General features: G+C 39.1%; 1 protein-coding gene across 1 annotated transcript; it reads right to left on the bottom strand.

The window, feature by feature from the left end:
- Positions 1-1,066: 1,066 nt before the first annotated feature.
- Positions 1,067-97,441, bottom strand: lrp2b (low density lipoprotein receptor-related protein 2b). The gene is made up of 74 exons (XM_034057061.3): positions 97,331-97,441; positions 92,641-92,757; positions 91,539-91,682; positions 90,786-90,902; positions 89,797-89,925; positions 89,348-89,517; positions 88,204-88,427; positions 87,669-87,875; positions 87,145-87,347; positions 86,376-86,516; positions 85,023-85,226; positions 82,782-82,974; positions 82,241-82,366; positions 81,782-81,918; positions 79,856-79,993; positions 79,186-79,467; positions 78,350-78,589; positions 76,896-77,015; positions 75,146-75,262; positions 71,495-71,872; positions 70,732-70,980; positions 68,304-68,515; positions 59,510-59,694; positions 58,642-58,870; positions 54,824-55,001; positions 50,042-50,170; positions 49,091-49,257; positions 48,363-48,506; positions 47,772-47,881; positions 46,356-46,533; positions 45,604-45,817; positions 45,048-45,287; positions 44,399-44,587; positions 43,079-43,999; positions 42,642-42,807; positions 41,511-41,669; positions 40,472-40,761; positions 40,026-40,229; positions 39,166-39,408; positions 38,607-38,732; positions 37,792-37,911; positions 37,265-37,396; positions 36,742-36,943; positions 35,245-35,540; positions 34,075-34,591; positions 32,523-32,675; positions 31,689-31,859; positions 30,903-31,126; positions 30,031-30,208; positions 27,050-27,246; positions 25,907-26,152; positions 25,477-25,605; positions 24,288-24,407; positions 23,439-23,555; positions 22,523-22,639; positions 21,183-21,320; positions 20,361-20,483; positions 19,053-19,181; positions 18,036-18,167; positions 17,569-17,694; positions 16,314-16,457; positions 15,178-15,343; positions 14,592-14,720; positions 14,084-14,304; positions 12,495-12,677; positions 11,402-11,521; positions 9,438-9,525; positions 9,020-9,084; positions 8,184-8,307; positions 7,439-7,535; positions 6,103-6,168; positions 3,386-3,502; positions 2,237-2,299; positions 1,067-1,503 (listed from the first exon to the last, which is right to left on the bottom strand). The coding sequence occupies exons 1-74, from the start codon at positions 97,428-97,430 to the stop codon at positions 1,462-1,464; spliced, it is 13,212 nt and encodes a 4,403-aa protein (XP_033912952.3). The 5' UTR covers positions 97,431-97,441; the 3' UTR covers positions 1,067-1,461.
- Between the last annotated feature and the right edge of the window lie 10,875 nt (positions 97,442-108,316).

Below are 108,316 nucleotides of genomic sequence, written 5' to 3'. Positions count from 1 at the left end.
GACCGCTGCTACTGCCGGACTGTTCTGCGCTGAGGGCAGGCTTACCGCTGCCAGAGCCATCGTCCGGGGATGCCTGCACGTCACCACCCAGGGATGCCTGCATGTTACCACCTGGGGATCGTTTGCTGCTGAACCCCGGGGATTTGCTGTGGCCTCTGGTGGAGTATCCTACACCGCTGTCAGCCTTTCTGATGCCAGCATTGCCACTGGTAGCCTTTCTGCTGCCATCAGTCCCACAGGAGGCATTGACAGTGACAACATTGCCGCCCATGTGCCCAGTGATGCCTCCGTCCCTAGCCAAGGACCCTGTCAAGACTTTGGGGCTTTTAAGGGAGGAGGTGGCCTTTGAGGCCATGTGTGCTGCACACAGTGGGGGAGAGATGTGATGGGGTACTCCCCGCCCCTGTGCGTATTTCATGTTTTGTTCTATTTTATATCTGTATTTGTTGTATTATTATTATATAAATGTACTATTTTGTATGTAAAAACACGATGTTTTGTTATTATTGTTTACAGCCTGGATGGGGTTAAAATGCCCTATCCAGATAAAATCGTGAGAATGCGTGGTCAACAGCAAGTGATTATTGACAAACTGACTGTTGACCACACATATGACAAACCCCGTGCTGAATGTGGCAGAGCGATAAACTAGGTAATTAATAGCCAGTTCATCCCTCTGCCACAATATAAAAACCAGCAGCTTTGGCTGCATAGGGAGTGTGTTCAGAGGTGGCACGAGAGACGTGAGTCGTAAGACAGTCTATATTATTAGAAAGCAGTTGCTACCCGAGCTGGTTTACACCAGCACCATACTTGTTTTTTGTATCTGTCTGTTTTGTGCTGGCCACCGTGACATTTTGTTTTGAGTTCAGTGTTTATTTCTGTTTTGTTTAAACCTTTTATTTTTCAATAAATCTGTGCACCAGTGCATCCATTCATACATCAGTGCTGTCTGTGTCTGTCTTCTCCCTGGTCTGACGTCACCCACCAAGGCAATCTGTGTGGACACTTGAACTGTGACCAAACAAACTTATTTTATATAATTTATTGTATAAATTCAGCCAGTATCAAGCCCCGAATCAGATTTTTAAATGTCTTTGCTGGGGATTCAATTCTTTTCAATGGTATATGTAGGAACTCTTACATTAACACACCAGTATAATTCAATATTTTCAAGTTATACTTGCATTTCATTTGCTTAAACTGAACATTTGTTGAAAGAATCTCATTATTAGTATTATTACTGTATTATCTGTTTGAATAGATTATCCATATACAGAGACATCAACAACAACAAAAGATTATAGTACACAAGTTTTAAACATCATTTTACCTCACAAAGCTTTGGCTATGAGTGTATTATTTTTTTGTATAATGAGTTTGTCATCAGGGAACTATTTTCAACATAATAGGTTGGTAATGCATAGTTTGTACTGTCACAAAGTGTTATATTTCAATGCACTAGATGTTGGATTCACCAGGGTTTTTGTCATCTGGTTTTTCCTGCAATAAAAAGCATAAAAAAAAGATTTAGAAATTCTGCAAGATATTAGCTTGAAATATTAGCACAGTTTTTTTTTGTTTTAATTCATTACCATAATTGCACACGTTATTCAAATCTAAGAATAAAAATACACTAACATGTCATTAAACATCTTCAGTAAGTTTTTACATAGCTGTATTGTTATGCCTTCATGGAATAGTACAGCACAAAATTGCAATGGCAGTTTAATGGTGGATACACACAAGTACCCCTTTTACATAACTATTCACTTTAATGGTCAAGTGTCCTTGTAGGATAATATCACCACAGTAAATTTGCACAGTAACTACAGTTTCATCTGGGTTATAATATGCATTTTTAAGTTTGCCATGTTTTTAAATATTCTTTAACATACCTCTCTGGGCTTTACCATGCTGTTACTGTGCTTTATTACACTATACTGTGGTGAACTTACCATTAATTGTATTTTACTAAATGTTCTGGGGTACAAATACTCTAATTGCTTCTCAGATTAAACTTTTAAAGTTGTCTGATTAAATCGATAAACTACATTTTTTTTTAAATATTAGATGCACTGTGTTACTGTCTATAAACATTGAACTGGGACACAAACCATTAGTTGTTTAGTTCTTTCTTCTAAGAGCCCAGAGGCCAGTTCTGAACACATCTATTGTATTATCAATTTGTAAGACTGGGGGCTAACATTATTGAACAGTTTTTTTTTCTTCTCACCTGATAAACTGGATTATCAAAAGTGTCATCTGGAGAATATTCCTTAAATAATCCTCTTTGCTTCTGTAAAAAAATAAATCCAATCAAATAGAGAACAATACCCAGAAATGTGTTCAGCCTTAATAGACTAATATCATTATTTTGTAGGAGTGTCATCTCCACAAATAAGGAATATAAGTGTATCTAATAATAAGATACTACTCTTCCACTGGCTTAAGAAAATCTGCATTTGGTCAATAATTATTAATTATTAATACTAAGGCAACCAATTAATACTGTGAGACTATTTCAGAAATACTATGGGTCATCGAGTCAAGCAGTCAATATCATGGTATTGCACTGTTGTTGCTGACTACCTGGCTGTGGCACTTAAGTACATGTTGTGCAATGTGCCATAAATAAAATAGTGTAGTTGAATATCTTGTGTACAATGTCTCCACTCACTCCAGGTGTGTCCTGGTCTCTGTGCTGAGTCCAAAATAGTGGCAGGGGTTGGCTTTTGATCGCCCCTCAAGTCTCGCTTAACCCCTCTCTTTTAGTTCAGTTCCCTCAACCTCTGATCAAAAGTAATTTTAAACATGTATTATTCATTTGATTATTTTAAATTAAGAAATGATTTCTGTTATAATAAAGAGACACACTATACACGATGTAATAAGTTAATATACTGTACATCACAAAAAAAGAAAGATTCTACTAAGGAACAGCAATTACAAATAAGATTTTTATTTAATTTTTTTTACTTTCAATTCAATTCCTAAAGTAAAAAAAAAAAGAAAACGTCTTATTTTTAACTGCTGTTCCTGAGTAGAATCTTTTTGTGATGTACAGTATATTAACTTAATACATGTATAGGGTGTCTCTGTTATAATTTAAAATAATCAAATTAATAGTAAATGTTTAAAATTAGTTTTGATCAGAGGTTGAGGGAACTGAACTAAAAGAGAGGGGTTAAGCAAGACTTGAGGGGAGATCAAAAGCCAGCCCCTGCCACTATTTCTGACTCAGCACAGAGACCAGGGTAAGAGGACACACTTCGAGTGAGTGGAGGCATTGTAGTAAGCACTTAGTGAGTGATGGGTGTGCGGAACAGCTTGCAAAGTAATGTTGTTGCTGCTGATTTATGATGATGATAATTATTATTATTACCTTAACAGTTGTGTCTGTGGCACTGGTTTTCCCATGTGCACTCTCTGATTCAGCAGAGTACACTGGATTCTGAAAGCTCCTTTCTTTCATTTCATCTCCAAAAGCTACAGTGTCAACCTAGGAGAACAGGAGAAATGACAGTTAGAAACTACAGCTAGAATCCTACCAGCTAGTACCAGCTCCAGCCACCCCTACAGCAGGCTGTATTTCAATTAGCCTGACCAGAGATTATTAAAGCTTCAGACAAGCTGCAGGCTTTGTGGACTCAAACCACTGCTTTAGGTATCTTGTGAGGGTGTCTAGAAATAAGACTCCAGTCACTGACTGTCCTTCAAAGGTCACCATACAGCATTGGGCTTCTGGACATAAGCAACCTTTGCTTGTCATAAAAGAACACTATTAAAGAACTCAGGCAAAAACATTCTAATGCACTTAGTCGGCACAGCAGTTTCAAACTTTACCATCAAACTTTTAAAATCTGACTTCTGACTGCTATAACCCTCCGGTTACAGACTGGACTACAGATGATAGACTGCAGATTAAAAAACATCTTCAGTCCCAATTCGATACTGAAACACACTGGTTTCATGGTGCAGACAAAACGTGGCATTTGACCTGCATATTGGGCTTGTAGTTTAATTTGTACAATACCTTTTTTATGATATTTACATAAATCTGAGGGATTCTTATTGCAATTCGTGTTAAAAAAAAAAAAAAAAAAACCCTTTAACAGTACCAGTAAATTGACACTGAAAAATTACAGCAGTAATTTTTGTGGGTTTATCTTCTCCTTCCTCCTTTGGGACGTTTATTTCTCGGTAATAGTTTATAAGAAAAGCTTTTACAGTTAGTTAGATGTTTTACATGCATTAACGACGCAGCTGAATGAGTCAGCCTGAAAGATAATTACCACTTCACAGCACTGAGACTGCTTACTGGTGCAGGTGATGCTCTAATAGCACACAACAACGTGGCGATGGCACACATTAAAACTGTGAACTTGTGCTCTGTCAGCATCTGTTCATGAAAACAACTTTCATCTCTTAAGGCCTGGGTTCAAGTCGGGATTAGCTTTTCAGACCAGGGATAGCCCAAGCAATGACAATGCAATTTCCCCCATGCTAGGAATATAAAAGTCTGACTAGAGTGGCCATCCTTTCTCTTAGGGGACAAGGGAGCAGTTCAGTATACATACCAACTCAACCCCTGGGCTCTTAAAGTTGCACAGGGGCAATTGTGCTGAATTGTGTGGTGGTTATTTGATGTGTACTACTGTAGTGTTCACTACCGACAACTGCTAGCGAGATGGAGAGAAGTTACGAGATGGAACACTTATTTATTCATATTACTTATGTAAGCCTTTTACTGAGCACTCAGCAGGTATATAGAATCTCATATAAGGTTTACAGCAAATACTCTAGATTCATTAAAATTGTACAACAAAGAGTTGACTGCTGTAAAGTGATTTTTAATGGACCTGTTTTTTCTTTGACCAGCTCCTCAACCAGCATAGACCAGTACTAGTTAATCTAGCAAGATGAATGCAGCAACACACGATTAAAACTACAGTATAGTACAAAAACTGTTCAATTTTGTTAAGAAATAGAAACTTGCATTGAAATTGTTACTGAAACAAATACAGTACAGAAGTATGCAATCTCATAACAGATTCGATAAAACGCTGTGAATTTATTAAACCTGTAACTTTACTAATTAATTGACAGAATTAATTACACATTAAATGTAATATGTTAAAACTATGAAGCTGCCTCCTCAATACATTATATTACTGCAACAGTGACAAATACAATCTAGCAAGGTAATACTTTAGTGTGGCAGTGAAATAATAGTACATTAGCTCTTCCTATTTTATTCACAGATTCAGTACTGACTCATATGTGACAGAAAATCAACACACGCAAATTATTGTGCTGGTTTTACAATGCAAGGGATTGCAGTGATATTAATCACGTCCATGTTTTTTGAGAACGCACATTACAGTACATCACTAACTCAAATGGTGAATTAGGTGCTCAAGAGATTTGGCATTTGCATGCACACCTAGTTAAGGTTTTAACAATGAAAAGGCTTTTTCCATTTGGACTGATACGTGTTTGTGTATTTGTTTAGTGCAGTTACTGTAGTCTTTTTTTAAAGCCCAGAGATAGATGAAAACATGGTCTCTGTCTGCTGACATACAAAATGGGGTCAACTCCTACCTCTAATTTAGGTAAAGCTACTGTACAACTTAATGCATTATTATACCCTGTTTCGGTTGTATAGTTAGAATGATACAATGGCAGGGATCGTCCTCTTATTCATTCTAATGGGCTATGTGATGTCGTCATGGTTCTCTTTAACCCTGTTGTTGTTTTTAATTTTAAATGACCTAAAAGCCATTTTATAAAAGCAATATGGCACTCCAGGGTGTGTGGGTATATTGGCATTTCTAACACACCCGAGGCATGGCAATGTTCCACAGTGCCCTCTTCTGCTAAATTACTTAAATACAACAGTCAGAAACACAGTTATTGACTATTTTAAATACAATTATCAATAATATTTTGTACAAAACATAATCAAGACAAAGTATCGTCAATATCACAATATTCTCTTATTTTTCCAATGACAGATGCAGCGGGTTCTACCATTCCTAATAGCCTGAGCTCCACTTTATAATTGAAGATGATTTGTCTGTAAAATGTTTACAAACTCACCTTAATAGGTTTGATTTCTACTTCTGTTTCAGCTGCTGAACCATTTGTATTATTTAACCCATTTACCTAGAAGAAAAAAATAGAAATAGAAAGTGATAGTCCCTTAACTTTCAGCATCTCCACATGTATTGCTGAATACTTAAGACTCCCAAAGTGAAACATATCCAAATGACAAATTTTAATACTACAACAGTTTGTAGATGTACCTAATTTTATTATATTTTTAGTCCAATCTGAGCACTGAAGGAGGACTGAAGATTCCCTGCTGCCAGCCAACTGCCTCTTTTGACCCCTTATAAAAATGTAAATGTGCACAATACTTTTCAAGTTTTCCCATGCTATTGGCACTTTTTACCATGATTTGCCATGTTTGTTTTTTAAATATGATTTATCATCCCCCTCTGGGCTTTGCAATGCTTTAACATGATTTCACTGTGCTTTATTACACTTTGTTAAGCTTTTACTGTGTTAAACTTCGATAAAGGATCACTGAAACTAAAATACTGAACTGAATATAAGGGCCCAGCCTTGGATTTGTGGGGTTGCTGAAGCTCGATGAAGCAAACCAGAATATTTTCCTACTAACTCTGCCTGAGCACAAAGGTCAAATGAGATCCCAGCCAAGATCGGCAACTAGGTGCAGCCAGGATTTGAATCACAATGACTCACCATACCATTCAGGTGTCAGTTTACTAGTTGAGCCACTAAGGGACCTCTGCATCTCAGTTTAAACTGTTACTGCAAAATCACGTTATTTATTTATTTTTTTAAAAATTTAGTCGTTGCCAATTATTTTTATTATTTTCTCCCAATTTGGAATGGCCAGTTATTTATTACGGTCGGCTCACCGCTCCCACCCCTGCGCTGACTCGGGAGGGCGAAGATGAACACACGCTGTCCTCCGAAGCGTGTGCCGTCAAGCCGACCGCTTTTTTTCACACTGCAGACTCACCATGCAGCCACTCAAGAGCTACAGCATCGGAGGACAACGCCGCTCTTGGGCAACTACAGGCAAGCCCGCAGGCACCCGGCCAGACTACAGGGGTCGCTGGTGCGCGGTGAGCCGAGGACACCCTGACCGACCTAGCCCTCTCTCCCCCCGGGCGACACTCGGCCAATTGTGCGCCGCCCATTGGGAGCTCCCGTCCTCGATCGGCAAGGGAATAGCCTGGATTCGAACTCGCGACTTGCAGGCTATAGAGCGCATCCTGCACTCACGTGGATCGCCTTTACTGGATGCGCCACTCGGGAGCCCCCAAAATCACGTTATTTTAACAATGTTAAATCCTCAAAAGCTAAAATAAAGTACACCAATGCAATCACGAGCGATACCTACCAAACTAGGGTTGACATTGCAAACTGCAGCCTCTTCACTTGACGAGTAGGTGATGTTATTGATATTGCCACTTTCTGATTGCTGTTTCATTAAACTGCTGAATAAAATAAAAACATTAGGATGTACTGGATTTATATTTGTAGTACTGACAAAGTAAGGGTAACAAACCAGAAATATTATGGCTGATGATAATAATAATCTAATTGCACACAGTGCCACCACTGGCTTAATACTGTAACTGCAGTTTTCTTTAACATTTTAACAAAGCATGTTGCCATCAGGTGGCCAATTGTACTGAAAGGGAAAGTCGAAATTGTCTACACCATCTTTTTTTTTTTAGATATTTATTGCAATATGTAAATATTGGACATATTTGTAAACTATAACATTGTACATTGTATGATTTAATCTGTGATCTGTCTTTACCTGGATTTTGCTTTGAGTTTATCTGGAAAATTCTGAATAGTCTTCCTTATCCATTCAAACCATGTGACAACGTGACCTTTCAACTCTGCCACTCAGGCCATTTTTATAAGTGCTAGAAAGTTAGACAAGACAAGTCAGACAAGCTCAAAGCAAAAGCCAGTTAGACTCAATATTGGAATATCAGAACACAGAACCAAGGATTGCCAACTCCATAACAAGACAGGGAAAAGCTGGACCAAATAAATGTGTCTTTAAGTTCAGGAGCCATTATACACAATAACCGAGCTGAATCTGAATCAGTCACAACTGACCAACCCACCTTGGAAAACTGGGGAAGGTGATACATCTAGAAAGCTTCCTGCCTCTTGCTCTGGAGTCAGCCACAAAAAGAACACATCCCACTAGAATCAATATTGCTACCGTTGCTCCCACTGATATGGCAACTACAGGGAGAAATAAAGCAATCGAGCAGGTCACACACTACGAAGTGTTCACAGAAGTGCTGCACTATGGTAAAATAAAGTTTCCCTTTTAAAAATCTTCCATAAGGGACATTCTCAATTCACTTCAGGAGCAAACAGCTTTCTTCAAAGTTCTTTATAGTTTTCTTCTTGAGGATTACAGACTTTATTTGGACCTGGGTAAAGCTAGTCACATAACTCCTGCCCTAGTTCACTTCCTGCATTGTAGATATTACTCATATTATGCCTCACCCCTTTGAATATAATTATTTTATGTTAACCAGGGTGTTCAACAGAATACTACAAACTTTACTATGTTGTTTGTTTAGCATGCACGTTCTACTGTACAAGTACAGTCGTGTGAGTTATATTGAGGGTGCGTGTTTCGTACCTGAATGATTCTTGTGGCATCAGAAATTATTTTTATTCTCGCACAACAAACCTCCCATTAACCCCCCCCCCACCCCCAAAGCTAACAGGGAGAAGACAAGATCAAGACCACAATGTATCACTTGCCAATAGAACAAACATTGTGGGGTGTTGATTTGGTAGTTTGCAAGACACTATTTCCGTTTTAATTGTCCTCTGTATGAACTGTGCAAGGGAAGGCCATTTCCTATACTTACTACATTTAGCATTCTAAATAACCTCAATTACTTGTTTTCAGTGACTTTCAATTTCATTTTCTGCTTACCTAACTGTTGATTGCTAAAGCTGGAATGTGTTTGACACACATCGCCACTCCAAGATGGTGCACACCTAAAGTAATGAAATATAACCAGGGTAAAATCCATTCAAAAAGGTGCTTTACAATTACCAAAAATGAAATACACAATACAATGTTCCATTATAATTCTGTAGTTGGGAGCCATAGTTACGTGACTAAGCTATTTGTGTTCAGCCTTATAATGAGGATGAAGTGCTACTGAAATGGCACTATGGGGCAAACGGGAGCCACGATGGGCCCCCTTACAACTGGTTCAATATAAAGGGCTCCCTTATAAAGGGGGAGCATTGTATATTTTTTAAGGCCAAATTTCTTTTCATAAAACTACCGGTATGTCTTGATCATAAAACCCAGTAGAACTACAGAATCCAAACAAGGTTCTTACTTGCACTTAGCCAGTCCATCGTCAATGTAGCAGGTACCGCCATTTCGACACAGACAGGGAGGAGGCATAACTGGTGGGGGTACGAAACCTAGGAAAAAAAGCAAGATGTTATCACTGATGTGCAAAACTCTACATGACATATTTATAAGAACATAAGAACATAAGAACATAAGAAAGTTTACAAATGAGAGGAGGCTCGTTTGGTTAGTAGCTTATTATTATTATTATTATTATTATTATTTATTTCTTAGCAGACGCCCTTATCCAGGGTGACTTACAGTCGTAAACAAAAATACATTTCAAGCAACGGTGCTCAGTGTTTTATTAAACAAAACAAACAGTTTAAACAGAACAAAAGACATATACAAAAGGGCACGTTGGCCAAACAAATAAACAAATAAGTCTTGTGCTGGTGTAAAAACCAGCACGCTTAGCAGTTGTTTCTATTTTAATTTCTCTCCTTGCTCGCTCCTCTGTACACGCTCCTCCTTGAGCGCGGACAGCTGCAGGCTTTTATATTCTGGCCGAGGGGTTAACAAGCTTATTATCTTATTACCCCTCGGCCATACTCTGCACGAGTTTAGTAAGGATGCATGACTGTCAGCTAGTTAAATAATCAGTAGCTGATCAGTCACGCATCCTCACAAGGTTTAATAATCAAAACACGAAACAATAACAAATACGCGGTGCTTCGCCGTAATATAAACATATAAATCATAATATAAAATAAATAATAAACAAAGGGGCGGGACACTCTGCCAACAGTGTTTGCGACTCCTCCTATTTTTGTGTTGTCTGCAAATTTAACAAGTTTGCTTACTATACCAGAATCTAAATCATTAATATAGATTAGGAATAGCAGAGGACCTAATACTGATCCCTGTGGTACACCACTGGTTACCTCGCTCTATTTCATTTCTCCTCTAATCAGTACTTTCTGTTTTCTACATGCTAATCACTCCCTAATCCATGTGCATGCATTTCCTTGAATCCCTACTGTGTTCAGTTTGAGAATTAATCTTTTATGCAGGACTTTGTCGAAAGCTTTCTGGAAATCTAAATAAACCATGTCGTATGCTTTGCAATTATCCATTGTCGATGTTGCATCCTCAAAAAAAATCAAGCAGGTTAGTTAACAAACATCATGTTGTTTTACATTAGTCTGTTTAATTATTCTAAATACAGACATTCTTTAAATAATAACTTGGAATCAAACCTGTCATTATACTTACTTTAAAAGACAATGCACTTACTGTAAAGTGCTTATAGCTAACAAAAGAATTCCATAAATCTTACAGGTTGTGTACTTCCATTTCAAGTCTCAAATCCAGTTACTTTATGAAAGAAACATGTGCTATATGTGACTTGTATTTTTTTTATCTTAAAGCTGAATATATTGGTACTACACTTAACTAAAGGTGAAATGACCCAGGAAGTGCAAGCGCAAACAGATACAATGAGAATACAACATAGAAATTGAGAGCTTCCTTTAAGTTTAAGTGATACCTAATATCATGTTACAAAATGAACACACGTGTGCTATAACACACAATGTCAGAGATTTACAATAACATTATGCATGGTTTTGATAATTCTGTATTGTCAGTTCCGATCATTATTTACCATGCTTACAATATATTTATCCACTTCTAAATTCTAGGGGTGTGTAAACATAATTCCTGCCCCCCTGCAACTGTTACAACTCTCAGTTAATAAATGTAAAACCTCTATACAAAATTATACTCCAGAGGGGACAGCAATTACAGTTGCACACAGTGGTCATTTGTAAAATCACCTTACTTCAGAATTACATAAGCAAGAGAACAGCACCAGAAACTTTGAATGATGAAAACATTTTCTAACACTTTAAAATTTCTGCTTACTTAGAGCTGAAGGTACAAGTATACTGGTGACAGAAGACCTGGATTAGCACATAGACACATCTTTATAGGGAGGTAACCTACCAGCATCACATTCAGTGGTGCTCCCTTGGATGAAGTTGGTACCCTCAGGACAGGCACATGAGTATCCGCCAGGCCTCAGAAGACATATGTGGCTGCATGTTCCTTTGCATGGGTTCCTCACTGAATGACACAATGCATAAAAAAAGAAATCTATGACCACATGCATTTTTAGAAGGAAGAGGCTGGTTAGTGAGAGGTTTGACTGGGAAATAAAGAGTTGTTTTATAATTTAGAATCACTATATTATACACTGCTGATGTAATTGACTCCAGAAACCATAAGCAGGGAACTTTTCCGTAAGTGAAAGCCCTTTAAAACAAATACTCTATTTATGTTTCTAATAAACAGAGGACCTGTGTTAAAAGACACATCAAATAATGATGTACTATTAATGCTTTAAAGCATTACAAAACACCCTGCAGTGTTTATAAGAAACCTGTGCTGTATCCCATGTTGTCCTTATCGCAGTGAAATATTTTTCAACATTATCCTGATTGTTTTAACATATTGTCATATCTCATAATTCACCTGGGAGATATATTTAACAATCTAGTGTATCCAGATCAGACTCCCTCCTGCAACAATGCTGATTCTGTTCCCACAATATGCCACTCATTTTAAATTTAAAGAATACCCCCTCTCTCTTGATGAACGCTTCCAAGTAAAAGTTGAGAATGGTATTCACCAGCTGATTTATGAACCATGACGTGTGAAGAAAAGTGTCATAACAATTGATACTATGTTGACATTACGGGATACAGCAAAGGTAAAATAATGTGTTCCTTTTAAACACTGTAGGGGGTTCTTCAATAGAACCATGATCAGGAAGGACAACTACGAAGGCCCTTTAATCCGGGTTTCCTAGTGTTTACAAGCCCATAATCAAAAAGGCCTTTGTTGCTATTTTCAACAGTTTAATATATAAATTACATAGACAAGCTCATGTCTGCAAATATTCTCTATGGAAGCTCCAGTAAAGGTAAAATAATTTATTTTAGACCAATTCCCTTCTTATAGACATACTGTAGTCCTTTTGATGCATGGAACAAGGTGGGAATCAGACATGGAAATCAGTCAGTTGTGTGTTACTCACCAGTGCTGGAGACGTATCTTTGCTTCTGATACATACTGATTTGGGTCAGCCATGGGCCTGCTGTGAGGAGTTTCACCTTCTTCCCTGCTCCAAACTTGTCCTGCCTGAACACCTCCCCCTTCTCTCTGGTGCTCCAGTAGACATGGTTCTCAAAGACATTCACACTGAATGGGTTTCCAAGGTCTAAGTGAAAGAGAATTGCAACTATAGATGAAAGGCGTGCAAGCCTTTAAAATCATTGTTCTTATGTGTTTAAAATTTTTCAAGCACAACTCAAAGTTTACACTTCTTATTTATGATACACATCACTTCCTGTGGTAAATGTCAGTTTCCTGGTCAAAAGACCTCACTCCCATGGTCCAAGCCTCGCTCTCCATGAGAATTAGGCTAAGACCATTAGTAAAAAGAGACAAGGAAGAGCAGTCTTGGTTTTCCAAAGCAAATCTTGAAAAAATCTGCTTATACGAAGTAAAACCTGCTAGTAGATATTGAATACTTTTAAATGTTATCAAAGTAAAGGGAAAATCTAATTTTAATATTATTTATCAAAACAATATAATGTACAGCATACAAAAACACATGCCTGGAAATATACGCATGAAATATGTTTAGATGTTCTTTATATCTGGAGGTAGAGTCCTGCATTGGATCGGGTACCAGCGGGTGGCTGCTTGTGACCCACAAAAGCGGGTCGGGTCTGGGTCGGAATGTGAACTTTTTGCGGTTTGCGGTTCGGGTGCAGGTCAAAAAATTTAAATTTTGGGTCAGGCTCAGGTCTGAATTTGAATCGCCCAAAATGCTTTCTGTCCTTTCAGCGTACTCATCTGTAACCCTTTCCCAAATAACATATTAGAAGGTAAATGTACCATTATTTCCTGTATTAAAGCAGGAGGCGATTAGAGATAAGTCATCTGACTAAGTAGTGTTCTCTGTATTGCCGCTTGCTTGATACGTCGCAAGATCCTTTTATCACGTCTGCTTGGTGATATTAAAAATGCATGTGGACGAGGTGAAACAAAAGATAGCATGGGGTTTATAACATGTAGTGGATAATAGTTAGATCAGTAAATCAGAAGTGTGGAATTCTTTTGGAATCATAGCGAATTAAAATAATGAACATGTGACTGGATTCATTACTTGTAAAACCTGTCATTATGTTTTTGTGTACGACAGCCACAAAACTGTTACATCTCTGCGAAAACACAGGTGTAGCTCCCTTTCAACTGATGGCATGAAAGGAAAAGACAGGTATTTTATACTAAAGTAAGTAGAGATAGTTAATATGTTACAATGTTAAAATATATCCAGACCACTAGAGAAAGCTACCATGCTGTATAGCCTATTATAACCACTATCTGTGGAGAATGGTAGACATGTAAGAGCGTGAGAGTCAGTCGATGCAGGCAGTAGGTAAAGGACAAACACTTGAGGGTTCGGTTTGGGTTGCAGGTCTTATTAAAGCTGGTCGGGACGGGTCGCAGGTAAGAAGACAGTGTTGCAGCAGGTTCAGGTCGGGTCCTGTAGTAGCGGGTCTGGGTCGGAAGCGGGTTGTAAAAATTGGACCCATGCAGGACTCTGTCTGGAGGTACCTCTATGCAGAGCCAAGTGTCTGTCCTCTCCATTTGGAAGCATTGACTCTATGAAGTTGTCCTTGGAGTCAGACCAGTAGACGCGGTCATTATTAGAATAGTCGATGGAAAGTCCTGTTGGCCATCCCAGAAAAGTGTCCACCAGCACCTTCCTATGCTGCCCATCCATCCAAGCACTCTCAATCTTAGGATAGCTTCCCAAGTCTGTCCAATACATCAGTCTGGCAAACAAAAAGGAGGAAAGTTTACTCTGTTGCCTCAATTCAAAAGGATCAATTTTTTTTTTTTTTTTATTAAATATATTGTTATCAAATTATTAGCATAGTTTTCTGTAATGTGGTACTATAAGGATAGTGCCGGCAAAATTGAAATTGAAATAAGTAGCAGTTTTAGACCAGTATCAATGTATAACAGTCTGGCTATTTTGCATATCTTGCTGGTCCCATTAAATTAAGTTGACTGTAATACTCCTAATAATAATAATATTAATGGAACATCAGCGACTCACCCAAGCTTTGGGTTGACAACAATGGCAGCTGGCTCATCCAATACAGTGGCAATGAGTCTCTTCCTGTACCTCCCATCCAGCAATGCTACCTCAATCCTCTTGACACGTGCATCTGTCCAATATATGTGTCTGCCAAGGAGAATTAAGGGATTTTTTGCCATTAACGTTCTAATAAATATCTATATGTGAGGGTGCCACATTCCATACAGAACTTGAATTGAACAGAAATAATCTTGATATTTTTGTTTGTTTTAGTTTAGCTTTAGCATTTTGTTCACTGTTCTGTTACGTTTTTTATGATATGTGCAGTCATTCTTGACGGTTCCTATTGTATTTTTTTCTTTGATAAGTCAGTGATAAGGTGCTTTGATTATGAGTACAGGAGATGCTTTTAAGTAGCAGTTTTAGTTCTAGCGGCCTACCATAACCATATGTAATGTAGGCTGGATCAGCCAAAGTATTTTTTTATTAGAAAGCACCAGCACCCTTGAGTGACCACCAGTGTATTGCTACTTGCTGTTCTCTTTAACATGACCAATAATTCCATATCATTCTGACAGTTTTTGATTTCAATGCAATGACTTACCTTCCTACCCAGTCAACAGCAATGCCACCTGGCTTCACAATGTAGTTGAGATTCAGGTCTACTGATAAAGCACTGTTGTCACTGTCATCATCCACATTGGTCAAGTAAGCCCTTTTTATAGAACCGAAATTTGACCCTTCCCCCTCCACAGTGAAGTATACCATACCTGGGGCAAACATAAAGGAATCAAGTTGTACAAAAAATAAAAACATTAAACACATAGGGGTAGATGTACTAAGATGGGCCAGTCGCAGCACAAACATACTGTATACTTTGTGATAATTCACAAAGTATACATTTTGTCATATGTACTAAGAGAAAATATGTTAATGAAAACAACCGCGATATACTAAATTTAAATATTTGTTGCATCTTCTTAGCAAGATCTTTAGCATACATTGAGAGAGTTGTGCGACATTGTTCAAATAAACAGCGGGAGTTGAGTTGTGGTTTATTGCAGGAGAGGGTACCCGAAGGATAACGTCTATACATGCAAATTTGTCACTCCCTTGGGAATAGCGTGCAGAGGGTTATATGTGCATCTTCAAAGTTTAACACGTCTTTTTGACTTGCTCCAGTAAATAAATAAGAAGACTATGTTGTATAAAAGTCTGCAGTTTTGTTTTTCGCTGGCAGATGGCAGCAGTCCCTAAGAAATGTACTTGACAGAGGGCCCATTCATACATAGCACAGCTGTGAATAAAAAATGGATGCCAGCTAGCTGCAGAGAATGGGATGAGGGTACAATATTTATTTATTTGTTGATGTTACAGTAAGGAACTGATTAATTCTGTTGATGAAGTACACTTCACAGATAATAATGCATATAACAGCAATACAAACCAGTACCCAAAACAGTGGAAGATAGGAAGTAAGTTTACCACATCAATCACCCTGTATGACTTGATTGGAAATTTGCGATGCAAGTTTTCTGATGTATATGTACTAGATAAAGACGTTAGCATTGATGAAAGTTTGAAGGGTGTCTGCTTTGAAATCTATAGCACAAAAAATAATTTCTAAAAAGTGATGTTGCACTGTTGTTACAAAAATAAATGGGCTGCTGGGTGGTTAAGATACTCACTTACGAGTGTGTGGTTGCTGGTTCTGTCCAGCCTCCACCCTGTTACACTTACTGTATCCTGTGTTATTGTGGTCCCAGTCATAGTCCACTGCTGCAATGTGCTCGTGCTCGTCAATGTAATCCTGGTACTCATTGGCCTGCAGATTAAATCTCCTGATCCTCACATTCTCTGGCAACAGCAGTAAAGGAGGGGCCCCTGGAGGAGACAAACACCAACAAGTACAGAAATTACCCACATGATGTGCAGTCTGTGTGGTATTCTTCAAAAATTTAATCAGGCTGTATTTGGGGCCTCTTGTCCATTAAGCATCCTGGAATCCCTGAATAGATAATCGTACACTCAAGGCTAGATGCTACTTGGCCATAACTAGTTTAATTATCTGATTAACAGGTTTGTACCTCTGAATAATTTTTGAAAAAGGACACTCCCAGATGTATTAAATGGCCAGTAACAGTGTCATTTTCCATTGTTGAGAACTAATAAAGTCCTTTATTCCAACTTTACGCACAAACTTGAAAATAAAGAAAGCTGCAACATCTCTAAAAATATATAAATATCTTAACCTTACTGTGGCAGGGCAGAAGCCCTGCATGTAAATAGTCTGTGTAGATATTGTAAATAAAGATGCATTATTTTGAATTTAAGTTTGGCAGGGATGGGGTTAATTCTATCCCTGCTAGAATCCACCTGGGGAATGTAGCTAGGGCCTTGACGGAATAATTAATGGTCAATCAAGCCCCAGGCACATGCTGTACAAAGGAAGCCAAATCCTTTGTTTGAAAGAAGGAGTTTGGAGGTGTTTCAGTGAAGGTGACTGCTCAGCCTGAAACAATAAGATGTGTTTTGTTAATGTATTTGTTACAGATTCTGTCCTCTGTTCATTAAGATGCTCGCTTGCAGTGTACAGAGTTGCCGGTTTGCTCCCAGCCTCTGCCCTGTTACACATATAAAATTAAGAGTAAAATACATTTTTTTTTTTTTTTTTAGCAGACGCCTTTATCCAAAGCGACTTACAGAGACTAGGGTGTGTGAACTATGCATCAGCTGCAAAGTCACTTACAACTACGTCTCACCCGAAAGACGGAGCACCAGGAGGTTAAGTGACTTGCTCAGGGTTACACAATGAGTCAGTGGCTGAGGTGGGATTTGAGCCGGGGACCTCCTGGTTACAAGCCCTTTTCTTTAACCACTGGAACCACTACATACAGTAGTGCTACCAGTGATCTGGGTAATGGCTCTGGTATAGAACTTGGGTTATCAATGAAATGTAATTCAGAAACACTGATAAATGAGAACCACACATTACCGTCAGCTTTGCACTCGTTGCCATTTCCCACCTTCCTGTATCCCTCTGCGCAGAGGCACTGGTAACTGCCTTTGAGATTCTTACAGTCCTGAGGACAGGTTCCATATATCTCACACTCATTTATATCTGGAGAGGACAGGAATAAAAATGACTTTAATACAAACTGTTTAGATCTGCACACAATATATATTTTAGTTGATGTGTAAACAAACATAGAAACAAACCGTTCATTGTTATTTTAAGGGCTTCTTTGTAACATAAAAAGCAATTAAAGTAGGACGTATAAAGTCTCATCACTCATTTTAGTATTTTCTGACATCAAATAACAATGCAACCCCTAATGTAGTAACAAAAATGTAGCTACTTCCTCCTTGCTAAACCTCTCAGAGAATGTGCTGTTGGTGTTGTGCCTCAAAATCAGGTCTTTTTTATTTAAAATTAAGAACAATAAATTATGAAAAATATACCTTTGCAGCTGTATGTGTTCTCCTGGTCTACAGTGTAGCCGGGTCTACATGAGCAAATGAAGCCTGTACCATTCAGATCGGTGCAGTTGTGTTCACACACATTCTCTTTGCAGGTCCTGTCTTGGCCAAAGTCTGAATAGAAAACGAAAATGACATAAACACTATATTGGTCCTCCCAATTCTTAGGAGGTGATTACGCAGGCATGCTTTAGTATTAAGCTAACAAAATGAATATAATTTAGTACACCACCATTCAACTAAAACAGAAGACCAAAGTGCGAGTAATATAAATGTAATATAGAATGAATTGTGAATGACTGTAATGTAGTTAATGTTCTTGTTAACTCTCTAATGTATAATGTAATATAATCCATCTTTCTGTATCACATTTACATGTTTAAATATTCCACATACTGTAAATCAGTAATTTAAATATAATTTGCCATAATACCAACACCTGTTTTGCTTACCTAACAACATCTTAAATACCACTTATACAATTTTCATTCACTTATTAATTTCCATTTCTTATTCTATACTACTCTGTACATTTTGTTGACATACTGTATGTCATCAACAGTTTCTTTGTATGGTTTGCCTTACTTTGGGGATCCTTATCCAAAATCGCTTTGCAAAAAGGGGTTCCCAAATGATGCTTGTTAGGCATAGTTTGGGAGGAGAGACAGACCCAACGCTATCTAACTTTCCTCAGGGTTTAAATTCCACGTATTCCAATCGGCCAACAGCGCTTGTGCAGCATCAACATCTCTCCACTTACCCGTTCTATGCCTCTATGGCAGCAGCTAGGCATATATGTAGGGGTCTAATATCTATAGTGATCGTCTCACGAAGCCCAGGGTCAAGAGGCCAAATATTATATAAATATACTGTTGTCATGTCTGTGTCTTCCACTGCCCATTATGTTCAATAAAACCATGTTCTATTACATATTGTGGTATTTGTATTGATCTCCTGAACAACATATTTTGAGAGTCTATATTATCATTGAGCACTTACTGCACCCCGTCTCGTCAGATCTGTCTCCACAGTGGTCGTAATGATCACACACGTTGATCAGGGGCACACAGTGTCCGTTGGCACATTTCAACTCATGGGTTGTACAGGGTGCAGGGGTAGATTCTCGGCCTAAAAGAAAAGAAGCGATACATGAAAGTTTAAAGCATTGCCAATATCATAGCTTTTATCATACCTATCACTATGCAAGCAATTCATTAGGAAAACCTATTTATTTTCCCACATCTTGCAAAGACACAGAAAGATATTTCCAGCTCTGAGATCTGCTTCAACGCACATCACTCATTAACTTTTACATTACATTGACATTTATATAGTGCTTTTTCATTCATGTCAAAGTGCTAAATAGAGCAAGAATATTTCAGTATGCTATGAAGACTTGCTTTATGCACACACAACTGTGGATGGAGTACAAATGTCTTGATTTTATTACACTTTTTTTTGTAAAACTGGAGTATTTAAATATTCAGATAGTCTTTCATTTTGAGGATTTAGCCCTTAGTATACAAATCATACACTGTTTAAGATTTAATTAGAAGGGTTTTGTTACAAATGAACATATGAATGCACCTGAAAGTTGTCAATATCACACACAATATTGAAATATGTAGCAGTGAATACATTTTGGACAAACTGTATATTACTTAATTAAAGCAGTTATACAAAGCAAGCAGCTTCCTTTTTCACTGTTCCTGTACCTGATATTTACAATCATTCTGTGTGGTTATTATGTTTTATTTTATTTTCTGTACAGTAAGTGTTAAGGTGATTTGAAAAGCAGTTGAGAAGCTACTCTTCGGTTCTGTTGTATGCCATAGACATAATGTAGGCTAGATCAGCCAAAGTGTCTTTATATTAGTAAATGCCAATGCCATTTAGTACACAGAAGTGTATTGCCAGGAAACCAAAGAAGGTGCTTGCTCTTACCTCTATAAAGACACTTTGACTGATCTAGCCAAGATGACATTATATCTATGGCAGGCAACTACAATTAGAGCAGCTCCCGAACTCAGGGGAAGGCACCTTAAAACAGACTTCTCAATTAAAAAAAACAAACACAATATTCGAGTAATTATAATAAGAACCACTCACAATAATAGCAAACATCTTAAAGTTGACAGTAAAACCAAATCAAATTAAATTTGAAGCACTTTAATGAAATATTAGGGTACCAAACATAGATATAAAGGAGGCTCTGTGTGTTAAGATGGTCGTCATTTAAATACAGCCCTTTCTTATATGAATGGGTTGTGTGCGCTCTCTAAATTGAACTATAGTAAATGAACTTACAAAGATCTTCTGCTTCGTCACTGTTGTCTCCACAGTCATCTACCTTATTGCACAGCAGACCAGAGTAGATACAGTAGTTATTGTTACAGCGGAATCTTTCAGGTAACTCGCACGGAATGGTTACTGCAAATACAAAAATACATAAATAATATTACAATCCAGTACATCTTATTTGGTCATAATACTGTAAAGTAGATGTTGTCTTGTGTATGGAAAACAAAGCAGAGGCAGTCAAATGTTGCCCATATGGAAAATGGTGCTGGGTTTGAAGCAGGCTTCCCCATCTTCTTATTATCCCCAGTTGGTGATGAAATCCCCTGCGAAGGGAGATATAGTGGAGGCGGTCTTATGTAAGTATCTACGTATCACACTTTGCTTTTTTTCCCATATAGATTATTAAGCATGCCAATTTCTGGAGGTATATGGAAGTGTCCGTTTGTCATACACCTGGAAAATTGCTAGTCAAATTGTGATTAAACATTTAATTGCCATTATTTATTATGCTGTTGATATGTGTTCCAAATTATGGTGTGTGGCTGAGCAGATGCAGAGCACAATCTAGAAAGTAATTCTTAGAATTCAGCTGATTAATTTTAGGTATAAAATGTTTTATTTTCCATGCATTGAACTTAAACAGAACACTCCAAGAACATTCATGGGATGCTTTGATTATTGTCCTCATTGGCCAAGGACATTGGTCACCATCATTCGTGGAACAGCTACAGTACTTCATGAACGTTCACACTGTATCCTCTGTCTATGCTACATTTTCATATATACATTGTACTGAAAATATATTTTGTAGTTTGCAAAAGTACTCACAGCACGTTTTGGCCTCTTCATCTGATCCATCCCTGCAGTCATCGTAGCCATCGCATACCCAGTTTGGATAAATACACACGTGATTATTGCACTCAAACTCAGAGGAAGAGCACCAGGTCCCATTTGGATAGCGGGTTGCTGTAAGAGGAAAGTCTCAAAATAAATAGCACTGTATAGATGTGATAATTTGGTGCAATTTCAATACTCTCTTGTCCTTCCCACTGCTTAAAACCATGCAGGTTATGGTTGGGTTATTAGAGTTTAAAGCTTTATATTAAATCTATTTGAAGATATACATTTAACATCCTCGCATTTTGCCATTTTTTTAACCTTTTCTCACTGTGTTATTGACAAGAGGTCTTGTCATAAATATGTTGCTCAGCAGTCTGCAACCTGCAAGAAAATGTCTGGTTTCTTTAAAGAACACACTGCCTCTATCTGGCATTTTTGCTGAGAATTTTTTTCCAGAAATCTACTGTAGCAGGGTTCTGAAAAATATAGCGTAACACGTCCCCACGTGCTGCTACAACTGTTTAAATAACGTACCAGTAATTTTTCTTTTCATTATTAAAATCCTGACAACTTTGTACTTATAACTTTAAAGTATGTTTCAAATCTCTTTTCAAAATGGCTGCTCTAGTGCACTGATAGTGTAAGATTATTGCCCACATTGTCAAATAGGTAACACAGCAATAATGATCCATGATGTGGTATGGAACAGAAAAGCCAGAGCACTTATTGTTATGAGAGGACAGATCTCAAACCCCAGTGCACTCGAGCAGCCATCTTGAAAAGAGCTTTGAAATAGATTTTAAAGTTTTAAGTGTAAAAAGTTTTCAGGATGTTGACAATGAAAAGAACATTTACAGGTACATTATTTAAACAGTTGTAGCAACACGTGGAGATGTATAACGCTATATTTTTCGGAACCCCGCTACTTACTCTTTAATATTAACTTAATACCTAAAACAGTAAATGTGTGTGTAAATCACACATTAGAAATCATATTTCTTGCAGTGTAATTTGTTAACATACATATCTGTAAGCGATCACGATTTTTTCACAGCAGGAATAAAATATCTGAATGGCAGTCAAAATTCTGTGTATTCTGTTTGCCTGGAACTACATCCTGAAAAAAGCATGCTACTTTCTGTTGTCATTATCTCTCTGTAGATGCCCTCTAAATCTTACAGGACTTTAGAATCCTGAAACTCGATTTAAATGGTGAATTGTAAGCAGCTCAGCACCTTTCAGTACCAAATATTACTGTACATGGCAAACAGCAAAATGTCTTCTCAAATGTGTCATGGGAGACTTTGATAAGGGCTTTGCTGACTTACGGCAGGAGCTCTCGTCTGTGGAATCCCGACAGTCTGCCTGCCCGTCACACTTGAGAGTGGCTGGGATGCAGTGACCAGAGTCACACTGGAAGAAGCCTGGGTGGCAGGTCAGCAGCTCTGGTGGGAGGGGGAGAAAGGGGTCATTTTAACATGGGGTACTGGGGAGGATGCCGCAAATCCATTCAGTGATTCCATGTGGGAAGGATATCGACTTTGGAAGAATAGCGTATTGAGATGAAAAGGCAGATCAACACTATTTAAAAGGATCACATCTGATGCATTTCTTATGACGGTTAAAAGTACTGAAGTTTAAGATCAGGTAAGTTCAGAGCAGATTTAGCAGTTTTAGTTAACAAGGTATATATCCTGTTTACACCACATATTATTTCTTGCTCAACTAATTTGGCCCTCATTTACAATGGTTTACAATTGCTAGACCATGCCTGATATACAGTTTGTATGCTGTGGCTCTTCATTATAAAGCTGCTTACTGAGCAATCTGACATTGCAGTTATTAAATACAAAAATTAAAGCTCAGCAATTGGTTGACCTCAGCACTTTTAATGAACGAGACAGGCAGAAAGGGAATGTATATTCTGAGATTGATATACCACTTATAGTATTAAGATAAAGGCTTTCCAGAGAATGCATTCTTAAGCTATTCAACCTCTTGGAAGATAATGATCAGCTATGTGTATATTTGAAGCACTTTGCAAATGAGGTTGACAAGTAATGCATTTGTTTTGCTTGGCTGTCAGGAAAATGTACAAAGCAACTGGCAAAGGCTTCTGCATTGAGGATAAAAGTGGACCCTGGTATTAAATTCCAAAATGACAGCATGAAACCAATGGCAAAAGCTCCTTTTATCTCAAAATTAGTGCACTGGGCCTGCTTTGAAAGCGTGGTGTTCACTCACCGCAGTCTCGCTCATCTGAATTATCCCCACAGTCGTTATTGTGGTTACACACCCAGGTTCCATGGATACACATCTGGTTATCACACTTGAATTCACTCTCAGAGCATGGCCGTGGGGCTGGGAGAGAAGGAATCAGGAAATCAATCACACTGACAGGTGATGATATTGGTCATGGTGTTACTGTAAATCCAAATTAAAAATGTCAACAAGTCTAATGTTAAAGCAGGGCTGTCCAACGGATGGCTCCGGAGCATTCCCTAATATAGCAATTTTGATTTCGAAATGAAGTTTCTTAATGAGATTAATCGGTAATCTTTAGTACAAGCAAGTACAGTCAAAATACAAAATAAATGTCTTTACGACTATAAATTGAGTTATTTAGTTTTAGTAAACTTTTGTTACAGTCGTTCTTTTTCCAGTTAATATATATATATGTATATATATATATATATATATATATATATATATATATATATATATATATATATATATATATATATATATATATATATATATATATATATTGTATGGCTCTTTTAATCAAAAAGGTTGGTTGTTAAAATTGGTTATTATTATTTATTTATTTATTTATTTATTTATTTCTTAGCAGATGCCTTTATCCAGGGCGACTTACAATTGTTACAAGATATTACATTATTTTTACATACCAAAAGCATGGTTTACAGTTTTTCTTTTGCAATAAATCCTTGATTTGTGGCAGTGGAAAGTCTTTCTTGAGTTGTCATTGTTTCAGGACACTGGTTGCTGCTGTCAATTATCAAAGCAGGAATGCCCACTGTGGAGAATATGAATGCTTAGGAAGGAGTGTCCACTCCCTTGTTCACTCACCACAGCCTTTTTCATCAGACCCGTCCCCGCAGTCGTCATTCCCATCACACTTCCAGCGCAGAGGGATACAGAGATGGTTCTCACAGCGGAAATCCCCAACTGGGTCACACGTCGCACTCTCTGCACGTTTAAAGGTGACAAGTGTCAAAGATATTGTAATGAATCTGAAAAGTATTTGTACTATTTCCTATTTAAAATCAACCACAATGTATTTATTTTTATATTTAGTAGTCGGCAATTATTTGTTTTTGTATTTTCTCCCAATTTAGAATATCCAATTATTTTTAGGCTCAGCTCACCACTACCACCCCTGTGCTGACTCGGGAGTGGCAAAGGCTAACACACGCTGTCCTCTGAAACGTGTGCGGTCAGCCGACCGCTTCTTTTCACACTGCAGACTCACCATGCAGCCACCTCAGAGCTACAGCGTCGGAAGACAACGCAGCTCTGGGCCGCTTACAGGCAAGCTTGCAGGCGCCTGGCCAGATTACAGGGGTTGATGGTGTGCGGTGAGCCGAGGACACCCTGGCTGACTTAGCCCTCCCCCCGGGCAGCGCTCAGCCAATTGTGCGGCGCCCCCTGGGAGCTCCCGTCCACGGTCGGCAATGGAATAGCCTGGATTTGAACCGGTGACGTCCAGGCTAAAGGGCGCAGCCTGCACTCCACGCAGAGCGCCTTTACCAGATGTGCCACTCGGAAGCCTCCAAATCAACCACTATTTCAATACAAAATTGCTTTCCCTTTGCTAGTCATACAACACAAATTGTGTTATTGAATCTGCTGTTTCATGTGCTCAGATTTAAAGTCTACATGAATTCATTTTTAAATAAAAAATTACGTTTAAGTTAATGTTTGGCTTAATACCTTGTATTTTGGTAGAAAAGTTGTAAAGAATTCTGTTTTTGTTTTGGGTTTTTGTAAGGGCTATTTTATTATGTAAAGGAGGACTACTGAAACAAGCCAAAAGCCTTTAATACACATTATTAATTTCAATTCAGAGAGTTTCATATTTATCTTGTTACTATATGTATAATCAAATACAGTATGATTCTATATGGGTTAACATGTACAAACAAAACAGTAAAAGCAAATGAAGATCCATTCTTTGCCTCTTTTAATTAATGCAATCCAGGAACAGGTAGTATCAATTGCATGATTGAATAATCAAGTGTCGAGTGCAAACACTTACCACAGTTCTCCTCATCACTGTTGTCCAGGCAGTCATCCTTCCCATTACAGACAGTCCACTGAGGAACACAGCGGTAGTTTGTCTTACAAGAGAACTCTGTGTGTTCATCGCATCTATGGTTAGGACCGGCTGTTGAGGGGGGGAAATGCTGTAAATAATCTCAAATGGGAAGTTCTGGCAACTGCAATACATTGCTAAAACAGTTCAAAACAATTTCCCAGGTCTAACAAAAAACTATAAAACTATGATACTTCACCACTCTTGTCAAACGATTGAAAATATAAAAAAAAATAACTTGATAATAAAACAAAAAAACATTTGAAGCTACTTTCTCTTTAACACCTTGGCAGCAAGGTGATGGAACCGCATCAGTTTAATCTCGGACTGCATTGAAGAAGAATCCATGTCACTAAATCATCTCTGAACTCACTGCACTCCTCGTGAGGCTCGTCCGAGTTGTCCCCGCAGTCGTCCTCCATATCGCACACATAAGCCTGCGAGATGCAGCGACTGTTCTTGCACTGGAACTCCCCGGGCCGGCAGGTCTTGTGGTGGCACTCCTCGGGGTCCTCATCACTGTTGTCAGCGCAGTCCACCAGCCCGTCACAATGCCAGGACAGGGGGATACAGTGCTTGTTGTCACATTGGAACTGGTTCTCCTCGCAGCGGTGATCACCTGGAACAAGACAGTGTGGTCATTTTCAACCCTTGAGTGTATAACAGGGTAGAGGGGAGGCGCTAAATGACAGCCATGCATTGAACACCTCCTGTTACATCTGCAACAGCTTATGAGTGTTGCATGGAACTGAAAACCCAAATCTTTATTTATTCACAGAGCAGTGGCAAATAGGATTCAGACACAGGCCTCTGGAGGTGAAAAACCTTAGAGTGGTGCACATCAGATGCTAACTTAGTTGTATTTAGTTATTAAAATGTTTTCCCTAAGTCTACCTTTATGACTTGCTTTAAGCTTGTGTGGAGTATCCCAAGTGTCTTTGTGATATTTTAAAGAGTTACTGTATACTGTCACATGATTTGAATGGAATATTACTGACAGTAGGGTTTCCCAGACAAGCTGAAAATCAGGTAAAGGCAGATTTAGAGGAAATGGCACTATAGTGTAGCAAGATAACCCTGAACCACACAATGATTGCAAACACCACAAAACAGTAAGGGAAATGCAAAAAAGCAGTTCAGATTACATTTGAAACCACGTACTCATCTTTAACTTAAAGTAACGATTTATTTCTAACCATAACTCAGAAACAAAAAGGAACTATAACACATTCAGTAAAATATGTAATCTTTAATTAAATCTAGTACGACTTTTTTTTACTTCAACACATTCTGGGGGAAATATAGTGTTATTTTTCAACATGCTCTTCTTAATCCATAAATACTTAATTGGATTCAAAACTAGAGATACTGTAGCATACTGTGGGTTACATTTAATTAAAATCAATGGTTATTGCTACTTATGGTTTTGAAATTGATAGAGGATGTCAATGGTAGAATTCAAGGATGGGAATAGAATTGAAAGATATTGAACGATCAATATGACTAGAGTACTAACTGCAAAGTGCAGGGTCTTCATCCGAGCCATCTGGGCAGTCATTTCGTGTATCACACAGGAAGTTGGGGCTGGTGCAGCTTCCGTCATAGCACTGGAACTGGCCTAGGGGGCAGTAGCGAGTTGGACAGGTATCAGTCTCATCAGAGCCATCCTTGCAGTCGTTCTGTCCATCGCACTTCCACCAGATAGGAATGCATCTGTGAAGTCAGAACAGTTTCAGTATTGTTGAAATCTGCTTTTTTATATTGTTATTTTCATTCAATTCCTCCAGACAACATTATACTTAGCCCTATAAATTCTGCCTACATATATATATATATATATATATATACATATATATATATATATTAAACACAAAAAACTACGTTTTACTTGACGGTAAAGAGTTGACAATTCCGAAAAAGACAGGAAATTGTCAGGTAAGGCCGCCACTGCATCCTTACCTGACCCATGTTCTGACAAGGCTTTCCAGCACACACTGCACACACTGCCCAGTGGTGACTACACAAGAAGTGTAGTCACCACTGGGCAGGTCAGGTGAGGCCTAAAACTAGAACAACCATGGTTGTTTTCATGTTGTCATAGAATGATATGTGAATTGAAAAAGCTAATTAGAATAGTTGGAATATTAACACATGTGGAGTGAGACAAGTTATTTATTGTGTACTTTTCCAAGTTACAAATATTTACAACTGTTATAACCATTTCAGCTTTTGTTTTTCTTTTTTTTTTTTGGATTTCGGTTTGTTTATGAAGGACACAAAAACATGTGTTTGATATGCTGGAAAAGAAATGTGATGTATGTGTGGCATAGTAATGTACGGAACCCCTAAAGGTACTTGGTGTAAAAATTACAACGGGAGGGTACTGTCTCATGAGCACGACTTACTATAATATCTCGTGCTCACAAGATAGTAAGTCGTGTGCATGAGACAGTAGCCTCCCTTTATACCATGTCCCTTTAGGGGCTCCGTAGTAATGAGATCATTGAAAGGAGGCAAATAATGTAACACACACATTTTACAACCAATCAATCCATGTACTTTATATATCTTTCTTATCCATTTGACAGTGACTCTTCTAAACAAGTATATGTATTATGCTGTTTCAGACTTTTGAATCCTCAACAACCCACTGGTGACTACACATGTTGTCTGAAGTGAACCCACCTACTGTACCAGTTAAGCAGTGTGTGATCGAAAGCCTTGTCAGAACATGGGTCAGGTAAGGGCGCAGTGGCGGCCTTAACTGACAATTTTTCGTAATTGTCAGCTAACATCAAGTAAAACTTATTTTTTTGTGTTTAATATCCGTTCTTTTTTCACTGGAAGGCTGATTTTAAAACACGATATTTATATGCAATGGAGAGTAGATCCCTCCATTTAGATTGTAGTCCTCTCTGTATATCATAAAGGAAGTTTTTGGTTTGCTTTTTATTTTTTTATGTGTGGTGCAACTGTTAGTTTTTGTATAAGAAAAAAGCTCTACTTTTACAACAGACATTCCCAAGTAGGACCACATTTAGATACCTTATACACATATACATATAGACTTCTAATACATAAAACAAGCTATTATTATAAGGCTGTTACATTTTTAATAATTTTTAAAATCATTAATACTTTAGTTACTTTTATATTAGGCTATCTATCTGATTGATTATTAATAACAACATGAATATGTTCATAAATGTATTTATATTTATACCTTGTTTAAAAATGTATATCGATTCAAATGGCGTCATTAGGAGGAGAATGGCACATTTCCATACAATTCAACCATTCTATCACTTAATAGAAAGAAGATAATAGCCTAATAATCATGAGCAGGATCTCCCAGATACTTGTAACTCCATTAACTATGGATTTCAACATGTAAACAAAATGCTGGGGTAAATCACATAAAAATAAAATAGAGAAACACTTAAACGCTGCCTTTACTTTTTTTTTTGTTATTCTTCAAATGCAACTCCCCTCGTGTATTCACAACTATACTGTATGTATTGTGCGTCTCAGCTGACACGGAAGGAGGGTTCATAACAGTCAAATGCTGCAAATCCTTAATTCGTTGTAAGCAAATTATTACATGATTGTTGTGTTCGGAAACAAACTCAAACATTTGGTAATATTAATTATGCACATTGTATTGTTTGTAATACGTTATCGTACACAATATTAGTATTACCAATATAGATCTTTTATGCTTATGTTTTAAAGTGTATATAATGCATATACATATTTAAGAGGTACAATTTAATTTGTTGCTACATCAAGTTGTAGAGGCTGCATTGGAGATAGCGCTGTCAATCATGGTGCTGCATCCGAGGTTTAGTTTCACAGAATGAGTTAAGGTGGGAAACATTTTTAAAACAAATTAAAATGATCCATTTAATATTTTACGACTTAAGTCAGGATCCACAAGAACCACAAGACATAAGTGACCTAAGGAATTCAAATTAAATTACCCACATAGAATTATTAAACTGACGAATACCCACTAACTTACTCTTGGTGGTGGAGCCCGACTGCGCATGCATAACTTTTGAGTTAGCAAAAATAAACATTAAAATAACTCGCTAAATACTTTATACATTTTTTCGGGTCCAAAAAAAGGCACTCCAGCCCTCGTCCCTATAATGGCGCTATCGCACTCTTTAACCCCCACCTCTTGCCTTCTTCGAATTGGACACTCATCAGTTTAAAACCAACTGTTTAATGGATTATAACTAAAGGCAACCCAAAAGTTATATAGAAGGCTTGGGGTCTATTTTAATGATCTAAACAGTGGTGGACCTTAATAATGTCTCTCTAAAATGTATAAACCTAAATAATAATATAGTTTGAGATGATGTATTTCCTGTTTATATCATTAAAATAGACCCCTTGGAGTGTATGCTAACAGGAGAAGGCTTCTGGAATTTTAAACTGGTCATCGTGTTCACTATGTAGAGTGTGACCGACAGAAAGACAGACAGTGCCTACTTCTCATTGTCCCCGCAGCGGTACTGGGTGCTGGAACAATCAGCCAAACAGACCACATTGAAGCCCACAAACACCCCATGAAAGTGATCAGGACACTCGCAGGTGTGCTGCTGTCCCCCAGGGGCTATCAGGCACAGGTGGCTGCAGCGTCCACTGTCACTATTACAGGGGTTTACCGCTGAAAACAAGAGAAATGTTCAATTAAGACCTTAGTAAATCACAGCTGTATTAGTTTCTGCCTGGACCACTATGTGTTGTTGAAGCGCAATGAGGTGAACTTTATCCAGATGATTGCTTCCTAATCAGTAGGATTAAAAAGGCTAATAGATCAGCAATTTGGCAGGCACATGATTCTAACCACGCTTGCATAGCTGCATGACTTACAGTAGCTTTCTGTAATTCTCTGCCTGTATCCAACATTTCACAATCCTACCACTGCAACTGCAAATGTTCAGGTGGGATGAGTAAATGTTAAACTTTTTTTTTCCATGTAAACGTTGAATCAAACTATGTCAATTCCACTTTAATTGACAATTTTTTCAGGCATAAGAAGGTTGATTTTTTATTAATAATAATAATAATAATAATAATAATAATAATAATAATAATAATAATAATAATAATACTTACATGAGGTCTGTTTCTTTCATAACCAGGAATTTGAGACTTGCATTGTGACCAGAAAGCTACCAAATTAATGTAAAGTATGATAACCAAATTTTTAATGCAGTATTAGCATTACCAACATACCAACAAGTCCTAATAGGAATAGGGCAGCCAGTCATTGATTAAGATAATAAGAGGTAAGAATATTTAAAGCCTTGGTTGTTATTCTTTTAATTTAAATCTTAAGTGCTGGAAAGAGGTCTTACATCGTGGCTGCCGATATGGATGGTAGACATGGATGTCATGTGGGCTGTGGGTGTTGTTGACCATGACCACTCTCCCTGCTCCTGTGTACTTGTGAGCCTTCTCCACGGTCTTGGTATTCCAGTCAGTCCAGTACACAGTGTCTTCAAACAGGGTGAGTGCAAATGGATGGGACAGAGTGCCCGCAATGGCAATGTGGCGGTTATGTCCATCCATATCAGCATACCTAGGAAAAGAAGAAAGAATACAGTCTACTCTTTTTATACCACCACCATTTTATTAAAAGTGGAATTATATAGCGGATACACCATGAACCTTCATGTAGCACTGCATTTATTCCACGATTAACCAAGGAGTTTTCATAACACAATCTGCTAAATTACATTACATTTCCAGAGGAACTATACAACTTTATTTTGTCCTGTGACATGCCATTCATATTTCAGACGTACCCACAACAGCAAGGGATTAAATTTAGCAAAGGCCCAACCTGGATTATACAAAATGAATTTTCCCTCCAACTGACTCGTGTAGGACACTGGGAAACTAGTGCCCAAATATAGACACCAGCAGAGTTACACTTGTTTAGACGTTGTAAACAGGGATATATCTGCTAGCTCACTACAGAACTCTTTTGTATTTGTTGAGGTTTCAAATATTGTAGCAAACCAGGTCCAGCAGTAAATTGATTTTCTTAGGAAATAACCGTTGATAATCTTCATATAATCTGTAATCATTTGTATGTGGAAATTAGGAATAGGTCAGGTATAAATATTTTCAATTCTTACTCAAGGTAGTTGAGATGTGCATCAGCAAAGAAGATCTTGTCGGAGGTGTAATCTATAGTCAGGGCGTTCGGCCACTCTAACTTGGTAGTGATTATGGCCGATTTATTCCTACCATCCATTCCAGCCCTGCCAATATAGGCGCTGTCTGCCCAGTCTGTCCAGTACAGCCACCTGAAAGATAGAAATATATTGTACAGATATGTTTTATATACAATTACCCTTAAATATATGTATATAATGGGTTTGAAAATCAAACATCTACTTGTATCTTTAATTTATTTATGTCTGTAAACTGGAGGGTGTTATTTTAAAGAGTAAGTAGCTTCAACCATCATTTTATTTTTTTGTATTATTATTATTATGCTTACTATTTTATCTTATTTGCAATTATGTTGTTCTGTCTGTAGATCCCTGCAGTAAGTGCAGGGCTCTACATTCTATTAAATGTAAATGCAGGCCTTCCTCATTCTATTAAAATCATGTGACAATGTAACCTTTCAACTGTCAGCCCCACCTACCATCTTTTCATCTTGCAGAGTTGAAAAGTCACATTGTCACAAGATTTGGATAGAATAAGGAAGGCTGTTCAGTCAGTTAAGTCCAGCTCAAAGCAGCTCAAAGCAACTCAAAGGCTGATTTAGAGAGAGGGAATAATAACTCAATTTAAAAGCAGCAGAACCCATACTGATTGCAAACGTCATAAAACGGTAATCCTAAGAAATGCAAAATCAATTAAAATGACATTTGAAGTTTTGTATTGTTCAATGATTTGAACCCGAATATACCCCATGATTTGATGTGAATGCAGTATTGGTTAGTAACCTTGACCCTTACCCTAGCTTTGGGTTGACGACCACGGCCCGCGGGTTTTCAAAGCAGAATGTGTGATTGGGTCCCACACAGCCACTGAGGAGCTTCTTCCTGAAACGTCCGTCCAGTTCTGACACGTGAAGTGCATCCTTGAAGCTATCCACCCAGTACATTTTCCTACACAGAGGATGGAGTCAGTTACACAGTCCTTTAGCTCTACAGTGAGTTACAGTTAGAAGTATGGTGTATTACAGATATTAATAGCACATTCCACTTTAAGCTAAGGGTAACCCCAATTTGAAATGCCCAATTTAAATGTCACCTTGTTGATGTCATGCTAGAGAACCATGGAGACCTGGACTCTCCTGGCACCTGAACAGTAGGGGTCGCTATGGTGTAAGTTTTATATAAATTGTAATAATAATAGGTTAGTTTTCTTCTTCATAATAATACGTCAGTCTCCTTCAAGTAATCTTCAGTCAAAAGAGTTTAATTCAGAACAAAGCAAATCCAACCTTACAATGGCACACAATTTTCTTCATGCAGCATTCTTTACAGGTCCTCAGCCACTATTGTTTGCTCAGCGTGACTGGGAATGGATTGATTACACCGTGTAACAAATTTTTTTATTTTTTTTTGTTCCTGGGTAGTAAGTGTTATTTCCTAATTGCTTATGCCTCAAAAGTATAGAAAATGGCTATTATTCCCCACAAACTTTGCTTTTGTGACCAGGACAGTGATATTTTGAAATTTATCAGGACCTTGCTGGATGCCTTGAAGTATGATGAGTACGGCTGGGACCCCTGGAAGGTGCTGATGCCACCACTGCACATCAAATTGGGCCTTATGAAACAATTTGTCAGAGCTCTAGATAAGGAGTCGGCAGCCTTCAAGTACCTTCAAGACTTCTCCCCTAAGCTGTCTGAGGCAAAGGTCAAAGCCGGTGTCTTCGTCGGACCACAGATAAAGAAGATCCTGGAGTGCAATGAATTCCCCAAGAAGCTCACTAGTAAGGAGAAAGCGGCTTGGAACAGCTTTGTCGCAGTGGTTCAGGGCTTCCTGGGCAATCACAAGGAGCTGGTTGAGACTCTGGTGAAGAACTACGGCACAATGGGCTGTAGGGTGTCCCTCAAAGTCCATATCCTTGATGCTCATCTTGATAAATTCGCCCGTTTTCTCATTGTTAATAGGTACATTTCAAAATATCACTGTCCTGGTCACAAAAGCAAAGTTTGTGGGGAATAATAGCCATTTTCTATACTTTTGAGGCATAAGCAATTAGGAAATAACACTTACTACCCAGGAACAGAAATTGTGTTACATAGTGTTATCATATGGAATATATGAAATGGAATTGCATAAATATGAAATTATAAAAATACAGCTTAATAGAGCTGGACAAAGACAGGTGTTTAAGTATAAGGTGAATACGGTGTTGAACTTATGTGTTCTTTTTATTTTGTGTACATTGTGGGAAAAAACAAGCATATTGAGTAATGTACAAGGAATATTATCACAGAAACATGTAAGACACGGGCATTGATTATTTTTTTTTTAACTGCAACTGTTTCCTTACCTCCCCACCCAATCAATGGCCAGTCCTTCCCCATTTGGCACATCATTGTCAATGACCGTTTCTCTGCCAGTGCCATTGAAGAACATGCGTTCGATCTTGTCTTCACCTACATCGATCCAGTAGAGTCTCTGCTCATAGTGGTCGAAATCCAGAGCCATCACATTGGAAAGGCCCTGGAGGACGATGGAGAGGGAGCTCCCGTCGGTGGTCAGGTTGCGAATGTAGTAGCGGTTGCTGAAGAGCAGGTAGGGATGGATGGCGCTGTTTTGGCGGCAGGTTCGCCCGTCTGGCTCCCGGATGTACCCACTGGCACACTTGCAGAAGAAGGAGCCCACCCCGTTCTCACATATCTGACTACACACCTGCGGTGTCTCTGCACATTCATTGATGTCCTCGCAGGCTTTGCCGTCAGGCATCAGGCGGTAGCCCGGCCAGCAGGAGCAGTAGTAACTGGTGAGAGTGTCCGTGCAGTTTTGGGCACACTGGCTGATGGCTGTGTTTGCGCATTCGTTAATACCTGTATTAAAAAAAGGTGCATTAGGCTAAACATGAATATGAATTAATGTACACATATTTTATTATTAATAGCAACTAAAAGAGACAAATGCCTGGCTGTACTATGGGTTTAGTTTAATATAATTATATTATATTTTGGCAGCTTCAGACTTCCTACTGTCTCCTTATGATGTGTAAATTATTCTGAGTGGTTCTTATTTCCATTATTCAAATACATTTCTTTTTGTAATAGTTTGTGTTAAGGTGTTTTTACCCAGGTTCAGGAGCTGCTGTCCAGTTCTACTTGCCTGCCATAGAGCCATACTGTATATGTAACAGTAGCTATATAAGTGTCATCTAATGATCAGCCTGTTTGGATATAGTTGCCTTCCGCTTTGCTGGCAATATATTGCTGTGGACAAAATGGGGCTGGTGCCTACTAATATAAAGACACTTGGGCTGATCTAGCCTACATTACTTCGGCAGGTAACTAGAACTAGAGCAGCTCCCGATCCTGTTGTCAAAGAACCTTAACACATATTTTAAGTCTTCCTTGAAGGTTTAACAATTTATCTTACTGAGTTATTAAGCCCTATTCACAATCTATAAAATAACAAGTATATCTTATTAGAGCATTGGTTAATTCAAATATACAAATGCACAGGTTTATCTTACCACAGCCTTTCTCGTCGCTCCCATCGGCGCAATCGTTCTCTCTGTTGCAGACTTTATTCATGTCTATGCACTCCCCTGACGTACATCGGAAGTGGTTTGGGGGACAAGTGGGCTCTGGCGTCTTACAGAGGCTCTCCAACTCGTCTGAGTTATCCCGGCAGTCATTCTCCCCGTCACACACGTATGAGCTTGGGATGCAATGCCCATTCCCGCAGGTGAACTGGTTGCTGGTGCAGGGAGGGTAGCTACAGCCAGTCTCGTCACTGCCATCCCCACAGTCATTCTGCCTGTCACACCTGTACAGAGAATAGGGGTCTTAAACCTTTGGTATGGTACTAAAACATTACTATTATCTTAACTTATGTATTCTTGATTAGATTTACTTTGTATATTATTTTCTGTTGCAGACCACTTTTTAAAAATCACCCTCAAAAGCATTCTCAAACATGTCTTTCCATCTTTGCAGCTGGTACACCAGAGCGTAACCATTCTAAAATGCACTGTTGGTCCTATGGGGGTGAATTTTTTTTTCTGTCTACTGCATGCGCTTGATTATTACGAGTACAGCTTACAAACAAGCTGAATGTAATGAACACTGACGAAATACAGACAAATAATTTGTACCGTAAATAAATAAAACAAATAAATATAATGTTTTATTTTGTCATTGGGAAAGGTTTTGACTAAAAAATAACAGGTAGACAATAAACAACGGGTTGGAACAACCACAACACGTCCTAACAAAAACAAAGGGGCTGAACTAGAGGGAGAGAGAGAGAGAGAGCGAGAGTGTCTAATGCTTCAGCGTATGATACTCCTTGAAGCATGGAGCAACGCACAGAGCTTGGCACCGCCTCTTTGCTGGATGCCTGTTACTTGATGTTGATGGTAAAAATTCTTCATTTATGTCTTCACCGACACACTCGCTGACATCTGATTCAGTGGAAGAATTGTATGTATTTGAATTTAAATCAGAATCTCAATTCAGTATTATTTCTAATACTTCTTTCTCACTGAGCAATTTTCGCCAGTTTACAGACATCGCTGACAGTCAATATCTAGCAGAGGGCGCAAGAGACCAACAAAAGGTGTTACAGAAACCTAGTGTTACAATATCTTGTTATCAGAAGTTTTGTAGGCTCAGTAATTCAAGTTTAAAGTTGCAGAACGTACCAGTACGTTGGTACTCCCTGGGGACCAGACAGCAGTGAACGTACCAGTACGTTCGTACTACTCAAAAGGTTAACCTGTGTCCCCGCCAACACAATGTGATATTTCTTATTGATGTATTTTTTACACCCTCTAGGGACTGGTTGGGGAAGCGTTGCAGGGGGGAAGGTTAATGGACAGAGTAATATTTGAATACAGTATAATCCAGTGGACAAAGGTTTTGGCTTTTATTGTGGCAGTTATTCACAGCATGTTAAAGGGATTAGCTAATTCAGTATTACCAGAATTAAGTATAAAACGTCCCTCATATTTAGGATTAAGAAGTACCTGAAGGCCAATAAGATGCAGAGCCCGTTGGTACATCTGAACTCGTTCAAGTGGCAAGTCCTGTCTGGGCAGTTCTGGAGCTCATCAGCTGCGTTGGCACAGTCGGTGTCCCCATCACACACCCAGGACTGTGGGATACACCTGGGGCCTGAGTACCAGGGTGGGGGGCAGGTGAACTGCTGTGGACTGCAAGTTCTCTTATCTGGAAACAGACACAGAAACACCATGATTCTCAGTACTACAGGTGTTGACAACTTAGAGGGCCATTCTACCACAGGTATGATGAAACAATTTTCTGCCTTAGGACCTGAATGGAGTTTTAATTTGTTCAACTAAACAATGAATCGCATGGTTGTGAAGAAAAAATCTTTATGAGTTTACATCTTTGGTATTTTGGAAAAATAAAACTGATGCAAACTCAGACAAAAACAATACATCTTGCCCAATGTACTTTTCAGAATCAGCCAAACTTGTGTGATTCACATTGGAACATCTCCAAATAGGTCATTAAAGCAACACCTACCGCACTGCAGCTCAGGGCTCTCATCACTCATGTCTCCACAGTCATTGTTCCCATCGCAGGTCAAAGAATCTGGGATACAGTTCCCATTAACACAGGTGAACTGGTCTGCATGACACGACCGGATCAAGTCATCTGGAGTGGAATAGAGTAAAATTGAAGAAAACTGGAGTCAAATAATTGTGCTCTCTGGAGGTACAGTATAACTATTTATATAAATTAGCCTCTTTAACAGTCTTGAACAGTTTCATAAAAGCAAACTTTATCTAAATCACAAGACAGTACCATTTGTGGTTTCAAGGGTGGATCATGTGCAATTTTCCATTGTGAAATAATTACAGATTAATGCGCATGAACTTTGTGCTGGACAATAACAAAGAGTGTACCAAGCCAATTCAGAATCTATACACTGGATCTTGTGCACCACTCTAATTATAAGCATAATTATAATTATGTCAAAATCCATAGGATAGTCTAATACTGTGGGAGTTTGTCTAATCTGTTCTATTAAAATACCAAAACACACTTACCACAAGAAGCTGGCTCATCTGAACCATCAAGACAGTCCTGGATTCCATCACACACCCAGATTGAGGGAATACAGTTGCCGGGGCCACATCTGTACTCATCAGATCCACATGTCTGAGTCTCTGTGTCAAATCAAAGGGATTTCGAAGAAAGATGCAATTCACAAGCAAAACAAACCAATCCTCTTAAGAAAGAGAAACTTATCTTAATCAAAGACAGTGAATATGAGGGTTTTTTTACCCCTGTTTTTCTCCTCAATGTCCTATTATGTTCCCTCCCCACAACAGCTGATAAGAACTGAAGGTCAGTAGGTACCCTCCGATCCCATGCCCAAGCTAATTGCCTCTTTACACTCTGAAGTTTGTCACTGGATTTCGGAGAGCTGCTGATCCTTGGAGGAAAAAGGTCAGCCCTACATGTGTATGACCAGGGCACCTGGCCAGTAGGGTCTGCAAGTGAGAAGAAACTGCCTCCCTAACCAGTGGGATTGCCAGAGCCCGGCGGCCCCTGTGGAATTCCCAGGGAAGACCGGCAACTTTGCAAAACCAAGACGTGAACCCGTGCTGCCTTGAATGTAATACTCACTGTACACAACACATAATCATGCCTTTACCAGATGAGGACTTCGGGGATCCCCTACATTATTAATTTTAAGGAAATTTGAGTTATAAGACTAATACTTTCTAATAAATACATTTAGTAAATCTCAAATGTAGGGCTGAATGTTGGTGAACTTTCTGACCAGTGTGAAGAGAAACGGTCGCACCAGCATACTGTATCTAAGCGTATGTTGTTGAAATTATTAAAAATCACTCACGACAGAAAATGGGGTTCTCGTCACTGTTGTCCCCGCAGTTGTTGTAGCCATCACACAGGTTGCTTGAAGGGATGCAAATGTTAGTTGTATCGCATTTGATGGTCCCCGGAGTGCATGTACGGTCCGCTGTGGTAAAATAATACATCCGAATATTTAAGAACAAGAGGAGGCAATTCAGCCTATCAATGCTCGTCTAATTCCTAGTAGCTGGTTAATCTCAAAACTTTATTAACTCATCAATAACATTGCTAGAAGTGTCTCCTACCCTCTTTCTTTAGTCTGTCTCTACCTAATTTCCAACTGGGGCCTGGTTTCTGTGCTGCACTCCTTTTAATATTTTAAAGACTTCAATCAAGTCCCCCCTAATACTTTGTTGTGCTAGTCTCCATATATTAAGTTCCCTCAACCTATCTTCAAAGCTAATTTCTTAAAGACCTTTAGAGGATTAGTCTAATTGCTCTTCACTAAACAACATTACAGTTACCAAAACACAATGCCTTGTGTCTGTGAAAGAGAGAAAGTGAAAGAAATAGAACTCCTTATTACTGAAATCACTTACGGCAGTTACGCTCATCAGATGTTCCGTTGTCATGGCAGTTGTTGATTCCATCACACACAAAATCCCGGGAGATGCAGCGACCACTGTCACAGGTGAACTCGGTGCTGGGGTTACAGGTGGGGAAGGCGCAGCCGTCCTCATCACTGTTATCTCCACAGTCGTTGAGGTAGTCACAGCGGTATGACAACAGCACACATCGACCATTGTTGCAGGTGAAATCCAGCGGGGAGCAGGTATGAAAAGCTACAAAGCATTGAAGAAAAGCAAAAATCTGGTTACGTCTTTTAAGGGTAGCAATTAATTCATAATTTAATACATTGTGAGACTTGGAGAACAGCTTGGAATGGGGATGAAAATAACTCATGTATTCTTGTTGTTGTTTAAAAGCTCTTTGTATATAATTTTCTGGTTCTGTCATCACATCTTGGTAGAACTAAAAAGTTGAAACCACTTCAGTGACCTCAATACAGAAACGCGTCCAATCTCTAAGTAGTGGTACGCCAAAGTGAACCATCTTAATAAAAGCTGCTCCTACCTGCTTTTAAGTTGTTTCTTGCTTGTTGTATGGTTCCTCTGTTCTTGTTTCAGAATGTGGCTATTTAATAATACAGCCCATGTATAAATAAAATATACTGCTATCTGTGCTACCGGTAGCCCATTTTGAGGGTTTCAGAACACCGGCACAGTGCAATTACGCATTCAAATGTGCCAGCTTATGCTGTGCCTCGTTCATTTTGGGCCAGTTAATACATTCTGGACGGGTTCAAATTTGTGCCGCTGCAGAGCGCTACTTTACACTCCACCAATTTAGCGCTGCGTCGGTCAATCTTGATACATGTTCCCCATAGTATAATACTTACCACAAACTCTCTCCAGTTCGTCGGTATTGTCAGAGCAATCTTTGTACCCATTGCATTTCCATCTCTCCGGGATACACTGGCCATTCAGGCAGGTGAACTGGTTCTGGCCACACCTAGTGCCCTCGTCCTTTATGCAGTCCTTGCCATTGTTAGCCAGATACCACCTACCATCAGAAGGGCATTGGCATTCAGGACCAGTCGGGCCTGTGGGCAAGGAAGATACCATGGTTACTGAATTTGACAATACCCATGTGGATATGAGAATTTAAAGCCTGAGGCAAAACAAACATTTTGTTCAAAACCTTTTTCAAATACAGCTCTAAAAGCTGCACGGGAATTGAGGGGAATACTACTTTGCTCAAACAGGATTCACAGCCACCACGTTGTGTTGTAGTGCCTATAGCATCACATGTGATGCGGGTGTCCTCTTTTTTGAGGTTAGTTACCTGGCACACAGACATGGCTACATCCTCCGTTGAACTGTTCACAGGGGCTGCTGCACTTCTGCTGTTTGGAGGGGCTGGCCACATGGATGTCATTGAGACGGTACTCAGGGTCCTTCACCAGGACAGTCAAGCCCGAGCCGTCATCCTTGCTGGCCCTGTAGATGCTGTTCGTGTCCCAGTCTGTCCAGTAGATGTGCTGCTGGTACACTGTCATGGCAAAAGGGTAGACGGCCATGCCGACAATTACCTGTCTGTTTTCTCCTGTCAGCGAGGAGCGCTCGATCTTTTTCCTTCAAAAAGAAACATTTGAGTTTTACTCTTTTGCAGTCATTCAGCAGTATTGTTTTTCCAATTTCAATTTCAATGTTAGGTTGAAACTTCTTTCAAGCTTTAGTCTTTTACATTTACTGCATTTTTCTTGGTCATTTTTAATACTGACACTGACCACAAGAACACAAGAACATTTTGGGACAAGAAGAGGCCATCTGGCACATTAATACATGTCCTGCTCTACAATCCAGTTGATCTCAAAACTGTCAAGTTGGGTTTTAAAGGATCCCAGTGATCCAGCATCAAGAATATGGCTAGGTCACACATTATATACCCTCACCACTGTTTACAGAAGTACCCTCTGTCCTAAGTCTGTCTCCACTATCAACTGTGCCCTCTGGTCTTGGTTTATGTGCTGTGCATTGGCTAGGGTTAAATAGCTCCATTGATTATTACATTGACACTAATTAGTTTAATTAGCACATCTTCCTCAACACCAGTTAGATATGCTATCCATGCTGTCAGAATAATTTAGTTCAAATAAATATAAGCTTCTCCAAGTGTATATGTATTTAAATTGTGCTGAATTTTTTTTTTAAGAAAAAGGTGGGGTTTTATTTAACTGTGTGCTGCACTGATGTGGTATTTTAGCTGATGCAACAGTGTCCTGAGGAGAAATTTAAAAATAGCACTGTTTCATAATCACAGCATTAAGGTATAGTAGTGTTGGTCCTGAATATGCCTTGTTGTACTTGATTTATATACGTACAGGTAGGCATCTGCCCAGTAGAGCAGTCTGTCCTCATAATCCAGAGTGAGTCCATTCGGCCAGACCACGCTACTGTTGATGATGGGCACTCGGAAATTCCCTCCCAGCGTGGCTCTTTCAATCTTAGCATGGCTACTCCAGTCAGTCCAGTACATGTACCTGCAGAAAACACAGACACAGAAGATGGCACATTCAGGTGTTGAAGATATAAATATGTGCACACGTGTGAATATGGGTTCTCAATAATACTGTAATTTGTAGGTTTTGTTTTAAAGTATGGTATTTTTTAGGTACTGGTACAGTTTATTTCCTCTTTTACCATTGCTTGCACTTTGCTGCCATCTGCTGGCTGTAACAATACTTTTTACAGGCCAATTCATTGTAAACAACAACACATGCACTGGTTTTGAACCTGCACACTGTTCAAAGCTTGATTTAAAAAATAAAATCATTGCAGAGACATTTTAAAAAGGGTGAGCTAGCTTCAAATGTAATTTTATTACTTGTTTCAACTTTTTTTCATTATGTTTACAATATTTCAATGAAAAGGTAAGAGAAATGTAATAATTTTAATGACATTAAAAGCTACTCACCCTTTTCAAAATGGGTTTTTTTAATGTTTTTTTTAATCAAGCAGTGATGGAAATAAGATTCCTGTTGCATAGCAGTTTGATCCATTCTTGGTTTTACTATGAGTTTAATAACACACGCCTGAGCTTGTTACACTGTGGCTAATCAAGCTCATATTAAGACATGACATGGACTTACCCTTAAAACCAAATTAGTTGCATTAGCTTTAACAGCCATTACCTTAACAAGTAAAAAAAGCTTTAAAAATACATTTATTTTCTTGCAATCTTGTCCTTTTTTAGTAAACTTGTCAGGACTATTTACATTTTTCTGCAAAATGGTACCAGAGAAGTTTCAGAACAACAAGATAAGGATTTTAAATGTGTTTTTTAAAGGAAAAAAGTGGGGAAAATTCTAAACGCGATAGTGCCCTCTTGATGAAGGCTGATGGCCTTGACATTAGTTAGGCAACAAGCAAATCCAATAACCATTATTCTACAGTTTGGTTAGTTCAAGGGACCTGACGGTACTGCAGGCTATTGAAAGAGAACAGCACTCTACCCTCTGCATGGGTCCACTATGATGGCTCTGGGTCGAGGCACGTGAGCAATATATGTGCGGTTCTGTCCATCCAGACCCATTGCTAGGATACTCTGATTGTAGTAATCACTGACATAGAGACGCTTATGGATCCAGTCGTATGCTATTCCTTCAGGAACACCCAGGCCTAAAAGAAAAAAAGCAATTTAAAGCAAATGAGTGAACGATGGTAAAGCAATGTAAATGTGTTGTATAGCCATGAGAAAAGCATGGTAAACTACATAATTCCCATGCAAGGTAAACATGTGGAAGGGTTACTGTGTATGGAAAATATTAAGATTAAAAGTTGTTGTCACGTTAGGTGTGTGTGATCACCCAGTAATGGGGCAGGAATGAATGTTTTGATCAATGATGGTATATGCCCAATCTGGTATTACTGAGTCAGTGATTCTACCTACCAGAAGCTACAGTGACGGGAGGGCTGGTAGAAGAGGTGGTGCTGATATAGCTGATCTGTCCGTGGCCGTAGCTTAAGCTTTGCGTGAAGTATATCCGCTTATCATCAAAATCAAAATCGAGAGCTCGGGTGCCGTACCCCGTCATGGCAGTGGTGAAGGGCAGGCTGTGATCCTCAGGATCGAGTCGGGCGCTGTTAACAGAGTAATCGGTGGTGTAGATCAGGAACTCATCCAAAGAAGCACCGCAGGAGACTCCATTACTCAGGATGGTGCCGTGGGCACAACCGCACAATGGCTTCTCTTTCTCCGGGATGGCAAAACAGAACTGCTGGCAGCGACCGTTATCCTCCAGGCATGGGTTAAACCCAACCATATTGGCAGAAACAGGCTGTACGTGGCTGTCAAACACCGCCACATCCTGGAGGTCATTCAGTTTGTCCCGGATCACTTCCGCCGCATCTGTGTTACCAGGTTGCTTGCTAGCCTGGAAGACCTTCTTAAGATTGCGGTCCACCCATATCATATAGTTGCCAAAAATGGAAATACCATAAGGGGTCGGGTAGCGGCTTCCATAGCGTACTATTTGACGCTCCGTGCCATCATAATTCATGCAGGAGATCATGTCAAGGGAGTCGTCGGTCCAGTAAAGGAAGTTGCTGGTGTAGTCCACTACCAATCCTCTTGGAGTTACAATGCTGGCCGAGATTAGGATTGTCCTGTTTGTGCCGTCCAGAAGAGCTCTCTCAATCTTTGGATTCTGGCCGCCATCTATCCAGAAGAGGTACCTGAGACGAGGGCTGACTGCGATATCTTGAGGCCGGTCCACACTGCTCTTCAATAGGACCAGTCGATAGGTTGTATTCAATCGGAGGACCTCGATGTAGGTCTGGGTTGAGAAGGAGTTGGTGAAGTAAAGGTTTCCTGTAGGAAAACAGAAAGGGTGATGCTGAAGAAAAATCACACATTTTTTATTCCAAAGGCTGTGGTACTTTGTGTAATTTTAAATTAACTTTGTGGGAACATGCACATTGGCCTTGGTGCTATAGCGAGCTACAAAAAGAAGGCAAATGACTGATATTTGTTATAGAAAGGATCCTGTATGAAATATGTGATGTTGGTGGGTTTAGTTGCCATGGACATGGACATTTTCAAAAGTTTTGGGAACAATAAGATATGCACCTTCAATGAATTCTATTTTTAAAAAATCACTATTATAAATAACATTTGCCTTTGCCTTTGTTATTTTGATTCATTCGCCTATGATTTATGATATTCTGCAAACCATTGCGTTTCTTCTAGGTAAAATACAGAAGCACTTACCTGCTACCCAATCCACTGCAATGCCCTGTATCCCATTCACCCCCACTCCGGAAGTGACAATGTGTGAGTACCCAGAGCCATCTGTTTTTACCCTGAGAATGCCGCTATAGTAATTGCTATACGGGTGATTGTCAGCCCAGTAAATGAATCCATTGGGGACATCCACGTCGATCTTGGTGGCATAGCGTGCTGCAATAAGATTACAAATGGCTGTTATATACTGTATATACACAGAGACAGAGAGATAAAATACAATGGATTACAAAAAATGTATTGTACTGCATTGCATTGCATTATATTGTATTATACTGTATTTTATGTATTCTATACAATATATCACTGTGACAAGTTGACTGATGGTCAGGCAGATAAAAGCAGGAATCACACAAACAAATAAGCCTGTTTTGGGGAATTGTATTTCTAACTAAACAAATCATTAAATAAAACTAAAGTAACAAAGTTGCATGGCTGTCAAGCAAATAAGACTTTTGTAGCAACCTCTTCATCTTCCTCCTTGTACTCATTGTCTGATCCAGCTGCTTTTATACATGTGGGCAGGCTAAATTGGCTATCAAATAACCCATTCACCCTGACCACATTCTCGACCATCTCTGCCACACTAAAACAAACATAATGACCCAATACATACACTGTCCTGCAATGGGCACCATAGCCTCTGAGTGGTCTGAGCTGTTGATGTGGAAGCCTCGGATGGACCTGTAGTCAGATACGACAGTGAAGGATTCGTACTCCACGCAGTTGGCACCATCATGAGAGGGAACAAACCCTGTGGTGCAGGCACATGCCTTCTGCCCATTAGGCTTTGGTAGGCAGAGATGCGGGCAGCCACCATTGTTGGTACTACAAGCATTGGTGGTTCCAGCAGAGTCTAAAATCAGAAAAACAGGTACCAGTTGTGTTTCAGAAGACCATGTATCATTTACAACAAACAAATATGTCTCACATGCAGTATTGAAAGAAACACATCAGTAAACACGACCAAGGAAGTGCACCAGTAAGATTTATAAACAAATATTTCTTGAACCTACAGCAGTACTATCAGACATCCTATTTAACAATGAAAATAGATGTTTTCCATAACAATTAAGCCCTGTATGACAAATGGAAATGCACGACAGGTAAGAATGATGGAATTTTTTTGTTAGCCACAGTTCCTCCAATGGAAGTCTCACTGATATACTCACTGTCTCTGTAGTGGACTTTTAGACCCTTGACTCCTGGCATGTTACTCCTCATCACCACTAGGTTGGCTCCGTTGGCCTTGTCCACTCTCTCCACCACCTCAAAGTCCAGATCAGTGTAGTAGAGGTAGTTCTGGTGGACGGCCACGCCCCAGGGGTGAGACAGGCTGCGCACGATTGTCACCCGGACTCCCCCATCCATGCTCCCACTCTCAATCTGCACACAGTAAGAACAGCAGTCAAGCACAGTTCCTTAGAAATCCAAAGACCTAGTTCCACCGAACCTGTATATAAAACCAGCTGAACTAAACTATTTCCAGTACCTAACCCCAAAACAGAACATACAATCTATTTCCCTGAAGAAACACAGAATCATTTGAAGAACCCTATCAGGAATGGTCAAACAAAAGATATGGACAAATACTGCACAGTGGTTCTAAAACAGTAGCATACTGGTGTGGATTACTCCCAAGGCACCCTATTGCAATAAATCACAAATGTGCATTGGTTCATATATGGCTTAGGTACTGTCAAAACAATTTTATCATTCTGCTATTTATTAAAGTAATTGTAGATAATAAAAGCGTTGACATTACATATAAGAGATGTCATCTTGTGCATAGAAAACTACAGCAAGGTTAAAAAAAAAAAAAACTTTTTATGTTTGATAGCAATTTATAGCAAACTGCACGTGATGACATCTTTTACACAGTAAGAGACACTCTGCACACAATGTATTAACTTGTAGTACACACCAATCCAGTGCTGGCGACCCCCCAGTACAGTTTCCTCTCAGAAATATCTGCAGTGATGAAATCAATGTGTGCCAGGTTGGTAGTGAAGAGGTTACTCAGATTGCTGCCATCCATATCTGCGCTCGCCACCTTAGCAGGGACAGTACCCTCCGCCCCCTGATCAGACCAGAACAGCTTTCTAAAGAGACATTTCAATCAGTGCCTTAGTCAGACCAGAAACTTGTGTCTTTTGTTTTACCATTTACAGTAATTGCATGACCATCAACACTCAACATGAGGTTATTTTAATGAGCAACTTGGGTATGAAATATCACAGTGATCCTAATAGAAGTTTTCTACTTCTTATTTAGATTCACTTTGTATTTTTTTTGTTTTTGTTTCAGTCATCATATCTTGGTGACTCTGCAGACTCACCGTGCAGCCGCCTCAGAGCTACAGCGTCGGAGGACAACGCAGCTCTGGGCAGCTTACAGGCAAGCCCGCAGGCGCCCGGCCAGACTACAGGGGTCGGTGGTGCGCGGTGAGCCGAGGACACCCTGACCGACCTAAACCTCCCTTCCCCGGACGACGCTCGGCCAAATGAGCGCCGCCCCCTGGGAGCTCCCGTCCACTGTCGGCTGTGGAATAGCCTGGACTCAAACCGGCGACGTCCAGGCTATAGAGCGCATCCTGCACTCTAGCGAGTGCTTTTACTGGATGCGCCACTCGGGAGCCCCATCCTGGTGACTTTTTAAAAAGTTTAAAGCCCTTCTGTGGTCCCATGTCGATCATGTCTTTCTAAATTCAGCTGGTACACCAGAGTGTAATCATTAATCTGCCCCCCTGCAACACTCTGCCCGCAGTGGATGTTTTTCTATGTGGTATATCTTCCTGATGTTTTTCTTGCATCCACCAGGGGAAGAGTGCTGCAGGGGGACAGGTTAATTATTACACTTTGGTGTGCCAGCTGAAATTAGAGACATGTTTGAGAGTCTTGTTGAGGCCGCAGGGGTATGTAAACAAAATATAATTTCAAATATAATTGCTCTTCAAGCTCAATTACATTACATACACAAGCAATCCCCTGTCTGGCAACTGACGATGAAGGTGTATTCGGCTCATCACTAATTTTAGTCTTTGTTTGCAGCGAGTCTGAAGCCAATATCATTATGCCAAGTTACAGTGACATGTACAGTACTAAGTACTGCACTGAGACAAATGAGCATTCATTGTAAAAATAGGTCATTATTAGCTATGTTTTTTTTTTCACCATTTCCTTCCAGCCTAGGAGGTATGAGAACAGTGGATAGTTATTGTGTCTGCAGCCCATTTGTTTCTTACTAGTTTTGTACCATTACTGGTGCCTTTCTAAAAGATGTTGCACAGAGTAAACAGGTCCCTGCTACCGGTATCAATACCAAACAGATCACCCCTTACCCTCGAGCAGGGTCCAGAGCAATGCCCACTGGCAGCCCAGCTCCTTCACTTTTCCCTGTGTTGGTGATGATAGTCTTCCTATAATGCTGGTCTCCATCCACTCGAATAACCTGCCAAAGAATAAAATATACATATTATAAAACATGAAATGAATTAGCTAGCTTATCAGAGCATCTGTATTTCTATAAATAAGACTACATTTTCACTACTTTACTTCTACTGTATGAATTGAAAAGTCCTAGTTTTTTAAAAGACAGACAGTGAAAACATGAACATTTGTTTTATGGTAAACAGCCATCACATTACTGTATGAAATGCATACAGCATTGTCTCAAATAATACTAAAGCCAGTGCAAACACAGAGGGTCTTCATAATTGCATGTTAATCGCACAGTACCTGAAAGGTTCAAAATATTTATATAAAATTGTGAATTTATCAGATTATAGCCAAAATAGTAGGCTGGGAGTGTATGATGAAAGTTTAGTGACAAACAGATCGACAGTAATGATTAACAAAGGATAGCCAGGGAGCAAGCCAAGTTAAATAAAGACTTGGGGGGTTGGTTACATTTAGTAAGCTTTTTTTCTTACCTCTATGGCCTGTGCAGTAGGATTAGTGTAGTACATGTTCCTGCTTATCCAATCGAAAGCTAAGCCTGAAGGAGACCCAATCACAGCAGATGGGGCAAACTCAGTCCTATTGGTGCCATCAGTTCTCACTCTGTGTATCGCTCCCTGTTGAGAAAGAGACACAAAAAACTCAATATTGTCCATGCTTTCATGCACCTTTCACCAGTCTCTTTTCTTTAAGAGATGCAGGACAACAAGTACAAGAATGCATTGCAATGTGAATAAAAACCAGAACTGTCCCAAACATGAAGCCATTGTGTGAACTGACCATTTGCAGCAGGATGGTTATTTCCTTTTGCTTATGGCCTATATGGCAAACCACCTCCCTCGGGTAGGGAATTCACTTTTTAGCTAGATTCAAACATATTAGATGCCTCCATTACCAAACATTTGTCGTCAAATGGCAAGTATCTCATTCACCATTCGATAAACAACACGTCCAATGATCATCTACAAATGGCTTTATATCTTACCTCAATCCATTCGTCCACATTTGTGCGTCAGAGTTGGCCTCCACCTTTTTTTCGGCTTTGTCTACTGGGAGGGCAGCTATCCTGCCCACCTGCCCATGGCTTCCCTACAGCCAGCCTCTCCACTATCAGCTGACTAAATTATGGGCAGGGGTACAGCCAGTATAGAGCATACAGTCCAACCACTTTTATGTTCATGCTGTAATGGACAATACTTACAGGGTTTTGCACCCAATATACAAACTGCTCCTCATCATCAAAGTCCAGGTCCCAGCCATGATTGATTCCTGATACTGGGATCATGGCGTTGTCATTGGTATTACTGGGATCCAGTGGGATTCCAAATATCACACTGTCTTGAATCACCATTAGAAACGGGGTGTTATCTGAAAAGAACAATAAAATACATGTCAAACACCTTCAAAAAATATCCTCTAGACTTAACTTGACTGAGTTACTGTACCGAACAAAGGTTGCTTTGACCAATATTTAGTTTGACATTTTTTTTTTTTTTTTTTTTAACAAAACTGGGTTTAAACCTTGAAATATTCCTTAAATCTATCCAAGTGTATAATTATTCTGGCTACAACTGGGGTTTAAGTTACATTTTTCTGAAAATGTTTTACATTGTTAGTTTACAATCCCCTCTACTCCAATAATGTCCAACACACACGAGGTGCTTCGTCCGAGGAAAAATAAAATTGAAAGGAAAAATACTTCATATGATGTTTCCACCACTGAAGAATGAAGATGGCAACTCTCACTTAATGAAAAACTTATATCCCAAAGCGTCTCTCAATTATTCATATTTTATTAAGAACAAGGTAAAAATAAAAAATAAAGCAAGCTTATGAACTCCATTTTTCAACTTGTTCTGATGAAGACAATATGTCGAAACGCATAAGCTTTATTTAGTTTTTATTTTTACCTTGTTCTTAATAAAATATGAATAATTGAGAGACACTTCGGGATATAAGTTTTTCATTAAGTTTTTCATTTCATTCTTCAGTGGTGGAAACATCATAAGAAGTATTTTTTCTTTCTATATATATATATATATATATATATATATATATATATATATATATATATATATATATCTTTGTTGAAGTTTCTTTGTTAAGTGAAAAATAAATGTTCACAAAACAAAATACTTCAAATCCCCGTTACCTTTCTCACAGGTCCTCCCATCACTGTTGAGGTGCCAACCAGACTGACAAGCACAGGAAAAGTATCGAGGTCTCAGTGCTGACAGGAGACACAGCTGACTGCACTGGGTATTCAAACAGGGGTTCCATGCTGGACAAAGGAAAAGATTAGTCACATTTCTTTGGGAGATGAAAATCCATAATTTCTCCATTAATGTGTCCAGTAATTAACTTATCACATCCTTTGCTGTAGGTCATAGATAGACCAAACTGAGCGATAGAACAGGATGTGATTTTGTATCGTATTGCAGCAGCAACTGTTACTTCTATAGGATTGTCTTTCAGTATCTTCATATTCCAAACTGAAATACAAGAAGGTAAGGGATAACCTTGTGCTAATATGAGGAAAGAGAATAGATTTTAAAATCTTAGTAAGCAATCCTTTAAGATTAAAACATAATATGAGTATCACATTGTACCTCTACAGGAATCCTGGTTCATTATATAGCTTCTAGCTGCAGAATTTGTCAAACAATATTATGGTCTGCAATACCAGAAGATGTCAGAATTGAGAGGAAATATTCCACATTGTTGACTCTGAAGTTTCCTTTAACTGTAGTAGTTTATATCTTGTAAGTCAGCATCTTATCCCTCCTGTGATCATACTACTTGTAGTTCTGCCTCCAATTCACTATTACCGTACTCAGTGGTGAAATTCTCAGCAGAAAAGTGCATGAACTCATATGCACAGCCGGTACGCAATACATTTATGAATATAAAATAAGCCTTAAAAAATAACTGAAAATATAACCACTTCATCATAAACAAAGAAAATACTGAAAGAAATATTACACTATGCAGTAACTGCTGTAGAGAGGGAGTTTTGTTTCAAGATATCCTAAAAAAAAGGGGGATGTTATACTAAATGTGTATAAAGAAAACAACTGTGCCATGAACAAATGATACACCCATCCATCCATTATCATTAACCGCATACTCCTTTACAGGGTCGCGGTGAGCCAGAGCCTAACCTGGCATACACTGGGCGCAAGGCGAGACTACACCCTGGACAGGACGCCAGTCCATCGCAGGGCACCACACACACACTCACACAGAGGGCAATTTAGAATGACGAATCAACCTGGACAGCATGTCTTTGGACTCTGGAAGGAAACCAGAGTACCCGGAGAAAACTCATGCGAACATGGGGAGAAAATGGAAACTCCACACAGACAGTACCCTAAGCCAGATTCGAACCTAGGACCCTGGCGCTGTGAGGCAGCAGCGCTAACCACTACGCCACCGTGCCACCCGTACAAATAATACAAAAAAGGTTTAAATTAAACAATGCACAATACGGGCTGAAATACCCCTTTATTTTTTTATGTACCAGGCACTACTCTTAAAAAATGACTTGGCCATTTCAATCTCCATTGTATTCTCTGAAATCCTCCCCATGCTTTCCAGACCCTGGGTGCTCACCTACAACAGGACCTGGCCATGCTACATTGATAGCCTTGGATTAGAACATATATCCCTGTTATTTTTATATTTATTTGTATACTGATTACTTATCCTACAATATATTCTGTGTGCTTATCTGTTCTGTTTCTGTGTAGATGAATTATACCATGATCTATTCCAGAAAAAAGATTAGTATAGGCAGAAACAATATAAAAGTAGACATCATCAGCTTTTTTTTTGTGTTTTATTTTTTTTAATTCCTGGCATTGTGGTTCCTACACAATAACAAAGTGATAAATTACACATTTTCATAAAGTAATATCATTACTGTGGTTACGAATGCCTTTACACGCAAGTGCAAACTGAAATTTGACTTAAATAAACTGTAGAAAAGGGGGCATTGTATAAAGAAAAAAATATCTCACGTGTTGGTTTTCGTTTACAGTCCTCATAACAAAAAATACTAGGATCACACAAAACAGAACTTTGATCACTGTACTTAACATTTACCTTGCAAGTTGGGCCAGTGTTTGGAAAGCATAAAAGCACTCATGCATTTATTCCCGATTCTGACTCGCTTGCCAAATCTGAAGCAGCATTTTACTTTGTTGATCCTGTTTTTTTATGTTAATCCCTACTGTCCCACACATCACTTTCCATTTTATACATTTTCATGCAAATTCTGGCAAGGAAATCGGTGCAAGACAAAGCGCGTTCTGATAATTATTTCTAATATTTATCAACTGTGTAAATTCATGTACAGCAATGGTCGTTCGGATATTCAGATAGTTTCTTCGAACTTAAGAAAGCGAATTGGGCAGAGATTTGTGACGCATGTCAAAATGAAATCTAATCATAATGAAAGCTCAGCCAATCAATATGCCGTGATTATACTGACTTTAATGGTGGCCAATAGCAGCTAAGAGACAGAGAAGCAGTATTAGGAAACAGAATGCAACTAGCATGAACTGTGCTGAATGAAAGCATGTTGGAGAAACATGCACTTTAAGAAATGATAAGTTTAACTGTTTAGTTTTAGATTGAGTTTGTTAAAAGACCATTTGGGTTTATTATTAAGTGAAGCAGCCAAATGGCAGATGGCATGGAAGTTCTTAGTGGACCCTAAATTTTATAATAGCTGGTTGGACCGGATCTTTAGAGGGGCATGTGTACTGATGACTGCTGCATTTTTGTCAGCTTTATTGATGTGTTGTTATTTGAAATGTTTGCTCAAGAGCTATAGATCAGAATTGAAGTATGTGCAATGCCAAGCACTGACTGACATCCACACAGAAGGAGTAAAGTAGTAGAAGGAGAGAGATAGGGGAATTGTACATAAAGGTTTATTTTACTATTTTTGTAGCTTGAAACACAAGAGACACATAACTACCACGCATGATAAATACTTACACATATTGTAATGACCATAGCATGATAGTTTAGACTTGGGCGTATGCAGAGTTCATACCCAGTGAAGAGGACATCGGGTGGCTTGGGGTATCTCGTGGGCCACCCTGTTGCGGTAGGACCCTCCCATCTTTATTTCTAAAAGTGGCGTATGTTGGATAGCATGCAAAAAGTTTGAATGCAATATAAGAAACACGTGTTTGCAGGTTTGTACACTCTGTTAGTTTTAAAAGGAGATTATCAGAGGAGGTATAGTAACTGGTAAATGCGAGATTGCAAGATTTCATTTAATTGCACTGACGACGACTGTCTGACTGCTGGAATAAACACAATCGCACATTGCTGGAGGAACCGATGTGCTCAAGAGATAACATAGGTTAAGCACAAAGATCAAAGGGCCACACCAAGATAACACCATCTTAGGCAGCATAAAGGACCAAAGGGCCACATCAAGATAACATCTTCTTAGGCAGTGTGAGGCAGAACCAGTTTTCTTTAGGACAGGGACATGAGACTCTCCACAGGGGGTTGTCTGGGGTGATTGAACCCACAAGAGAAGGATGGAGGGTGGGGCTGAGGTCATTGGCTACTCAATCAAGGTGCACTCAGCTCAGCTCACTTCTTTCTTTCATTAAGACTAGTATTGGAGACTTGTCGAACGAGAAGTCCTGGAGGATCAAACCTACAGTATTGCATTATATTATTTTGTTCTGTTATGTTTTGTTTTGAACTTAAGTTTTGCACCATGCAGTTTGCATATGAAAGTGTGATCTGTACTGTTTTGCTCTGAGCGTTCTTTTTGTTTCCGGAATTAAACCTGTATATATTGAATGAACCAAACTAATATCTGAAGAAAAGGACTGTGCATTTCTTTAATCAAGAAACAACTACTCACTACTTTAAAAAAAAAAACTACTTCAAAGCACATTTGAGAAATGTTGCGCTAGTGTGAATGAACGGAATGCAAGCTTGTTGGATGAAAATCAGATGAAATAAGTCCCGGTACCCAGTACCAGCATTAAAATAAGACCCGGTACAGAGTACTGATGAGTACCGGCAGAATTTCACCCCTGGCTGTACTGTTATAAGATCAGGTTATTTTATTCTGCTGAGTGCTCCATGGAATAGGGATGATTTTGCCATCATGCTGTCAACAGCTATACATTACTTTATTTTCAGAGGATACAAGAAATAAAATAAGGCAGGTTTCCAAATTTTAATATGCAATAGTTTCCACAGTTGTAGTGTTACCCATTCCACATATGTTTCTTTGCACTACCAATGCAGAATAACGGGGTGGGATACATTTACAATTAAAAATGCCATGGTGGCTGCCAAAACTGACATTCAGTTTGAGCTCTGGGTTGTCCTGCACTTTAAAATCATCTGTATAACACCAGACAGCCTTCTATTCAGTGATGGCAACATATTTAATAAGCAGTCTGTCTGAGTGGGGTAAAAGGGCAGCAAATATTATCTCTACATTTTACCTATTCTTTACCTTTTTAAGTTATTTTCTGAAGAGTTCTCCATGTTGAGATTTCTTTTTTTTTTAATGGCTGTAATCTTGCTTTAGGACTGTTCCTGATTCTTGAGAAATAAATAGATATTTTGACTTTGAACTCTGTTGACTACCTTCTTCCATACTTTACCATGAAGAAGCATGCTGGGTAAGCAAAGTTAACAGATCACAATATCATATGGTAAACCCATTATGAGTACTTTAAAAGACACAGCTTGAATTTCCACTGTGGACAAATTTCAGGAAAATTGCTCACTGCGAAGTATGACGTCATGGACAATTTATCAGGCGTGTCTTGCCATTTACTATATATAGGCCTAGAATAATATAGCCACCATCCCCCACTGTATGTTGTCCTTGAACAGAGAAATGACATGGGTTCAGTTTGGAGCTCACTGTGCACTGTCCTACCTGCAGGCTGCTTGACTGGGTGATCCATCACAATACCCATTGGTGAATAGGCATTGGGCAGCATGACAGTCTGGTTTTTCCCGTGCCACTTGTTGGCTCTGATGACTTTATGGGTGTACCTCTCTGTCCAGTACACATAGTCCTCAAAGATGGTGATTGCGTGGGGGTGCTGCAAGGTCTGTGTGTACCAACAAAACAGGAAAAACAAGGTCAGAATCAATACAGAATTCGGTTGTGGGGTGAAAATCTACCAAAATTCACCAGACCATTGGCGCCCGCAGCCGTACGCACATTACGCACTGTGCATACCATTTGTTTGCAAAACTGTGGACTCGCATATAATGCCATCAATTGAAGCGAAACAGACATATTAGGCTTATAGGATTGTAATGTTTATGTAATGGTAATAATGAGCAAACAGAAACAGATAAGTTTGGTTGAAGCTTGAAAAAGAGCAAAAATCTTTCTTCTGATGACCCAGAATGTCAGAGGGAAAAAAAAAATCAGTAAACGCACTAAACTGTCTGTTTCTGACACTAATGGTGGTGGAGTTTAAAGCACTGAAAATACGTTGGCAGCATTGAATGTTAGTCCTGCATTATCTGATTTCTGCTGCTCTTCCAGGATTGAGTACAGTAAGTGCACATTTATACAAGTTTCATTTGTATTTTAATTTTATCAGTGTCTTATATTAAAATGAATAATACATGTCCTAATCATTGACATATAATTGCCAAGTTGTGTTGTTATTATTATTATTATTATTATTATTATTATTATTATTATTATTATTATTATTATTATTGATGTTTTGTCACAATGTGTAAGATAAAAAAAAGGTTATGTTGTTTAGGGGGTGAGTAACAATTACATTAGTTGTTGTGATTGTGAGAGTTGAAACCAGCGTAACAGATTTGTGAGCTAGTTTTTCACCTAGTTTAAGTCTGTATTTCAAATAGGTTTATTTGTACCTTTTATGGTTGTTGTGGACTATTTTACTGTCCGTGTAGTTGCTGTTCTGTCTCAATGGCAGTGCGCTGTGTTTATTCATTTTTAGAAATGGAAACGGTGATGCAGTTTTCGAATGTGATAGTGTAGGTGCACGAGCGTCCGCAGAACTAATTCTAGGCGGGGCAAGGTGTTTAAAACTTGTCAGGGTAATGTGGTTTTGTATCACATAATAATTATTACACTTCTAAGCCTCATTTACATTTACAACTCAGACTTAAGCCGGCATTGGTCTGGATGGCAGCAGAGATCCTTATCATTTTCAGGTACGTTTACACTTATCTATCTTTATTTAATTCAAGAGCACAGACTGTGCTGCACAGTAAGGGGAAATTAAGAATACACGTTAGCTACTGTCTCCACATCTGTAGAATTATTTTAACCACACAGGAACATGAAAAGTGTGCTTAATCAACATACTTGAAACAATTATAAATATGATTTGCAAAGAAAAACAACCACAACCAAGCAGATCAGGAAGTGTAAACTATAAAACACAATATGTCACCTACTGACATATTACAGTAATGAAGTGCTCCAACCTAAGTGAACTATTTAAAACAAATGAACACAAACTTAAACACATGATACTATGATAGTCATCACGCATATGTTTGTGTGGCTCCAGAGTCGGAACACTGACAAACCTAACTAGAGGTACAGTATTACAATCTTGTAAATGGCCAGCAGCAAGATATTTAATTATACTCAGTTTAAACTTAAGCATAACTTAGTGAATTGGGTAAAAAGTATAAAAATGATTTTATTGTAAAAGACATGAAAACAAGTTTCCTGCTTAAACATGTTATTTATAATGAATAACTATATTAGCAGTATATAATAATATTATTATTTATTTATTTAGCAGACACCTTTATCCAAGACAGTTTACAGAGATAAAGCTGTGAACTATGCAACAACAATCACTGTTTTAGGGTCACTTAAATTAGGACCTTGGTTTCACACCTCATGCTAAAGACAGAGCACAAGGAGGTTAAGTGACTTGCTTAAGGTCACAGAGTGAGTCAATGGCTGAGCTTGGATTTAAAGCCAGGAACCTCCTGGTTCCAAACATGGTTTTAACCACTGGACCACACTTGCCTCCACAGAATATAACTATGAACAGAAAATAAAAAACATTTTCAACTTAAGTGGTCTGCACCATCACATAAAACAAAGCAAGAAAAAGATATTCACAGTTGTGCTTTCACATTGTAAGAAATTTGATTTAATGCACTTCAAGTAAATGCATTTAAAATTAGATGATTTAAATGTAATGCACAAAAAATAACTTTGGTAAAGTTACAGAAAGTACAACGTGAATACAAATGTATTTACCTTTGTATATGTTGCCCTTTGTGAAAGAATGCATGCTTTAAGTTGCTTGCAGACCCATAGAAGAATAAACACAAGTACAAAATAGCCCCTCTTATTAATGCATGATGTCATAATAGTTTTTGTAAATGCACTTTAGCTAGAGCAATCTGATTTTCAAGAATTCACAAAAATCCTAGTTTCTTGTTGTATCATTAAAAAAAACATATAGTATCTGCTGTCAAATTTCAAAGATTAATTTAATTATTTCACATCGAGAATAACATTTGTGCTTTATAAACTGGGAAATGTAAGACATTTCTACACCAAACTTCCTGAAAAGCTGTGTGCTGTGAACTCTTGAGAGCTTGCATTGTTTAAGACTCTTACAGAACTACAGATCTGAGAGTAGCCTGACTTTTCACCATTTTACATTTACAGAAATTCGCTATAATACAGTGTTTTATAAACATCAAATATTAATATGTTTATATTACCAGTAAAAGCACCATCTTTGAGCAGGACAGCCAGCTTGTTATCCTTTTGATCAGCTTGGTGTGCTTTCCAATAGCTTTCAAAAACTTTATTTCATCACCCGAAATAGATGACTCCTCTGTACTACTGCATACCACTAACTGAGAGAGTTAAATTAATTTCATATTCTTCTCAGGAGTTATTTACTTGCCTGGTGCCGATAGGGTTCCAACTACCATTCATCTAACTTTTTTTGTTGTAAATTCGGATTCCTGGGGGGGGGGGGGGGGGGCAAGTGCCACCCCCTTGCCCTCCCGTGGGGACACCCATGTGTAGGTGCTGTGAAACTCAGGAAAGAACAAAAATGCAGCACTATGATAGGCTGAAACAGTTGAAGCAGAGTCGTTATCGGCATGAGGTGGGATGTCGGTGTGGTTCAGTTTTACATACCACATAAAAGATTTCTGGGGGCGCTCCTGCACCAGACCCTATCTAGACAATTGATAAGTGACAATGCCCATACACTTCCTGACCTCATTATTAGGATCTGTTTATCATACTGGTTTTGGCATCTCCCTGGTACATGTTCTCCTGGTACATGACCAAAATCAGAGAGCAATTAAAAAAAACAAAACAAAGAGAAACTTTAAAACACACTATGCAATGATTGTAAGAGTATTGAAATTTGCAATAAAACTAATAAAAGATAGGATTTATGGGGCAGCAGTGTGAAATAGTGGTTAGGGCTCTGGACTCTTGACCGGAGGGTCGTGGGTTCGATCCCAGGTGGGGGACACTGCTGCTGTACCCTTGAGCAAGGTACTTTACCTAGATTGCTCCAGTAAAAAACCCAACTGTATAAATGGGTAATTGTATGTAAAAATAATGTGATATCTTGTAACAATTGTAAGTCACCCTGGATAAATAATAATTCATTTTTTCTTACCAAGTACAGCACTGTACACCTTGAAAAAGCAAAGAACTAGATTCAGTCCCCATACCATTACAGTACATGAACTCACCAGATCGCTTGCAAAGACCTGCTTCCTGTTGTTGCCATCATAATCACAGTAATCAATGTAGTCGAGATAGGCGTCTGCAAAGTAGAGCCGCTGAGTGGGGTAGTCGAGGGTCAGTCCGTTTGGCCAGTACAGCTTGTAAGTGAGAATGATCCTGCGCACAGATCCGTCCATACTGGCTCTCTCTATTCGTGGGTTTTGACCCCAGTCTGTCCAGAACATTAAATTGGTGCTGTCAAGGAGAGATTATGTCATTAAATTTATTTAGGGAAAATACACAAGATCCTAGCTCATCATTTTAGTATCCATTTCCAGGTTAAATCCAAAGAGAAGCATTGAAGTGTTCTGGGAAACACACAATCAATTGAATGAGACACATCAACTGATTGGTTTGAAATGTCTTTTCTAATGATAAGTTTGTCTAATTGTCCTAGTTTCTTTTCTTTTTTGTGCCCAGTTATTTTAATCCTGTTGTTAAGAATGTTCAGCAGCAACTCCCTACAAGAGCTCAGGAGAACTGAAGGTCAGTGGGCGTACATCTATCCCATGACCAAATTCACAGCGGATGTCAGCGAGCTACCTGCCCCTAGAGGATAAAGTCAGGTCCTGAAGCTGAGCGAGGAGTCCCTGACGATTGTCCCTCCCTAACCTGTGGGAGCATAAGAGCTAATCCAGTGCTCCATCTGGAATCCCTTGGGAAGATCGGCAACTACGCACAGCCAACAGATGAGCCGCTCTGGGACCTGAGTTTCTTTTTTTTACCTACTACTTCTGAACTGGATGTAAAGCAAGCACATTCTAATGCAAGATGATAACACAATAACCAGAACACATCACAAGAAGTGAAGGAATCTTTTATTTGAGGACCTACTGATTGCGTGGGTCCAGTACAAGCCCGCGAGGGCTGGTGATGTTCTCGCTGAGCAGAACGGTTCTGTGTCGTCCATCCAGTGTGGACACTTCAATGGTCTCCAGGACAGAGTCTACCCAATAGAGGTTCCTGCCCACCCAGTCCACGGCGATGCTTTCTGTCAGAGTAACTCCACTGGAGAAGATCTGGGGAGAAACAGACACATGAAGCATCTGCAATCACTAAGCGTGAGGTTAACTGAGAACGTACATACTACGATACTAAACTAGGGATGACTTACAAAATCCAGATATTACAGCCAAAATCACCTAAAGTGTCCAACATTCAATTTGGTTTATAATAATAATTAATTAGTAAGCAGCTTCAAATTACATAGTTGTGGTGTTTTTAATCATTCTGAGTTCTGTTGCTCCTGTATTGAGCCAAATCATGTGACAATGACACCTGTAAATTCTGTCAGACACACCTTCTCTCTCATTTATAACTAGGCTTGCTACTATTTGAATTTTATTTTTTTTGCCAAATCGACGATTAACATCGACATTTATTTTAGAAAGAATATACCGTTTTTTTAATCTTTATTTTTCAATTCAAGCAGAGAATGTGTGAAATCGACCTTTATGCTTTAAAAAAAATGGCTTTTTATGCCACTGAGAAACGTCTCATTTAGAAAAACCCCTTTATCATATTCAACATGCAACAAAACCATGGTTACCAACATTCTAATTGAAATAACGTTTGGTCACAGCGGATATGGAAACAATACATATAATTTGTATACTATAGTAGTATACATAATATAATATGTATACTATAGTAGGTTTCATACAAGGTTTTTTTGTGAACAATTATTTTTATTGATTTTTTTTATTTTCTCACCCTTTGGGAATAGGGAACTCGGGGAGACAATACAATTAAAAAATCTCACATTAATACAGAAATACAATATAATATCCAGACAAAAACAAGATTATAACAGGATACAATAAACTATTGAAACTAAAATATTAAAGAAAGAATATTCTTTAATTAATTAAATGCAAGTTGTCAGAAGTTGTCCTAAGGGGAAATGCCAATAATAATAATAACAATATGCACTTGATATTACTCAAACAGCTATGCCACTTTATCAGCAGCAGTATCCCATGCTGCCATCGTGTTAGCAGTGGCCAAGTGTAGCCGAGCTGTGGATCTTTACAAAAGAATGATGTCATGTAAATAGTCTAACCAGACAGAAGAAAAGGAGATATACGGTTCCACCCAACCCTTCAAGATTAAAATTAAAATGCTTTGTTTTTATAAAATTAAATATTATTATTTTAAGTTTCCTAAACAAGGATTTTATAATAGTTTATGCTTTTAATACATTTACAAAAAATACACCAACAAAAAATATAATTAAAAACATTCTGCTTGTGTTTTGTTTTCACTATAAAGCAGACTTTTGACAGTATTGCCTCTCTTATATGTCAGCACATAGATTGAAAATATATACATTACTTTGTAGCAATTCCCATGCTACATAATGTGGGTGTAAGTCTCACCCACCTGTCCCTTTAATTAGGGTCAGTAGCCTGGCCAGGTCAAAACTTCATTTCCCATAGTTCCTTGCAACCACCCTCTGTTCATCCTCTCTCCCCATTGGCTCATTCAGATTTTCACCCCTCCAATCTCAGAGCTCCTTAGTAGCCAGCACTTGTATTAAAGCTGGCTAATCAGGCCTGAGGGAGACTCCCTTTTTCAGAGGAATCCATTTAACTACAGCATTTTCTCTACTTAAATTTCAGTGAATCCATTAACATCCTTAGATAATTCCAGTGCATCCGTTTATTTTCTTTTGTTGCTGCACTTTGTCTAAACTCCTCTTTTTGTTTTCACTGTTACTTGTTTAAGTTTAGCTGTTTTTCTAGGTCTGTTTAGTGTTTGTTGTTTTATGTGTGACGGTCTCAATTTTTTCCTGATCCTCCTGATTTTTTCCAAACAACTGTTCACCATTCAACTCAACACTACTGGACAGTCTCAACAATTTCAACGTACTCAATGTTTTCAACTTTCTACAATCACCATCATTTCGGGACACTTTGCTGGACTGCCTTATTTGTGGGTGAGATCATTTCTTTTTCGTTTGGATTTTTTCTACTTTAATTTGATACTTTGTTTCCTGTATTTTTGTTATTTTGTTACTTTGTATGGATTTCAATTATCCTGCTATTACTGGACTTGTTGGGCCTACCTGTCATTCTCCCACCATTGCCACAGAGACTGTTAAATGTAATTGTTTCCACATCTGTATCTATTTATTTATCCTTGGTCTTTATCTGTGTGTGTTGTGTTTGTGAGTGTGGGTTTATTGGAGACCCTCCGGACCCCATTCATTTTCTACTTTGCGAATCTGTTTAGCCTTCTGTTTGTCCCTACATCTGTACCAGCTTTATTCTTACCTGTTACCTGCAATTATTTGAATTCCTTTCTTATCATTATTCATTTCATTCATTTGTTCATTTTTTCATTTGTTGACATTATTGTTCACAATAATAAACCGATTGTTCGTGAAATTGACACCTCTGACGTCCCTGCTTTTGCTGTCTGTCACTCTTGCTGACTTATTTAGCTATAGGAATAGGGCCAGTAGTTTCTCCTTAGGGAGGACAGTGCAACTGCTTCTCAGTTGTGCAGAGTGATCGTTACAGAATTGGTGGCCCGTACGGGGACCCTTTGTGTCATTAAATTCAAATCTAAATTCATCAGTTTAAATTGTTGGGAACTTAATGTCAGAAATGGAAAATCAGACCTTGACTTTGCTAAACTTCTCTGAGATTGGAGATAGACCCCATGTGACTATCAGAGAGCCTATCACAGAGAGAACCACCCGCATTAGTGACCTGTACATTACCCAGGAAGGGGCAGATCTTTCTGGAGGCGATGATGATGAAGGGAACCTTACTGACAGTGTTGTGATAGGGCAATTGACTGAGCACTGTTCCCATCTCACTGACCGTGTTGAGCAACTGGAAACACAGCTGTCTGAGTTACAGGAGAGCAGCATTAATCGTGAACAGGTCCTGCGAGGTTACATCGAAGGACGCTTCGCAGATATGGAGAATCGAAGGCAAGAGGCCCTTGACGAAATGGATCTGGAAGTGGTGAAGTGCCTGAAACGCCGCGATGTGCTGTGGGGAGAAGAGATTAAGAAACTCTTCAAAAAGACCAGCACCCCTCGTCTGCCACTTTCCTTGCCGTCTCTCTCCTCTAGAAAGCGGTCTGCACCACAACAATTCTCCGTTGATGGTGGGTCTGCTGATTACCATGGCTCCAGAACTGAAGGAAGTCTTTCCCAAGCAAAGCTGCCCATTAAAATCAACTTCCCAGAGTTTGGCGGGGAGGCCAGCAGCGATGCCATTGACTTCCTGGACAAATGTGATGAATTCCTAGCGCTACGACCCATGACACCCTATGAGATCATGGCAACCATGTCCAGTGTGCTGAAAGGCTCAGCAAAGAGCTGGTGGGTCGCGGAGCGCAAGGGAATCCACTCCTGGGAACAGTTCAAGACTGTCTTCCGTCAAGCCTTTCTGCCATCTGACTTCCAGACCGAAGTGGAAGACCGACTTCGCTCCAGATTCCAACTTCCTGACGAGCGAATCCTTGACTTCGCCTATGACTACCGTGCCCTATGTCTGCGCTGGAAGCCAGACTTGGAGGAGACTGAGTTGGTTTGTCGCATTCTAAACAGCTGTAATCCCAAACTGGCAAGCTGTCTTAGGGGAACAGTGAAGACAGTGGCAGAACTGGTGCGCATCGGGACCCAGGTGGAGAGAGACAACGCTGCTCAGCGGGAATACTGGGTCAAGGCAAAATCCAGCAAAGCCGTTCAGGACAATAGGAGCCATAAAGGAGCTATGAAGAAGCCGGCAGAGGTCAGCATGGTGAGAAGCCAGGAGAAGAATATAGTTCCTTCTGCAAGCCTGACTCTGCTGATCGTGGATGTAGGCGTTCGAGGGCTCCAAGGGCCTGCAGTCCTGGACACTGGGAGCACCTTCACTCTGATGAGAGAGAGTCTCTGGAGGAAGATCGCTCATCCAGGGGAAGAGCTGGAGTCTGCACAGGACCAGTATTTCATGCTGGCGGATGGACAGTCACACCAGGCCAAAGGTCAAGTTCGCCTCACTTACCTTCTCCACGGAGAGATCTGGTTTCTAGGCACATATATCCTACAGGATCATCATCTAACATTTCCCCTTGTTCTAGGCTTGGATTTCCTGGAGAAAACTCATACCCAGATTGACATTGTCAATAGGCAGTATGGTGTCAAACATCAGAAGGATTTCTCCTACCATCCTTTTTTGCCACGGTATGAGGGGGAAGCTTCCTGGGACAGGTCCTTATCGAGTGTCAGCCTCTACTTCCATACATCTTGCCAGCCACCTACCACCTCTGATCCAAAACCATGCCAACCGGCGAAGGTGACCATGACCATCACCTCAGCTGAACCATCTCCTGTCGAGCAACAACTCCAGAACCTCCAGCAAAAGTGGTCTTCAGTCTGCACTGATAAGTTGGGAATGACAACAGTCACCCGTCACTCCATCTCCACTGAGGACGAAGTCCCTGTTCGGGGTCGACTGTATAGAGCGTCTCCACTGAAGAAGGCTTTAATCAAGGAACACGTCCAAGACATGCTTCTGGACGGAGTTATAGAGCCATCTAACTCCCCATGGTCCTCTCCAGTGGTGCTCACAGAGAAGAAAGATGGTGGTTACAGGTTCTGTGTGGACTACAGAAAGCTGAATGCAAAGACTGTCTTTGATGCATATCCCATGCCCCTCATTCATGACATCCTGGAGTCCCTGAGTGGTGCTGCGGTATTCAGTTCCCTTGATCTACGCTCGGGTTACTGGCAAGTGGCGATGGACTCGGCAAGTAGAGCGAAGACTGCGTTTACCACACCCTTTGGATTTTATCAATTTAATGTAATGCCATTTGGGTTAAAAAATGCTGCAGCCACTTTTCAACGGCTGATGGAGAGAGTGTTAGGAGACCTCCGAGGGAAGATCTGTTTCGTCTACATAGATGACATCATTGTCTATTCACCAAACTCCGCACAGCATCTTCAAGACCTCGAAGCTGTCTTCCACAAACTTCATCTGGCCCGTCTTACTCTCAATCTCAAAAAATGCCACTTCTTCAAACACACTCTCCATTTCCTTGGTCATGTGGTTTCAGGTGAGGGTGTAGCTGCTGATCCCCACAAGCTCCAGGCCATCCAGGAATATCCCATTCCTACCAACTTGAAGGAGGTTCAACGGTTCCTAGGTTTGGCAGGGTGGTACCACAAGTACATCCCCAGGTTTGCGGATATTGCTGCCCCACTTAACAACTTGAAAAAGAAAGATGTCCCCTGGAAATGGACAGGAGAGTGCCAGAAGAGTTTCAAACTCCTCCAAGAAGCTTTGATCAGTCCTCCAGTCCTCGCTCACCCGGACATCAACAAGACGTTCCGAGTCTTTACTGATGCCAGCGATATAGGACTAGGAGCGGTTCTGACTCAGCCAGAAGGAGATGATGAGAAGGTAATAGCCTACGCCTCCAAATTACTGAACACTGCCGAAAAAAACTACTCCACATCTGAAAAGGAGTGTCTCGCTGTCGTGTGGGCAGTAGAAAAATGGCGGCATTATCTGGAGGGGATGGAGTTTGAGGTTGTCACTGACCACGCTGCACTCTCCTGGGCATTCAATAACCCAAAAACCTCTTCCAGACTGACCCGCTGGACTCTTCGCCTACAACAATTCACTTTTACCGTTATTTACAGGAAAGGTAGTCTGAATCTTGTACCTGATGCACTCTCTAGAGCTCCACTTGTACCACCTTCAACTCCTTCTGCGTCAGTGTGTGCTAGCAATGCCCCTGCGAGTAGCATGGATCTTCCCACCACCATGGACCAGATTGCGGCCGCTCAGTCCAAAGACCCAGCTATCGCTGATATCATCAATGACATTGCTTCCAATACTGCCAATGATAACCGCATCTCCTTCATCCAAGAGCAGGGACTTGTGTATCGCCGGGTGCCCATTCCTAAACAAGGATTCCGATACCAGCTGGTAATTCCGGAACAGCTGACGGATTCCTTCCTCCACCACTACCATGACAACCCTTTGGGAGGTCACCTGGGCAGGATGAAGACCCTGTTGCGCATGCTGGAGGTTGCATGGTGGCCCTCCATCCGTAAAGATACATGGCACCACATAAAGGAGTGTCAAACCTGCCAGAAGTACAAACCGTCCAACACCAAACCTGCAGGTCAACTCCAGTCCACTACGGTGAAGGAGCCCGGAGAGATGCTGGGTCTGGACCTAATGGGACCTTTCCCAAGAAGTAAAAAAGGTAACACTTACATCCTGGTCATTGTTGATTACTTCACAAAGTGGGTTGAGCTGTTTCCATTGCGGGACAGTAAGACCACCAAAATTGTGAACATTTTGACGCAGGAAATATTCACTCGATGGGGAACACCGCAACACATTCTTTCAGACCGTGGACCTCAGTTCACGAGCCAGCTACTCGCAGAGGTGTGCAAGACCTGGGGAGTAGTACAAAAACTCACCACCAGCTACCACCCACAGACCAACCTGACAGAACGCGTGAACCGCACCTTAAAGACCATGGTTGCATCTTTTGTCGGGAAAAACCATCAGCTGTGGGATCAGTGGCTACCCGAGTTTCGTTTCGCCCTCAACACCGCCAAACATGAAACCACTGGCTTCTCTCCTGCAGTACTAGCGCTCGGAAGGACCATCAGAGGCCCATTGGACCGATTAATCGCTGTTGCTCCTGCTCCATCCACCGATCCCTACCAACTGCTAGATCGCCAGCAGCAGATTGCCGAAGAGGTGAGGGATCACGTTGCCAAAGCTCAGAAACGGCAAGCTCGGAATTACAATGCCCGGAGAGCACACTGTCAGTATGAAGAAGGTGAGTTAGTCTGGATAAGATCTCACCCCTTATCTGATGCCTCCGGAAAGTTTTCCGCAAAACTTGCCCCTAAATGGTTTGGGCCAGCTCTTGTAACCAAGAGACTTGGACCCAACAACTACAAAGTCAAGTGGGGGGAGCCAGATTATTTCAAAGAGGATACTGTCAATATTGTTAATTTAAAACGCTACTATGGCGTTCGTCCCTTGCACCTCCAGTGTGGGGGGGGGGGAATATGTAGCAATTCCCATGCTACATAATGTGGGTGTAAGTCTCACCCACCTGTCCCTTTAATTAGGGTCAGTAGCCTGGCCAGGTCAAAACTTCATTTCCCATAGTTCCTTGCAACCACCCTCTGTTCATCCTCTCTCCCCATTGGCTCATTCAGATTTTCACCCCTCCAATCTCAGAGCTCCTTAGTAGCCAGCACTTGTATTAAAGCTGGCTAATCAGGCCTGAGGGAGACTCCCTTTTTCAGAGGAATCCATTTAACTACAGCATTTTCTCTACTTAAATTTCAGTGAATCCATTAACATCCTTAGATAATTCCAGTGCATCCGTTTATTTTCTTTTGTTGCTGCACTTTGTCTAAACTCCTCTTTTTGTTTTCACTGTTACTTGTTTAAGTTTAGCTGTTTTTCTAGGTCTGTTTAGTGTTTGTTGTTTTATGTGTGACGGTCTCAATTTTTTCCTGATCCTCCTGATTTTTTCCAAACAACTGTTCACCATTCAACTCAACACTACTGGACAGTCTCAACAATTTCAACGTACTCAATGTTTTCAACTTTCTACAATCACCATCATTTCGGGACACTTTGCTGGACTGCCTTATTTGTGGGTGAGATCATTTCTTTTTCGTTTGGATTTTTTCTACTTTAATTTGATACTTTGTTTCCTGTATTTGTTATTTTGTTACTTTGTATGGATTTCAATTATCCTGCTATTACTGGACTTGTTGGGCCTACCTGTCATTCTCCCACCATTGCCACAGAGACTGTTAAATGTAATTGTTTCCACATCTGTATCTATTTATTTATCCTTGGTCTTTATCTGTGTGTGTTGTGTTTGTGAGTGTGGGTTTATTGGAGACCCTCCGGACACCATTCATTTTCTACTTTGCGAATCTGTTTAGCCTTCTGTTTGTCCCTACATCTGTACCAGCTTTATTCTTACCTGTTACCTGCAATTATTTGAATTCCTTTCTTATCATTATTCATTTCATTCATTTGTTCATTTTTTCATTTGTTGACATTATTGTTCACAATAATAAACCGATTGTTCGTGAAATTGACACCTCTGACGTCCCTGCTTTTGCTGTCTGTCACTCTTGCTGACTTATTTAGCTATAGGAATAGGGCCAGTAGTTTCTCCTTAGGGAGGACAGTGCAACTGCTTCTCAGTTGTGCAGAGTGATCGTTACAACTTTTTGATAAAGGTGTCCAGTTTGCAGTTGTTTGTGATGCATTTTAAATGTTAATATGAAATAATGCTAAATACAATCTCTTTGAACCACTGCAAGTATACTGTATACTCATTAAAAATTCACAAAGTAATTTACCTTGGTTAATTGTGCTTTTTAAATGTGCTATTTGAAGTTCCACGCTAGTCATTCCTATCCTTATCATGGCTCCGATAAGTATTTGTACACTTGGTATACAAATCCTTATTTGATCCGATTAAAATCAAAAAGTAGCAAGCCTATTTATAACGCACACTCTGTGTATAACCCTCTGTGTAACAGGCACTACTCAGCTGCCTTGGAGTATAATACAAATTGCTGGAGCGTAAAAGTCTGGGAAATTTGGTAATGCTGTTTTCCTACCAGTTTCCTGTCAGTCCCATTCCTCAGAGCGCTCCAGATCATTTTCTGGGATGTGTCGGCCCAGTAGATTCTGTTAGTCGCTGTGTCAAAATCCACAGCTGCAATGTTAACCCCATCATTTATAATGGCCTCGATGACATTGGGGTTGGCGCTGATGTTATCGGAAATAATTTGGTTCCGTTGGGTTACAAGGAGCAGAGCCTCCCGGGGATCTGAAACAACATACAGTATATAAAAACACTGACTTGAGGGACAACCATTTTTACTTGTGGGAATGTCTGGGGTGTCCAGTCACAGAAATCAAACACAGATGTATATTATAGAATGGAACTGTGGGCTGTGGATGGTCTGAAGCAGTTGTGCCTGCATGTCTGGACTCTCTATAATACCTTCAAAGCAGCCTGCCCAAACTGCTCATCCTATTGTGATCAAGCTTTATGAAAGTTATATGTTGAGAACCTCTTGCCTGCATTTGATTATGGTTTCTGTGGATATATGTTACAAGACCTTATTCCACATCATGGTAAATGATGACCACAGAGTAACCCACTTATTCACAGTATTCATAATTGGCTCTAGGACGCAGGGGGGCCATGAACACAGCTACATTTACTGACAGGAATAACACAATTATAAGCATGTAAAACAATAGCAGCAACAAGAAAGAGTTGCAAGTATGAGCTCTTAAATGAGTTTCTTTTATATCATTATTGTGATTGTGATAAAACCTGTTTTAAGGAATGTTTCTTTAAAGATTTAGTTGTTTTAAACATTCTCTTTCATGAAACACTATTTTCATGAGAATGGCCCAATAAACCCTCTCAAAAACTGTTTAAAGAGGTTATATGAATAGCAAATATTGAGTACCTAATCAAAATGGGCTTTAATAAAAACAGGTGTTTGTTGTCATTTGCTACATGTAGGTCATGATGACCTAGTTTTCATGATACTGAAAAGTGTATTGTGTGTGTGTGTTTTTTTTTTCTTGGTGACATTCCTTGTTTATTGTGCAGTGGTACCTTAAAGGCATCTCAAGAGGTTGAGAGAACAGAAGCTACAACCAGATGGAGACACAGATGGATGGCTGCCCTAGCCACATTCTCTGGAAGCTATCAGGCTTTTACAAAGCGTTTCAACAAGAATATCAGTGCACAATTCATTCAGTAAGAAGGTGAGACAAAATCAGCACATATTAAATGGTAGTGTGCCTAATATACTCTGTAATCGACTAAATCTTAGAGATTGGAAACAAGAAAATTTGCAAGGAGTGAAAACTTTTGAAAATTTCCAATCTTTGCCTAATATGGACTTCATTTTCTCACACAACAGTTAGAAGCAGACAGAAAGTGCCATTTTGTTAATAACTGGTGAAGATTTTTTGTCACTTTTATAGATCAATCATGAGAAAAGCATAATTGATTACGTTTAGGGATTTCCATCAAATGCTAGTTACATTAAAAAAAAATGCCTCACAGTGGTAAGGTGTGTGAGATAAGCTTTTAGATGAGAAATCTGTGTCAGGAAAGTGTATTACAATTCCTTTGAGGGCCTTGAAGTACCCATTTTGTGGGGGTGACGTTCACAAATCTTACCACAAACTGTAGCAATAAACAGACTGCATGAGGTAGCAACAGAAACATTTTATAGAAAAAAAAAGTTAAATACCAGAGAATGAAACAGCATTTAGATTAATGAGATTGCAACAGGCCACCAGGGGAAGGGAGAATATCTCGTGAGATACATTTCTTCTGATTACTTTTGTCTTTTATCCAACATCAAAATGCAAGAACTTATTCATTTCACAAAAAGGTGTTGAAATATATTTTCTATATTTTACCATACCGGTACCTTTAAATATTCTTAAAGTAGCTAACATATGTAGTTCTGAATGAAACCTGTGTTTAGGCAAACATGTATTTTCATTTCAAAACATCTGGTACTATACTAGGTTAAAGAAGGTTCTCAGTTTGCTTGTCTTGTCTACCAGTAAGTCACTTACTGCTTTACTTGCTAGGTCATTTCCCCCAAACAGTGTCTACAGGGTCAAAGCAAGTTACTGGCTAAAAACAGGTCAGTCAATTAGGGAAGCAGCTAATTGGTTATTGACAAGAAAGAAACCAGTGAATTGTTAAGGACAAGTTACCCATCCAGATGAAAAGACCCAAGAAGTGCAAAACTATAGAAGCATGATTTGCAAACAGATATTTATTTACCCTAGTGTAGTACCAGATATCATGTTTTAAAATGAAAATACTTATTTGCAAAACCATGTGTCTCTTTCAAAACTGCACATTTAAGACATTTATATTAAATTAATTATTATGTTAGCTAAAATTACTTAAGCCTTAATGATACTGTAAAAATATATTTAAAAAATTGTTATAGACAAGAGCAGGATCTTGACCATTTCTGTAGAAAGATAGCATACCTGTGGCCTTGCAGACTCTCCCGTTGGGTTCTAAGGTGTAGCCAGCATCGCAGTAGCAGCGGAAGGACCCTCGCTCGTTGTAACAGTGCTGACTGCAGGTTCCTGGGATCTGGCACTCGTCGATGTCCACGCAGGTCTTGGAGTCATTCAGTAGCTGGTAACCAGGCCGACAGGTGCACTGAGCCCCGAAGGGACCTTGGACACAGCCGTCAGTGCAGCCACCATTGCTAACAGCGCAGTCATCCTCATCTGGAAAAATAGGGTTCATGACTGCGGTAAGAAAAGGACTGGACACAATGGGCCAGAGCTAACTGGAAAAACGAAATAATTGTGAATTGTTCTTTGAGATCAATCAGCTACTAGAAACCTGACAGCCATGTTCATAACCTTGTTCATGGAATGGGTTACTAAGTCATGTTGTTGCTGCTGAGACATTGATATCCTTTAAGATACAATAAGACGAAGTTCTGGGATCAATCAGCAACTAGGAACCAAGCACTGATGGGCCAAATGGCCTCCTCTCATTTGTAACTTACACTCTTTTGTTCTTATGTAGTTTAGAACTGAGTGATTCACTTATTGTTTGTCAGTATGTGTGATAAATGGCTCAACTGAAGGCGATTGACTCAGTAATTATTATGTGTATGTGCATTATTTATGTGTATTCAAGTTTTTTGGATTCTAGTGCTAATCATGTTTAAAATGTATATTGCAGGTACTGAGACTTGAAACACTGGGCTTGTACTCAAATGGAGTGACTTACTGCAGGTTGGAGACTCGTCAGCCCCATTGGGACAGTCTCTTTGCCCATCACACAGCTTGTCAACTGGGATGCACACATCGTCAGTGGGGCATTGCCACTGGCCTACGGGGCAGCTGAAAGGAGGTGGTAGGCAATCCTTCTCATCGCTCATATCGCGGCAATCATCTTCCCCGTCACACACCCAGCTCTGTGCCACACAGTTCTCATTGTCACACTGGAAATAGTTGGGGCGACACGTCCTTGGAGGGCAGCCGTTGTGTTCGTCAGAGCCATCTTGGCAGTCGGAGTGCCTATCGCATTCCCAGTTTTCAGGAATACAGAATCCATCACTCTGGCATTGAAACTCATTATCGTGGCACATTCCAGGTGGCCGAGTGGCTGAAATAGAAAAGTCATGAACGTAAACCCCCAGACACAGCTGTAAGCTCATGCAGTACCCACAGTGTGTACATACAGATATACACCTTCATTTACCCTCAGTTCTGATACAAACACTTTGAATCACCATATGAAAGACATTATATACATATTCCTTTGCTTTCCTTTCAGTACATTCATTACTTCAACTACACAATCATTACATCTGAATACACTACTTGCAACAGTCCAGTAGACTAACATTCAAGAAGGTTTCTTTTTAATACAGTATGCTTACAAGTCTCCTCTCTGTTAGTTTGGGAAATGTTATATATGTTACGTGCAACTAACTGAGCAATTCGTGGATTGCCCGGGAGATTCGCGAATTGCCCATGCAAAGTCCAAAATTAATCACAAAGATCTTTCATTTTATGTTTTCAGGGGGGACAGAGACAGAGCTATGATTTAAGAGCTTGTTTGATCCACCTACCTGAGTAGTGTCATTCACTCGCTCACTTACTCATCTCATTCATAAAAACTACACAGGAAGTCCGGTTTCAGAAACTAGGCATATATTTAAAAATGCATTTAAAAATGTATTTTTATTGATGACAGAACTATATAAAATATGTAATGATATATGACTAATTTATTTTAAACAAATTATTAAAATCTAGATATGTATTCCCTACTTAACTTACACTCTCAGTCACTCCGCTGAGTACGCTCTCCAACTCTTAGATCACTTGTCATAATCACTGTATAACGTGAATCAGCTACATCATTCATGTTCCACCCAGTAACTGCATGCATCTCTCTGATTGGACAGTTCAATACAACACCTTATTATTATTGGGTGTTATTACATTAGTGTGGCAGGGTAGAGCCCTGCGTGTAAATAGCGGGCAGAGCAAAACCCTACATGTAGAGAAATGTATGGTGTTTGTTTATTTAAAAGAATGGTTTAAAAAAACAACAGATGTATTATGATTTAAAACAGAAACTTATTGTTTGGTATGTGTGTTGGTAGTGGTTGGTAGTGGGATTACAGCATCTCCACAGACCCAGGCCAGAACAGGTACTACGGGTACACATTTTCCTTTTTTTGAAGAAAAGGATTGTTTTGTTTGTGAAGAACATGGAGAGGTACGAGGGCTGCCTGAGGGATGCCAGCACCCCCCCCTGTGGCTGAGAACAGAGGGGAGACACCTATTGGGGGACAGCCACCTGGATATCCTCTTTGACTTCATCAGGCTGAAGCCAGAAGTCCAGCTGAAGGGGATCATCCGAGGATATCCAGAGCTGATGGAAGCGGTGAAAGGGATGACCCAGGTAGTAGACTGGGTCTATGAAGAGCGAACAGTCCCATTTGGCACGGGCCGATGTCCCAAAGTGCTCCTTCTGCCTTTGCTATGGGCATGAGGAGGAAAGCTGCCCGGAAGCCGACTGGTACCCAGACACGGACCTGGAGTGGGAGGAGCCCGAGTGTCCAACGCCCAGAAGTGGGGAGCCCAAACGTTCAGCTCCCAGAAGAGGTGAGCCCAAGCTTCCAGTGCCTAGAAGTGGAGAGCCAGAGCACCCAGTGCCCAAAAGGAAGGAGCCAGAGCGTCCAGCGGCGAAGAGGGGTAAGCCTGTGTCTCCATGATCTGCTGAGGGGAGCGTGGCAAAAGCCAGGAGCTCAGCGGTCACCTCCCGAGGGTCCGCTGCTGCCATTGCCTCCCGAGGGTCCGCTGCTGCAGTCGCCTCTCGAGGGTCAGCTGCTGCCATCGCCTCCCGAGGGTCTGCTGCTGCCGTCACCTCCCAAGGGTCCGCAACTGCCATCACCTGGGGATGCTTGGTCGTCATCGCCCAGGGATGCCTGCACGTCACTGACCGGGGATGCCTGCACGTCACCGCCTGGGCATGCCTGCACGTCACCGCCCGGGATTTGTTGTTTCTATAAGCGACAGTTTCGCTGCCGGAAATTATGTGGCCAGAGCCCAAGAGGAGTGAGCTTGCCCAAGAGGAGTGAGCTTGTCGGCTACAGAGAAGGGGAGGAGGTGAGGAGACCACTTCCACCACAGCCCCTACCACCACCCCTGTGCCACAGTTCGGTGCCTGGGGGTTGGATCTCTCAACCTGGGCTCCTAGACACCCGACCTATGGTCGCTGGGTCTGACTGCCAGGTCGCTGCACCACCATGCACAAGTGGTCATCTGGTAGGTATGCTGCTCCGCTCCCCCTGGTAGCCATCGCCCCTCTGCCTGGGGCTGCAGCCAACTGATCGCCTGCCTGTGCTCCCCACCCCATCCACTGCACCAGGTCCCCTGTCGCTGGGTCTCGGTCCAGCCATGAAGGTGGGAGAAGGACAGTAGGGGACTTGAGAGTGGGTGGTTGTGTTTTAGGGGAGGGGGAAGGTTGCCGTTGGGGCCATGTGTGCTGCGCACAAGGTGAGGGGGGGATAATATAATAATATATTTATTTTTATATAGCGCCTTTCATAGTGGACCACCATTACAAAGTGCTTTACAGAGGTAGGCTGTGAACTGTGCATTATATGCAGATTTACTTACAATGGGACATTGATTTAAAATGATTTAACATCTCATCCGCAGGATGGAGCACAAGGAGGTTAAGTGACTTGCTCATGGTCACAAAGTGAGTCAATCAGTGGCAGAGGTGGGATTTGAACCAGTGACCATCAGTGGCAGTGGTGGGATTTGAACCAGTTACCTTCTGATTACAAGCCCTGGACTTTAACCACTGGACCACACTATAATGTGGCAGGGTAGAGCCCTGTATGTAAATAGGGGGCAGGGCATATTGCTTGTAGATAAATGTATGGTGTTTTTTCTTTATTTAAAAGAAAGAAATACATCAACCCGTAGTACCTGTGTGTGTGTCAACTTCCTGGTCTGGGGACATCACCACAAAGTCGCCCAGCTACAGCTATTAATAATACTGTCTGTTTTATACGCAAGTGTCAATGGGGTTTCTCATGTTAATTTTTGTTGCAATGTTCCTTGTTCCGAAGGTCTGCCTGTCACTCAGAACAGGAATTAAAGAACAGAGGGAGTGATAAGCAGTGGGCACACCGCAGTTTGCCCAGGCAAAGCCTGAAATAAGTTACTTTAATTTTTATTTCGAGCTTTGCCCAAAGTCTTTCCCCGTAACATATACATTCATATAATGGCATCTGTTTTCTATATGGAATACAAACAATTTAAATCAAAGAGCATTGTGTTATTACTTGTTATTGCAAAGAGCTCACTGCAATACCCTTCTGTCAGAGAATTCCACCCAGGCTTTACTTACGACATCCTACTTCATCGGAATGATCTCTGCAGTCAAAGACTCCATCACATCTGTAATTATCTGCGATGCACTTATCTCCACTAGCACAGGCGAACTGATTTGCTGTGCAGCTGAACTCTGTTAGGGAGCAAAAAAACAAAAAAAAACAATAGCTGATTTGCAAAGTGATGGCAGAAAGATCCTCAAAAAAGGGCTATAAAACATTAACATTTTGGATTCAACTGTGTCTGAAACACAGCTCCAGGTGTAATGTAAGGGGTGTGAACGTCATTGTTTCTGTTGTGCACTTATTTTGTATTTATTATTTATTATGGGATGGATTACTTCCCCGTTATATAGCGGTCCTGGAGTTGTCTCCCCATTTTTTACTGTCTAACTGTGCATGCCTTAGCTGCAATATACATAGGCAATTGCACTTAGAATTACTGTTACTGTACAGTACTGCACATCACAAACAAAAATATATAAAAACACAACATTAATATCATACTGTTATCATATACACACATATTGCACAATAACACAAAGCAAATTAAATATCTACTTGCTGAAGCGGTTTTTATTTTAGACAACGAGGTGTTCACTTGTGGCAGCAATGCACGAGCAAAAGTCACAGGGCAGTGACATCAGCTCCCTAGCAACAAGCCTCCTATGTTTGTAATGGGATTCTTTTAATGCAGCGGGTTTGTGCAGTTGAGAAAGGAGAGGAAGACTCATGAAATTAATTGGAGAGTTTAGTTGATGAGAAGCAATTACCTATCGCAGTACGAATTAAAATGGTGTGCTGCAGGTAGGAGGGGTGAACATAATATTTTGAGGGAAGTTCAAGGGCCCACAGCATATACAAAACACAACGTTGAGTGCTTTTCGCTTATTGATTGACATGCATACCCTTCACCACATTTAACGTTGCACTGAAGCAGAAGCCCACTGACAACTACAAGTTGATCCCTGGTCAATGCCCTTGGAGAAATTAGAAGCTTTTACTGCACTAGTATATGCCCGTGGAGCATTTGGTGCCAGAAGCCTGGGTTACTGTTGATAGCTGTGCCAAATGCGCAAAGACAGTCTGCAGTAAGTGCACTGCATATGTTGAAAAGCGCAGGATCTGTGTGATTTGTGCCAGCACTTAGACTTTGTAAACGATAGTAAATGAAGCCTATTCTGTTCAAATGTTTATTTATTCATGTCATTTTGATTATTGTATGCCTGTGTATAAACACATAGCTTTGGTTGCTTATATGCGCTTTGTTATGTAGGCAATATAAATCGATTTATTTAAAACAAAATTATACTTATTTACATTGTTTCAGTTGTACAGTTTTGTATGTACATGATATACCTGTATATACAGCAATTTATTTTCAAATATTTGAAAATAAACATTACATTACATTTTTTACTGTTTTTTGAGGTTGCTCTTTATGTAATATGTCTGTATATAAACACTTTTCTGTTCAAATGTCCATTTATTTACAATGTTTTGATTGTGAAGATGCTTTATATGACATTCCTGAATAAAACTACGTCTTATATTCAATTGTTTGTCGTTTCATTATAATATTTATGTTATAATCATACCCCCCCCCCCCCCCCCCCCCCCCCTTCAGGCACTACAGTGTGGTACATAATTAATTGCTTGAGCTGCAAAATACCGCACAACTCTAAAAGGCAAGCCTTGCTTTTCTGAAGAATTATAGAAGATATATGAATTGAGATCATGTGAAAGGTATAAATTACAATGCCTTACCACAGTCCTTTTCATCTACGCCATCTGCACAGTCCAGGTCTCCATCGCAGACATAGGCATTGGAGATGCAGCGGTGATCTGGGCACAGGAACTGGTCAGGGCGACATGTGCTGGAGGAACCTGTCAGATAAACAGAAACTTGCAATGTGAGACTAGCCTCCAACCTGTTTATTCTTCACTGAAGGGATGTTTGAAACCCTGTGGTAAGTATTGAGTTTCTACTGTGTAATAATGAGTTTCAAACTTTTTCCACAACAGTGCAGTCTGTAAATATCTGCCCAGTTTTCTCTCATTATAAAATGTCTTGTACGGCTCTATACTATTCTATACATCAATCCAACACAGTTGAAAGGTCACAGAATTACATTTTGGAATGAGGAAATGAAGGACTGGGCATTCACATAAGCATACCTGAGGTTCAAATTTAAAAATGTATATATTTCCCTTCCTATTTTACATTTGCAATCATTCTGAGTGCTTTGGGGGTTCTGTTGCTCCTATATTGAGATATCTTGATTTTTCTCTAAATTTGCCTTGACATGTCTGAGTTTATCTGGCGAATCCCAAGCTTTTCTCATTCCATTCAAATTATGTGACAATTGTGGCAGGGAGGTTCCCTGATACCTGGTTTATAGTTTAATTGGTGCTACCTGCCTGTAATAAGCAGGCAGGTATTTAAACCAGGCAAAAAGTTTGTTCTGGGCAGTCTCCAGTCTGTGTGAAGAGAGGCTTTCATTGTGAAAAGACCTGTGTGGTGTAAAAAAGGTAGCATGTAAACCTTTTTGTTTGTGTTGTACTGTTTATGTTTGGTGACTGGTAAACAGCTTAGCTGTCCTGTTTGTTAGTTTAGGGATTGTGAAAAGTTTTAGTTAGTACTCCATGTGTGTTAGGTTTTTGTTTTGTTTTCAGTTGATTTTTATTTTTTGTAAATAATAAAAATGGTACCCAAGTGCCTAAAAACCTGAAGTTTTGTGTCTGGGTCTGTATTAAAAGGGGCTATGAACCTTAAAAACTAGTGATATTTCTCACACAATGTTAACTTTCAACTCTGCCAGCCCCGCTTAAAGAGTTGAAACTGCTACTTCCAGGGGTGAAAATGCACAGGAAGTGATTAGGTAACAGGAAGCAGCAGAGTTCTAATAAAAAAAAACAAGCAACAAATCTTTTATGTAAGAAAAGAGGACCAGCGATAATATTTCTAGTGCTAATCATAAAAATGGATCCTTGGAAACAATTTCTTCAAATTACCAGCTATTTTGAAGCTATTTACTCTTTAAGACAGCATACAGGACATTCTGAATATGTGACTGCGAGACTTTCACTGACATCAGCATAAGACACACACTTCTTTTGTTGAATAGTAAGACTTTGAACCACATAGTTTGAAGTTTGTGTTCAGCCCTTGCTTTTCCATTCAAATCAATAGGCTGAGATGCTAATTAATTACAACTTACTGCAGTTTTTTTCGTCAGAGCTGTCCCCACAGTCGTTGTTGGTGTCGCAGAGCCAGTAGTTTGGGATGCAGTAGCCGTTGTCACAGGTGAAGTAGCCATCTCTGCAGTTAGCTGGCCCCTTTGTGGGGCAGTTAGCTTCATCACTGCCATCCCCACAGTCGTCCTCTCCATCGCAGCGCCAGTATAGAGGGAGGCACCGCCGGTTCCCACATGTGAATGCTGACGGGGAACACGTTACTCCTGTGGGGCAACATTGATAAACACAATGAGGATGTGCCTCATTAAAATGACCACTTCACAACTGAGGCCAACTTTTATAGTTTACTCCTATAGACGACATCGTAAAGTCACCTAATATGAAGTCCAACCCTGTATTCAGTATCAAGGCCACAATCTACTGTATATCTATATCCCCAAATGTATCAAACCTCTGTTTAATTGTCTTTCTAACAACGACCAACTACCAACCATTTTACAAAAAAAAAAAATTGAACAGTTTGCATAAAAATAAACCCCAAAAAACAAGAAAAAATGTATCAATTGTTCACTGGTTATACATTGCTATTTTAGTGCTGTAGTGGCACACAGGTTTCCAAGGAAGATTTTGCAAAAGTGTAAACGGAAGCCTAAACTAGCAAGAACATTGGGAAGAAAACTTTTGTCCCTAAACCAAAAACTTTTCGGCGAGGACCATTCTACTTTATGAAAAATGGACAAAAGACTGAACTATGGAAGGATTTAGTAAACAGACAGCAATACAATGTAATTGTAATATACAATTGAACATGATTGTGGATCACTGGAGTTTTATTGTTTGGCAGTTTCTCTCAACTCACCATGAGAAGTGCAGTTGGCCTCATCAGTGTTATCCAGGCAGTCTTTGATTCCATCGCACTTGTACCAGTTTGGGACACAGCGTCCCTCGTCGCAGGAGAATGCTAAGGAGCCACAGCTCTGTTCTGGTGGCTCGCCTGAGTCATCAGGAACGCAGTCCCGCTGGTTTTGCCCGAGTTTCATGCCGTAGGGACAGCCACACACCCGACCAAGGGGGACAGGGAAACAGAAATGACTGCACTCCCCATTGGGAGTAAAGGTACCGTTGCACTGGTTGATAATGCCTAACAGAGTCAAAACACAAGAAAGCTTCCTTTAGCTTGTAGCCTGTACAGACAATACCTAACTGTGAACCTTATATACTGGTACTAGACTGCCTGAGTAGGATTCTGTACAGATTTAGTACTATAAAGATTTCATCAATCTGAATCCAAAATGTGTATGTACTCACAATATGATCCCATTAAAAGCAACTTGGTATGGGTATGAAATATCAGTTATCAGTTAACTAAACAAGTCATTATTGTTTTACTAATTACCAATTTTATCAGACTAAATAAAATGAAACTAGCTGCAAAATGTTAAGTTCCATGTACTGTATAGAAATAGCACAATTTATGTGAGTGTGTAGCTGTACTGTCACCATTTGATTTGAGCTGTGCAAATACTCACTGCTTTGAAGGCTAGGATCATAAAGCTTCACTGTCGTGATATACATGACACCCCTGCGAATGAGAGAAATGTCCCCGCCGTCCCTCTTCCTCAGTCGGTACACAGATTCAGTTCTCCAATCAGATACATAAAGGTGGTCTAGAGTGCAAAACAAAAAGGTGTGACATAATTTAGGAATATTTGCACTGTCGGAGGCTGTAGCATTGAGAACGCTTTGTCATTGGATTTACTGCACTTGGTTAATTTTGAAATGACAAAAATTAGGGGTGCACCAATAATCAGTTGCGTATCGGCATGGCACCGATATAAGGAAAAAAAGGCCTCCTCTTAGTTAGCGCAGACTGCCGGGTTGTTACATTATTATTATTATTATTATTATTATTATTATTATTATTATTATTATTATTATTATTATTTTTTATCATCACACAATGTACTTGAAAATGGCCTTTTGTAATGTTTGTTGATCTTGCTTAATCTGCATTGGTTGCGGGTGTATTCAGCGGGATTTTGAAGCAGAAATTGATTACTGTGTCGAGATTTAATATTTTTATGACATCTTTCTTTTTTTTGATTAAGTGAACAATTTAAGTTGTGCTGCATATTTAAGCAGTACATGCTTGAAACAGGAATTTAACGAACGTGGTTTACTGTACAGTATAGGAAGAAGTTACAATACGCAATGTTTGACAGCAAGTGGCTATAAAAGTTAATGTCTTTTTTCTACAGAAGTGTTTTTACTATTACAAATGCAAAATGTTATTTTTGTGTGACTGTTGTAAAAGGAATGAATTGCTGTCAAGCACACAATATAATACTAGATTATTCTTTGTATTCATTTTCTGAAGTAAATGCAACAAGTAAACAATATCTGTTAATTTTTTAACACTTATAATTATAAAGCAGTTTACATATAAGCCATATGTCTATATCTATTAACTGCACTATCTATTATTATCAGTATCCTATCGGTATCGGCCGATATGGGTAGACAACAAACAGCTATCGGTATCGGCCAAGAAAATCTTTATCGGTGCACCCCTATGAAAATCCTTAAACAATTAAATAAATAAATAAATAGATAGATACGTTGCACAAGATTAATTGCCTTTGTGGTTCCGTGGGGTTAGGGAGGAAAATTGTCTGCGAATTGTTTGCTTCATCTCACTTCAATGGCTCATACTGGTCAGGCCCGGATGAGTCCAGGAGGAGACTTGTCAAGCCAGGAATGGAAATAAGACTCCCATTACATAGCAACTTCACCAACTCCAGGTTTTACTGCAAGCTTGAGCAGCCACAATGTATGGGTAACAAGCGTTGTTAAATGCATAGTAAAACTAGGAATGGATCAAACTGCTATGCAACAGGAGTTATTTCCATCTCTGCAAGCTGGCTCTCTCCTTCAGGGTTCAGCGGGTGAATAGAGGCAATTGCCTTGACAACAGAAACTGAGTTCATAGGTTGATTATCAGTCCTCCTGATCGGAAAGTGGGCTGAGGCGAACATTCAAATTAGGCATTTCGAATTGGGCAGCAAAACTGGCGATACAAAAATTCTGAGGACTCACAATTCTCACAAGTGTCTAGGTATACCCAACTTCACCAGAGATGCAGAGAACTTTGGTCCAAGCCATTTAAACATACCAATATGGACGAGGCAGTCTTTGCATTTAAATGAAAAACTGTACACCTCATCTCTTGTAAGATTGTGTAATGTCTTCCCTGTGATAACGCCATATGAAATATGTAATTTGCTTTTATCTGTCAGAAATATCTTATTTTAAATTATATTCTAGCTCCTTCTGATAGCTTTTAAATTGACTCTGACAACCTTATAGTGAACCACCACATATGGGTGATCAGATTAACCCCTCTGTTCCATGATGTCAGACTGTGTTTGAATGGAGGGTTTTCCAATATCACTCACCTGTGTGGACTGTCAGGCTAAAGGGATGAGTGATCTGCCCGATATTTGAAAATTTCTGTCTATCCAAGCCATCAGTATTACTGTGTTCAATGGTGTCAAAGAGAGCATCAACCCAGTACAGCCTGTGAGGATAGACCCTATGGAAGAGATTAGAGAGTAGTAGTCAACTACCTTTTTTGGTGTTGATGACTAGCACTTACTATAGACTGCATCCACAGAGCACGGATTACATAAGCAGTGACAGAGGGAGCTTATTAATCTCCCTACCCATCCAATTCAATATAACTTTTTGATGAACAGTCCAAACTGTGCTGAACTGTGTGGTGGTCTTGTGATATGAATAAAACAGTTCACTGACTTTGATCATCAATCTAATTTCTTGGCCTTCCACTAGTTAATTAACACACTGCACCACCTAGCCCCAGAACAAAATATATTGTCAGTTGATAAATTACATACTTATAGTCCACAGCTAGTCCATTTGGCCAGCCCAGGGTGGTATTCACAATAGGAATTGCATGAGATCCATCACACCAGGATCTCATGATCTTAGCAGGACGATACCAATCTGTCCAAAACAGGTAACTGCCAATGTATAGAGAGACGTGTTATTTCAGGAGATCAAGAGTGGATACGCATTAGAAAGAATAAACTTGGCATTGGGGAAAATTATCAGATGACAAGCAAAACTTAGGAGCAGGGTATGCAAGTTGTAAGGCAATTATATACACAGGAGATGAACCATGTGATGCGTCGCTCACTTGGCTTGATTTGATGGTTGATGATGGTTAGGGCATAGTAAATACTGCAGCATCTGTATCCTCAGTTACACCTGCCCATGGTAATCGAGGACCACTGGAATGACTACTGATCTGATCAGTCTCTGTGCATTCGGAATGGGGAATGGGGGAGATAATAGCTGTGTCAATGAGCACAGTAACAAAAACACTGAACACAGCTATTATTTGGATCAGCCCTCCGAGATTAACAGTATACTTACCCAACTGCAGGGTGCACCGCTATCCCCCTGGGGTTGTTGAGGTTTTGGATGATGTCCAGTCTCGACTTGTCCGTCACTTTGAAAGCAGTGATGGCCCTGTAAGTCTTAGATGTCCAGTACAAGATCTTGGAGATCCAATCAAAGGTCATGGCTTCGATCCCGTCAACTCTGTGACCTGACACCACCTCCATCCCTACAAGCACAAACATATTTTGGGTACTTCTATCACTCATCTAACATGTGTCAAGAGTATTTGAACTCTTTAATGATGTAGTGACCTTATGGTAAAAGGTTATAAGAGTGATCTGGTGTTGTAAAGGGGGAGGCAGGGAGATGGGCATTTGGAGTATCCAAGTACATGGAATTTACTGCCACCAAAATGCAGGAACATAGGTATATAGTACAATAAAATTGTATAATGTATCTTGCTAACATATAGCTTCATATGTTTAAAGTGTAATTAGCAGGGTTCTGAATAATATTTTATTATTATTATTTTTGTTTAGCAGACACCTTTATCCAAGGTGACTTAGAGAGACTAGAGCACAAGGAAGTCAAGTGACTTGCTCAGGGTCACACAGTGAGTCAGTGATTGAGCCAGGGACCTCCTGATTACAAGCCCATTTCTTTAACCACTGGGCCAAACAGCCTCCTGCCTTGTACATCCCCACGTGTTTTTACAACTGTTTAACACTAGAACTACCGGAGCGGTCTTTTTGGGGCATCACAGTTTTTAAATGCATTTTTCTCCACTGATTTGGCAGCTAGGCACCTGTGCTTTTTTGACTTTTCCTAAATTATATATATTAAACATCTCAAACCATCAGTAGACCCAGGGTTGCAGAAACTTATGGAGATATACTACGTTATACCTAGAACTACTGCTACTGTCATTTTGACTGTCATAGCTTAGTGCTGCTGAACTTGAGAGCTTTGCGCTTGTTTTGAATAGCTACAGGAGACATTTTCAGACGTGATTTATTTATCAACAGCTGTAAAAATACTTATTTTCTATTTAAAAATGCTTATTGTCTTGTTAAAATGAATAGACCAACACAATGTAGGACTGCACAGCAAGTCTTAGGCATGATTATATTGAAAAACAAAAAACTAAAAAAGTTACTGAATAATAGTCGAACTCAGGCACAAAATAAAAGGTTAAACAAAAAACACTTGTATAAAACAGCCAAACCACTCTGTTTTATAGCCCAGCATTTGCAATCATAAGTCCCCTTCCAACACCACCCCCAAGTCTCGTGCAGTGCTCGTGTTGTAACAGGTTTCCTTCACGTGTAACAAGCAGGCTGCAAAAACCGTGTCACAGACAATTAAGGAAAACAAACAATAACATCAAAACACGAAATTTTTCCCAAACCAACGTTTTTACGCTCCAAATATCACAGGCAAGATGGGGGAACGTCTGATTTACAAAGAAACTTTGGGAAAATACAAGTGAGGAAATTGGAATTAAAGGTAAGCACTATGTTTGGTATGTTAAAATAAACACACTGCAGTTAACACTGAACAGTTTCGTAGCGTGTAACGCTGCGGTCGCTTTATACGCATTTTTATATAAAAAAAGACCGCTACGGTAGTTCTAGGTATGTATGTACGCCCGGCAGTTATAGTGTTAAATAATGAACCTGTGATTTTTCTTTTCATTGTTATTGTTTTTGTTTTTACAGTTATAACTTTAAAGTCTGTTTCAAAGCTCTAGTGCTCAGGGGTTTTAAATCTGTGGTCTAAATAACATGAGGAAGCGCGTTTAACCAAAAAAATAAATACAAAAAATAACAATTGCTTGTTCTTTTCTTTTTCGTACCACATCATGGATTGTTATTGCTGTGTTACTTGTATGACTATGTGGGCAATATAATCCTTACACTATCAGTCCACTAGAGTGGACATTTTGAAAAGAGCTTTTGAAACAGATTTTAAAGTTGTATGTGTAACAAGTTGTCAGGATGTTAATGAAAAGAAAAAATACAGGTACGTTATTTAAACAGTTGTAGCAACACGTGGGGACGTGTAACACAATTTATTTATTTCTTGACCCCGCTACTTACTCTTTAAAGATATGGAAGAACATTAAACTATGACAATACCATGATTAATATAGAGCTAAACTGGATGAGTGTAGTTTAGATTACAGGGTTTTCTACGCCATGTCACTATGAGGTACAGTATGGCTGATGGAAGTACTGGAATGGAAGTATACTCATGTAGCATTTTAGCCCTTACCTGTTCCATCAACCTTTGCTTTGTAAAGCAGGGGTTTGTACAAGTCGTTAAAATAGATGGTATCCAGGGCTCCGTCATAGTCCAATCCAGTGAAGTAGGAAGGAGTGGCGCTTATCGGAAGAATGACATCCTCCTGCAGGGAGATGTTGAGAGGGATCCCTCGCACCGCTGTCCCGGAGGCCAGCAGGAGAAACTGGGCCAGTTCTATCAAAATCAATGAAATATTCCATTCTCTCTATCTCTCACTATTGAACTCTCTTATTATCCTCAGCAGGGGAGGAAACACATCTGTACGTATAAACCTTATGTCACACTTTACATTTTTCCTTAAATATGGAAAACCCTGTATTCAGTTGTCATGAAACTTGGTATTAACATATTTTAGCATACATTATTTGAATTATCAGATGGTGGCGCTGTCATCTGTATGTCACATGTACATTTTTATATGTATCACATATTCCTGAATGTAAGGAACAGATTATGAATAATAACAAAGATATAGGTATACATAAACATTTTAATACACATAAATAAATATATAATATAGAAACATAGGTAGCACTTTAGATTACAGTGCACAAATAACTATGTAATTGCTGTGTAATTCTATGGTAATAATCTAGTTTTCCATAGACTGCAATACTGTAACTGAATAACTTCATTTATTTGCTGTCTGTTTCTCATTGCAATCAGTAACTGCATTAATGAGAATACCACTTTAAGATCACAGGCAACAGCAAATTGTTAAAATTGTAATTATAACAGGAAACAAGACCATTTTCATTTAACTACGTACTTATTCCAACAGTAATTACAATGAAAGAACGGAAAACAATTGGTATTTACCCAGTAAAACTGGATTATTACCATAAAATTACAGCATAATTACATGGTTATTTGTGCACTGTAACCTAAAGTGCTACCGAAACATATTCACAAGAGTAAACAGGAAAGCTAAATTAATTTATTAAAATGTGGAAACCATTAATGACTTATTTAAATAAAAGGTGACATACATGATACTAAATGTTGGTGCTTGTGAATCTTGGTGAGGGACAATGAAACTGGATACAGCCTGGCATAGCGTGGTAGGAATTTACTACTGTTAGTAGAGACCCCCCTTGCATTTAGCCTTCAGCACAATATTGTGAGAATTAATGGTAGATGTTTCCCCAGCTTTTTGAAACAATAACAACTGTTTTGTTTCTTTGCTGTGAATCATCACCAAAATAAGTAAAGCTCTTGAAGTTTGACCCTAGAAACACACTTGCATTACCTGAGCAACGGCAGCTCATGGGCTAAGCCTCGGGATGCTCTTTACCTACAGATGGAGGGGAGGTCTATACTTACTGAAGCAGGTCCTCCCATCTGCCTGGAGGTCGTATCCCATCTTACACTTGCAGCGGTAGCCCAGCCCGTCGTTGTCTGACCTGTGGCTCAGAACACAGATCTGCTGGCAGCCCCCATTGTGTCTCCCACAGGGATTCATCACTTCATTGTATAAGATGAAGAGTAGTGAAAAAACACAACCAATGCTCCAAAACTCATAGTAATTGGGCTACCTTATATTATAACTTCTCTTAGTTTTATAATGTAATGCATCTATTTAGAAACAAATGTGTAAATACTGCTAACTGTGACCCAGTGTAAAAAAAATGGACAACTGTTTCTTCTTAAATTGAAACAAAGTTGAACTTTTTTTGGTTTTTTTTAACATATGGCAACTCAAAGGTACTTTGCTCAGTTGTTAGTTTAAGCTTAGTGATGCATACTGCAAATGGCAGACTTATTAAAGTGTATGCTCTCTATACTGTAATTGTACTCCCTCAAAGGAAAGCAGGTAACTAGAAATGTATGGTTAACCTTTATATATTGGTAGTTTTAATTGTAAACCTAATACCGACTGAAATTAACACTATTAACCATTCACATTAAAAAATGATTTGTTGCCTTATTATCCCCAGTACTGCAATTCTGCTACACATATGCTAATGCTACATCAGTATTTTTTGTGACGTATCTTGTTAACAATAAATACAATTAAAACTACTACTAGTTTTGTAATTCAATACACTTCAGGGTACAATATTATTACTTCTAAATGTTTTTCTCTACTTACCAATTGGCTGCAGGACTGCATGTTTAATGACCATATGTCCTGGGTGTTCTGTGGAGTGGTACAGCAGGGTGGGATTACTCCCGTTGAAACGGTTCGCTCGAATGATGCCCATTTTTGTCCAGTCAGTGAAGTAGACGTTGTTCTCAAACACGGCCAAGCCAAAAGGGTGAGGTACATCATTCCCCCCACTGAGAACCATTTTCCTGAAATGAAGAGTTGAGCTTTTTGGCACAGTGGTGTGGTTTGGATTATCTAGGCTCTAAAAAACTCTGGTTTTCCCTTTTGTTTTGAGACATATTTTTATGTCTCTAAATTCATCAATAATGTCAACAATTCTAATATATTCTGCATAACAAGTGTTTCAGAATTGCCAGAATTATCACATAGTTGCCTCTCTGCATGGAATGGCTTCAGATGTCCATTTTCTCTTACTAACCCAGTCCTCCTGAACACTCTCCAGTTTCTAGATGACTCTATTTGTACTTTGCCCTAAGGGAATGGCTCTGCAAATGCTATAGTCTTACCTGTCTAATCCAGCATAGGTGACCGTTTCAATGTAGTCAAAGTGACTGTCCACCCAGTAGACTCTCTTGGTGATGAGATCTAGAGATATTCCTGAAGGGGCACCCAGTTTAGTCTTTACCAGGTCTATTCTATTACTGCCATCCATGTAGGCTCGTTCCAGTTTGGGCTCATTATTAAAATTGCTAATATCACTGAAGAACATGTACCTGCAAATAAGAAGGAGAGCACATGTTTTTAACATTTTTTTTTTTTTTTTACTTATTATAAAACAAAAAGCATGCTCATTAACTGATATTAAACACAAAACGTGTTGTTGTTTAACATTCAAATTGTGCTGTATGTTCAATGCATGGGATGAACACAGGAGAGATACACTGCAATCTAAATGTTTTATTTCTTACAAGTAATTTGATGGGTTTATTGTGTTTGTCAGTTATGCTGAGCATGGGGATTTAACAGCTAGGCCGTGTATAGGATGTACTGTATGTAGCATATTGGTTGTATTGTGGGGAGCTACGTATCCTACCAACCTACCCAACAGTAGGGTCCAAAGCCAGTCCATGAGGGTTCTTAAGGTTCTCAGCTAGCAGAGTTAGCCTGTTGCCTCCATCCAGATCACAGATATCAATCCTATTCACAGTGCTTTCTACAATGTACAGCTTGTAATTAATCCAGTCAACAGCAATGTTCTCAGGGCTGTCAACCGACACCGACAAAACCTCTTTCATATCTGTACCATCAAACTTGACAGAGAACACCTAGGGGAGAAATAATACTGGATTCATTGTTAACATAAGACATTACAGCAATATTATTTTTGAAAAGTTGGGGTCTATTTAACAATCATAAAGTACATGGTGAGAACAAAATAATTCCAGTAAATCTTACCTAATAGATCTTAGATCTAACATGAAATACACACTAAATTATGGTAAAGGTGAAATAGATTTTTTAATGGTAATTTATTTGAAGCTGTTAGTGAAGAAAATGTATCGTTCTCTCCTTGCAGATACTTCAGGCAGCACTTCTGATCAAATTTGAGAGGTGACAGAGGTCACATGAAGGAACTAAGTTGACATTGAAAATATGTCACAAGAAAAGCAGCGATTGCCACTAAAAGGCAATCTAATCCATGGAGCTTTGGGGAATTTGACTTTTTTTAAAGAAAATAAACGGCAAACATTTCCACATTTTTGTTTCTGTAGAAATATATATTTTAAAAAAATCTGCTCAGGAAGAGTTACTGCCTAAAAAAAAGTAAGTATTTTAAATCGTTTTTTTTTTTTTTTTTTTTTTTTTATAAGAACTCAAACTCCCACAAGAAACACACTTAAAACATTTTTTTTTGTATATTTAATTTCTTATCATTTAATATCCTATAATGTGTGTTCTGTATGATGCCCTATTGTTGTTTCTGCTTAGATAAGCATTTAACAGGCTCACAAATGAATGTTGCCAAATAATTAAAAAGAAATTCTCTAAGTAGTTCTACATTTACCACCATTGACATTGACCATTTTTTTATAGTTATGGAAGTGGTTGGAAAAGAACATTTAATAATCTAAGCAGAAACCAAAATAGAGAATGAAAGATAACAAACTTAACAGAATATAAACAGCTTTAACTATCTTGGAAATGATAACTAACACTCAGATACACATTCAATGGGATTACTCACCTTTCTCTGCGATATGTCAGTCCAGAAGATGCGCTGTGACACCCAATGGTAAGCCACCCCCATAGCCTGGCCCTTGCTTGGAGACTCTACCAGCACCCTCATATTTCTCCCGTGGATGTCACCGACCATGATGTCCCGTCCATTGGAAAAGAGAAACTCTGGAAGACCAACTAGGCAGGTAGAGAGAAACTGGGGTGAATCTTGCATCTCAACGGAATTAATGGGTAAGAAGCACATCCTTACAGAGTTTTACAAAGTACCAAATAATAGGAACTGTGATAAAGATAAATAGAGGAAATATCATGAATGTGATGGCCATCTTCTTCATGAACTAACCACAGCACTCCAAGTACAATGTAAAAAACAAAGTATGTTTAAACATATTTGTATGTAAACTCTCTTTGGAATAAAAGCCGAATGATTCCCACTGTTGTTACAGCTCTTCTTACCGGTGATGTTGGCTTTGCAGTGCCTGCCTTGTTCCAGGAAATAGCCATTTGCACAGCTGCAGTGATGGGTGCCTACCCGATCCTCACAGAGCTGGTCACAGACTCCCCAGATGCTACAGTCATTGTAATCTAAAGAGGAAAGTATGTATATCAAAGATGCACCAGATGCAAAGTACAAAACCACAAAAAATGGATGCTATTGTTATTTGACCAAATTGACCAAGCATTGCTTGGAGGATATACTCCAAGCAATTATATTGCTTTGTAAGGTCACACTTGTGTGCTCATTAAGCTACAGGCCATAAGGCACCCAAAACCACACTGTCACTGTCCCAGTACAGCAATACACAGTACAAACTAGGGGTACAACGAGCACTCATTTCAGTTGTATATTCCAGGTAAAAATAGTCAAATAGGTCAACCACTATAGTCGCCGTATTAATAAATATGGTTCTCTATTAGTACAGCTTTGCACTATATTGTATTTTTAAACTGCTTGGAATTTTTTTAAACTATTTATTAATGTTCTAAAATGTCACTTAGATGTTAATGGTTTGCAACCGCAACATAATTTCTGTCCATCTGAAACAGTATGCTTCACAATCAGTTGACATGCGATTAGTTAACTACTAGTTTCTTAGGTCAACTGTCACGTTTCTATTCGACTAGTTGACAGTTAGGTGCTACCCCTAGAACAGACAAGTATATTAAAAAATAAAATTTGGTGCAGTTGGCATTTACCCAAGAGGGTTTTGAAACATCTGACATTCAAACAATCCACACAAGGTGGTACAATACAGTTGTACACAACATAATAGTCAAATCATGAGAGACACAAACTAAAAAGACAAAATAATAATACTTTTAAAAATGACATACAGATTTTGTAAAAAGTGTGGTTCTTTCCTTAAAACCTAGAATTTGAGGCACAGTGAACGGCAATTTCAGGACTGTTTAACTCTTGCCACACCTCATCTCATTGACCTTACCAACACAGGTGCGGCTGTCATTGCTTAGTGTGAACCCATCTGGACAATAGCAGGCTCCTCCGTGGGGAGATGCATGGCAGCGATGCTCACAGCTCAGAACAGAACAATGCTCAACACCTGAGAACAAAACCACATAAGAACATAATAAACTTTACATACGAGAGGTGTCCATTCGACCCATCAGTGCTCGTCTGGAAACTTAGAAGATTATGCTCAATATCTAAGATATTATATCTATTACAACCCATTTTGTAATTTTTTGTGAATTTTCTGATTAAAAAAAGCGACTACCTAGTTAAAATAATGATGATTTATTCTGGATTTAGATGTAAAATGCAGAATTATGCAGAGCTACCTTTCACTTATGGTAAAACTTAAAGAATTACAAAGCATTTGTCAACCCTTGGTTTCTTCTAAGTTTTACCTTTTTAATTTATTTATTTATTTAAGGAATGTTAAATTACCTTTCAGCTAATCAGAATAGTCAGTTATATGAAATTCAGCTATGGTAAATAATGTTGTATTGCATACACATTGAATCAGCACATAATACAATTTAAGTAAAGGCATTTGCAGCAGCTAACTGTAATGTATTTATAATTATAATTTCAGTCTAGCCATAACACAAGCTTCTGATGAAATGTTTACAGACCTACATGTTTGTTATGTCACAAATCATTGATGGGATTATTTCCTTGTAATCCAGCTCATACAGTGCATTATTCTACTGAATATGTACGGATCGTTCCTTACCACATGTTAATTGGGCAGTTGTGTTGGTCTCGTCTGTTCCCAGTGGGCAGTCAGAATGGCCATCGCACAACTTACTGACAGGAATACATGCTGTGGAATCAGGGCAGGGCCATTCCCCAGGGTAGCAGTCACGGGATCCACTATCTGAAACAGCAATGTCAGATAGAGGGTGAAATTCACATACTCTACTAAAAGTATTTGTGGGGTTTAATTCTTCTTAGTCACAGTGACCCCCCCCCCCATACTAAAGAAGATATTCAATGGCTTACATTAGCATGTTATTTTCCAAAAGGAAGTAAATACCCAATAAAGTTACCAGAAACCAGAAATAAACAAGTGAAACTTTTATTTTAGTGGCTTGGAAGTAGCATTGGTGTTTTTTGTTTTTTTCTTTCGAACAGGGGGAACAGGAAGAACCTGTCTATCCAGCAGGCTTGGGCAACTACGGGGTTAACGTTCCGTAGGAGCCGGCCTGCTAGGAGGCTGGTGGAGGGGAACAAAGTACACCTGGTTCCCATCCCAGGTAATCAGGTAAGAGCGGAGCCAAGGTGTATAAAAGGGGCATCCTCTCCAGTGGTCAGGACACTGTTTCTGGGACTGGGGAAGTGACACCAACACGTTTGCCATGCCATGATAAACTCTTCTGCTTTATCTCCTGTAGAGTAACAAGGTAACAAATGCTTCAGAAGACCAAGAGTATTACCACAGCTGCTGCAGGGATACTTCGTGCTGAAATCAAACAGCAAGACTGTTTATCCACACGCTTTTCTACATGTGTTGGCTTCCCCCTTCCTGGCTTGTGTATATAGCTTTGCAAATATTTTCATTAAATTTAAAGAAACAGTACCATTTATTTTTTGCAACCAGTTTTGTTGGATGTTTTGTAAATAAACTTTGTTTCATTTTTATTTGAATCACTGAACTCTCCGTGGTTCATTTCTCCAAACGTAAAGAATGAGCTACTCCTAGATATTTTTAGTAATGGTTAAAATGTTGTGAATCCAGATTGTATTTAATTTGTTTTTAAATAAAGTAACAAAGCAACAATCATTTATCTCAGATCAAATTAGCAAAGTGTTATTGTAAAGCTGGTATATCTTACTGCATCCTCTTTCATCGCTGTAATCTCCACAGTCGTTGAAGTCATCACACACCCAGGTCTGAGTAATGCATCGCCCACTGGAGCATGTGAATTGGTTCCCAGCACAGCTCTGGTACACTGGACATAACAACAAGAAAGCACTTTTGTCAAAGGAGGATAGAGCTGGTGAAACAGTGTATATAGTGAAGTCTGTCTTTAAGCTGCACCAGGTCACTATTTAGTAGGAAAGTATACACCATCATAAAGCTAAAAATAATAATTCAAGTAAATCTTACCAGTAGTACATTAGCATGAATAGCCATTGGGTAATTACCAATGATTAATTATCTTATGTAATAACTACAGTATTTGAATGCTTTTGTGAGGACTACTGTGACGATGAAGGTTTCTCTCAAGAGTACACGTTTCGCTGCTTGCTTTTGAATAATAGTGTTCTCAATGTATCAAATTGTGTAGATCACGGCTTTTCAACCGGGATACGCGTACCCCTGGGGGTACTTCTAAGAGTCATAGAGGTTACACAGGATGACTCAGAAATGCACAAATAAAAATGAAAGTAAAAGAAAATAATAATCTTGAATTGATTTTGTTAATGATATATATTGGTCCATATTCATAAAACTTACCTTCTCCTTTATCATGCCAGTAATAGTGTTTAACATGACAGTATTTCATCGGGTGATGCATAAATGCCATTTACCGTAGAAAAAACATCACTAAGGGCACATAGAATAACATGCCCTTAGAGACCAATTTTCCCAGTAACACATTATTCATCTGATTCATACATCAGTTTTGTGCCGTTAATTGAACCTTACCGGCATCATAATTAAAACGTGCCTCAGACCAGGAGGAGAATGAGATGCATCTTAACTATATCATTTTCTAATATAATTTCTGTGTTTAAGAACATGTATTTAAGCCTATAGCAGTAATGATAAAAAAAAATATGTTTAATAATCGTGACAATTATTTTATCGTGGCAACTCAAGTTATTTTAAAGTAAATTATATTTTACAAGTCCCCCAACACGTACATGTGTTTACTATTTACAGCTATGGCCAAAAGTGTTGCTAGAATGAACCCCCTCACTTTTTGACAAAAGAAACATATGCACAGCGGTACAAAAAGCACTTGTATCAGCGACCGCATAGGGTCCCACGCCTCAAAGGGCCCCGCATAGTGCTTCCTTTGGGTGCTCGCTAGCACCGCACCACTGTCAAAGTTTTGTATGTACATTAGGCTACTGTTGCTTTAAGGAATTATCCCTCTGGCCCTGCCCCACACAAATGTCCAAGATAAACATTTCTTATTAGGCATCCTTGTTGTGTGGTTCAGTAGTAGAGCAGAGAGCCTGTTAACAAACAACCCAGACTTTACGTTTTGGGAGACTGCACGTCTGTACTTATTACTTGTATTTCTGAAATATACTTGTGTGTGTATTATAAGTAGGGAAAAAAAAAACGCTTATTTCACAGCATTTAGCGGTCTAAAAATAGGTATTTCAAGATACTGTAACATGCACGGGGAGCTTCTACAACAAAATGCAAGCTGAGAGTCTTTGTTTCCCCCCGGCTGGATTGTGGAAGTGCACACCTTCGTTAGCCCTGCCCAGAGGGTCAATCACCAGACTGGATGCTGATTGACGGGTCCCCATGGGGCTCATTGGGGAGTGACGGATCTTGTGGCGGGCTCATCTTGGTTCTCCTCTATCGACCTGAAGAGTGGCTACTACCAGGTAGTCTTGGCAGCCGACCCCCGTCCGAAGACGGCCTTCTCCACCGGCAGGGGGCTCTGGCAGTTCACAGTCATGTCTGTTGGACTGTAACGCTCCCGCACCCTTCAAATGCCTGATGGAGAGGGTCCACGTCGATATACCACCTCAAGTCTCTCTATTTAGATGACTTACTGGTCCACAGAGCCACCCTTCAGGCCGCCCTGAGTGCCCTGAGGAACGTCTTGGAGAAGGTGACAGCCACTAGCTTAAAGTTACACCCGGACAAATGCCGCTTCCTGTAACGTGAGGTGACCTTCATGTGCTACAGAGTAGGAGGAGAGGGCATTAGCACACAGCCATCCAAGGTGTCCGCTGTTCGTGGCTGGCCAGTCCCCACAGACCAGCAACAACTGAGGGGGTTCTTGGGGCTGGCCAGCTACAACCGCTGGTTTGTCCTCAACTTTGCGGGCCTGGCAACCCCCTTGTTTCAGCTTTTGAAGAAGGGAGTGGCATTCAACTGGAGTCTGGCTCAGGAGAGGGCCTTCCTCACTCTGAAGGAAGCCCTCACCCAGTCACCCATCCTGGCACCCCCAGACCCCCGTCTGCCATTTACTCTGGACACTGACGCGAGCAACAAGGGCATTGGAGCTGTGCTGTCTCAGGAAGGATCATCAGGAGAGAAGGTGGTGGCCTACTTCAGCCGTGATAGCGAATGTTTCTATATTTGTCATCTTTTAACACTTTAGAAGACTGTTGAAACATTTGTTACCATTTCATGTCATTTCTTTCCGAAGCAGTCACATTTATCAATGTAAATGCTGTACATGGTCATTTCTTTTTTGTTTGTTTTGAAGTAAATTAAACAATGTTTGTGGGATACGACTCACTAGCCAATATTCAGATAACAAGCTCATTATTATTATTATTAGGTCCAAGCAACGAAGTTGCTGGAACCCTATTGTTATTGTTAGGATTATCATTTTATATTTATTTATTAGGCTTCCAAGCCTGAATGGCTGGGAAGCCTATTGTTTCTGTTAGGATCTTTATTTTTATTTTTATTTTTCAATAACTATCTAAAATCAACATTGTTGCACAGAAACTCACAAAAATTGGTAGGGTGGTAGGCACCTAAGGGAAGTTGCGAAAAAGAAGGTCATAGGTCACATGGTGTGTTGGCCATATTGTATTTTTTTCGAGAATTTTGGACAATTTTAAAAAATCTTCTCCGACCTGCACTGCAAAAATCAACAGTGCAGAGGCACACAAACACAAACACAAACACGAGACACAAAACAAAAACAAAGAGATTTTTTTTTTTTGGTTTATTTTATAAATAAACATAGACAGACACACCCCTGCACTGTAAAAATCAGCAGTGCAGGGGTACACACAAACACAAGACAAACACAAATATTTTTTTTTTCTTCCTTAAAAAAGGAAAAAACAAATAAATCGAAGTTTAAAACAAAAATAGTTTTAAACAAAAATAAATAAAAAAATAACAAAATGACAGGAGCCAAACAGAGGAGCAGAGGGCCTGTGCTACCTGCCTGCCCCTCCCCCACTCTGCACACAGCAGAAATGGGGGCTGAAAAACAATTTGATTTTTAAATAAAAACTAAAAACAGTTTTGTGTAAAAAAAAATTCAATAAAGAAAAATCTCCGCTGCACTTGCAGACCTGCTCAGGGAGTGCAGGGAGAGAAAGACAAAAATGGTGCTTTTTATAAAAAAATAAAACACCTAAATAAAAATGTTTTCAACAAAAAAGGTGCCCTACTACTTTAGAAAAATAAATATATAAAAAGATTTGAAAAATAAAAAAAGTTTAAACAACTGTTTTTTTTAAGTTTTTAATTGCTGGATAAGGAGAACCAGAAACGTGTCTCTCCCAGTAGTCATCGTAGTAGTATTGTTGTTGTTGTTGTTGTTATTGCTGCAAACTTTAAAAAAGCAGTAGGCTATAAATATATAACCTGCTTCAATATTTGACGTAGTTGTTATATTGCATTAATTTATCCATAGAAATACAGCATTAAAATGACTTAAAACGAAATTAGTACTTTTTACATAATAGTAATGTTATCTATTGTATAGGAGAAAAAAGATTTGGCAACGAGACAAAGGTATTTTTTCTGTTGTAAAAGCAGCCATTAACTGAACTTTATGCAAGTACAAGCTTGGTCTCTTGCCTATTACATTTTACAATGATATATTAACCCAAATATCTTGTACTTTTTGTTTATAAATGGCAATCTCTCTGTAACAATCTGTGACGGCAAATCACATCTAAACCCATTACTGGCCGGTAAAATAAACATGCACTAGTTTTATAAATCGCGGGTTAAATACTGCCTAGTAGTTTTTAATTGTTGGAAATTACCGCCATCTTTTATGCATATGGCCCATTATCTCTAAACCATTGTGCATAAATATTTCATTTTTGTTTAACAGCTAAAAGTGCAAAGCGACAGAAAGTTATACCGTGTCCCTTTGGATCATTTTTATGTTGGCTTTAATAAAACGTTTATCAAGTTATTATAGTTTTATCTACATAATTATGCTGAGATGGGAAGTAGATGGTAACGTGATAAACATTTACAGTGCACACTATTTTGGATGATTTATAATAACTTTGCCGAATAGAAAACGTATGTTACTGAAGAGAATACCAATCTTTTGATTCTTGTAATTAAAAGTTTTAAGAATTACTGTTTGGTATTCTGTCCTAAACCAGCAGTTTATCAGTCCCAAACTGTTGTGACATAAATTATATATTAAATAAACAGAACCATTTTTGTTTTATTTGTTAATCAGATTATTCTGCTTTTTGTTGCAACTGTGAGCATTCAGTAGAGCAAAAATCATAAGGGGGAGCTGAAACCTTCAGACAGAAGAGGTGCAGTTTACCTGCCTGATATTTGAAATGAGTTGCTGAATGCACCTCTAGTATGTGCTGTCTTCAACTCACCACATCCTTGCTCATCACTGTTGTCCCCACAGTCATCCCAGTGGTCACACACAAAGGACAATGGGATACAGTAGCCATTCTTACACTCGTACTGGTGCATCTCGCAGTGGCGGATTGCTATAGAGGTAACCAGATAGAACAATTACAAACATCATAAAAAGGGAAGGGAAGGGAAACAACTAAGAAAATGTAATGTGAATCTAGTTAGTCTTTAATGATTTCTTTTTAGCCTCACTCAGTAATGACAAAGTACTGGACTGTGCTTACTGCAGTTGGATTCATCAGATGCGTCCCTGCAGTTCAGGATTCCATTGCAGAGCTGAGAGTGGTTGAAACATGCTCCATTGGCACAAGTTTCTTGGGGACAGGAGGGGTAGTCTTGCAACAAGAAAATGCCATTAGAAAAGCCTTTATCATCCATGTGTTGTGAAATTATATTTCATATTCGCTACAAGTAAGCATGTACATGCAGCTGTTACTACAGTAGGAAACAAACTGGTGTGAATCAAACACACACACACAAAGCTCAAAACACAGGAAGTTTAATACTGATAAGCAAGCTGCATCTGATTGCATACAGGTTGTTACACAGATTTAGAGAGAACTGGATTTGCAGCATTTATAAAGTAACCCCTTTGAACTCATTATAGTTTGTGCTTTTATTATAGCTTGGAATAGTTAATGCATACCATAAAAATCATGTACCTTTTAAACTAGTAGCAATACAGTAGAAAAAGACTTAACTATTTACAACATAACAGCCACAATGAAGCTCCAGTCTGACTTTTACAGCAGTAATTTGATAAGCATCTGTGGACTTGGCTGTGTTCTAAGTTTACCAACACCTCTAAAATGAAAGAATTTACATCATAAACTTTACTAAACCATTACAATTGCCCAATCACACCATACAACATAATGTAGTGAACACTCCAGGTCTTTCAACTGATTTTAATTGTTTATTCCTGCTTTTCTTCATTGCTGAATTTGCAGTACAAAGGAGAAAACATTGTCCACATAGCTATCTACACTATAGGTTAATATGTTGTGTGTTGGGTGTCACTTATTGTTTAAAGATGCATCTTCTTTTGCAGTTTGGGCGAATGGGTAGCAAAGCAAAACTGAAAATGATAATATAATAAGACACAGCTTACTATAAAGTAGTTATGTTTTTACTTTAGAACTATTTTGTATGCTCTGTGCATAGGATGACATCTGTATACAGGATAAGTCATTTTGATTGGTTGATTTCTCCATGTGTGATATATAATTATACAGTAAGAATACTATAATAAAACAAAATGCCAAGATTTTGGTAGTAGTAAGACTAAAAGAAACTTAGTAAAATAATTTAAATGTACTTACTGCAGTTTCTCTCATCAGAACCATCCACACAGTCCTGGACTCTGTCACAGCGGTAGGTGCCCGGGATGCACTGACCCTCAGAGCAGGTGAACTGGTTGCTGGCACATGTCTGGCCGTCTATAAGAGAAAAAAATATACTGTATATAATAACATAGCTGTGATGGACTAGGGGGCACAGTGACAGCATTTACTATAGACCTTCATGCCTTTTTCCTCTGGAGGTAGTAGTTTTGTGGTCGTAACTTAGTTCACAATGGACATTAGACATTCGTAAACATCACAAAACCACCACAAAATGTAGCACATCTTTGTGAATTATGAAATGGCACAGGGTGTTAAGGTTAGTTGTGAGGGGAAGAGGGGCTTGTCAGTGATGAAAACCTTTGATGACATTTTCTTTTGCCGATAATGCTATCACTGTAACAGTGGGCTACTTTTAAGCTTTACAGCTAGGGAAGCAAACTAAGTACTTGTTTTAACCTTGTGTAGCACCAGATTCTAAAATGAAAACATGTTTGCTCCAACATCTGTTTCTTTCAAAAGGTACACAGCAGGTTTTTGGTATTATTTCGTTAGCTGCAACCTGTTATACCGTTACCATTATTGTTGGGTTTATACAAATCAAGTTCCTTCTTATACTCTAGAAATTCAACTGTAGGATAACTGCTAGTGGCCTACCCAAATTAGCTACTTTTAATACTGTTTGCTTCACTCTTTTTTGTATCATTGAGCAACATATTGGCAAAATCAAACAGCAAATTGTATTTGTATATCAATAGAATGTCATGTAGCATGCTATCAGAATAGCATTCCAGATTGAAACATAACCTATTTACCTTATCTCTAAGTCTCTCTTATCACATACACTGATAGCCAAGCACTATGCCTTACAGATAAAGCTGCTTGTAATCAGCACTTATATAAAGACTGCAATTTCAGAGATCAGGCCAATTTAGAGACTGCCAAAATGCTATTTTGTGCTTCTCTGTCTGGAACATAGATTTAGAAGGAAATGTCCTGGAACAGCTAGTATTAATTGAGTGACAGCGAGTGCTGAACATGAAATGAATGCTATGGCAAGTGGGATTGAAAATGGTATGCATCCAACTGAAGCAGTACTTCTGGTACTTGCATATGAAAAAAATTTAAAAAGCGTGTTCACTTGCTCACCTATCTTTTCAGGCTTGGGTTCAAACAATATATAGCATTACATTGTAACTCGAGTAATTTATAAACTGTCACAGAAACCCGAGATTGAATTGTTTTCCTGTAACTCACTGAAGAGGCCCATCTATTACTTGTTTTATACTACATGGATACCCTTGTGATGCTAATATTAAAGAAGAGGTTCAGCAGTACACTTCGTTTATTTTAAAAGTAGTGTTTCAGTAGAAGGCACTTTTTTACACAGAGAATTGTGAGGGTCTGGAACCAACTCCCCAGTAATGTTGTTGAAACTGACACCCTGGGATCCTTCAAGAAGCTGCTTGATGAGATTCTGGGATCAATAAGCTACTGACAACCAAATGAGCAAGATGGGCCGAATGGCCTCCTCTCGTTTGTAAACTTTCTTATGTTCTTAAGTGCTGTACAGACATTCTATGTCGTTATCCGTTTCTCCAGTTTCTCCGAGATACAAATGTACCAGCTTTGCATCTTTTTTTTTTTTTTTTTTAATGTATTCTCATGTTGTGATCATTAATGATCATTTCTGTACTGTGGGTGTTGTCGAGTGATTGAAAACAAGACATTTTGTGTTTGAATTGAAAGTGATGGTCAAGTATATTTTCCTCTAGAGCAATTATCACTTTTTTATGTCACTACTGTGGTAATATAGCCTTCATTCATGTATATATATATATATATATATATATATATATATATATATATATATATATACAATAAAAAGAATAATAGTAATAGTAAAGGTGAACAGTGAGTTGTTTGGACTCATTTTAGCTGATGAAGGACTCTTATGTCCTAGACGTTTTTGTTTATATTTAATATTCTAGTGTGCATTGCATTTACATATTTTATTTATATACTAGCCCCCCAAAAGTCATGCTAGCCCCCCCAAAGTTGGGCACTAGTTTCCAGCTTGGTCTGTGGAGGAATCCCAGGCCAGATGGAGCTGTTCGTTGGGCTTGCTAAATTAATGGTTTTGTTTTATTGGGTTGTTTTGGATTTCATTCTCATGCAAGCACATGTGGGGTTGGGGGTGGGGGTGGGGGGCTCTTTAAGGAGTTGAAGATATGACAGGGTGCTAGAATATCTTTGGATAAATAACAGAGCTACGTGGGACCGACGTAGAGGATCTCTGCCTGTGTGACACAAAGGATTATTTTGCTGTGATTGCTAACTTGTTAACAGCTTAGGGTTGATACATACTGCATGTCCTTTCTTCATCAGAACTGTCCACGCAGTCTGCTTCTCCGTCACACACAAACTGGCTCTCGATGCATTCTTTACTGCTAATGCACTGGAACTGGCCTGCAGTGCATGTAGGCGGGGCTGAAAATGGAATCTGGGTCAGTATTCAGCAGGGTAGGTCCAAGTTCACTTATTACAAAAAGATATGCATTGAAGGTCAATACAACACAGTTTAAAGCTTCATCAACATTGTGGCATCATCCCTTAAAGAAACTAAATATATTGAAAAATATACTGAACTGTATGGATCCATATAATTCAATATATTTATGGATCACCAGTGTAATATGCAGTATGTATGTCAATATTCAATATATTCAAATATGTTTAAATATTTTGAAACTATATTATCCTATTTATGAAAAGCAGCAATTACCTGTACATTGTTCCAAGTATTGAATTATACATTTTCACTACATATCTACACATAAAATAATATATTGTGATTTATCCAATATATAAATGTAAAATAGTTGATAAAAATTGACAATTAGGGGTAGAATAACAACTAGTTTGATAGCGTCGAATAGTTGAGCTGAAAATAAAACAAAACACGTATTTGATAATGTCTAGTGCTGTTTGTGAACATACCATTTCATAACGCTTTGCTGTTTGTGCATTTTAATTGTAAAAATCTTCTAAAACATCTTATATATATATATATATATATATATATATATATATATATATATATATATATGTTAATGCATTTCAACCGCAACTGCACTTCCATCCATTTCAAACTGCACACTTCATGATTACTTCACGTGACGTGAAAGCAGTCGACTATCAGTTTCTGAGGTCGTCTGTCATGGTTTTATTTGACTGGTCGACTAATTTGACCTACCCCCAGAATAAATAGATTAGGGGTTTAAGCATCTAAATCACATGCTCGTCTAGATGACTAAATTCTACAGGTAACATTAGATTTAGACGTGTCAATGCAGCTGTGATTTTCAAAACCTGTAGTCACTAACGTGCTGATTGACAGAATATCAATTAGGATGGTAATGAGCACATGGGGCTCAGAATCGCCTACTTTTAGGATTTTGTAATGATCATTTGCGTTTTTGAAAAAAAAAATTGGAAAAAAAAACCACGAGGTGTGCTTTACAATAAATAGCTGCATCCCCCAATACAACTGGACAGTCTGCCACCCCGGCTTTGAAAAAAATAAAAAACAACTGAAAACTGAAAATAGAAATAGTTGTTAATGCAGTTCTGCATTTATATAAAACTTTCCCATAAGGCAAAGGGGTTATCTTCACTGCCACAGGAACAGCAAAGTTGTGCATTGCGGAGTTCTCCAAATCCTCGGATATCTCCTCACATAAATCCAATATTGCTTATGTATTTAGTCGAAAACGATTAATAATCTGATCATCTGTTAGGCCCAAAAAACCAATATGGGGTCTGCATAATCTTGAAAAAGGATACTTCCCCCTCCTCATTATTCTCCTTCTCTCTACCTACAACTCAACCACTTCAAAAAAATCTCGCTTTCAAAAAGGTAGTGAATTGTCTTATCTTTAAACAATAGCTAATTTAACTAGTTGTGAATAACTTGAAATGGACAGACGAATAAATCCCTAGAAACACATAAACTTACGAGTTTGAAAATCACACACACACACAAGTCACCTGTCTAAACGACTAAAATAAGTTTATGTACACTTAAAACCCTTAGTCACGTATGAACATAGGGCCCCTCAAGCCTAAGGAGGGTGTGTGGTCCAGTGGTTTAAGAAAAGGGCTTGTAACTAGGAGGTCCCCGGTTCAAATCCCACAGCCACTGACTCATTGTGTGACCCTGAACAAGTCACTTAACCTCCTTGTGCTCCGTCTTTCGGGTGAGACGTAATTGTAAGTGACTCTGCAGCTGATGCATAGTTCACACACCCTAGTCTCTGTAAGTTGCCTTGGATAAAGGTGTCTGCTAAATAAACAAATAATAATAATAATAATAAGTTAACATTACAGTGTATTTTGGTTTGTAAAAGACCAAGGAGGGATCCATTTAAGATCTACCACCAATCGAATCTGTTGACAAGAGTCTGTTGTCCATTAGTACTGAAAAAGATTTGTTAGTAATTTAAATGTGTAAAGGGAAATCTATGCTTACGACAATTTAATTCATCTGAATCATCTGTGCAGTCATTGATTCCATCACATCTCCAATCTTGTGAGATACAGGGCCCATTCGAGCACTGAAACTCTCCACTGTCACAGACACCTAGAAAAGATCATACAAGCATTCACTATGGAAGGGGATTAGAAGAATGGGTGCCAGCAAAATATGGATTCTGATTAAACATCTGAAAACTGTCACATAGGTAAGTATTGTATAATACTGCATTAAGCACTGCATTATTTACAAACAACAATCACAAAGGACATTATCTAGCAAATATATATGCCACAAGCAACAACATATTTAGTGTTCTGGTACAACAGTTATGCAAAAAAGAAAAGTATATTAAAGTCAAACAAATAGGCACTTTGACAAGATATCACTGTAAGTGAAATGGGAGATCTATGTTGTGTATCCTGGATAAATAATTTAATAAAACAAAATAAAAATGTTCAGTCCCATTATCAGGTTTATTGTAAATTATATTTCTGATTTTGGGGTCAGTTGGAGCCCAAGAGAAAAAAATTATCTAAAATTCCTAAATGTTTGTGAATGATGGAAAATGGAAGTGCTCAGTTTCAAAGAGAACAACATGGATTCCATTAACCCCTAAATCCAGTCACCAAACCCCTTAAAAAAAGATGACTTACCTTCTGCAAGTCTGAGATGTTGACAGGACAATAAAATAGTCAAAATCATAAGAAATCTTCTGGCCATTTTTGCTGTAAAATATTTTTTTAGGTTGAAAATAATGAAAAAACGTAATGTTGGGTTAATAAATCATTATAAAGAGCGCTGTCTGTGCATATCAGTGAGAGAAGAGCACCCTGTTCCAGCGGCTCCCTCCGTTAATGAAGTTTGTTGAGAACATGCAGGAGCATTTATGACTTTCTTGTTATATCCCTATAAGATTAACTTTTTCAGGTTAAAATATTGCCAAGATGAAGTACTCTGGTTGAACCCTAGCATATAATAAAAAAATACATTTTTTTCCAAGTTGGGGGCAATCTATTTTATAATGGTGCATGATAAGCATTTGGCTAAATTCAGTTGTTACAAACACTGTATTTCCATTTAACGATAAGAAAAACATTAACATTTTCACAATCAGCTTGTTTCTTGTTTATAACCAGTCCTTTTTTAAGTGAGTATAATTGTATTTTTTTTCTGCTAAATAATTAATTAAAAAAAAAATCTGAAAGGCATTGTCACAGGCCATGCTGCCAGAATTATCATGAAAGACAAAACCTGAAATGCAAAGTTCAAATTTGTACTCTTAGCACTCTTTATTAATCCTTAGGCCTCTGCTCAGGGCAAAGAAAAACACACATAGTTTAACAACTCTAAAACTAAATGCACCTATTTCCAGGCTTTAAAACAAAAAGTTTTCCTTAGCAAGAGTTTTATACATTTTGAGGCCATCCACACAGGTCTCTTTGTCTCATATGAACCTTCTCAGGTGCTTTTAACAACCAATATGTTCCAAAGAGGCTTCCCTGTTGTTTTAAACATTTTGAAGCTTATTATATTTCAAACTCTTGTCCTGTTAAAATATTTGAAATATGTTGCTGTAAATCTGAATAATGGGTTTATTGAATTTATACTTAGGCTGCATTTTAAACTATGTACATGAAAACCTGCAAAACGTATATCAAACACCCACAGGTCATATACAATACAAGGTACCTTAGTTACACAAGACACAATTAAAGCTAGCGTAGCACCCATACCATCTCATTTTAACATTTTATGAAGGAGCAACCCTTGAAGAAATATTTTATTTTCTATACAATACTTTGTGCTTAAAAATTGCCTCTTATTTAAGTAAGCCATTTAATACAGGTTTATTCTCTAATATGTCCCTTTTTAAGCACGTTTAAAGAGCTGCTACTTTTTCAAACTTGCTTTTTTATACGTTTAATATTTGATCAGATTCTATACAAAATAAGCCCTGCTGCTTAACCACAGCTTTCATCAAGTAAATGCCCATTGCAATTGTTACATAATAGTAATCCTTAAAAATAAAAAAAATAAATGTTACACATAACTTTCTACAGCACATTTGGCATAAATAAATAAATAAATAAAGAAAGAAAGAAAGAAAATATTTCTACACCCCAATAACAATGGCACACCCTGTCAGATGTGGTAGAAATGTCTGGGTTCTGCATTCTCGGTGCTGGGCTGAACAGTGATTGTAGTTTTGATTCTTATTGTTTCATTAATCTAAATGTACACTCATATTTTATTAAATGTCCGGTTTGAACATAATTTCATGAAAAGACACAAAGTGAAACTGGCAGAAACTTATCTGCAGAGTTCAAAATGGTTTGGCTTAATTTCCAAATTTTTCTTACTTGTATAATGTATGAAAATATGTAGTAATTTGTATAAAACATTGATGAAATGAAGGGCATATATTAGTGAGCCAGCCACATTGACTAAAGTGTGCTAGAAATACTTTTAATGGCATTTCATGTTAAAAGCAATCATCCATGTAAAATCTAACCTACATAGGTGGACAATTAAGATGTGGCCGGATGACATTCTCACTTTTGACATTTAATTTATTTCAAAGGTTATAAAGTTCACGTAGGGTCAAATAAGCATGATTTGAGTTTTTTGAAGATATGGGATCCTTGTTTCAAATATCTCAGTAAAAACTTTATTTAGGCTTGGGACCAAGTGATTTACAGTAACACTTTTATAATTTCAAATACATCTTGACTAAAGCAAGAAAAAGCTCATGACCATGGATCCAACAGCCATCATCAAGCGTAACAGTCACTGCAGACAAACTGACTATACACACTGTTTCTTCTGCAAAGAAGATGCAGCAACAGCTAGTGAACTGCGAACCGCCACAACAGAGGGGAAAAACAGAAGTGATTGTTGGAGCACAGAGAAGGAATCTAGGTGATACAAAAAATCTAGAGGTTCTAGAGATAGATCAGACATGGTGTCGGAGGCAGATTTTCATGCATAAGTAGTAAAATGGCATAAGGCATGCTATAGTACTTTCACATCAGAGTGCCAGATCCAGACTTGGGAAGTGGCTTGAATCACGTGCCAGCTCTGTTAGCGATCCTCACCACGGGACTTCATCAGTAATTGAACCTGTCCAAAGAACCTATCTCAACCTCTGAAAGGTTCACAGAGTAACTACAATGCAGAAGTCAGAAGAAGTGATTGAGATGGCCAAGAATGATTTGGTGATGAGAGTTAGATTGGTCGGTGTCCATAGCAGCCAAGGGTTGTTATCATGGAGATACGAGGGCATGTGTAAAGACAGCGGTGCTGATTTGCCTCAGAGATATCAATCGAGGAGAAAGATGTTCTACAAAGATATTTGTAAACACATTGGACATAGGGGCAACTATGTCTGGCCTTTGGATTCCAATGCGTCTCTTCTCATGTACTTAGGGGAGAAGGCAGATTTCATCAGGTCCAAAACCCTCACCAAAGCCACTGAACAGCCTATGTTCTCATCTGGATAAGAGTCTACTGACGATACACCACATTCTCCCTACAACCCAACCGGAATATATTCCAGGAGATGGTGCATGTCGCTTTGCATGTGAGACAAGACCTACTAGACACCCCGGGTCATTCTGCTGCATTGATCTAGAGCATGTTGAAACGTTGATCCCTGACAGTTCCCCCAGTATCTGTTCCTGCGCTTGCTGTTTGGGGGCACAGCTATTCTGGATGAAGGTCTTGAAGGTGATAATGACGTAAAGAGGAAAGTGTTCAGCATTGCTCAGGATATTGTATATGCTGTGTCTGACAGCCATAAACTCCAAAGCATATAGGGCTGGGCCTTGCTCTTCATCAGACCACCAGATCCTAGGCACTCCTAGAGATGTTTCATGCAGCAAACTCTATTATTGGTATTGATACTGTTCGGAGAATTGACACTACAATAGCCCAAAACATCCTCGAGAAGTCTGAAAAGAATGGCTACATGTACAAAAAAAAGATCATATAAACACACACACTGTCAACATCCCCGTCTGTACGCACGGGATGCCACCTCAGCAATGAAGTAAACTCTTTCATCTTAATAAAAAGCGCGCGTTGTATAACTATGCCTCCGAAATGAAAATCATTTTATGTTGTACAAAGCTGGAAACTATATTAATTGTTTGAAAAAAAGAGTAACTCAGGCATGTCGTGAATATAGGTTGTCAACCATGCGGCAAAGCAAAATTGATTAAAGAAAAAAAAACACTTGAGGATGTGATGAACTTTTCATGTCGGGATGATTTGGAATAAAAGAGCAGTTTGGGATACTTGCATGTTGGATTAAGTTGATGCACTTTGAAACGATTCATGTCAGATTGATTTTGAATAAATGTTCAGCTTCAATTCGCGATTTGTGCTTTCTGTACTGCATTTTAATTCTTTAATGAATTGGATAAAGCAAAGGCAGAATACTGCATACATGGGATGAACAGGTACATGCAATTTTACTTGTATTCACAATCTCATCTCATTAACTTACTCCAACAGTTTATCATTCATTTTGATTGTCCTTTCACTATAATGAACCCCTCAATATAACAAACAAAAGGTTTGGACCACAACAGGTTTGTTACAGCGAGGGTGTACTGTATTTAGACAATAAAAACACATTTAGATTATAAAAAAACATTTAGATCATAAAAACCATATATTTAGATTACAAAAAAAACATATATTCATATTATAAAAAACATATGGAGAGCACTTTGTTACATATACTAACAGAGAAAATCCTTATATGAAAAATACTATAAAATCAAGCCAATTTTATAACCAATCTGCATATAATTAATATAGGAACATATATCTATACACATAAAAAAAATAATTAAGAAAACTAAGAGACATATAACTTATTGATTTTAATATAGTATATGTAAAATATAAGTTATTTCTGTATGGGTCTTGACTAGTTTTAAAGGCAGAACGAATCTCTCTGTTTACTTGCTGCTCTTGTACAGTGATAGAGATGGTTACTTTCAAGACGATAATCCACTGTGCCAGAACTGTGCATGAATAGTTTGAATAGTTTGAGA

The sequence above is a fragment of the Acipenser ruthenus genome, chromosome 28, assembly GCF_902713425.1.
Source record: "Acipenser ruthenus chromosome 28, fAciRut3.2 maternal haplotype, whole genome shotgun sequence".
NCBI lineage: Eukaryota > Metazoa > Chordata > Actinopteri > Acipenseriformes > Acipenseridae > Acipenser > Acipenser ruthenus.
Note: the sequence above shows the minus strand (reverse complement) of the source record. Positions and strands in the feature narration are given on the sequence as shown.

Coding starts and splice junctions, on each gene's coding strand:
- lrp2b (XM_034057061.3), bottom strand. CDS start 97,430: ATGCACCAGTACGAGTGTAAGAATGGCTACTGTATCCCATTGTCCTTT. Junction 82,975..85,022: donor AGCAAAGGTTGATGGAACAG/GTAAGGGCTAAA, acceptor TTGTGCTTGTAG/GGATGGAGGTGGTGTCAGGT. Junction 9,526..11,401: donor CACCACTGAATGTGATGCTG/GTAGGTTACCTC, acceptor TTTTTTTCCTAG/GTTTCGTACCCCCACCAGTT.